Below are 130,891 nucleotides of genomic sequence, written 5' to 3' on the forward strand. Positions count from 1 at the left end.
TTTTTTATAAAATAGGATAAAAAATGAAGGTTTTTTTAATATTATTTAAAAGTTCATATATACCAGGAGGTATTCTCTATAACTGGCAGGATATAGGGCCCTATACCTGCAGTATATGTTGCTATAAATAGGATCGACCCGAGACAAATGGCAAATATTGTTAATATAGTCAGGCACTCACGGTTAGTTGATTCTGGCTTGCTCTCGTATTAAATCAAATCAAAGTTTTTCCATACCGGAGGACAGTAGAACGCAGTGTAGGTAATGTTCACTCTGTTGTCTCCACCGCCATGTGTGTTGCGCAATGGCGTTCCGAGACGCCTGCTGAGGCACGGGCCTTGCACCAGGTGAACAATCTCACCAACTAGGGTTAATGTACCCTAGATGGTCTAAGAAATAGAGAAAAAAAAAGTTTAAAAAATAAAAAAATTAATAAAATATTAAAAATTCAAATCACCCCCCTTTGCCTAGAACTGATATAAAACATAATAAAAATCACAAACATATTAGATATTGTCGCATCCCAAAATGCCGATCGATCAAAATATAAAACGGTTATGGTCCGCGGTGACCTCCGAGACGGGAAATGGCGGCCAAATGTCCAAAATGCGACTTTTACACAATTTTAATTCATATAAACAGCAGAATGCAATCCAAAAATTCTAATAAAACATAACTTTTAATCACAAGTTTTCAATAAAATAGATAGCGAAAATACAAATGTCTAAAAAATGCCTAGTATATTGATCATAAGAGATCAGAATAGATCAATAAGTCAACGGATGCACATTATATACATTTATGCATGACAAGAGTACAGCATTGCATTAGGTAAGGGAGATAAAAAGGTTTGGTCTCACCAATCTTCACTGGAACGGGTTGGATTTGTCAGCACTTCTGTAGGGAAGTACTCCGACTTACCCTGTTATTGCCCTTACTGCAGTCCTACTCCCGTTGTTAGTGACTCCCAGCCATTACAAGGGCGGTCCCCAATACTGTCCCTGTATGCAGACTATTGCACCCTGTACTTCAAGGTTATTATTGAGTCCTCTTCCCTACGCGTTTCGTACACCGTCATGTGCACTCCTCAGGGGAAACAAAATTTCTGCAGGTTGCAGTGTGTCATGAGTTGCCAAGACCGCGGCAACCCCACTTATTGATTGCAGGCGTTGGCCCTAATGCATTATCAAATGAATCGGGTGTGAGCAGTGGCTCATCACTACCCGAATCTGTCCGGCTAGGCACTAAGTTGTTCACTGATTTACAATTTTAATTCACAAAAAAAATGGAATAAAAAGTGATCAAAATGTTATACAGTTCTCAAAATGGTAGCAATGAAAACATCGGCTCATTTCCCAAAAAATGACACCTCACACAGCTCAGTACCCCAAAGTATGAAAAAGTTATTAGCGTCAGAAAATGGCAAAAAATTTTTTTTCTTTTTTGCACACTTCGTTTAATTTTTGAAAATGTATTAAAACGCAATAAAACCTGTATAAATTTGGTATCAACACGATTGCACCGAACCAAAGAATAATGCTACGTTGTTATTTGAAGCACACAGTCAAACTTGTAAAAACTGAGCCCACAAGAATTTTTAAATTTTTTCACATTTGGAAATCTTTTCAATTTTTCCACATTTGGAAATTTTTTCCAGCTTTGCAGTACATGGCATGTTAAAATAAATAACATTACAGTAAAGAAACATTTGTTACGCACAAAATAAGCCCTCACACAGGTCTATAAACGTAAAAATGAAAGTTATGGATTTTTGAAGGTGGATAGCGAGAAATGAGCGAAAAAAGGTGCTTCTTTAAGGGGTTAATTTAGAGAAGGCCTCTTCAGCAGCCTGTGGCCAGAGGTAGGGGTTGGCGCACTTCTATGTGAGTGCCACGATGGGAAAAACCAGGGAGGAGAAATGCAGAATAAACTGGCGGTAGTAGTTTGCCCAGAAACCTCTGTATTGCACGTAGTCCTACTGGACGAGGCCATTGAAGAACAGCAGACAACTTATCAAGGATCCATCTGGAGACCAAAGCTGGAGATGTTATAGCTGAGAAATAGAAAACTCTGCTGGTGAAATTGACACTTCTCAAGTTTGGTGTACAGGCGATTAGCCCTTAAACGAATGAGAACTTGCCGTATGTGGAACTAGTGGGACTAAAGGTCCAGAGAGAATACCAGGATGTCGTCCAGATAGACCATGACACAGGCATAAAGCAAGTCTCTAAAGATGTCATTAACGAATTCCTGGAAGATGGTTGGTACATTACAACGGCAACACCAGGTACTCAAAGTGTCCATCACGGGTATTAAAAGTGGTCATCCACTCCCTCACAGATAGGAATGAGGTTGTAAGCCCCTCAAAGAACCATTTTGGAGAAGACCTGGCTCCATGAAGACGGTCAAACAGTTCCGTGATCAATGGCAACAGATAACGGTTCTTAGCTGTGACCTTGTTAAGACTGCAGTAGTCAATGCATGTGTGGAGTGAGCAGTCCTTTTTGGTCACAAAGAAAAAGCCTGCACCAGCCAGAGAAGAGGACTTACGTATGAACCCCCTCTGTAGGTTCTCTTTGATGTAGTCAGACATTGCTGCGGTTTCTGGCAGTACACTCGGCCCCGAGGAGGAGATGTACCCGGCAGCAGATCCACAGAACAGTCGTAGGGACGGTGAAGGTAACAGTCGTAGGGACGGTCTTGGCCTGCTTCTTCAAGAAGACATCAAAAATGTCCTTGGATGGAGGACATGGACTGTGGTAGCTCATAAAAAGACAGTCTCTCTTTGTGCAGCACACCGTCCTGCAAGGACAGGGACTTGGTGCGGTACTGGACTGGGTCAGAGAGGATTTGGCCACTAACAGAGGAGATGACCAAAGGCTTCTCGAGGTGAACCACGGAGAGGTGATGCTGGGAGACCAGAGCGGAATTCATGAAGTTCCCTGCAGTGCCTGAGTCCAAGAAGGCTGAAATCCGTAACTGGGCGCCTGTTCTGAGCAAGACGGGAATATTCATGTGCGGAGAAGCTTTGTTCTCACCTAGGAAACCTTCTCCCAAGAACCTGGCGTTTCCTGGACGTTGGGGATGGACGGGACAAGCCCCAATGAAGTGTTCCAGACTGGCACAATACAGGCAAAGCCTTTCCTGATGTCGTCTGGAACATTCCTGGTGGGAAAGTCGGGTTCTGTTCACCTGCATGGGCTCCTCTGTAGACGGTTCACCCGGGGGCTGAAGTGACCTTTGGAAAGCAGGTGCCAAGCAAGGTAAACATCGAGTCTGTGCTTGCAGATGCTCCAGGTGCACTCCTTAAACTGCACATCAATCCGAGTGGCCAGTGTGATGGGAACATTGCATTGGCAGGTCACATGCAGCCAATGTGTCTTTGACTTGGACCGACAGGCCTTTTTTATGGTTCAATAAAGGTCTATTGGTAACAAGATAACAGAGTATTATAACAATACAAGTACCAGGTAACCTACAAAGTGGTCAAAATTTTTGGGACGCAGCCCCATAATGAAGAGTAGAATAGAAATATATAACGCTTTTGGAAGTGTCCAAAGTACCTATAACAACAAGTATCAAAAACAAAGACAAGGGGTGGACAGGTTGGAGAAGGTGGTAAAGACGTAAGGAATGGAGGTGGGGGTGGCGCCCCTGGCTCAGCGCAATCGTTGTAGATACAGGTTTAGAGGCCAAGATACGGAACTGAACTGCATAGTCTCCCACAGATGAGTCCCCTGGTGCAGGTTCAGCTGTGCAGACTCGGCTGAAGACGCTCGTGCAGGTTCCTCGAAGACGGACTGGAACTCAGAGAAGAAAGAGATGCTGTAACTGGGTCTTTCCTATCCCAGAGAGGAGTAGCCCATGCCAGGGCCTTCCTGGAGAGGAGGCTGATGATAAATGCCACCTTAGACTGTTCCGTGATGAACTGTGTAGGCATTAGCTTAATGTGCATGGAGCACTTGGTTATAAAGCCCCTGCACAATTTGGGGTCCCCATCATATTTAGAGGGCATGGAAAGTCTCAACCTGGGTTCCATGGCAGACAGGCCAACCGGAGTAGCAGAGTGTTGCATTCACGCTCACTCCCTTTGAGATGGGAACCCCCGTTTCTCTCAAATTAGGCTATAGCCCTAAGCATCAGTAGGGCATATCCATTACTTGTATATCTGATCTAAGCAGGATTATTTGGTTATTTATTTCCCCTGAGGAGCCTGCATGTGCTGATGTTTGATGTTTTATCTCCCTGTGGGACATACTGATTTATTAGCATCAACATCCAATTACCATGGGATATATTCCAGAAGGAATATATGGCCAACTGTAGACAGTACTGTTTCAATGTGGTTTCATCTCTTCAGTATAGTGTAGGAAACTGGTTTGGCTACTCCCCCCTAAGATAGATAAAAGTTCTTTAGTTCAATAATGCCTGGGTGTCTGTTTTATTATATATATACTCCCACCTAAGATAGATAACAGTTCTTTAGTTCAATAATGCCTGTATATATATTTAAGGGTCCACCGGGGTTTCCCGGCGATTTCCATTTTGCGCCGCACGTGATCGGATTTTGGTGCACGTGATCGGATTTTGGTGCATTGGTGCCGGTTTGCACGCGTCAGAAATCGGGGGGTGGGCCGACGGACAACCCGACGGATTCGGAGAACGCGCAAGATTTAACATTTACAATTGTGTTGCAAGACACTTAATTAGAAGAAGAAGTTGAACTCTGGTGGACCTCTGCGGGGAAGCGATGGATGGAGGAACTCAAGCGCACAATCTTTACTAATCATGCCGGACTTCATCCTCGTCGGACCGTCCGAATCGGGGATCGCGACAGGACCAGGTAAGTACATTTGCCCCAATGTTTGTGTGTATTGGCGTTTAGTCTGGTCCAGGTTCTTAGTAGACATTTGTTGACTCACTTTGACTTTATCTTGCATTTTATATACATTTTTCTATGAGTGGACGTATTATAAAATAAGGTTTTCTATGGTAATATTGGTGTCTGCTCAAAGTTTATGTACTTTCCTTAATTGTTTTCATATACAAGTAGTCTCCAAATTACAGACGACCCCTAGTTACAGACGGACCTCTCTGCCCACTGTGACCTCTGGTAAAGCTCTCTGGATGCTTTACTTTAGTCCCAGGCTGCAGTGATCAGCTTGTTTTATTGATAATCCTTGTTCACATGACAGCCAAAGACTTTGAAAATCCAATTGTCAAAACACAAAATCGTCTGGATCTACAATTATAAAATATACCTGGTCTGACATACATACAAATTCATAAAGCGCTATAAAGAGATTATTATTATTAAATTCAACTTAAGAACAAACCTAAAGAACCTATCCTGGTTGTAACCTGGGGTCTGCCTGTACATCATATAGCACTACATGTAACACAAAAATAACGGAGATCCAATCTAACGCACTGTATTATTGGGAATCTTTTAAATATACATGTAGCTCCTTTAGGAAATACCTAAAAAATACATCTATTGCCTTTAGATAACAATCCAACAATATGTCTGCAAAGAGTTTGTAATGTGCGGGGCATTTATTTAACCATAAATGCTTATCTTTTTCTATAGTGGAATTACTCCCAGCAGGTTGAGCTGTGAGTGAAGTTGCTGCAGCACATCTCTCTTATGCTCTGTCTCTGCACATCACTAATGATGCATTATGTACAGGATATCAGGCTCTTAGCCCCCACTACTTTAAGCAGCTTTTCAAGAACATTGTAATACAGTGGGAAACACGTTATTTTCTTCAGGTGTGATCAAGAGGATCCTCTGCTGCTGTCAGCGAGAAGACATTCTCCAACACACGGAGCGTCTGTCTGCAACATTCTCTCATTATCCTCAGAAAATTACTAATGAGGTAGAGGAAAAGATGGTGTCTGCTGCTTCGACCACCTGCTGGGGAGGTAATGAAGCAGTGTCTTGCTATGGTGGGGCAATCACTTTTATCTCTGGGAACCCCAATCACCATTCAAAAATGACACCTGTCACAGGGAAATATGGGAATTTTTATCTATCATTAGAGCTTTTTTGGCTGTGTCACTTCTAATCAGCCACTTAAAACTGGTAGAAATGTAAAGAAAAACTATCAGGGTGCAGGGTGAGGAAGGTTTCTTACTCTGTATTGTAACCGATGTATTGTGTTGCCATTTTACAAAATATTTCCTAAAGTTGAGGATACCAATGTTATTCTCGGGCATGAACGAGATTTTCACATTCCCTGTGCTTGCAGCTTGATGCCCAGCGCGAGATTTGAAAAGAGAGCGGGTGACGTGCCAGCCGAATAAATTATATCATGGACGGAGCCTGATGGTGCTCTTAAAGGAAACCTATCACTTTAAAATTAGCCTTCTAACCCACAAATACCTTGCACCAGCTCAGGATGAGCTGATGCCGGACCATATCTTGAATAGAAGCAGAAAACGCTGTATTCCTGGAAAAAGTGTTAGTAGCGTTATTCAAATCCCCCTTCAGCGCACCACGAAATTGGTGTTCTCTACATGTGAGCCACAGCTCGTACGCATAATTCTGTTGTGCCGGAGGGCCGGTGAAGTCACCGAGCTCTCGTGCACACTCGCGCATTCGCACCAACACCTTTTGTCGCGGTCAGCTTCCAGTGTGGCTGCGCGAACGAACGCCGAAGCCTCGTAGTATCACGAAGGCTTCGGAGAGAAGACAGTGTGCTCGCGAGTTGTAGATGAGAGCGACGCTGACGCGACGAGCGGTGGCTCACATGTAGCGAACACCAATATTGTGGTGCACCGAAGGTGGATTTGAATAGCGCTACAAACACTTTTTCCAAGAATACAGCGCTTTCTGCTTCTATTCAAGATATGGTCATCCTGAGCTGTTGCAAGGTATTTGTGGGTTAAAAGGCTAATTTTAAAGTGGTAGGTTTCCTTTAAGAGGCCACCACCACAGGCTTATTTGCATATGTTATGTTTCTCAGAAATTTGGCCATGCAGTTATAGGATAAGAAGCTTGTAACACGTGGGAGGTAAGTAATAATTATCTATCATCAGCTAATCTGATGGGAGATGTCCTTTAATTCATGACTCATGTCCAGTACTCCTAAATTTCTAACATACAGCTTTAATGTGAACCCGAATATCTGTAAACCTGCTTGATGCTTTTCTCACAGTTATTATTGCTTGAAAAGATTTTTTTCAGATCATGTTTGGGAAGTATGAAGGTGACGCCTTGTCCACCACCTGTTGTGTATTGTTTATTGATTTTTTATTGTTAGCTTTATTTTAGTATAAACACAATTTTTTGCCACAGTCTTAGCTGCAGTATCAAGTGCTTCTTTCCACTAGCGGCACTTGCCTAATCCAATTTCACAGGAATGGGGAATTCAGAGAATTAGACAATTGTTGCACTGAACAATCTAATATAATGACATATTGTACTATATGTTTAGATCTGTAACTAGTTTTAGGATCCCGTACAAGATGAAAGCATGATATTTAGCAAGTAACAACACGATTACGCCCAACAAGAAAATGTTATCATATCTAAGTTTATTGTCGATGATTTCAGCATTGTTTCATCTTCATATTTAAATATATAGCAATATGTTGCCCGCAGTACTAGTTCTAGTAAAAAGTGATTTTGGGCAGAATCATCAAAAGTGTCTGAGGTAAAACTGCTCCAGTTGCCTATGGAAACCAATCAGAGCTCAGCTTTCATTTTATAAACAGCTGGGGGAAAATTAATCTTGAGCTCTGATTGGTTGGCATGGACAACTAGAAGGGTTTTTCTCTCCGACACTTCTGATAAATCTCCCTCTATGTTATTTTGAAGAGACATCAGTATTACTTATCACCATTGTCTCTACGAGAGTCTACTCCCATAGAGTCTCTGCTATAGAGATGCAGCAAAGCTTCAGGAGAAGTAAATATTCCTGCTGTGGAGAACTGGGTGAAGCAGGGGATATCTTTCTGTATAAGGTGCAAGATTCTTCAGTTTTGTTTCAAGATGGCTTCTCTAATAAGAAGGCAGCAGGACGGGGAGGTGTGCAAAGTCGGATGGAAGGCTGGTACATTCAGACAGGTGCATACAGAGCGTGCGGCTGGCGTCCATCTAAATGAAGTAAGGAAGAAAAAGCTTTATTACCACGATCTTATGTATTCAGACTTATTAATGATCCCAGACGAGAACCTCTTAAAAAGCCTAAATCACCCGTTAAAATATTTCCTGACCAGTTTGTTGTGAATAGTGATGGGGCTCATAAAGAACAAGTCATCTATAGCAAATGAAAGACAAACACAACCAAAAACGTAATCAAGCCCGACCATTAACTTCCTGCATTTATTCCTTTGATCACCTCTACCCTCCAAGGAAAACACAAGATAACATGGATAACATAACATAGCCCTTCTATCGGTCTCCTTACTTCATGTGTTTTACTAAATAAACAGACAAACCAAGTCTTTTTACAGAAACCGCACGTCCTCTGTATTAAGTGATTCCTTATATGCAAATTTTAAATGTCATTTTTTTTTCAATCTGACAGAAATGTTGATTTTTAAAATTCCCAGTACCACATTTAACAACAGTTTAAGGCAGTTTTTATTTACTTTTATAACTAGCATGACAAAAGTTTGTGGCCTTCTGAACTGAGCTGTTGTGTAAAAGAATGTACCGAAAATTATGCAAATTATCTAAAATGTTGGCACATTATTCTTGTGTTATTATTAATTATTCAGTTTAGACTAAATTTGTCATTCAAAATTATAGATTGTGATTAATCTTGTGCATTTAAAGGGATTGTACCACATTTGGTAATGGATAGGAGAAAATAATTGGGATTGGTGGATGTCTGACTGCAGGGACCCACAAGATCACAAAAATGGACTGACGTCAATCAAGAGAATGTGGGTCCTATTCTCAATAATTCAGTGAAGCAGCAGGTCGAGAATATATAATATGTGCTCCATTCAATACTATGGGAATACATTTCTGATCATAGCGCCCATGTATATCTGGCACTTTAAAGGAAATCTGTAATCCTCTTATATTTGTTATACATGTTATCCTTTTCAAATGAACTTTTAAAATTATGCTATTGAAAATGAAGGGCTACTGGAGCAGTTCACAGAGCTCCTCTGTGCTGCAGATTCACAGGCTGTTACAGTGTGCAAGCATAACTCCTCCCTCTCACTGTGTGCTGAAACTTCCTGCATTGAGATTAGAGCAGGCAGAGGGAGGGGGAAGCCACTGCCCATGAATTTTAGGTTGCACTTGATTCAAATACAGACTCACCTCTGTAATATTCACCATGGCTTGTGATGTGCGGCTGGCTGAGAAATTTTCCGATGTGGGATATACAGATCTCGGATTTCGGGTTTAAGGCTCAACCCAGGTACAGTAAATATGGACCTCACTGAAAGAAAATAAATGTATAGTTAAGGTGGGAAGATACCACCTCATCTGCATGATGGGCTTCTCAAAGCTCACGTACCAAATATAAACCTTGCCCCTGTGCTGTTACCAAACCGTTCATGATATCGAGGCAGATATCTTTAGTAGGCCGCCCCATGAGTCCCCTGGCAACATTCAAATGGCACTGGCACAGGTTAGTGATTGCGAAAGAACTGATGGATTGGAAAACCGTAAATGGTTCAAAGGTTTGTACCTCAGGGAAAAACTCAATTTATAGTATCCCCAGCAATTTGCATTACTTCAAACTGTATGTAAAGAAAGAGTATAAGATGTTGGGAAAGAGCTATTTGATAAAGTTTTCCATTCCTCTCTATGGCACCGGGGTACTACACCATCTCTGCTTTATATTCCACAATGAGACAACACTTATGGAGTCGAGGGATGGGCGACTAGAATCCAGATCAGGGATATTGCCAATGTCATTTTGAGGGGTTGGTATATGGTTAGACAAGTCATCATTAATGAAAGGTGGAGGGAAACGTGCTATAAGTTGATGCACTGGATGATATAGATTGATAATAGATTGGTCACATGTGATGTGGCAAATGGCTCCCAGATTTCTGGCATGAGACCTGGGCTTCTTCACATTTCCAGCGATTTTTGTTGACGGTTAAAGATCACAAAATTAATAGTAGAGTTGACAAATTATCCCCAAGAATATCGAATTCACTGTGTTGGTAGTGAAGGGGAGGATGAAGAAGGGGAGGAGCAAGGGGTGGACAGGAGGATTCCTCAATGCTCGAGATTCCCAACATTAATTTTATTAAGAGCAAAGAGATGTATTCTGGCTGCAATCTAAAAGCATTACTTAACATGGATAGAACTGACACGGCACGAGACAAGGAGAGTGGGGTGAAGGCTTTTTTCTACAAGTGGAAAGTGTTTATTGAGAGTCATTTAAGCCAGAAAGAAGTCATAAGTTTGGTAACGCCTTCTCAGTATACTCAGTGGTGCTTTCAGGAAAACCTCAGAGATAGATTGGGGGTGGGGGGAGGCTTAAAATTTAATCCAACAGGTGAATGGGGGGGATTAAGATGACACATGGGGGGGGGGAGGGTAGGAGGGTTTATTTGGTTTGTGTTCATTATGTTTATTGCCTTTAATTGTGACATAACAAAACAAGATAGCATTTATCATGCACACTTCATATGTTCAGATACAAATAGGACTCGCTGCTCCCTCGTGGGGAGAGGCCTTTATCCCAAGTTGCATACAAAATGATTCGTGATTTTCTCCAAAACAAATTGGGACTTATAGTACTTGATATGTTAACGACATTGAATATATATGATGCAAATTGTACATATGTGTATGGTTGCCACTGCTCCTGTTCTATTGTTATTATGGTTTGAAAATTTTGTAAAACCAATAAAAATGTTTTATTAAAAAAAAAAATAGCTGGGTACATCAGGTGGGAAGGCTAGGAAAATAAGTAGTGCCTTCTGTGACATGTTTCAAACTCAAATAATTCTTTGTCAATAGAACTTTGTCAATTTCCAATATTTTCCTATAAAAAGGCAAAAGAATCTGAAAAAATATCAGGAAAAATAAAAGCAGAAATAAAACCAATAAAAGAATCCAATAAAATAGGAGCTCTCCTTTCAGAGACTTTGCCAATATAGGCCACCTTGCGGGCATGTGGAGACCTACAGCCATTGATGCTCCACTCGGGGAATCGGGGAAATAAACAAATATGTTTTCCAGGATGGGATAAGGAAAAAGTTGCCTCTAAGCTACTTACTACTTTCCTACTTTCCGGACTAGTCACTAGCCTCTCACTCAGATAAATCAGTTCCCTACACTTTACTGACAAGTTGCAAACACATGGAAACAGTGCTGTCTACAGTTGGGGATCTGTTGCTTGTGGAATAGATATACTGGTTTGGCTTCTATCCCATATCATAGAATTAGGCTTACTGAAAAAGTCATGCTTGAGGTTATGGGGGCTGCCTTACCCTGTAGCTAGGAGGCCATGATTTCCTGCAAAAATGAACACTCAGAGCTTCGATTAACTTTAATGTCTAGGAGATATACTTGTCAGCAAAGTTTCTAGGAATGACGGTTTCTGACTAGCTCTAAACTTTTTAAAGTAAAAATCAGTTCAACCCAGAAACTTGTGTATATTGAAGGCAGCTCATTAAGCTGGAGAAGATATTATAACGCTGTGCCGATGCAATCTGAGAATAAACTCTTCTCCCTGTCTGCCTGTCGAGGCACCTAATCTCCCATCTCCCCATTCTTAGCAGTCACTTGCATATTTATTTATTCAGAGCACGAGGATCCGGAGGTAATTAGACTGTCAGATTCACAGTTAATAAGAATTTGCCGGAGAACGAAGGCATCTTCTGCGTCTTTCACGCTCTCTTCATCTTCTATTTTTTATCTTATGTGCTTAGTGGCTTTATTTCACTTGCTGTTTCCTATGCTGTGTATTTTCTTCTCTGGGAGCTCACCGGCTTAATTAAGAGATCACTTATCTCCAAATGGTGCTCTATCTAGCTAGGGCTGTATCTAGTCCCTTATCAGCACAATGAATCTTTGGAAACAGAGACCTTTCAAGTGGCCCTTAGTCCAACTGTAGCCAATTTGGGTTACAAAATAAGAGCAACAGGATTAAATGCTAACAGTAGATCATTAAAATTAACAATAGCTGTGGGACTACATCATTATTGTCATGACCACATTCGACTTCAAGCTTCCTGTTGTTCCTCTGTAGGCTGCGGCTATGCCGACCTTTGTAAGCATTAATGATTGCATGTACTTGCATATATTTTCTTCCTGTATTGCTCAAGAAAGTATAAAAAAAGTAATGAGGTGTAAAAAGTTAAATGCAAATGCATTACTTTAACGACTGCTATATATTATTTTTAAGGCAGAATTGGACGTTGCTTATTCTGATATGCCTATGGAAGTGCATAGAAAGAAAGAAGACTGTGGGTCCATGATATGGGGGTAAAATCATTTGTATGAGCAGGACCAGCACCAGCATTGGGCATTCTTGGGCAAATGCCGGGGCCCAGAACTGCTGGGGGGGGGGGGCACATAAGGCTTTACATAAGGAATGCATGGGGGTGAGGGGGCTGTTTTAGTTTCTGAATTTTTGATGCTGCCACATGAGTTCACTGCAAAAGGGCCCACAGAGGCTCTGTCACCCAGGGGCCTATTGAAACCTGGAGCCGACCCTGTGGATGTGTGGAAGACTGAAGGGAAAACTGATAGACATTTCATTACTGAGGGGATGCTGCTGGATATTTCATTAGTTAAAGGGGTTATCCGGTTGTAAAAAATTACTGGGAGATGGTGTCGGATGGGAGCCCCTGTATACAAACCGGCACACAGAAGAGACTGACCGCGGTATGGGGCATCAGCAGTGCCGGACGAGGTAAGTACATGTTTATTATGTTTAAATAGCCCACCCCAGTCCAGCCCTAAGTGATTTTTAACACCCGGATAAACCCTGACCATCTGATAGCACCATCTGATACAGACTGTAATATAGAAGCAGTATACCTACAATATACTGCAGTACAGTGATAATGTGCTCAAACCAGTGATCAAACCCCCTACAGTTCAAGCACCCTCGGGAGTTGAATAGTTCAAAATCTAAAAAGGTTTAAAAAACATGAAAAACAAATTAACAAGTAAAATCATAAACACATCATGCTAAAATATCTAATCTATGATATATAAATACAATTATTCCCGCCAATAACCCTATAACTGAAAATAGCACCTATCAAAACCGATCAAAATGTTGTACAGTTTTCAAAATGGTATCATGGTGTCATTGCGTCCTACAAACATCACCCAGTATGAAAAAGTTATGAGTGTTAGAATATGGCAATGCAAGGTCTTTGAAATTTTTTAAAGATACTAAGACATAACTTAACTATATAAATTTGGTATATCTGCAATCATACTAATCCAAAGAATAAAGACGAGGTGTTATCTTGACCACACATTGAAAGCTGTAAAAATTAAAGTTCAGCAAAATATGGCTCAACTGTGTTTTTTTGCCAATTCCACCGCAGCTGGAATTTTTTCCAGCTTTCCATAACATGGCACAGTGCCACTAGAAAATACAACCCCTGACACTACTCCGCTTTACCAGAAAACAAGCTGGGGGTTGCTATGACAGCTGAATCAAGCATGATAAACCAGGGACACTTACTCATAGATCCAGGCACTGTGACTGTGGTAGTTTTCTTATATTTGTTATTCATAACACTCCTTTCTTCTTACAGCAGCAGAGGCAGTTTCCGCACACGGTGGGAGGGAAAAGTTGGGAATTTGCAGCAAGGAGGGGCTCTGAAAACAGCACCAGGAGCCCTTCAGAGTCATTAGCATAATTTTAAATGTTGATTTTAGAAGGAAGGAGGACATGGATAAAAAAGAAATCAAACTTTCAGGCTTGATTTTGATTTAGTAGATTTTCGTTAAAAACAAGGGAGAAAGTATTGCAGTAATATATAATAATGGCTATTACACTACTTTACCAATATGATACATGGCATAAGAAACTTGAAACATAAAACCATGCACACTTTTGTATATCCTGACTGCCGTAAATTGAAATGAACAATGATTAAAAAGTTGGATGTATTGGGAAATGGTTCCAATTAAAAATGTAGCTAATTTACAAAAAATGTTCTCAAATGTTCGCAACAACTGAGATTAAAGTAGGTGTGTACAGAGGCCTCATCTTACATTGGGAGTATATTGTACATACTGCCAACTGTCCACACAACAGAGATCTGGATATGCTGTCATTTTCTCATTAGGTGTATGTGTAAAAGATAGTGTCATGAAATATAATTAATGCAAAAATGAAGTCAGAATGGTAGTATTGGGTTGGGGTTACAGGCACTGCTGAGCTCCCGTCCCTTACCCTGAATAAGTTCTCAAAAACGAAATATGTAGGAGAAATTTCACTGGAGTGCAATGTCCACTAATGTAATAATAAATGTCCCTACCATGTTGTCTTACATAAATTTAGCATAATACCTGTATTTTTTCATTACTTTGGGACCAACACAAATCGCAAAACATAAACGCTACAGTCATAGCCAAAAGTTTTGAGAATGACACAAATATTATATTTTCACGTGATCTGTTGCCCTCTGGTTTTTATGTGTGTTTGTCAGATGTTTTTATCACATACAGAAATACAAGTGCAATTATATTATAAGTAACAAAAGCTTTTATTGACAGTTAGAATGAGTTACTGCAGCAAGTCAATATTTGCAGTGTTGACCCTTCTTCTTCAGGACCTCTGCAATTCTCCCTGGCAGCTCTCAATCAACTTCTGGACCAAATTCTGACTGATAGCCGTCCATTCTTGCACAATCAATGCTTGTCACAATTTGTTGGTTTTTGTTTGTCCACCCGTCTCCTGATGATTGACCGATTGGGATTAAGATCTGGGGAGTTTCCAGGCCATGGACCCAAAATATCTATGTTTTGTTACCTGAGCCATTTAGTTATCACCTTTGATTTATGGCAAGGTGCTCCATCATGCTGGAAAAGGCATTGTTGATCACCAAACTGCTCTTGGACGGTTGGGAGAAGTTGCTCTTGGAGGACATTCTGGTACCATTCTTTATTCATGGATGTGTTTTTAGGCAAGACTGTAAGAGAGCCGATTCCCTTGGCTGAGAAGCAACCCCACACATGAATGGTTGCAGGATGCTTTACAGTTGGCATGAGACAAGACTGGTGGTATCGCTTACCTTGTCTTCTCCGAACAAGCTGTGTTCCAGATGTTCCAAACAATCGGAAAGGGGATTCATCAGAGAAAATGACTTTACCCCAGTCCTCAGCAGTCCACTCCCTGTACCTTTTGCAGAATATCAGTCTGTCCCTGATGTTTTTTCTGGAGAGAAGTGGCTTCTTTGCTGCCCTCCTCAACACCAGGCCTTGCTCCAAGAGTCTCCGCCTCACAGTGCGTGCAGATGCACTCACACCGGCCTGCTGCCATTCCTGAGCAAGCTCTGCACTGCTGGTAGCCCTATCCCAAAGCTGAAACACTTTTAAGAGACGGTCCTGGCGCTTGCTGTTCCTTCTTGAGAGCCCTGGAGCCTTTTTGGCAACAATGGAACCTCTCTCCATGAATTTCCTTGATGATGCGATAGATTGTTGACTGAGGTGCAATCTTTCTAGCTGCGATACTCTTCCCTGTTAGGCCAGTTTTGTGCAGTGCAATGATGACTGCAAATGTTTCTTTAGAGATAACCATGGTTAACAGAACAGAAACAATGATGCCAAGCACCAGCCTCCTTTTAAAGTGTCCAGTGGTGTGATTCTTACTCAATCATGACAGATTGATCTCCAGCCCTGTCCTCATCAACACCCACACCTGTGTTACTGGATCAATCACTGAAATAATGTTAGCTGATCCTTTTAAGGCAGGCCTGCAATGAAGTTGAAGTGTTTGGGGGGAAAAAGTTCATTTTCAAAGCAAATATTGACTTTGGAATTAATTGCTGTTAAGTTGATCACTCTTTATAACATTCTGGAGTATATGCAAATTGCCATTATAAACCTCATGCAATTTGTAAAAATTTACATTTGTATCATTCTCAAAACTTTTGGCCATGACTGTAGATTATGAACACCTTGTAGATGTCATATTAGTGAAACTGAAATGAACACTTAGCCCTTGTGCACACAATCGCTGTTTCCTCATTTGATATGGATGCGAGCTCAGTTGATTACGGAGCTGTATCATGTGTTAGCGGACAGTGCAATGTTTTATTATTGTCATTTGTGTCCGGTATGGATGACAAACAGATTACAGGACCATTGTTTGTGTCACAGGTCAACATCTGCAAAAAGTTTCTATGTTCTCTCCATGTTTGCGTGGGTTTCCTCCGGGTCCTCCGGTTTCTTCCCACACTCCAAAAACATACTGGTAGGTTGATTAGGCTGTGAGCCCTATTGGGGACAGGGGCCGATTTGGCAAACTATGTGTAGTGCTGCGTAATCTGTGGCTACTATATAAATAAAGGAATTATTATTATTTGTGGCCCAGTGAGCTGCACACAGGAGGGCTTAGCAGGGCCGGATTATAGGCGGGGCTCCCGGGGCTCTAGCCCCGGGGCCCCCACCATCTTGCCCCCCCAGGGGGCCCCCACCAGATGCCACCCCCTGCGCCTCCCCTCCTGAGCCGACATCTCCCTGAAGCCCGGCCGCATCCCCGGCACAGGAGACAGCCTCCCCACCCGCCCATCTGCTTGCATGTTCAAGCTTACCGCCCCACGCCAGCCCTCCGCCTATTCCCCTGCAACGCTGAGCCACACGCCCCCCCCCCGGAAAAGTTTACCGCCTCCACACCCGCCCACACGCACGGCCATCCAAGCAGCCCGCTAGTACTCGCGCCACCCCCGCCCTCCGCAACTCCCCCCGCCGGAAAAAGCACCTGGCTGAACACTGCTCCCCTCCCCGGCCGAACAAGCAACTCCCGCCGCCCCCCGTCCGAAAAAGCACCCACCCTCAGCCACTCCACCCAATCGAACACGGTCCCCCCGCCCCCTCCGAACATGCGAACCAACCCCCCCCCCCCCCTCCGCGCCCGTACAAGCAACAGTCCGGACCGCGCAACCACCCCCCCCCCGCGCGCCCGTACAAGCAAAAGTCCGGAACGCACCAGAACCCCCCCCCCCCCGCGCCCGTGCAAGCAACAGTCCGGCCCGCGGCAGCCCCACCGACCCCCCCCCCCCCAGCGCCCGTACAAGCAACAGTCCGGCCCGCGCCCCCCCCCCACCCTGGAACACCCGTCTGACGCTACGAACAATCACCTGCAAATGTAAGTATATAAATATGTATTTGTGGGTTAAAATGTATTTGTGTGTAAATATGTAGGTGTATATATATTTATATACAGTGTATATGTGTATACACAGTGTATATGTGTATGTACAGTGTATATACAGTGTATATGTGTATGTACAGTGTATATACTCTGTATATGTGCATCTACTGTGTATATACTCTGTATATGTGCATCTACTGTGTATATACTCTGTATATGTGCATCTACTGTGTATATACTCTGTATATGTGCATCTACTGTGTATATACTCTGTATATGTGCATCTACTGCGTATATACGCTGTATATGTGCATCTACTGCGTATATACGCTGTATATGTGCATCTACTGCGTATATACTCTGTATATGTGCATCTACTGCGTATATACTCTGTATATGTGCATCTACTGCGTATATACTCTGTATATGTGCATCTACTGCGTATATACTCTGTATATGTGCATCTACTGCGTATATACTCTGTATATGTGCATCTACTGCGTATATACTCTGTATATGTGCATCTACTGCGTATATACTCTGTATATGTGCATCTACTGCGTATATACTCTGTATATGTGCATCTACTGCATATATACTCTGTATATGTGCATCTACTGCGTATATACTCTGTATATGTGCATCTACTGCGTATATACTCTGTATATGTGCATCTACTGCGTATATACTCTGTATATGTGCATCTACTGCGTATATACTCTGTATATGTGCATCTACTGCGTATATACTCTGTATATGTGCATCTACTGCATATATACTGTGTATATGTGCATCTACTGCGTATATACTGTGTATATGTGCATCTACTGCGTATATACTGTGTATATGTGCATCTACTGTGTATATACTGTGTATATGTGAATCTACTGTGTATATACTGTGTATATGTGAATCTACTGTGTATATACTGTGTATATGTGCATCTACTGTGTATATACTGTGTATATGTGAATCTACTGTGTATATACTGTGTATATACTGTGTATGGGTACATTCACACGCGGTATGCCCGCCATGCGGGTATACCGCCGTGTGCTGGATAGGAGGAGGAGGTGATCCCTTCTCCCTCCATAGAAAACAGCGGCGCATGGCCGCACACTTGTAAGAAGATAAAGCATGCTCTATCTTTTTGCGGTGTCAGCGCGGATCAGCACCCTACCGCTGCCGGCCCGCCATTGCCCTCTATGGGGACATATATGCGGCCGCAAATTTGCGACCGTATGTACGTCCCCCCAGACGGCCGTGTAAATGAGCCCTAAATATGTATATACTGTGTATAAATGTGTATATATGCATCTACTGTGTATATGCTTTGTATATATGTGTATATATGCATCTGTTGTGTATATATATATATATATATATATATATATAATATATATTTACTGTGTATATGTGTATATATGAATCTACTGTGTATATATGTATATGCTGTATTTATACACGCATAAATTTATATCAGCATATACACCTTAAAATATATGTATATATATGATGTGTGTTTTTGTATATGCTGTGTATATGGTATGTATGTATATGCTCTATACAGTGAATGTGTGTGTGTGTGGCTGTGCGGGCTGAGGTGTATGTTACATGGGACTGCATATCTGGTAGGGGTGAAGGTAGATATAAAGATGTGTTACTGGGGGCGAGGCGGCTGTATGTAGCTGTGTTACTGGGGGCGAGACGGCTGTATGTAGCGGTGTTACTGGGGGCGAGGCGGCTGTATGTAGCTGTGTTACTGGGGGCCAGGCGGCTGTATGTAGCTGTGTTACTGGGGATGAGGCGGCTGTATGTAGCTGTGTTACTGGGGGCGAGGCGGCTGTATGTAGCTGTGTTACTGGGGGCGAGACGGCTGTATGTAGCTGTGTTACTGGGGGCGAGACGGCTGTATGTAGCTGTGTTACTGGGGACGAGGCGGCTGTATGTAGCTGTGTTACTGGGGACGAAGCGGCTGTATGTAGCTGTGTTACTGGGGGCGAGACGGCTGTATGTAGCTGTGTTACTGGGGTGAGGCGGCTGTATGTAGCTGTGTTACTGGGGACGAGGCGGCTGTATGTAGCTGTGTTACTGGGTGCGAGACGGCTGTATGTAGCTGTGTTACTGGGGTGAGGCGGCTGTATGTAGCTGTGTTACTGGGGGCGAGGCGGCTGTATGTAGCTGTGTTATTGGTTATGAGTTGGCTGTATGTAGCTGTGTTACTGGGGATGAGTTGGCTGTATGTAGCTGTGTTACAGGGTATGAGGTCGCTGTATGTAGCTGTGTTATTGGTTATGAGTTGGCTGTATGTAACTGTGTTACTGGGGATGAGGCGGCTGTGTGTAGCTGTGTTACTGGGGGCGAGGCGGCTGTATGTAGCTATGTTACTGGGGATGAGGCGGCTGTGTGTAGCTGTGTTACTGGGGATGAGGCAGCTGTATGTAGCTGTGTTACTGGGTGCGAGGCGGCTATATGTAACGGTGTTACTGGGGGCGAGGCGGCTGTATGTAGCTGTGTTACTGGGGGCGAGGCGGCTGTATGTAGCTGTGTTACTGGGGGCGAGGCGGCTGTATGTAGCTGTGTTACTGGGGGCGAGGCGGCTGTATGTAGCTGTGTTACTGGGGGCGAGGTGGCTGTATGTAGCTGTGTTACTGGGGGCGAGGCGGCTGTATGTAGCTGTGTTACTGGGGGCGAGGCGGCTGTATGTAGCTGTGTTACTGGGTGCGAGGCGGCTGTATGTAGCGATGTTACTGGGGATGAGGTGGCTGTATGAAGCTGTGTTACTGGGGGCGAGGCGGCTGTATGTAGCTGTGTTACTGGGGGCGAGGCAGCTGTATGTAGCTGTGTTACTGGGGGCGAGGCGGCTGTATGTAGCTGTGTTACTGGGGGCGAGGCGGCTGTATGTAGCTGTAATTCTGGGGATGAGGCTGCTCTATGTAGCTGTGTTACTGGGGGCGAGACGGCTGTATGTAACTGTGTTACTGGGGGCGAGGCGGCTGTATGTAGCTGTGTTACTGGGGGCGAGGCGGCTGTATGTAGCTGTGTTACTGGGGGCGAGGCGGCTGTATGTAGCTGTGTTACTGGGGGCGAGGCGGCTGTATGTAGCTGTGTTACTGGGGGCGAGGCGGCTGTATGTAGCTGTGTTACTGGGGGCGAGGCGGTTGTATGTAGCTGTATTACTGGGGATGAGGCGGTAGTATGTAGCTGTGTTACTGGGGATGAAGCGGCTGTATGTAGCTGTGTTACTGGGGGCGAGGCAGCTGTATGTAGCTGTGTTACTGGGGATGAGGCGGATGTATGTAGCTGTGTTACTGGGGGCGAGGCGGCTGTATGTAGCTGTGTTACTGGGGATGAGGCGGCTGTATGTAGCTGTGTTACAGCTGGGATAGTGGAAAGTGAGCAGGAGGACGTGTTTGCATGCTACACTCAATGGGGGCCTCCACCAGATTTTGCGCCCAGGGGCCCCCACCAACCTTAATCCGGCCCTGGGGCTTAGGACAGTGGTGGCAAACCTATGGCACGGGTGCCAGAGGCAGCACTCAGAGTCCTTTCTGTGGGCACCCGGGCCATCGCCCCAGCACACCAGACAGGATTCAAAGAATCTTCCTGCAGTTCCAAGCAACTTAAAGGATGCTGCTTTCAGTTATATTTTGATACATACTTCGCTACTTGGGAATGTCGGTAGGGGGAAAATGAGTAGACAGTAGATTATCTTTGGAGGACCTCCTGCTGGCCCCACGATTCTCTGTGTACAGAGGGACACTGGAAAGAAGCTAAAATGATGAAAATTCTCCATCTTTCTACTGTGTTGCTGTCCTCAGGAGGCCAATATGATTGAAAGTTGTTGAACAGGGAGTAATAAGTTACTGCTTTAATTTTTGATTGGCACCTCGCGATAAATAAGGGGGGTTTTGGGTTGCAGTTTGGGCACTCGACTGCTAAAAGGTTTGCCATCACTGGCTTAGGATGTGATGCTACAGATGGCAGCTAGTTGACTGAGTATCTCAAGCACTATATAAGTGTTATGTGGTATCTTGCCTCCCTTTTCTCCCTAGTTTCTGGATATTTTCAGCATCATCTTTCCCGATGGATACCTTCACCTCGCCAGTTTCTCTTTTCTCTTTTGCTTCCACCTCTCTCCTCGTGTACCTCTGTATTTATATCTATTCTCTCTCTCTCTCACCATCTCTGTTCCTGTACGTCGCTGTTGCAGGCACTTTCATCTGTTCCCTTGGGGACTGGATATGTCACTGCGGGATTTGCTTGTCCGCCTCTCATACAGTGGCAGAGCCCCATGGCTTTGACAAACCTCATTTAATTGGGAGGAAGCCAGGAGGGTTTGAAAGAACTCGCATGTCTACGAAACTCCTTTTATCAGGCATAATTTAAACTCTGCATGGAAAAAAAACCTATATGTAGAAAAGAAAGTCAAACTCCCTCCTGCTGTGAAGCCCCCTCTTCTCTCTGCAGATAGGCAGGTTCATATAAGATTCTATCTTTTTATTTTTATAAAATTGTCAGTGTAGATTTACATTCTGCGGCTGTCTGAGGAGTTAAGAGGAAAGTAGATATAGCTGTCCTTCACTGTCACCGTCACTACTCAGTCTGCCGCTGTTCAATATTTACAGGAGGTAAATACACATTCCCTTTTATTTCATAAGTGGGATAATATCTCTTCATAGGAGCTAATGACAGAAAAATGTCCTTATTTTTGGGTCTCCTAACAACTTACAGTACATGGTATGAACCCTTACTATTATATCATTCAGTTCTATGCAAGTGAAAATATTATTGATGAGGACAAATACTTCTCGTTCTATAATATTTCATTACAAAATATTAGAATCACATTCAAATATAATTTCCAGCCAAAAACTGAAAAGACATTTTGTTGAAAACTAAAAGAGCAGTATTGTGTATTATATTTTACAGTTATTCCTGAGAGGAGGCAAATGCAAAACACCTACAGGGTTTGCTGGACCAAACTTATGTCACCAAAGATTGTCAGGAAATCGACATATGCCCTATATTACATATATATTTATAATATTTTATTTTATTATATGATTTGTAAAGCACTACGGAATTTGATGGCGCTATATAAATAAAGATTATTATTATTTGACAGCTAATTATGTCATTATTTGAGTCTACCGTATTTTAACTATTCAAGGGAACCTGTCACCAGAAACAATAAACAAACCTGGAAACAATATTATCGATAAGAATCTCATCTTTCAGATCACATCAGCATTAGGGTTCTTTGAATTACAGAACTGGACATACAGGCAGATAAAAAATAGTTGGGAAGTGGATGTCTATCAGCAGCTTGCATTTCCAACTACATGTTTAGCTGCCTGTATCTCCGATTCTGTAAATCACAGAACCATAAGCCTGATGTGATCTGAAAGATGAGATCCTTATCTCTAATATGACACAAAAAGCATGTTTCTAGAACAGAATATAGGAACCTCTGAAATTACACTCCTACTGCAACTACTAGACTTTACTGATCCTTGTCACAGGTGTCCCTGCGATCCAAGTCACGGATCGCGGGCCCACCCATGCCCCTCTTGGTGCCGCGATCCCCGCTGCCGGTGTCTCGCTCCCTGGCCTGGACACACTTCTCCACGCTCCTGGCTGTGCTTCTCCTTCCAAACTAAGCCGCGCGCTCCCGCTCCTAGGGCGCGTGTGCCGACTCTTCAAGTTTAAAGGGCTAGCGTCCACCTGATTGGAGCTCGTTAATCCGTCTCACCCTCATAATCTGGCACCTCCCTTCAATCCCCCGCTGGATCTTCAGCTAAGTGAAAGCCCTCCAGCGTTCCCTTTGTTTCCAGTGTACCTCTGTGTTCCTGCGTTACCAGAGATCCTCTGTGTTCGTGCCATCCCTGTGTCCTGCTGTGCCTTCCAGGGTTCCTGTCCTTTTGCACCTTCCAGGGTTCCTGTCCAGCAGAATCTTCAGTCTGTGCCAGCATTACCAGTGTTCCTCTGTGTTTCCTGCTGTCATCTCAGGTTTGGACTGTTTCCTGCATTTCCTGCCGTACTACCTTTGCTGCCACCGCGGGCCTTGTCACACCCGTGGAACAACCTGGTGGCACCCCACCGCAGCACGACCATCCCACTTTGTGGCGGGCTCTGGCGAAGACCAGGTGCCACTGAAACTCCAGTCCCGGGTTGCGGCTAGCTCCACCACCTCCCGCGGTGGTCCAGAGGGTCCACAGACTCTTCCCAAAGAGACTCTAAGACAGTTCATCCCCTCCGAACTGTGACAATCCTTATGTGAAAATAAGGTGAAAAAAATCATATTTTCCAGAATTTTTTTAATAGGTAAAGAGGAGAGATTTCACATAAAAGAAGGAATTCTATACAGTATATTTGAAGAAGTACAGTATAGTGGGGTAAAACCTGGTGATAGGTAATCTTTAAGTTTAGAGTATTTATGTCACGGGTGGACCCGCGAACCACATCACGGGTCGCGGGCTCACCCGTGCCTCTCGCTCCCCGCAGGCGCCGCGCCAGAGCTTCTCACCTTCCCCCGCTCCCGAGTCCCAGCCTCGCTCCGTGTGCGCGCGGTCCCGCGCCTCAGGGCGCGCGCGCAACACTTCTAGGAAATTTAAAGGGCCAGCGCACCATTAATTGGCGCTGGCCACATTGCCCAAATCTATTTAAGCCTGCCTCTTCCTGCAAGCCCTGCCGGATCTTTGTGCCCCACAGCCTTAGAGAAAGCTCTGTTGCGATTTGCCTGCGTTCCAGTGTTTCCTGCGTTCTAGTGTCTCCTGCGTGCCTGACTTCCTCTGTGTTCCTGCGTTGCCTGACTACCTCCGTGTTCCCGTGTTCCAGTGTCTCTCCGTGTTGCTGTCGTAGTTCTGTGTTCCCGTACCCTTCTGCTTGGACCTCCTGTTGCTGACCTCGGTTTGGATTCTGACGTTGCATCTCTGCCGCTTGCCCTGACCCTGTGCCTGGACTGTGACCCCGAGCTTGACTGCTGTTTCTGTACTTCAACCTTGAGGAACGACCTGGTGGTACCACGCCGCAGCTTGTCTAACCCGCTTTGCGGCGGGCTCTGGTGAAAACCGGGTACCACTTAGACTCCGGTCCCAGGTAGTGGCTTGAGTCATCGTCTGCAGTGGTCCAGCGGATCCACATCCCGCAAGCCTAACAGTAAGATCCGGCCATGGATCCCGCCGAGGTTCCGTCTCCTAGCAAGCCTGACCTCGCTACTATTGTGATCCACCAATCCCGGCAAATTGCTGGGCAGCGTGATCAGCTGGAGCAGGTCAATGCCATGTTGCAGCAACTATTGGCCAACCAACAACCGCAACAGGTTCAGGAAGCTGCTCAAGCGACTTCTACGACTCCTCTCCCTGCTGTTGAACCCAGGATGCGCTTGTCCATGCCCAGTAAATATGATGGAGATCCTAAGATGTGCAGAAGTTTTTTAACTCAGTGCTCCCTGCATATTGAACTTATGCCGACCCAGTTTTTTTTCGGAACGATCTAAGGTGGCGTTTTTAATCAGCCTTCTCTCCGGGAAAGCCCTGGCCTGGGCTACACCCCTGTGGGACAGAAGCGACCCGGTTACGGCCTCTCTCTCAGCCTTTGTGTCCGAATTTAGGGCCGTGTTTGAGGAACCAGCTCGGGCCTCCTCCGCCGAGTCTGCCTTATTGAACTTGCGCCAGGGGAATTCCTCCGTGGGAGAGTATGCGGTCCAGTTCCGTACTTGCCTGGAATGACGCCGCCTTGTCAGCCGCTTTCAAGAAGGGTCTCGCCCCTCATGTGAAAGACGCTCTGGCCGCTCGTGATCTTCCGTCTACTCTGAGTGGTCTCATCACCTTGGCCACTCGGATAGACGTGCGATTTAGAGAGCATGCGGAGGAATCACGCTTCGAGCAACCTCAAGTCCGTCCAGGACGCCTTCCCCGCCTGGCCCCGGTCTTCCAAAGACCACTCCAGCCTCAGGTCTTACCATCCGCAGAGGAGCCTATGGAGGTGGACAGAGCTAGACTCTCCTCCCAGGAACGCATCAGAAGGCGCCAGGGTAACCTTTGTCTTTATTGTGCTAGTCCGGAGCACTTCATCGGGTCCTGTCCTATCCGTCCTCAGCGTCCGGGAAACGCCAGCACCTAGGGTTCTTGGGAGAAGCGTCCCTAGGTGTCTGCCAAGCTTCTCCACGTCTGTTGATTCCGGTGCTTCTCAGCGTTGGCGCCAGTCCCCAGATCCAAGTCTCTGCATTCCTGGACTCCGGCTCTGCAGGGAATTTCGTGGATGCCGCTCTGGTCTCCCGGCATCACATCCCAGTGGTTCGCCTTGAGAAGCCGTTGGTCATCTCATCCATAAGTGGCCAGATCCTCTCTGACCCGGTCTTGTACTGCACCAAGCCTCTGTCCTTGCAAGTCGGAGTGTTACACAAAGAGAGACTGTCCTTTTACGTGCTACCTCGCTCCACGTCCTCTATCCTGTTGGGTCTTCCGTGGCTGCAGCTCCATGCTCCAGTTCTCAATTGGATGACTGGGGAGATACTTCATTGGGGTCCTGAGTGCCGGTCCCGCTGTATGGGAGCTTCCCTGCCTGTACCTGTATTGGCCTCCTCTCTGTCTAAGAAGCCTTTGGAGGGTTTACCCACGTGTTACCAGGACTTCTCTGACGTCTTCTCTAAAAAGCAGGCTGAGACTTTGCCACCGCATCGACCCTACGATTGCCCTATTGAGTTACTGCCGGGCACTTCTCCTCCCAGAGGTCGAGTGTATCCACTTTCCGTTCCTGAAACCACAGCTATGTCAGAGTATATCCAGGAGAACTTGCAAAGAGGTTTCATACGGAAGTCCTCCTCTCCTGCGGGTGCAGGATTCGTCTTTGTTACTAAGAAGGACGGCTCCTTGCGTCCTTGTATTGATTATCGTGGACTTAATAAGATCACGGTTAAAAACCGCTACCCTCTGCCACTCATCACTGAACTGTTTGATCGCCTGCGCGGTTCCAAGATTTTCTCTAAGTTGGATCTTCGCGGGGCCTACAACCTTATTCGTATCCGCAAGGGTGACGAATGGAAGACAGCATTTAACACCCGAGATGGCCACTTCGAATACCTTGTGATGCCTTTTGGATTATGCAATGCTCCAGCTGTCTTCCAAGAGTTTGTCAATGACATCTTCAGGGACCTTCTGTATACGTGTGTAGTGGTCTACCTGGATGACATCTTGGTGTTCTCTCCAGATCTCAAGACTCATCAATCTCACGTACAGCAAGTCCTAGGCCGCCTTCGAGCCAATTGTCTCTACGCTAAGCTCGAGAAATGTCTCTTCCATCAACGGAGTCTACCTTTTCTTGGTTACATCATTTCCGACAGGGGTCTCCAGATGGATCCTACCAAGCTGTCTGCCGTTCTTCAGTAGCCTCATCCAGAGGGTCTTCGCGCCATTCAGAGATTCCTGGGCTTCGCAAACTACTATCGTCAGTTCATTCCTCATTTCTCTACTCTTGTTGCCCCCATCGTGGCACTCACCAGGAAGGGCGCTAATCCACGCCTTTGGCCTCCAGCGGCTGAAGAGGCCTTTGCAAAGTTAAAGTCCGCCTTTGCTAAAGCTCCGATCCTTTCTAGACCTGATACTGAGAAGCCTTTTATCTTGGAGGTGGACGCATCTTCTGTCGGTGCAGGGGCTGTCCTTACCCAGAAAGGACCCAGGGGCCGAACTCTTACGTGCAGTTTCTTTTCTAAAACTTTTTCTCCTGCAGAGAAGAACTACTCTATTGGTGACAAGGAACTTTTGGCAATCAAACTTGCCCTGGAAGAATGGCGTTATCTTTTGGAGGGTGCTCGCTATCCAGTCTGTGTTTATACGGATCATAAGAACCTTTCGTACCTCCAGACTGCCCAACGTCTTAATCCTAGACAAGCCCGTTGGTCTCTATTCTTCTCCCGCTTCAATTTGATGATCCACTTCCGGCCAGCAGAGAAGAATATCAAAGCAGATGCCCTGTCCCGTGCCTCAGATGTTGTTGGAGAGGAGCCGGTTCCTCAGTATATCATCTCTCCGGAACAGTTGGTTGCAGCCGCTCCTGTGGATCTTCGGCAGCTTCCCCCTGGCAAGACGTATGTCCGACCTGCTCTGCGGAAGAGGATTTTGTTTTGGGGACATTCTTCCCGCCTGGCTGGGCACCCTGGGGTGCAACGCTCCGTGGCCCTCATCTCCCGCTACTACTGGTGGCCTGACTTGGTCAAAGATGTTCGGGACTTTGTGGGATCCTGCACCTCCTGTGCTCGAAATAAGCCTTCTCGTCTAAAACCGGCTGGTCTCTTGCTTCCGTTGCCGATACCCAGTCGCCCGTGGTCTCACGTGGCTATGGACTTTGTCACGGATCTTCCATCTTCTTCGGGCAATACTGTCATCTGGGTGGTAACAGACCGGTTTTCGAAGATGTCTCATTTCGTTCCTCTTCCAGGTCTGCCGTCTGCTCCACGTCTTGCCAGTCTCTTCTTCCAACATATATTCCGGCTACATGGGCTTCCTCTGCACATTATCTCTGATCGTGGAGTTCAATTTGTCTCCCGCTTCTGGCGCTCACTCTGCGGCCAATTGCAGGTGAAGTTGGACTTTTCTTCAGCCTACCACCCTCAGTCCAATGGTCAAGTGGAGAGAGTCAACCAGAGTTTGGGCTGCTATCTGCGTCATTTTGTCTCTGCTCGTCAGGACGATTGGTCCACTTTGTTGCCCTGGGCAGAGTTCTCCTACAACTCTCTGGATTCTGAGTCTGCTGGTGCTGCTCCATTCTTTGTTGTCTATGGAAGAATTCCACGCCCTCCACTCCCTCTCTCAGTTCCCTCGGATGTTCCAGCGGTGGAAGAATTGGTGCAGGACCTCAGTTGCGTATGGAGACAGACTCGTCTATCTCTACTTCGGGCGTCTGCTCGCACTAAAATCCAGGCCGACAAGAAACGCTGACCTCCTCCCGTCTTCTCTCCTGGGGACAAGGTCTGGTTATCTTCCAGGTACATCCGGCTGAAGATACCTGGTTACAAGCTCGGTCCTCGTTTCTTGGGTCCTTTCGAGGTCCTGACCCGTATCAATCCTGTATCCTACAAGTTGCGCCTTCCTCCCACCATGCGCATCCCGAACTCCTTCCATGTCTCCCTGCTCAAACCTGTCATCCTGAACCGCTTCTCCCGGCAAGTACCTCCTCCTACCCCTGTGGCTGACTCCACCGACACCTATGAGGTAAAAGACATCCTCGATGTGAAGACAGTAAGGGGGAAGCGGTTCTTCTTAGTCGACTGGAAGGGGTTCGGTCCAGAAGAGAGGTCTTGGGAGCCGGAGGACAATATTCTGGACCGTGATCTTCTGCAGAGATTTCTTCAACCCAAGGAGAGAGGGAGGCCGAAGGGGGGGGGGGGGTACTGTCACGGGTGGACCCGCGACCCACATCGCGGGTCGCGGGCTCACCCGTGCCTCTCGCTCCCCGCAGGCGCCGCGCCAGCGCTTCTCACCTTCCCCCGCTCCCGAGTCCCGGCCTCGCTCCGTGTGCGCGCGGTCCCGCGCGCGACACTTCTAGGAAATTTAAAGGGCCAGCGCGCCATTAATTGGCGCTGGCCACATTGCCCAAATCTATTTAAGCCTGCCTCTTCCTGCAAGCCCTGCCGGATCTTTGTGCCCCACAGCCTTAGAGAAAGCTCTGTTGCGATTTGCCTGCGTTCCAGTGTTTCCTGCGTTCTAGTGTCTCCTGCGTGCCTGACTCCCTCTGTGTTCCTGCGTTGCCTGACTACCTCCGTGTTCCCGTGTTCCAGTGTTGCTGTCGTAGTTCTGTGTTCCCGTACCCTTCTGCTTGGACCTCCTGTTGCTGACCTCGGTTTGGATTCTGATGTTGCATCTCTGTCGCCTGCCCTGACCCTGTGCCTGGACTGTGACCCCGAGCTTGACTGCTGTTTCTGTACTTCAACCTTGGCCGCCACTGCAGACAAGTCACGCCTGAGGAACGACCTGGTGGTACCACGCCGCAGCTTGTCTAACCCGCTTTGCGGCGGGCTCTGGTGAAAACCGGGTACCACTTAGACTCCGGTCCCAGGTAGTGGCTTGAGTCATCGTCTGCAGTGGTCCAGCGGATCCACATCCCGCAAGCCTGACAATTTATCATATACACAAACACAACCTGGCAAAGAGTATTAGGTCAATGTGATTAAATGCATTTGTTTTCTTCGTGATGCTTTTATTATAATTTTCTTATTACAGTGGTGTTTCTGCGACTACATTAAGGCTTGTATGCCGGTTTTTTGGCATAGAAGCCGTGATAAGTGTGTCACTTAAAGGGGTTTTTCCATGAAAGAAAATTCTCAACCTTCAATCCCCTAGTGATGTTAACATAATAAACATCATTTTTAACACTTTACTTTACAATTTTACAAATTTTAATAATAGTTGTATTGCTGTATTGGTCAGTGTAAAATTCCAGGTTGTGGGTGGGGACTCTCTAATCAGACACATTGGGGCACATTTACTTACCCGTCCCTGTGCGTTCCCCGATCCAGAGTGTCTTGACGAGAATGAACTCTGTCTCGATTCACAAAGATCGTGCGCCTGATTTTCTGCATGTGTCACTTTCCCGATCAGGTCTGTGATTGTCTGTGTATATGATTGCATTGTCTTGCGACACTATTTTACTGTTAAATCCCACGCTCTGTCCAAATCAGTTGGGTCATCTGATAGCCTGCCCCCCGATTTCTGTCGTATGAAAGCCGGCGCCAATGCGTCAAAATACGATCGCATGTGATACAATCCCCTTCTAAATGCCTTTCCCAGTGGCGTATTCCCGAAAATGTTGGAAAACCTGACGGAAATGCGACCGCGGGACCCTTAGTAAATAAGCCCCATTATGATCCATATACTTCTGTGAGCTGACAATATGGCTAGATTATCAGGGTACAAGTTTATATACACTATTATGAGGCTTCTGTACATTGTACTAGTATCTGACACATAGAAAGAAACGTGAGACAGATCAGAGATGATGAGATCCATGATATGCATATTACACACAATGACACTGTCAGCTCTGCTCCATCTCTGCTCCATCTTTAGAGGCAGCTGAAATTGTGTACACCAGGACTGAAAGAGACAGGTTGGACTTAAATTTGTAAAATGCTATATTTTTATTAATAACAGTGAATTGTTATTTTGTTATCCTGAGTACATGTAAGAAACATGTAAGTACTTCCATTTACCTCTGATTTTATAACAACACACAGGGGGAGATGTTTCTATATTGTGGCCTTTTCTTTTCTACACTGTTTTAGATTTTTTGCTCCTATTTGTGAGAATAAGCACATTTTTTGCACCTGCACCACAGTGTTAAGAATTTTGCCAGTGAGTATGTCTTTTGCAGTGTTCTTAATGTGTCTTTGCAAGACAGATTTTTACTTTGATTTTTGTCTTTTTCATGCCCCATTTTTTAGCAAATTAGAGACATTTTAGGTGCAATTTGAAGAATCCTTCACGTATATTTACCTCACCACAATTTGCCCTCTTTTGACAGGGTGACGGGCATCTTTGAATTCTAGTGTCACTGGTGTCAACCAGATGTTTCAGTATTTGTCTGCCTTGTAATTTTTTTAAAAGATGTATTTCAAAAATAGTAGGACAAGTAGTACTAATCCTAGGTGTTTCATTCCATTTTTGCAAATTATGCCACATATTTCTATTTTTCAGAGACACTTATTAGGTTGATTCTTTTGACTTTTCCAAAATACTTTGATTGCTTTTCTTTACTATTGTCTTCTTAAATTTTGAGCATATTTTTTGACTAAAGGTCTATTCCTCATGCTGTGTGTGGGCATGTTAGGAATTGTTACAAACTAAAACTAAACTAAAACTAAAACATAAGGTGAACACTTGGAGCTCTCTTTCGTTAAATCGAGCAGAGAGGGTTGTTTTGGTTAAGACCATACTACTGCCCCAAATTCTCCATGTATTGTGTAATTGCCCACGCTGGATTGATAAAAAATGGTTTGGACTTATTCGTGCCATCATTAACAAACTTCTATGGGGGAGGAAAAAGGTACGCATTAAGCAGGAAATTCTAATGAGAGATAAGAAGAAGGGGGGTCTTTCTCTCCCTTCCTTTTTTCATTATTTTCTGGCGGCCCAAATCCAACTACTTATAGAAAATAAGGAAAGTACCCTTTTTTGACATTATCTAGCATGGTTGGAAGAAGATTTGATTCTATGTTCGTTTTATTAGAGTCGGGACATCTGAGGTCACCGGATATTAAAAATATCCCCTTGGTCAGTCTTTTGTTAAATACTTGGAGAGAAGTGAAGAAGTTGTTAAGGATCGAGGGCGGATTTATATTTACACCCCTGTGGGATAACTGTAACATGCCAGAATTTCTTAAAATGGAGGATGTCGAATTTTGGAAAAAAAGGGGAATTGTTTCACTGGAGCAATTGGGGGTGAATGGGGAATTACCGCCATTTCAACACTGGGTTAACACGGGTATTCTTAAAAATGTAGATTTATTCAGGTATAGGCAATTATCACATGCTTATAGACACGAAAAAAATAAGGTTGGTTTTAAGACTGAAAGGAGTGGTGAATTCACAAAATTATTACAAGTAGGGGTGACCTTTATTAAATGGTTAGATGTTCTTTAAATTTAAATCACAGATGCACACAATTAAATATTTTGTATAGGATTTATTTTTCTCCACAGCTACTGTATAGGGTTGGATTAAAGGATAACTCTAATTGCACGAGGTGTAATAGATCCAAGGCTGACATCCTCCATATTCTATGGGATTGTCCAGCGATTGAGAAGTACTGGTTGGAGATATTTAAGACCGCTGAAGTACGGACAGGTTGTGCCCTGGCGCGAACAGCTACCCTTGGCCTCTTTTAATTCCTCCTACTATAGGCTCAAGATCCAAGTGTGATCTGATCTTGAAGGTTCTGTTCTTGGCAAGATTGGTATTGATTAAACACTGGAAAGACAGTATTGCTCCGGGGGTGAGAGAATGGCAAAACATAGTAGAGCGCACTAGGTCATATGAATGCGCATATATAGATATAGAAGTAGTAGAAAACTTAATGACTTGTGGAATCAATGGGAGTCTGACAAAAGCAAATAAACTTTTAGTTTTCTTTTTTTTTTCCAGCTCCAGCGGGGTCTTAGGGGGAGAGTGTTGTGATTTTTCTAGATAATAATGTATAAGGGGTAGGGGGGTTAGGGTTGAAAATTGTATGATATTTGGATTTATTGTGTTGTGATGAATAATATGAATAATGTAATACTATTAAGTATGTTACTTGTACATTTTGTGAAACTCAATAAAACAAAATAAAAAAAAAAAAAAAGGAATTGTTACAGCTACAACTGTCAATGACTTTGTCCATATTTCATAGTACTTTTAAATTAACCCCTTAACGACTTGGCCTTTTTTAGTTTTTTCGCTTCCATTTTTCACTCACCACCTTAAAAAATCTATAACTTTTTTATTTTTCCACATAAAGAGCTCTGTGATGGCTTATTTTCTGCATAACAAGTTGCACTTTGTAGTGACGATATTTAATGTGTACTGGGAAGTGGGGAAAAAATCCCAAATACAGTGAAAATGGTGAAAAAACACATTTGTGCCGTATTCTTGTGGGCTTGGATATTACAGTTTTTACTGTGCGCCCCAAATGACATGTCTACTTTATTCTTTGTGTCGCTATGATTACGTGGATATCAAATTTGTATAGGTTTTTTAATGGTTTCATACATTTAAAAAAATTAAAACCTCCTGTATTTTTTGGGGGATTTTGCCATCTTCTGGCGCTAATAACTTTTCCATACTTTGGTGTACGGAGCTGTGGGTGGTGTCATTTATTGCGACTTTTGATGGCGTTTTCATTACTGTAATGTTTAGGACTGTAATTTTTTGGTTTTTTTATTAAAATTTTTTTGTAAACTTCTTTTTATTTTTACTATTTTTCAGACTCCCTAGGGCACTTTAGCCCTAGGTTGTCTGATCGATCCTACCATATACTGCCATACTACAGTATGGCAGTATATGGGTTCTTTGTAATGAATGGGTTATGGCAACAGATCTGTCATGGCAACAGATCGCCGCTCCTCGTGATGTCATCAGGGGGCGACGATCCGCGGCAAGATGGCTTTTTGAAGCCACCGGCATTGCCGATGGCGATCGACATGAAAGCACCCGCGATGCGGGTGTTACCGGTAAGCCTTTGCTGCAATATGCAGCGAAGACTTAGCGGCTATGGAGAGGGCTCGGCCCGCAAGCCCTTTCCATGCACCGGTGCGGATTGGGAAGGGGTTAAATGCATTTGGTATTAAAAATAATACCAAAAAGAGGGAGCAAAAAAAATCTCATACGATGATGCAATTTATAAGGTAACAGTAAAAGAATATAAATATAAAAAATAGAGAACACCCAGTTATATAAGGGTATATCCTGTAGTAAACATATATATCATAAATAATGCCAAGGTATAATTAGCAATAAATACCTTTGTAACCATCCACAGTATAAGGACGTACCTATTCTATTACAAATTTAGCATACAAATCATTAGCATAGGGGACTAAACTTAGAAGTATGCAAAGTGCAAATACAGACCAGGACAAGACCCTCTCCAAGTGTAAGGCTAATTTGTGTCAGAGGTTACATATGGGGTCCTTTGGACCAAAAAAATGACCGATACTTCTATGGGCTTTGGGCCTATATAATACAGCATCCATCATTTTTGCTTTTCCTTTGTTCTGCTCTTATAAAGAGATAAACTAACTGAATTTTCCTAAAACATCTTCTGCCATGGCTAGATACACCCTTGGCTCCTGTAAGAGTCAAGTGACAATAGTGGGGGATTGTAGTCTCATAAATTATGCTAATGTGTGGTGCATTAAAAAGACAGATATTTGGCTTTAATCAAGTCTTTCAATGCAGGGAGCCAATACTTTCATTAGCATGCTGGCTGCCACATTCCTTCCCATCTGTTAGTAGGGTAACATTCCAAAAATATATATGAGAAGAGGATTTGTCAGTATCAGAAAGCATGTGTTAGAAAAACCAATATTCTTTGGATGACAATGATGTGCACTGTCTGGTTGATGAGTATCCTCTGAATTGCACTAGACCCTTTAAGCTCTTCACCAGTTCCAGAATGTTTATTTAGGAATTAGGAGCATAACTTCTCCATATGGATAAATGGAAAGCTCAACGAAGGTTCCTAGTAATGAGAGGGCTGAAATCCTACACATTTATAGGAAGACATAAGTGGTAAACTGGTCTGTTCAGGATTTAGGAGATAACCCAAATAAAGAGTAGGCATGCAAGGAATTTATGGGGCAATCCTTCAAAAGGATTATCAAGGGACTTCTGGACATGTGATTAAGTCATTGCCATGTGTTCCGTATAGCTTTTTGTTAGCTAGCTTCTAGCAATAATGAGCATTGACCTTCTACTTACAGAAACTGGGATGAGAAGATGTCTACCACCTCTGGGACATTAAGAGGCAGATTATAGGTATAGGGAAATCTCCCTGGTAAGATATACTGCACAAAAGATAAGAATCAGTGGAAAACATGCATGAAGACGGTCGTATAACGTCTGAGAGACAGATGTCACAGACATCCTATATCAAGATCTGTATTTTAGTGACTACGATACCAAACCTGTCCTTAGGACAAATTAGTACAAATACTGCCACAAAGCACAGGAAAAGTACACCAAAAACTGCCACATTAACATATACGATTATTTTAACCAGTCAGCAATAAAAACTTTCTGCTTCTTGAGGGTCTAATGTTGTCATGTGATCCATTTCACAGCTGGTTATAGAGTTTCTTTCATTTCATAAAGCGTCTCCAATGTTTGATTTTTTTGCAACCTAAATGCCACCCCAATAACGTATCCTGGCTGCAGCGTGATACAGTAATATTTAGATGTGCATGTGTTGTTATGGCATAAATGTAGCCCTAATCTGGAGACTAGAGCTATTTATAGTCTTACTACAGTGAGAATTTTGTCATACTCATCTGCAATAATAATCAAATACTGTTAGTAAATGCAATCCCTTCCATTTACTACTAAGTAGTAAATAGTCTTCAATGCCCGATAAATTCCCTTTCATTATTTGCATGTAATTCATTGTAGTTGTATGGACAGTAAAATGACTGTTCTCTTTTGTGAGATATAACTTCTAGGTATAGCTTTAACCATACAGTGAAAATATACATTACCTTTGTAGAGTAGGCTGATTGCTAGAGACGTCGAGATAAAACTAGCCATATTTTAAAGACCGGCATACATAGGAAGTCTCAAATTCACTTCTATTATCAGCATTGCTCTTTTTATGAGTAGAAGCAGTCATCGCCATCAGACAAGGGCTGTTTTATGACAGATTTTATCTGCTGCCTCATTGTCAGAATAAAGACTAATGCAGACAGGAAACAGGAGTGCATTAGGTAAGTAAAATGTTCTCCTAATGGATCCTTCCTTTCATATTGGATTTTGGAGAATTGATGTAGTTCTCTGTTGTATAAGAGAAGTTTCTTAAACATTTACACTTATACTTAAGCGGTTGTCTGGTTTAGAAATTCTGTTTTTAAATACCCCATAAACTCGTTTGGGTTTATAGAGGGAAGTCCTTAATTTTGAACCTCTGTCATTTAGTCAAAATAGGGAGACCCTATTCACATCTTATTTTTGGGACAGTTTTTGCTGTGGCAGGAATGTCTCCCAGAGACAGGGGGACTCATGCTAGACTTATGGCTACACATATGGCTTTGGTGCTGCTGCTGCAGGCATTATGGTAAGTCCAGCAGCCACAGCAGGAGGGAGAAGCACTAATGTACTTCACGTGTCACCGAAGGAGGATCACACAGCAGTCCTGCCTAGTGTTGCTGCAGGATATTATCAGTATGTGGCGAGTTGCATAGAGAGTTGAGAGAAAACTCCAAAGAGAATCCCTGGGGACCCATGAGGGAGATATGTGAATGGTATACCACATGGAAGGAAGTGGGCATTGGACTCCAATGTGTGTCTATACAGTTGCATACAGGGGATAGATCCATCATTGGTTTATGCCCAGAAAAAAATCATATACGAACTTATAAGCATATATGCAATGGCTTATTTCCCTGGAGGTAGAGCTTGAACATCTGTTTCCAGGTTGCTCTACAAATAACAAATTATCTCTGAGGTCGCTACACCTTTTGTAATCAGCCTACTATAGACAGACTTCTCTAATAAAAAAAGCTGCATCTCACTAAACATTTCCTCTAAAGGACAATTGGCCGTATAGTAGATAGAACATGTGTACTGCTCATGGATCACATGGATCCCTTTTTTATGATACTATGGACTTTATTTTCCAGTGAAGTTATGGAGTTAACAATAACCTCAGAGACACCATGTCTTCAAAGACATTGGGGAGGCACATTGTGTAATTTCTTTGTCTACCACCATGTAATGTAGATGAGTATATATATCACATGATATGCCATTTATTGTTTATGTGCAAATGAAGAAATATGACCTAATTAAGATAAGCCAATCACAGCCAAGCATTGTACCCAGGTGAGCTACTCCCTCTTATGCTAGATAAATACTCTGTAGTAGAATAATAAATTAGAGACTGTGGGTTTTTATTGTGCAGTTACAATAGTTATCTGCATGTCCAATAATAATGGCCTTCATTTTAGAGTTATAAAGATTTGTACTGCCAATAAACCGAGTGGCAAATTGTCAATTTTTGATCCTAGTTTGGTCTCATTTCATTCCTAGTGCTATCCAACCATTTGTTTTTGTAGTCTTAGTGCTTAGATTTCAGATTTTAACATCCTATTTTCACTGATTCTTTCTTGAAACAGGTGCATGAAAAACTGACAGTAGTACAATGGCATTGTAAGAGGTAGCTGCAGCCTGTGTGGCCTGTGTCAGTCTCCTCTCCTCCATGCAGCTCCCTCCCCACTTCCTGTCATGTGCAGTGAGCAGGGAGGGGAGGGGATGGTGGGGTAAGACGCAGTCTATAGCGGCCGCTCACTGGGTCACACTACATGCTGCCGGAAGGTAATGTGAATGTAACTTTCTGAAATGATTCAGAAGGCTGACAAAAGCATTTTTAAAATCAGCATTGAATAGCATTTTTAAAATCAGCATTGGAAGCTGTCGACCTATTACACAGTTTTCCAGTAAGCCAAGCCCCGTTTGTTATACCAAATTTACTAAAAATGCTCTATACACTATCATATAGGTTTTTTGCGTGTTTGCATAAGCCGCTTTATTGCTCTCAATTAATTTACACACCAAGCAATAAAAAGAAACCCAGATTTTCCCTAAAATTAGATGGTTGAAAGCAACCTTTCACCAATAAACAGTCATTTACACATGCACTAAAACATACCGTCAGATAGCTGGTAAAGTTGACAAGGCAATGTACTGAAGAATTTATGAAGTAGAGCATCTTCAGCAGAAATCCTTTCACGAGGACAACCTTTCAGCATCTTATAAGCAAGATCCTCAGCCCCCATTGTTCTACTCAATCTGGAAAACAAAAAGAGATTGATACTTTTATACTTTTATTGTAGGTGTAAATATGAATTACATATATGCAGGCTATTACATAAGGCTGATCCAATCTATGACTTGTATGAATTGAACACCTACATTATATTTGATTACCAGCGCATAATAATGAAGAGACAATAATCATTTTATCTAACCCTGAGGCATAATAAATACTATTATTTATTATGCCTAAATCTATTGTTTTAGTGTACTATTTGCTTTTATTGTAACTGTGACCTCATGGGGGGATGACAATTGATTTCCATGACAGGCAGGAGCCTCTCAGAAGATGATTTGTGATAAACCCTTCCCGAGTATATTGTGTGAGAAAACATACTAGGGGGCCTAAAAAGTATTAATAAAAACAATCACAAAAAAAGCTTTCTGGACTGCTGTGCCCCCTTCATCAGACATGGTTATATCATACCTGATAAAGAGACCATAGCAGTACTGAAAGCTTGCTTGTAACATCTTCTATTTCAGTTAGCCATTAAAAGGTATCACCACATTTGGAACTTTTTACCAATTTCCCTGTACATTGCATGACATTTAAAATGGTACAATTTACACAGAAAACAAGCCCCATACATCTCTGTACATGGAAAACTAAATTGGTTATGGCTTTTGGGAGGAGAAAGGTAAAAAGAAAACCCCAAACCCAAAAATGGAAGCAGCTGTAGAAGCAAGGGGTTAAATAAAAAACACTCAGCAGGCAGACAATATTCACATTTGTCCTTGAAGAGGTTTTACCAACTTTGCAAGTTATCCCTTATCCACAGGACGGGGGGGATAAATCAGGGGGTCCAACTGCTGCACAATAGAGCTGTTGTCATTGATGTGTGGGGCAGAAGGAAAGTATATGAGTGCCAGAAATTACAGAGCACAGCTGGCTCTTCCTCCTGAACACTCCATTACAAATGGATGCTTGGTATAATAATAATTCTTATAATAATTCTTTATTTATATAGAGAACTATGCAGCGCTGCACAGACCTGGCCAAATCTGTCCCTGTCCCCAATGGGGCTCACAATCTAATCAACCTATATGTATGTTTTTGGAGTGTGAGAGGGAACCGGAGGACCCGGTGGAAACCCACGCATACACAGAGAGAACATACAAACTCTTTGCAGATGTTGACCCTGGGTCACCAGCGCTTCAAGGCTGTAATGCCACCATGCTGCACTATATCTCTGGTGACAGCTTATATCTCCCAGAAATAAAGGTTCAGACATTTTGAAATCCTTCTTTCCCCATCATGTGTCATCAGGGGAGATAAGAAAGGCTCATACACATCAGATGAAAATGATTGGATTTTGCTTACATTTGTCTGATGTCAGCTTTTTAGTGTAAGCTAGTAATATCTAGCATTGATTGCTAGTCTCAGGAGGTTGTAGAGCCAAGATGCACAGCAGCTGGATATGAGCTTCATGTGAGCAAATCCATTTAATAGACAAAATAGAAAACAAGGATATGGGGCCACTAAAAGCATGGAGAAATGAAGTTTAGTTTGCGGTAAAACACAATAGATTCCATTTATCATCAGTTGTCAGAGGGGCCTGTAATGTAGAACAGCTTCATCTGGCAGTGGCACACTCCTAGCTTTGTGACATGGATTTTGAATCACTATCCAAAGTTGTTAGAAAAAGTCAGACCTAAGCTTATCAAGTTACTGAGGTATCCTGGGTATGTGTGACTAAGTAATTGAAAGAATCCATTCAGCGTGACTTCTAAACAATGTATAAGTAGCCAAAGGCTTATCTTATTAGTCTGTAACAAATGAGACTATGCTAACGTCCTATTAAATCCTGCTCCAATAGAATTATCACCCAATGCAAGTGTTTATAATACAGATTAATCTTCTCTGGATAAAAAAATTAAACTCAAAACAACCTAATCAAATATGAAATATTGTTTCTAATGCAAACTAAGGGTCCCACACAGTAAGAAAAAAATCTATGAATTCTGGTAGGTTCAGCAGCTCCTCAAATATGTTTGGACTTGGCAATCTGCTATTAAAATGTTCAGTTGTTTTGTTCTGGAGCCAAGACATTGTGGTAGGGTTGAATATTTTTATTGTGAATTTTAGCATAGACAGTACAGTAGTAAAGCAGTCTATAATCTAAGTAATTCTTGCATACGCTACAGACCAGGGTAACAGAGGTGGCACTCAGAGTCCCCTATGTGGGCATCCAGGCCTTTGCCCCAGCACATTGTTTGGCAGCCCAGAATCAAGGCATCTTCCTGCAGACCCAGACAGCTCTGAGCTGCCTGTCACAGAAGGAGGAGCAAGAAGATGTGGACATGGATGTCGTGATTACTGGACCTCCTGCATCGGGACCAACAACTCTTTCTGTGTAGGCTTGCCCTGGAGGGAAGCTACATTGATAATTTCAATTTGTCCTACTTGTTTCAACATTATTGGTGTCCGTAAGATGCCAACACTAGTGTAAGTTGTGGCAGAGCAGGTGCTGCTGACACTGATATGTTGGCAGCTTGCAATATATTAATGGGTTTTCGGTTGTAGTTTGGGCACTTTGTCTCTGAAAGGTATAAAGTTATCAAAATGGCATACATTCCCTAACTTAGAGGTTTATGGATATCCAAATAAACCAATAAAATTTTGTTATCAGACTTTAAAAAAAAATGTTAAAATAAATTACAACATAAAATTTTGTATCGCAATGTTCTTTAAGGCAATAAAAGTAATGGGGGTTATTTAACATAAGCGGGGTTTAAATAAAATGTGCAGCATTTATTTCCATGCCAGGCCACCTCCTGGCGTGGAGGTGACGGAAAGGGGGCTAAAAAAATATTTCAGAGCCTCTACTTCACCGGCGTGGCCCAGAAGCCCTGATAAATACCCCCAATGTGTCATAAAAACTCATAAAAGGCACAACTGCAACTTCTTTAATACCTCTACATTCTGAACTTTTTTCAAGCTTTCCGGTACATCATACAGAATATTAAATAGTGCCAACAGAAAGCACAATTATTAATGTAGGGCTCTCTAGACTAAAAGATGAACTAAGTTGTGGCTTTTGGAAGATGGAGAGTAAAAAAGAAACTAAATTAAAAATGACAATGTCCTTGAGGGGTTAAACTACAGTTGCCGAAAATGTCTGCTTATGTTGGAAGAGATTTTAACTCATTCATTATGTAACTGTATGCAACGATTATACAGTTTTAACACTCAAGTGATTCATGTCATATAGTGATATTTCAAATCATATTGTCGTATCAATTACACCCCAAATAGCTCATTTACATATGTTTTCTAAACACAACAAAGTACCTAAAAAATAACATTCTACTAAAAATGATTAATAACACACTTGCATATTCATACCCCCTAGGAAAATAAGTGAAAAAAAGTAAAAGATAAGTGAATTCTAAATTATTTTTTACTGTCAATAATGTAATGGAAATGGAATGGACACAGTTTTTGGTCACCTTGTCCCTGTCAAAAAGTGATTAAAAAGGTTGTACAGACGGTCCCCTATTTAAGAACACCCGACTTACAGACGACCACTAATTACAAACGGCTCCCTGGTAATTGGTAATTTACTGTACTTTAGCCCTGGGCTACTATAAACAGTTATAACAGTTATTAAAGGTGTCTGTAATTAAGCTTTATTGTTAATACTGGTTCTTACGACAATCCAACATTTTTAAAATCCAATTGTCACAGAGACCAAAAAAAATTTGGCTGGGGTTACAATTATAAAGTATACCGTTCCGACTCACAAACAAATTCAACTTAAGAACAAACCTACAGAACCTATCTTGTATGTAACCTGGGGACTGCCTCATGTGTCATAATGGTATCTAAATATACTACCACATGTCCTTCAAAAAATAATTCTTAAGACAGCTTTGTGGACAGAAACTGATTTTTTTTTTTTTTAATTAATAAAAGAAAATCATGACCTGCAGAATAAAGGCAGTGCAAAAAACCTAGTGCTAAAAAAAGGTGTTCACCTGATAATTGGAAAGTTATGGCTCTTGAATGTGGGCAGGGTATACTCAAATAAATGAAATAAAATTGGCTTAATCCTAAAGGTGTTGATGCTACTTGGTGTTGAATCTTCCTTTCCCCTTCTTCTTACTTTCACTGGTCATTTACCAATCAAAAATAGAACAGAAGAAGAGAACAGAATAGAAAATAAACCGCCTGTATTTTGCGAGAAATTATTGTGACCTGCTGCCTCTATACACCCGGAAATTCTTAAAGGAAATCTACTGCCAGGAATCTTCATTTTTTTGCTTCATCTCTGTACATTTTTTTTACTATTTCTTGTACAGCTGCCCATCAGTAATCAAACTTTATGCTATGTATATGCAAATTACCTGAAGGCTACTCCGCATTGAGTAGCCTCTGTGTGCTCCCAGGGCTAAGGCTACTCCATGCCGCAAGTAACCCTGCAGATCAGCCCCATTGCAAGCTTGTGAATGTGGCGGCACACCCTGCACAGGCACAGTGGCCCAGGTGCGTTGCAGCTCAGTAAAGCCTTCACACATTTACATACATATATGCGCATATACTGTACATATACATACACGTGGAATTATATACTTAACAAAAAAGTGAAACAACTCATAATATGTCTTATATTCTAGTTTTGTTATGATTACTGCTTTGCCCACTTTTGGCATTCTCTTGATGAGCTTCAAGAGGTAGTCACCAGAAAATGTTTTTCACAGGTGCCCTGTCAGGTTTAATAAGTGGGATTTATTGCCTTATAATTGGGGTTGGAACCATCAGTTGTGTTGTGCAAAAGTCAGGAGGATACACAGCTCATAGTCCTACTGAATAGACAATTTGAATTTGTATTATGGCTTGAAAAAAGCAGCTAAGTAAAGAAAAACAGGCGGCCATCATTACTTTAAGAAATTAAGGTCAGTCAGTCCCCAAGTTGAAAGAATCCCCAAGTGCAGTTGCAAAAATCATCAAAGAAACTGGCTCATATGAGGACTGCCCCAGAAAAGGAAGACCAAGAGTAATGTCTGCTGCGGAGGATAAGTTCATCCGAGTCACAAGCCTCAGAAGTTGCAGGTTAACAACAGCTCAAATAAGAGACCAGGTCACTGCCACACAGAGTTCTAGCAGCCGACACATCTCTACAACAACTGTTAGGAGGAGACTGTGTGGAGCAGCCTTCATGGTAAAATAGCTGCTAGGTAACCACTGCTAAGGACAGGCAACAAGCAGAAGAGACTTGTTTGGGCTAAAGCAGACAAGAAATGGACATTAGACCAGTGGAAATATGTGCTTTGGTCTGATGACTCCAAATTTGAGATCTTTGTTACCAACTGCCGTGTCTTTGTGCAATGCAGAAATGGTGAACAAATGGGCTCTACATGCCTGGTTCCTACTGTGTAGCATGGAGGAGAAGGTATGATGGAAAATTGAAGGTATACTGAACCAGCATTGTTACCACAACATCTTTCAGCAGCATGCTATTCCATCCAGCTTGCATTTAGTAGGACCATCATTTATTTTTCAGGACAATGACCCCAAACACAACTCCAGGCTGTGTAAGGGCTATTTGACCAAGAAGGAGAGTGGTGGGGTGTTACGCCAGATGACCTGGCCTCCACTATCCCCAGACCTGACCTGAGTTGAGATGGTTTGGGGTGAACTGGACCGCAGAGTGAAGGCAAAAGGGCCAACGAGTGATAAGCACTTCAAGAGTGTTGGAACACCATTTCAGGTGACTTCCTCTTGAAGCTCATCAGGAGAATGCTAACAGTGTGTAAAGCAGTAAGCAAAAGGTGGCTACTTTAAGGAATCTAGAATATAAGACATATTTTCAGTTGTTTCACACTTTTTTGTTAAGTATGCAACTCCAAATGTGTTAATTCATAGTTTTGACGCCTTTGGTGTGAATCTACAATTTTTATAGTCATGAAAATACGGAAAACTCTTTGAATGATGTGTGTGTTCAAACTTGTAGTCTGTACTGTATATATATTACACAGCTTTACAAGAAATAGTAAAAAATGTAGGAATCTACCTTTGGATCTACTAAAAATAGTAGATTCCTTTAAAGGCAATCTACAGTCAGATTTCCTGACTATTAATTATGAACGTCGTTGGGTAGATCACAGCAGCGTGGTCAGAACACAATGTTTATTAGGAGCTCTGCTCCTTTAGTCTACTATAAAAACGAACTTTCTTTTTATGCTAATTAATAAAGTGCCCCATAGGGACATCACAAGAGACTCTAGTTATTCCCCTCTTCCCCTGGAGCACTTCTCTACCACCTCCCTGGGCGCTGCCCCCTCCTGCTCTTTGTTAGAACAATGCTAATTTACTCAGTGCTTCAGCAAGATTTCTGGAAGAAGGAGCAGGGAGGCAGGCGAAAAGTGTTCCATGGGTGTGTAATAGCCAAAGCAGCTGGCGTAAAAATAAAGTTAATTTTCTAAACTAAATAAGCATAGCTCCTAATAAATATGGGGCCACATTTACTAAGGCCCTTGTGCCAGTTTTCTGGCGGACTCTGCCCTTTCTTTTAGGTGTAAACAGCTTGCACAGGTATTTATAAGTGTCTGCACCACAACTGTGTTGCACGCGACCCTTTTGTGGCACGGCAGTACTACACATCATGCGACACAAACTTGGGGGCGTTCCGGTGCTCAGTCGGACCGTGTGCCAGATTTATCATGCAAAGTCTGTTGCACGCCCTATATTAAAGGTGTATCATAAAAAAGTTGGTGAACTCTTTCAGGCCAGTGCAGGGAAGCGCCATATTCATGATTTCTGGTGCCCATTCTTCATGAATCTGGAGCACGCTGCATTATACAGAGGAAAACTGCAATTAGTGTAGTTTGCACCACTTTTAGTAAATGTGCCCTAGTGTTCTAACCACTAGGGATCTCCTGCCCTTGCCACAGTGTAATTAGTCATTGGCTGGTTTCTGCAATGTCCATAAATACAGTCATTCTGACCTGTAAGTCAGTGATTCTGATCTATCTGCACATGAACGTGTGCTGTTCTCGGGCTGCGGATCTGTGGTCCGATTTTCTTTTCAGTATGTCATTAGTGTGTTTCTGAGCCATATGTCGGCAAAAACGGTCCATGCGTCATTGGTATGTTATTTTTGCAGATCCACAAAAAAGTTGAAGCCTGACAAATGATGTCCCAATCCCTTGAACAGTCACATGATTGTGTTAAATAGCAACCGATCCACAAAAACAGCCACATCTGTGTGTCATTAGTATTTTTCACATTCTCATATACTTCTATGAAAAGGCTCAAGCCGCAAACACAGGCAGGAAAAGGACCAGCTCCAAGTTTTCTACAATCTCATCACTCCCGTCATGTAAGCTTTTACTAAAGTGGTTGTTTTAAGCTCAATTCAGTTTGTGATGCAGTTTTCTTAGAAAAAAATCTGAAGAGGATCAAACTGGATCTTTAAAAAATATCTTTAAAAACCCGCTCCAAGATGCATCAAGAAAATGTACAAGACTACCCAAATAAATATGACCCAAACCAGTATCACAAAGTTCAGGATTAGTGTGGACATAATTTACTTTGTGTTCGTCTTCGTGTTTGTCTTTGTACCCCACATCAGGAGTAAATTATAAATCAGATATTTCACCAAACTGCTCTATGTGAATCCTGCCCCAGGGCTGTTAAATTGATGCTATTCATAGAATTGGAATCTTCCTGGAAAAAAATGACTATTTTAAGACAATAGCGGTATTAGCTAGGAACACACTAATGAACTGACTATGATTAATGTACTCTGCCAAATGCTGGTGTTAGCTCACGTTACAAACTTGCCTTGGCATTGCAAAACATATGAACCAATTTATAAAATCAAAACTTGATACAGACCAATTTAACGCCCAGATTGGCTTCATTCACAAACTACAAAGAGTCAAATATTTTTGCACGCTCCTTCATTTCCTGTTTTTTTAAGCTTTTTGGGATTTGTGTTCCCTTTAAACTTGATCTTTTAAATGACATATATATTTTTTTTGCATCGTGGCACCTGATAAGAATATAAATCCCTAGAAAAGCCAAGACTTTCCTTTGAAGTTGTGGTCTTTAAAATGGTTTGGCCGCTGGAAACCCCTGAGGGCGTGTGTTTTTCTTCTTTTCCTTTCAGCCTTCTCCCTTGAATGGCTGAAGGGTTGGATCATTTTATGAAGGACTGAAAATTGTCTGCAAAAGAGCGAGTGACAACTGCACTGAAAACAGGGGTCATGGCACCAATTGTGTCCTGAGCCCCTGTCCTTCACTTCAAATACAATGCTGGTATTATTGGCAAGAACAATTGCAGTGAAGACGAGAAATTAGTACTCCTTCTTAAAGGCAGGTCTATTCCAAAACGCTTTCTCGAATGTGATAGCTGCAGATGTTATTTCCCCTCCATTGAACATTTTCATTCTCACTGCTCTGCATTTTTATCAGCCTTGATAAGATGCATTAACTTATTCTTTTGTTGTGGCAATAATGAGCTGCCTCGCCATCCTCTGCAAAGGAATGACTTAAAATGTGTATATATTCTCAACAGAAATAAAGAACTACCAGCAAATCCAAAGAACTATTTACCAAAGTAGACAATGTTTATGAAAAATAATAAGAAATAGTAGTATATATTTTTACACACACACACACACACATATAGATAGATAGATAGATAGATAGATAGATAGATAGATAGATAGATAGATAGATAGAGATATATAGCAGTAATAGCAGTATAACCTGCACCCTGAGCATGAAACTTGTAAGACTAACATTTAACATCACAGTATCCCTAACAGGAAACCCATATGCCATATCAAACAATCACAACCCCTGTTACTAGGACAGATGTTAAATCTCATGTAGTTTAGACCTCATGGTATTTTAATATATTTTGCAGACTTTGCTAAACTTGAGGATTTCCAAACATCTGTTCCTGTGACCTGTCTTTACCATAATCCACCCACCCAAACTTACCACAATACACATTCTTGTACTGATGACCGGCCACATGTTACTCCTGTGATATATAGAGTTCTGAAGTGACTCTCAATGTATCATCAACTGGTGTGGGCAGTGGCTACAGCTAAGGATACGTTCCATTTTTTAGATGCAGATTTTGAAGCCAAAAGCAGGTGTAGGTCATAATGGGTGAGAACATATCATTGACAGAAGCTGCTCCTCATAATGAGATATATATGAGAACATATCATTGACAGAAGCTGCTCCTCCTCTTTTTTTCACTCTGTTCCTAGTTTGGACATCAAAAATTGCATCTGAAAAACTTAACGTGTGAACGCACCCTAATAGTGGGAAGTTTCCCAAAACCTTTTGTGTATTAACCATTAAGTGTATTTCAGGATTATTATAACTGACAGTGACTATAATAATAATTGCGTATACTGTGCAGCTACATGTAGGTTACTCTGTTCATGTATTAGATAATTTTTGCCAAAACTCAATTGCTGTCTAGGGGTCTCCAGAAAAAAGGGGGTTTCCTGCAAATTCAGATCTCTGTTCAGCTGCAGCTTTCAGTCACTCACTACTAGTCTAGTCTAGCTCTGATCTTTGCTGACAGATCTCAGTTTTGGGAGAGTGAAATGGCAGTAAACACTTGTGAAGGACTTTGTTTAGGGACTTTTTGGCTTGGTAGTTGATGGGCAGTGTCTATGTACAGCACATTGTATATGATCTATCTCTGGCTTATACTCTGCACCCACTGGCACTTTTCATGGGACACTCTGACTATTATTACAGGATAAAAAAAGAATTCAGCCACAGGCTTCCTACACCTCATCTCCTAACAACATGCCTGCCCTCAGAATTAGAATATCAGAATTAGTATTATACCTACTATAATCATTTAACTTTTTGAAACTTTTCTAAGGGGTTGTTCTAGAAGACCAAGTTATCATCGAATCCTCAAAACCATAGGAGTGGTCCCATATACTAAAGGGTAGTGGTTAACTTGGGACAATTTGAGGCAGTGTTTTATCTGTGAAATGAGACCATCATATGGCCAGTGCCAGATCGAACAAGCTTGTGTGCCTAATGGTTCATACTTAATACAGATCCTACGTATACTATCAGTATATTATTAAAGAAATATATCTATATAAATATAGAACACTGATAATATGTTTGGTACATCTGGTTAGATAGATGTGTCTAGCCATATTTAAGTTACAGTATTATTAGCTGAATGTTAACATTTAGTTTCCATAGTCTATAGTACAGTCAATACCAGAATCAATATTCATTAGCAATAAACACAGCAAACAGATATAAATCCATGAATCTATGTGTAAATGTTACATTTCATAGGATTATTCCCATTTTCCTGTGCAATTCAGGCAAAGTATGTTTTCTTGCCTCACACTTAATTGAAAATGAATTCAGCAAATTCTCACACACAGCAAATGGTGAGTCGTGTGAGATCTTTCAATGTTACTGCTGTTTTCTTCTCTTGTTAGACACAAGTTTCGAGTCTAGTTGCCTTTGACAGTCCCAGTTGGGGCTTCCTTTTAAGAGCGAGACCCCTCCCATGCTGCCATCTGTTCAAGTGTTTCATGCTCAGGCTCACATATTGTAGTATATGGCGTGAGGGATGGGGCACATATTTTTACGGCTGGCTGGCTGAGGGAGGCCTGCAGGTGCCATCGTCTGTGTTGTGTCAGGTGAAGGGGTGAGAAAGAATCTAAGGGAGACAGGTGTGTGGATGAATGGAAAAGTATCATCTTCTTGAAAAATGTTAAAACAACATCACAATGGAGATTTTCAACACAGGGACTTTGTTTTAATCAATGTCTTCTACAATGTCTAAATTCTATACTTGGAATATGATACATGTGGTCAAATATGGGGAGAACAATCACATCACTTATAAGCTGGAACTACTATCTTTAGGTAAACTTTTTCAGTTAAATCCACTAGAAAACAAAGACTCAAGGGGAGATTTATCAGAAGTTTCTCAGGTACAATTGTTTTAGTTGTTCATGGCAACCAATCAGAACTCAGCTTTTATTTTATAAACTTCACAAACTTGCAGGAAATTGGTGAGATCCCCTGACCTCCAGAAAAAAATTGTCACTTATGTTAGATCTTAATTATCATCACCATTATGCACAAACACATCTATGGAAAGAGCTAGAGATGAAAGAATGTACAAATATATATCTATGTGTTAGGATTGATATATCATTAAATATGTAAAAATACTAATCTAAAATGATTTTGTGGCCCTTTGAAGCAGCACTAACTTTTCAATATTGTAAAAATGGTATGCACACAAATACCTGTCACATAAAAACTACACAGTTCGGACTCTTGTGGTCCTTTTTTATAAAACTTGTGAGCACCATAATAATAATTCCTTTATTTATATAGCACACACACAGATTACACAGTGCTGCACAGAGCTGCCATATCAGTCATATAGGATAAATCTGGATAAGCTGCATATGCATCCATACCTTCTCAAGGTAATCATTTATATGCAGGTTACCATGATCAAAAAATAAACTATTAAAGGTATAATAGGTATAAAACTCTAAATCATATATTTTATGGTTGTATCACATCAACATATTACACAGAGCCTAGGCCAGACTAGGACTAATGGTCAGACACATAAATATAGATGGCGCTTGCATGGCAACCTGTCGTTCCTAGCTCCTAACATGGCCCCTCTTTTATTCCTGGTCTCCAGAAGGCTTTCACTCTAAATTTAGGCCCTTATTATGGTCCTCTGACCCTATATCATTTCCTTTTTTTCTTTTTCTGAACCAAATGTATAGTGGTGTGTCATGTGGAGCACTTCTATTTGAAAAAATGGACTTGTATATATGGTTCTGGCAAGGTCTGTTCGTTCACAGTAGGATCTGTTTATTTCCAAGACATAAACAAGTAAAAACAGGACAACGTGTTTCGCACCTTCTTTTGGTGCTTCCTCAGTTCTAAAAATAATAATAATCATTCAAGGGAAGTTATCACAAAAAAAGGAGATCCCTGTATATAAGGGTAGTGGATAAGTTGATCCATGGATTATGAGTTAAACTATTTGTAATAGTAAGTAGTGGCTCTTATAGCTAATCTATGAGGTTTATCAAAACAGTAACAGATGTATCCAAGTGCACTTTTTATGTATAATTTAAATAAATAGGGCAATTTAGAAATCATGATTATCTCGTAAATAATAAATGGATGTATAAAAAGATAAATAGACAAGGGAGTGGCTGAAGATGGTCCCATGACACCATGGCACTTCTGGACACTTCTGAATTTTTTTGTTTGCCCCTAGCAGAAAAATATTGCAGCTTCACCAGGTGCTGGCAAGATTTGATTCTTACCAAACCATAAAATCAGGTTTAATAGATTTTCCAAACTGGAAAACCTATGGCCACCAGGAACATGATTTGTGGAATGGAAAGGTACTTGGTGATGCGTTGCCCTGGTGTTGACACATTTGGTTGAACTGAAAGTGTTGGCAATCGTGTAAAAGGGGAAGGGTAACATCACTCCTAAACATTATCATAGTACCTCCTCTGCTCGCTGTGTACACTATTAGACTGCCTGGTTGTGCTGGAAAAGTATTGTTTATGTTCATTACAAGTAATTCCATTTCCTTTACTAGTGGAATAGCAGAGTAATTCAGGCTAAGAACAACTGGGTCGTGACCCATCAACAAATTAAAGATCAGTAGACTATAAATGTCTTCATATACAGACACATGATGCTGCTCAGAGGTAGATTCTTTTGACAATAGCTAAGTCCTGTATTATTGGACTATAAGACACACTTTATAGCAGACAAAACTTCACTAGCAGGGTGCCATCACAATATAATAGAGATATACATATCAATTGTAGTGTACACATATTTACTGATTGAGCATTGTTATATATATTTTTGAGGACTTCCTTCTATATGCTTTAACATGTCTACATGACTTTTTTTCTTTTCCGCATATGGTATTTCAATACCTTGTCTTACCTGTCCCAGACACTTCCAAATGGCTGCTTCCCACTCAGTGTAAGCCATTCTAAAACACATCAAAAACAGATATAAGAAAATCAAATTTATCAACACAAAATTAGATGTATATAGATTAGGCAGATATCTGCATCCTGTACATGCTGGAAATAATGACATTGCAAATGGTCATTGATAATGTCAGAATCTCAGAATTTTATTAAAGGAGCTTTAATCGGCTCATAAACATTATTGTCAGGCAACATTCACACCAGTGACAGAAGTCTGTTGTGCTGATGCTCTGATGGATTGTCTGCAGACAGCATAGTTACTTTTTATGTGTAAAGCAACAGAAACCAGATGGAAGGGATCCTCTATTATTAGGACTGATACAAAAAGAAAGGGAACTTTAATGTCTTTTCTGATCCTTTTCTGCTAGTGGTGTGAACATAGCCTAAATTGTATGAGGAGGCCAAACTTTTCTCTCATTACAACATGTCTGATCCATCCATCTTTTCTCTCATTTCAACATGTCCGATCCAAATGGCAGCTCATTTCTTTCTGCTAATTTTGCGAACAAAAAAAAAAATAAAAAAATGATGTAAAAATGAAAAAAATCTTTGTATGTAAAGCACTACAGTATACAGTATATAGCTTAGCCAATTCACATGAATATTACTCACAAGAACAGATAATGATAATTTTTTTAGCTTCACAGATGGAATCTGTACAGAGGAGCTGTTACAAATTACAGAATATTAAATTACATATTTTATTGATTGCTTTTGTGGCTTTGGTCAATTTGGTATATTCTTGTCTAATCATCCACCAGTCCAAAACATATGGTCCGAAGAAGATCCTAAATGAAATATCTTATACCCATCAAGTGACGGTAGCCTTTCATTTTCACATAATCTTCGGAGCCACACCCAGTGAAAATACAAGGTTTCTGCCTCTTTGGCAAGGATAAGCTACAAATTTCAAAGGGGTAATTTATTTTGAACTAGTCAGGGGCAGGCTTACTTTGGCCCATCGGTGGATTGGTAAATACACAAGTAGCAACACCTTTGCTATGGCAGGGGACTCCATCCCTACAGGAGGCCCCTGCTCGAGTTCTACCACTGTAGCTCAGGCTTTCAAAAGCCCCTGCATATTTACAACACAGATGCTATTGACACTGAGTGCAACACTGCAGATAGACTTCCCCTGCACACGTCACACTCTGACCCTGGATGTACAGCCAAGTGATAACATCTTCATGCTGGGGATTGGGAAGAACATGATATATAATGGATAGACAGCATGTAGAATAGATGGAGGACACTGTATATAGAATGGATTGGGGGCACAGAACAGGTGGTCCCCAACTTAAGGACCCCCGACTTATAGATGACCCCTATTTACAGACGGACCTCTCTGCCTGCTGCGACCTTTGGTGAGGCTCTCTGGATGCTTTATTTTAGCCCCAGGGTGCAAAAATCAAATGTCTGTAATACAGTTTTATTGATAATCCTTGTTCCCATGACATCACAAAATGTTAAAGTCCAATTGTCACTGGGACAAAAAAACTTTAGTCTGGAGTTACAATTATAATATATACCTGTTCCAATTTACATACAAATTCAACTTGAGAACAAACCTAAAGAATCTTGAATCATGTACATAACCCACAGACTGGCTGTTTGTTAAATAGATGGAGGACACAGTATATAAGGAAAGATGGAGGGCACAGTTTATAGACTGGATAGGGAGGCACAATATATTGACTGGATTGGGACAGTATATAAAATGAAAAGGCACAGTATATAGAATGAATGGTGTCCACAAGTTAAAAAAATACTCTGCGGGGCTCTGTATCATTGAAAAAGTTGTATCATATAAATGAGCTCTAAATTGGAGTAAATCCTATTTACATTTATAATTTACAGAGTGTTTATGTAAATGAATAATTGCGAGGGGATTAAATACAGAATAATAATAGGCCATTAAATATGAAATCATTGATTTGTGATTATAAGTATAATTAAAAAAGGGTAATATAAAGATAACAATAAAGCAGAGCATTGTACAAAACATAATCCATACACAGTGACACTGTATAAAATAATGAGAGAGGGGAATTAGATAGGTAAAAAAATTCAGTGAGGGAGCTATATATAATTCATGTGGAAAAATGTATCATATAATTAATTGTGGGGCACATAATAAAATTTATTCAGGGGCTATTTATTGTAATTACTGTTCGTCTGCCCCCTGCCCCCTCCTGTAATTGGTGCAGGCTTACCTGCCGCCCTGTGCACCACTACTAACCTGATGACGTCATTGGAAGCAACAACAGATAACACAGATTGCGAGTATTACAGGTTGGGGTTCGGTACCTGAACTTAGTCAGCTTTTTTTAAATTTAAAGGGTCCGCTCATCACTATTTGTAAAATATTGAGAGGTTGCAGTGCAATTCTTATATATATATGCAGGGGGAACAGCGTGGTTGTGCTATGGGGTATAATTGTATGTGGTGTCAGTTGTGTTGTGGGGTTATTCCGATGCAATTATTCTGAAAGTGACTGTGGTATCTTTAGGGCTGCAATGTGGAGACTGTGGAGAAAGGGACTGTGGAGATGTCTTACAAGGACCCATTTATAGGTGGCTAATTCTGCAGTGAGGGTAGTCTTTAGGCAGTTTTGGACCCAAAGAAGAAGACATGTCACCCGTGTGGCACTATAAACAAGTTTTGCTGATCAGTCTGTAGTCAGTGAATGGCTATTTGGTGTGAGACAACTTTCAACATATGTATTGTTATTTCCAGTGTCAATGAGAAATCTGCCTTGTGTATATATTGCTATGACCCAAAGACGGGATGCAGGATGGTTATTGCCATCAGTTATTATTGTTGTCAGCATTTGGTAATTGGTAACATTGACGCTGAGTGCTGACACTTACATCCCTAACCAAAGTCCAGCATGCAGTAGTAAGGTGGCCCCCAAGATCATTTCCACTGGTGGGCCCTAGGCACCGCAGTCTGACCCTGATCAGGAGGAATGAGGTACAGTATGTTAGGAATATATTCAACATTATCATCCAACAATATCATTCTACATTTAGGAGCTGTAGTCTCTCCTGCATCATTCTGATGTGTATGGAAAAAATTTGTAAAAGTAGTAATAACTTACATTTAGCTTTCTCTGTATTTCTGGTTGTCCGATTTTTGGCTATTGTACTGTGACTATCCTTTTGTGTATGCGATTCTGTACCGTATATATGCTATCTCTGTTGACATCCGGATTGTTTACCACCCTTTTATGTTAATTGTTTGTCTTGTTTTGTGTCTGCACTTTGGCATAGGGAGGGACTGTCTTCGTATTTGTATTATTATATATTATTTGCCTATTATACGCAGAGGCAAACAGGCAAGGCTGTTGGGGGGGTTGGAGTTTTTGGGTGGTGCATCTGTCGTTCCTAAGTCCAGTGTGCTCAATTGCAATAACACAAGGTTATAATAAAAGATGCCCCATAATTATTTCATGAAAGATGTAAGCATTTACTAAAATTTATATGTCTGGTAGAGTGGAGGGTCCACTTTAAAACAGCTTACAGTGATGGGGGCAGTATAGAATTGGATATAGTCAATGAACGAATAGTACAAAAAATGTAGCAGGCTTTATTGCAGCTCAAATCATGCAAGTATTTCTCTCATTTTGATCCATGTCTAAACCTAAATGTATTTAATAGATCAGTTGTGTTTGTGACCATTATTACTATTATTTTCCAATAAATGTAGTCCCTAGAGCTACTATCGGTGAGCACAGTTTCTAGTATTCTTGAATGAAATATCACAGTCTACACCTCATTATGGCTGTCAATAGCATCAGAACCCAACACCATTTCATGTCAAAGATGAGGACCCGGATTCACTGGTTCCCGTTTACAGACGGCTGCTGCTCAGCTGTCATGGCTCCAATATTAATTGGATTTATCCATCATACCCTTTAAGTACTTTCTATACCAAGAGTTTATAAAAATAAATAGAATAAAATATCAAACACATTCATGAATAAGTCAATGGTGTTTTATTTTGCTTATACACTTCTACTTTGCATTTCACTAGAGTCTCTCATTGGAGCTCTGAGCCCTGGAATTGTTTTTGTATTCCCCCAAACTAAAATATTAATATTATTTTATATAGAACTGCAGACAAATAGTGATGTGCTGTTATTTAATATTGCCATGGGGTTCTGGTGGTAGATGGTATCTTTAAGGAGCAGGGAGCTTGTGGGAAAAAAATCTCTCTCTATTTCTAATCTTCTGCCTCCTTGATGTTTGCAGATTGTTTTATTAACAAGTGCCACATTCAATACCGAGTTTTGCCCAAAAGTGAATTGAAGCAACTGCAAAACTATCAAAGCAGTGGAAAGCATACATAATTCATAGGGACCCTCTAATCTCTTCAGGGTAGAAAGAAATCAAAACAATTTGAATACAATGTATTGAAAGTGACCTGATGGTTGTATGGGATTGGAAGTACTTCTTCACACTCTCTCCATGAGACACATCAGAACAACTGTAAGAGATGTAAGGAGCAGGCAGGTGGTAAGGTTTAATATAAGAGGGTATCTTCTCAAGGGCTTGTTCCACTACTTCTCCTTACAGATGCACAATGTGAAAAAAATATGAGACTAAGGAGCCTGTTGCAGTGTATAAAGGATTGTAATTTGTGTGTGAGCCTGCATATCTCATGACTGATAGATAAATGCAATATGGGGATGATGTGGACTTTGTTTGGATTTACCCTTTATGGAGTCTTACAATCCATCACAGAAATTCCGTAGTGTAAATTTTAATAGCAAAAACATCCGACCACCTATGAGGCCTCTGGGTTCTTAGTCTATGGCAAATCTGAATTGTATTTACAAAATAATCCACAGCAGAAACCCAAGGCGGTGGCCGCTAACCCGATGCCCATCCGCCAGGTGTGATCTTACACTAAAGGGGTTTTCCAACAACATTTGGCATAAACAAACAGAGCTGGAAACAAATGGCGCTATGTTGTGAACTGTTGGTGCAGCTATGGACGTCACAACTGCAGTTACAGTTTGTGGCCACTAGAAGAAGACAACTACTCTTGACTACCTTCTTTAAATTAACACCATGCTGGGTAGTCTAAGTATTTTACTGGAGAAGCCACTGCATAAATGTAAGGCCTACAGGATTTGTGGGACATTGATGTTATCCATAAACCAGAAGCTAAAATGAGAAAGGTGGAAAAACCATAGAAATACCGTACACTACTTTTTTTATTATTTCCATTTTTAACTAAAATGCTTTCAGACCATGTAAATGAGGTTACAAAAAGCTTTACATATGAATTGGAAGCTGAATGTTAACAGATATGATGTAAGGTGTGCTGGAGGTGTGCTGTGTGATGGAGGTGTGCAAAAATTATGCCAAGATACACTCAGGTGACGTCATCCTGAGCGCCTCTGGCTCATTTACATATCTTTTAATAGTCATTTTTGTAGCAAATATGCCATTTCTTTATGCAATAAAAACTGTTCCAATTAGTGCATAAAGAAACAAGCATGCAAAGCTGAACATCTACCATTAATCAAACTGAAGTCTTTTAAGTACTTCTGCTCGGAACCAGCTATTTGAACCTTTTATTGCAGCATAAGCAATAACTTTTATTTTGTGAAAGGCCAAGCATGTTTTACAATCCCTTTTTTTGTGGACAGTAAGGGTGTGTACAAATATTTCTTGCACAGCCAAATTGTAGGGGAACAATAACAATTCATAACTTTCCCACAGTCATTGTTATAGTTTTAAATGATATTTTACTGCCTATTTTTTCTAATTTTTGCAACTCCTTTGAAGACTTCTAGAAAATGAAAAATAATGAAAATGAAATACCAGCAATTTTGTTTCTTTAAAAAATTACATTTTTTTAATAATAAACTTTGTGAATCAAAATCAAAAGAATACATAAATTTGGGTCCGTGGGTGCGGGTGTGTCCCGTGCATATTGCTAGATTGGCAATATACTGGCCAATCATTTGCACGGCTGCCAATCTGGCAATATGTCCAGGTCACAGAGGAAGCACCCAAAGCCTGGACCTGAACTTAAAAAGCATTCCCACTCATTTTTACTTCTGACAGAAGCAGCAATGTAAAAGTAAAAATATTTGGGTTTATTGTATTCCCTCTCTTGTTCATGTTTAGTTTTGTAATTTGGCTGTATATAAATATATTACTGGGGGGTCGGCGGCCGTATATAGATGTATTACTGGGGGGTGAGGCGGCTGTATATAGATGTATTACTGGGGTTGAGGTGGCTGTATGTAGATGTATTACTGGGGGGTGGGGCGGATGTATATAGATGTATTACTGGGGTTGAGGTGGCTGAATGTAGATGTATTACTGGGGGGTGAGGCGGATGTATATAGATGTATTACTGGGGTTGAGGTGGCTGTATGTAGATGTATTACTGGGGTTGAGGTGGCTGTATGTAGATGTATTACTGGGGGGTGGGGCGGATGTATATAGATCTATTACTGGGGTTGAGGTGGCTGTATGTAGATGTATTACTGGGGGGTGAGGCGGATGTATATAGATGTATTACTGGGGTTGAAGTGGCTGTATGTAGATGTATTACTGGGGGATTGTCAGCTGTATATAGATGTATTACTGGGGGGTAAGGCGGCTGTATGTAGAAAGCAGAAATCCTACTAGGTAGATAAAATCAAATAGGACTGAGCTAAAGGGTAGTGTGAAAGTATATTTATACGGACCATAGGAGACGATCCTGGACACCGGTTTCGCTTTGTCAAGGTTATACTGTATGTAGATGTATTACTAGGGGAATAGAAGAAAGTGAGAAGACGTGTAGGCTTGCTACATTTAGTGGGGTCCTCCACCGTTTTTTGTGCCCAGGGGCCCCAACCAACCTTGATACGGCCCTGCTCACCAGTGAATAGCAACGCACCCAACAGTACCCAACTGTTTACTGACTGTCTGCAGATGGGTCTCTCCTCTTTTTAAGGAAACTCTGGTTTGGTTAGATTAAAACAGTTTCTTTCTAGGTGTGGTTAGCTTGTCAAAATGATCTACTCCAGATTTACCAAATTACAACTTTTTAGAAATTCATAAAAATAGTTGCAACCTCACAGTAAAGGGGAGGCTTCAAAAGCAATATCTCCGGATGGAAATGTGAGACTTTATGATAAAATGTATCAAACATGATACAGAGTTTCATCTTACCAATTATGAATAGTTTATGTTCTTTTTCAGCTAAAAACCCTGCATCCAGATGTTACTAGTTAACGGTGATATCTGAAAGGGGCTGCATAGTTTTTAAAATCTCGCTGTTGATAAATCAGGTTAAACAACTAACCACATCCACTTTCACATCCAACTTTCAAAACTGGAGCGAGAGGAAAAATATTTCAAATGTAAAGCTAAAATGTACCAAATGGCATATTATGTGCCATTTTTATGGGAACCAGCACCATGACATCATCCAGAAATTCAACTCTTAGGCCCCTTCCACACTAGCGAGTGTGATGCGATGAACTCGCATCACACTCGCAACGCAAGCTGCCGGGAACGCACGGCCCGAACGCTGCACCGCGGGAGTGAACTCAGCATGTCAGTTCACTTCCGCGGTGCAGGGTTCGGGCCGTGCGTTCCCGGCAGCTTGCGTTGCGAGTGTGATGCGAGTTCATCGCATCACACTCGCTAGTGTGGAAGGGGCCTTAGGCTACATGCACACAACTCTAGCTAGAACACATCACCATGTCTTTAAATGAGAAAATGAATGAGTGAATCGATGATGCAAGTATTCCCTTCTTGCCCACTGGTGCCAACACTGTAATCAATAACACTATGGCGCTTCTGTTAGTGGTGAAAAAGGGAATCCCATTCCCAGCAGTGTGGTCAGCCCACAAAAAAGGTTTCTGCATGTGGACCCAGACTTTAGATGTACAAAGTCACAAAGCCAGACAGCTTAGCACTGAAGTCACGCTCTCCCAGTCCCCATTTATCATGATTAAGGGCTCATGCACACAGGAGAGGAGGAGGGGGTGAACGCTGCTCGCCTCGCCCCTCTCCATAGAAAATAGTAGCTGCACGGCCGTCAATACTGCCAAAGATAGAAGAAGCTGTATCTTTTTGTGGCTACGGCTCGGAATGGTGAGCCCTTGTTGCGCTCACCGTACCAAGCCTGTGTGCCATAGCCGTCTATGGGGAACGTCATGTGCATGAGCCCTAATTGTGATTAATGTCCATGCCAGAATTCTAGTGTACAGGATTTATTAATCCCCCATTGTGTGTAAATAAAATTGCTTCTTTTTTTTTTTTTGCAAAACATCCTATAAAATACCATGTTTATACACATAAAGTGTAGTTTTTAGTTTGGTAGTTTTTTTTTAAAGCTGTAAGCTGTTTGTATGTTGACAATACTAGATGTCCCTATGTGAACCCCTTCCCTCAGTCATATACAGTATACTTGTATAACAAATTTTCTTTTCTGCTGCATTCACTGTATGTAAATTTACATTTTTGAAACATAATGTGATAGAATTTGTGGAAATTTGTACTTGTAAAAGAAAAATACTAAGAAAATGAGTCATGCAGATACAAATGTGTTTTAGTGCGGGACATTAAAAAGTCATTATTTTACCATAGCGGAAACCCCTGACCTGATGGTGACAGCCGGAGCACATTGTGTATGAGCCCATTTAAACTGTCCTCACCCCTCTAATGTCTGCCAGAAGCAGCCAATGTGACCTGCATAAAGTACACAACCAGAGATGAGTGAATCCTTGTGGTATTTAGACTGCGGAACAGATGTGCTATAGAACAGTTCTGGAGACCCCCACAAATCCCACATAGCATTTGTCTATTTATCTCCATTTCATTTTCCTTTGATGAAACCAAAATGGCAGCCAAATCTCTCTGGTCAGCAGGATCAGACTACGGCCACATCAATATTCCAACCAGAAAGTATCTTTGGAATTGGGCAGCCTCCGGAGCGGAGAAATGCATGTCTGGGTTACCTCCTTTTTTCAGATGGTGTGAATTTAAATAAACAAAGGAGAAAATTCTGAAGAGCGCCAGCTTACGTTCTTTCCACATATTGCAGTGATCTAAGTTTACATAATAATCCAAACCTTATTCCATATCAAATGTAGATTATCAGATGTGAGCCAACAAATGCTTGAGTGTTGTGCTTGTTAGTTTAATATTTCAATAACAGGTTAGGTTTAACTCCTTCCTTGACAGACTAAAGCTAGTCAGAAACCCTGGTAAATAACTAATGGTCTTACATGCCTGTTCCATGTAAGTTGTCACATATCTCTATGATGTATTGCCGCTAGGCTACATTAACAAAAGGAACTTGAGGTTCTTAGTTACATTTTGATTAATTTGCATAAGCCACTAACCTCTTCACGGTGATCTTGTTTTAGTGGGTCCCTCCACTACTGGGTGCTGCATCATATGGCATAACCGCCGGTGCAACACAGCAATGCCAGGGACCAAGATTGAAAGGGTTGGCCCCTTTACCTCATGTTTTTTGTATGATGCCCGTGGATACCTCATGTAGTCTAAAGTTGATCATAGATATGAAAACACAATTTAAGTTAAATTGTCCACTTTAACTCATGTTTTTCGTAATGTGTGTGTAAGTGTGAGGGGCACGATATGAGGGAATCAACCAATATACATTTATTAATAGTTCTGCTCTGCTTTATTGATATATAAAGTGAAGCGTCCTGTCTTTTGCCTCATCAGTCAGTCATTGCTGACCAAAAAATGTCTGCAGGTGGAGTGTGATGCGATCTCTACCTGTTCATGAGCAATCGCCCTGCCAGGACCTCATGATAGAATTCATTAATACAAAAAAAATTTTATGATCAGGAATGTTTGGTTGATGAGGCAAAGACTGGAGGCTTCACTCAAGAAAGCAGAGCAGAACTTTTCATAGATGTATATTGGTAAATTACCTAATATTCTGCCTCCCTCACACATTAAAAAAAACTACCTCTTTAATTGTTCTCATATTTATGGTCAACTTACAATTGATTTCACGGGCAACATACCTTGAACAGTTGTGAAAGAAATCGCTGATCTCTATGAAGTGGAGGATATGAGCTTTAGCTCACAACTTCCCCAAAGCTTGGTGACCCATGAATGGTCCGTCTTGTGTTCATGGTCCACGAAACATTTTATATATTGTTTGTGCGTGTGCTCACTATAGAAACCAACCATCTCAACTTTCTCAGTAATCCACACTACAGTGACTGCAACACAAGAGGGGACCAATATACAATCACAAAATGAGGCCCTCATATTTATGTTTGGGTGGTGAAGAGGTTAACATCCCCGATCACTCTGGAAAGGGAACAATTAGATCCCCCTCCCACCACACATCCTGCTGAATATTTTTGCAGAGTTGTTTGCTTGTCTAGTAAACTCTGACTGCAGAGGTAATCAGGGTTCTGTTTTCCATTAGCCTGGCTGCCCCAGAGAGGCTCCTCCAGGATTTCACAAGCCTCTCAAGCTGCTAGAACCTGTGTTTTGCTGTATATATATGGAACTTTTATTGTGTTTAAAGGAGGAGTTTATGAGTTCTGGGTTACACATATACCATGTTTTTCACCCGAATTAAACCAGTAAAGTACATTTCTTAAAGGGAACCTGTCACCAACGCACTATTTTACACTAATAACATGTTTCCAAAGCCCATAATATAATAAAAGCATACGTGCATTTGTCATGTTTGTGGGATGTGTACATCAGCTAATATCATGACGATATAATGACGATATTAGCTGTTGTACACATGCCACAAACATGACAAAAGAACATATGCATTTGTCATGTTATGGGCTTTTGGAACATGTTATTAGTGTAAAATAGTGCGGTGGTGACAGGTTCCCTTTAATAGAATCAAGATGTGTTAAAAGAAGAAACTAAATCAGTGTAGTTTCATATACATTAAAATCTACATCTAATATGAATGTATTATCTTTTGACAACATAACACAATGATGTGGCTCAGATTGTATGATAAATGCGTCACATCATTAGCTATATTATATTCCACCTGTTGGTTGGATTAATTCATGTTAATGTTTTTCACCACATTGTGGCTGGATAGTAACTACCCTTTTCTGCTGAACCACATCACTTTTTCATTTAGCCAAACCCCTTGTGAAGCAAGGTTAAAAGGAGTCTAAAACACATAATGGCTGACCACACTACAGGCATGAGTTTCCTTGCATCATCCTGATCTATGATGCAAGGAATACCTGATTCCCCCTTTAAGAAACAGTAATTGATTACACTACAGTGCTGCTAAGGTTTAGAGGGGAAAAAGGGACTACTTGCATCAAAGATGGGGGTAAAATCTTTGCCCTATGACACTTTGCCTGTTGAAACTTAGGATACTGAACAATCAGGGGCATGATGGCACATGTAATGCAGATCAGACTGCCATTATAAGAAACTAAATAAAGGGTCTCGTTGACTAGGAGCATGTGTTCATGCGTGGCACTTGCCTTTTGTTTACAAAAGCAAGACAATCCCATGTGGGCGGTGCTTGGCCCAATCACATATGCGTCTCCATAAAAAAACATGTGCATTCAGTAACCAGCACCCGGTGTCTTGCTTTTACACAATGCAACAAAATGGCTTCTTGTTACTGATCGCATGCATTTTATGGAAACCCATATGCGATGGGGCCGAGCACCACCCACGGGGGTTTGCCTTGCTTGTGTGATGACACAGTTTAATAAATGACAGCCAGCATGGGTTTACTAAGGATAGAAGTTGTCAGACTAAGGCTATATTCACACAACTGTAGGGGGACGTATGTACGTCTGCAAGCTTGCGGACGTACATACATCCCCCATAGGCCGGCAATGTGTGCACAGAGCGATAAGAGACGCGCGGCACCGTACCGCTCCGTACACAGGAACAAGATAGGACATCGCTATGGAAACGGGACGGGTCACCATTCTTCCTCTCCATCGCAGCGAACGTATGCCCGTCCGGCTAACCTGATCTGCTTCTATGAAGAGGTGAGCAGATGCCTCGACAGAGAAGCTGCTGTTCTTGGACTATATATAGAACTGTTTCCCCTAAATCCCTTCCTCATCCAATCCCTTCCCTGATTGAACTTGATAGACTGTCTTTTTTCAACCCTATAAACTATGTAACTGACTTTATTTAAGCCAAATAACTGGCGTACCTGCTTTTTACCATATTTATTATACATCTTAAAATGGAGGCAGACCAATGCGATGCATTACATTATCAGGCCTGTAGTGCCATGAAGAATGAGAACCAATACAGCAGAGATACATTTAAGATATAGACACAATTGCTCAGCACAGGGCTGTCAATTGTCAACCAAACCACCTATATGATAATCTACCATTGAAGGGGAGTGGCTTAGGATGCAACAATTTGCACAAAATTTCAGTGCAAATAACTAGTCAATATTGGTTAATATGCTCCTCTGAAAGCGAAAGTGCAAAATATTTCCTTTATACTTTTCCTGCTTTTTAAGATCTACTTCTACCGTGGCCAAAAATGCATTTTAACTTCCAAATAACATTTCATTTTTAATTCCATATGACAAATGAGAATAATGCAATACATTTGTCTCATCCGTATGAACGCCATTTGCTCAGGTCACTTAGTCACTTCTTTTTGACTCCACACTTGATAAAGTCGGGTGGATTATACATGTCTTGTACACATACAACGGGTGTATTATTTTTATTGTGCACAGACAGGAATCTGTCAGTACTTCTCAGTGGGATAAAGCAGCAGGAAGTGTCTCCAAGAAGATTTAATGTTATGGTAAGGGAGCAGTGTGGAGACCTTTCCTGCTGGCAGAACGCCGCAGAAGTGTGTCTGTCATGTGATGACAACATGTCAAAATGATGCTGGTATTTCACAACAAGTTCACCGAGGCAACCTCATATCACCATGAACAATAAAAATGTTACTAAAGAGAAACTAAGTCATCACCTAAAAACTGCAATATAATTCCAAGTAAAAGTTACAGCTGAATATTATTTACAGCTGACAATCCACAAGGCGGTGACGATACGCGTGGGGCAGTAGCCTCTCCCTACACTACACAGCAGGGGATATTCTATATGTTTTACATGACTTGTACATTTATTTAAAGGGAACCTATAAAGGTAGAAGGGGTGGTAGGTGGATGGATGGGACGTGAGGATAGCCCTTTTTTGGGCTAATCCCCACGTCCTGGGTGTCTTTTACAAAACTTTATTACATATATATGCAAATTTTTTATGCGGCTACTGGGCGTGGAGTAGCCGGACATGAGGCTACTAGTCGCGGCTACTCCACGCCCCAGTAGCCGCGTTACTCCGCCTACCAGTTAATCTTCGGCACGCAGCTCCTGGTAGCTGCGCGCCCTGGTCCGGGTCCCCTGCGTTCTGCGGCGGCCGCGTCTGCAGGGCCGGAACTACTGCGCATGCGCAGTAGCCGGTGGACGCGGACGAGGGCGCGCAGCTACCAGGAGCTGCGCGCCGAAGCTTAACTGGTAGGCGGAGTAACGCGGCTACTGGGGCGTGGAGTTGCCGCGACTAGTAGCCTCATGTCCGGCTACTCCACGCCCCAGTAGCCACATAAAAAAATTAGCATATAGATGTAATAAAGTTTTGTAAAAGACACCCGGGACGTGAGGATTAGCCCAAAAAAGGGCTATCCTCACGTCCCATCCATCCACCTACCACCCCTTCGACCTTTAGAGGTAGAATCGGGGTGGTAGGTGCCCTTTAAGGATCTGTATTTATTATTCATTTGTTGCCAGCATGTATTTGTTACCCCCGGACCTGGGCTGTAGCTGGATGAGTTTCAGCCACCATTATTGCATGGTAGCTTAGGTATTCATGCAAATTGCTCTTTTTGTGCTTTTTAAGTGTTTTTAATGCCTACCAATAAACTTATGACATGTTTTATACTGAATATTGATTAGCCTGTTATATAACACCAGACCTGGTTTTTCGGTTGCAACTTCACATCTCATCAGTTTTTTGCATCAGTTATTTTGAGCTTTTGCACAGAGATAAGGCATAATGGGAAGTTTTTGGCCTGGTTTTGCCTCAAAATAACTGATGAACACAACTGATTAAGCAACAGAGATCAGTGTAATGATAAATTCGGTTGAATAAAGATGTCCATCCTATAACCCCAGAGTGTTTTGAACCAGAGGAGGGCAGGAAAAAAGAGGAACACAAAAAAGACAAGAATGCTGATGCCTTCACATAGGGGTTAAAACTATCATGGGCCCTGGGCTGTATACATATTATAGCCCCTACAAGTCTGGAGTCACTTGCTACATATAGTACTAGAATTCGGCTTCTTGGGAAATGGAGGATGTGTGCCCTCTACCTGCTTTTAATCTGCAGTTTCAGAACCTTTGGAGAATATTTAAAGGTATTGAAATGACTCTTGTGTACATGTGTATTAAGAGCAGGAACAAATGTACAAGGATTTCATGGATGAAGGTCCTTCTCAGTATAAAATTTGGTGGGTACTTTGGGAGGTCATGGGCCACTTAGATGTCTCTAGGAGGACTTTTTTTTATAGCTTTTGTTTAAAAAAAGTAACAAATTTACTAACTTAACTCCTCAATGATCAGATCAGTTGTTATAGCTAAGCGGCACCCTTTGTTTAAGAATGTTTTTCTGTATAACTCTTTTATGCCTATATTGTATATAATTATTGAGATATAATTAAATAACATGAAACTACAAAAAAAAAAAACAGTTATGTACAGGCAGCAGTGTAGTTTTTCAACAATGAAGAAATGGAAGGATCGCCTCCAGTCTGGAGAAAACAGATTTTTGTCTCCCTCTTCTGGTTGAAAATAGAATAAACCAGTTTACTTTGTTAGCATTTTGAGCAAAGTTTTTCACGTAAACTACTTTTAAATACGTTTGTTTAAGGATTGCTTTGTCCTCTCATTAGAGAGCTGGATCACCAGATTGGGGGCCCTGCTTCTCCTTTTTCATGGGAATGGACATAACCGAGCACGGCGCTATAAGCATGCAAAATCACTAATTTCTTGTGAACAAAAGTGACAGATGACCATAAAAGACAATCATGAGACTGTATCTGCAGTGAGAGGACCATTCATACCGATTAATGTGTCTCTGGATTGTCTGTATAGTGAATTGAATGTGAAACAGAGCAGGCTCCTCGATAAACAGTGTCACAAGCGTCACCCCTCTTTCAGGTGATTTTTCTATGGTCTGATAAATTACCCAAAAATGTGTTTTTTTTCAACCCATCCTGCTCTACTTTCTTCTGACTCTTAGAGACTTGTGATGTTTTCTCATGGTTACTATAGGACTGTAAATTAGCTCACCCAGTTATGCTGGGATCTGGGATCAGGGGTGTAACTACAGTGATAGCAGCCATAGCAGCTCTATGGGGCCCATATTGTCAAGGGGCCCCGGCATCTGGCGTATTGGATGTGAATATGCTGCATGTGTATATTTGTGATGTGTATATGCTCTAAATGGGTATGCATATGTGATGTGTATATGCTGTATGTCTGTGTATATGATACATGGGTGTATATGGTACTGTATGTATGTGTGTATTTGCTATATATATGTATATATATTGTGCGTACACTGTATTATATATTTTAAGAAGTAAGTGGGGCCCAGTTCAGAAGTTTGTTATGGGGCCCTGCCTCTCCCAGCTACACCACTACCTGGAAATAGAAGCTCAGCTCACAGGACCAGAGCATGACCCCAACGTATACTGACGGCCAGGCTCCTGCTGGAACAGCCGTGGGCAGTGTAAACGCCAACCACCAGTGTAAACCCTTAGATGATCCTCTCAGTGTTTAGCCGCAACGTCAAAGCTGCTCTTGGTGGCAAGACACCCACACAATAGAGCACACAGGATATTTGCCGAAACATGTTGATCGTTTCTGTGGTTTTAATCCAAGTTGTGATGGCTGAATCACCAATAAAGATTGGCAGATTTATGGGAAAGAGACGGCATGCTGGATTTCCTCTTATCTTTTTCATACTTGGACCTCAAATTTTCTGTGCACCATATAATCTTTCCCAGCAGCAAAGATGTGAATGAGCTCCTTTAAATAAAACCCATGCATCTAAAAATGCTCAGAGTTTTCCCTGTGCCAGGGGTGAGGACCGCAGCAACAAACTGCAGTAAAGCTGGTGCAGCTCCAGGCAGCGTCTCACACAGAGAGACTGGTGAGAGGAGACTCAGGAGCTGAAGAGTAGTGATGGGCAATCCGGCTGCATCATTAGGTGCAGTGAGCTGCATCATTAGGCTCGGCTCATTAAAAAAGTGAGCGCTCCTCACCCCTCCCCTCTCTTTAGAAAGCCGGAAGGTCAGGTCCTGGAGCGGTGAGACACAGTGGCCCATATTTACTGAAGCCCCTCCGCCACATTTCTGTCTGACTTTGCATGTTCTGTTATGTGCAAAATGAAGTGAAAACTTGTAAAAATAAATGTTAAAAAAATATAAATAAAAAATAAAACACAGAACCACCATTATGACAGTGAAAGCTTTTCATTTTGTTAAATATTTAAAAAAAAATATATAAAACTCTCACATATTTGGCATCACTGCACAATCTATTATTTAACCCGCTGAAAGGACAATGTAAAAAAAATCCCTGATGAATTGTGGAAAAATCCAGTTTTTTTTAATATCTCGTTGCCAAAAAAAGCTTCTTAAAAAGTGATCAAAAACTTGCACTTACCCCTGAATGGGGTATGTATGTCAGATTATTGAAGACCGTGAACCAGTATTCAAAAATCTGCAACACTTGGCCAATATCATTGTGGTATCATATGGGAGTTGCAAATATCACCCTATGCTGGATATTACATTTACAATTCCGCCTGTGACAGATGAGTTTTTCACTCCGCTATGAGACATCACTAAGCCAGATTTACTAACCCGGTCCTGTTGTGATCCCAGGGTGAGTTGTCCGACAAGGATTCGGCTTTGCTGCGATTCACTAAGATCGTGCGCCCGAGTTCCTGCATCCGTCGCTTCTGCGCCGAGGTCTGCCGGAGTTCACCTGCTTCTTCCCGGTGCTTAACATCTACTTTATTGCTAATATAACTAAAATAAACATACTATAGGGGCGCTATTCCAAATTTGTAGGATGGAGTATGAAGGAATGCTCCTTACTAAATTTAATATTTAAATTTAGTAAGGAGCATTCCTTCATACTCCATCCTACAGATTCGGTATAGCGCCCCTATAGAGCCCCAATTTTTTCCTTACTTCCTCTGTTGTATTACACACCAGTCCTTAAATAGGACACTGGTTTTTGGAGCTGCACGATACTGTTGGTGGTTAAAAAATCACAGGACCTTCCTGGATTACCCCACATTGCGGGTTACATGCAATTGTTTATTGCTGAGAAGGTGAGCACCCCACTCATAAACTATATAATAGGCGACGTTATTACCCGAGGCGCTGCCCTCTGTTCTTGTCTTTTCTTACTATTTCTTTTTGTTCCATTGGCAGCCTAGTGGTGGTTCCTGCATCTCCTGATTGACTGCTGTCAGATAAGATGCTGTTCTATGTCAGGTTATAGCTGCAGTACATCACTAGCCCCACACACTTAGTACATCACTAATACAACCTGCCTTTTGGACATCTTCTGACAAGAGACAAACAGAAGCTTCTGGAGCCAGCACCAGTCCCCCAGCACTGTAACACAAGGGTTACTTAAGTTCATGTAACTTATTTTAACATTTTAAAGGCATTAAACAAGCTCTGTGTTCATGCTTTGCATCTCCTATAATTTATGGTTCTGTATAACAGATCCGCTCACCAGTTTTGTAGTTCGGAAGTTGTGATACCCCAGGCCATGTTTCTTCTGTTGGTGTCCCTATAACCTGAAAGATAAAATTTTCCATTACTTACCCTGTAAGAATAATGACCTTTATAAAGTAAAATTCCCTCAACCTGGGTTTCTGGCAGATCTATACGTTCCCTTCAGGTCTAGTATACTGTAAAACACAGATGAGTCATCTGATAGATCTAAAGAAAGCAAACGTTCAGTGCATTATGCATGCTAAAAATGACATCTAAGAATGAAATGGTTTTATGAGCTTCACTATACATTGGCTGTCTCCCATCTCTTTTCATATAGATTAAAGGTTCTCTCATTCTAAAATAAAATACATACATAAAAGAGCTTCTAAAGGTATTAACCTCCCCACACACCACCCAAAAGATCTACACTGGTCTATAACATATTTGTTCTTTTCCATATTTGTGTGTTAAATATTTTGACTCCCAGGTTTCTTAGGCTGGGTTCATACCACGTATATATTCCATACGTGTCCTTACAACAAAGGTTACACATACAGTGGGATATGTAATCCTGTTCCTCCCACGTAAACATTGGATTGCAGATGTTCAGGGTGTTTCCCCCAGTGATTTCAACGGACACTGGAGGAGGGATGCAATACTTTGACCTCCATTGAATGTATATGTCCCTCTGAAGGAGGAAGCAAGATAAAAAGATGTAGCTTTTTGCTTCTTTCCATCAAGTATTTCCGGCTGTATGCAACGTATAATGTGCAGACAGAGGGAAAAAGGTGCCTCAATCTGCCACAATGTCATGGGTGATCCCGCGACCCATATCACGGGTCGTGGGCTCACCTGTGCTTCTGTGCTCCTGCTGGCGCGGCGCCCGCGCTTCTTACATCTCCCGTCTTCCTCGGCCATGTGGGCTTCAAAATATTTAAAGGGCCAGCATACTGCTAATTGGCGCTGGCCATTTTCAGGAATTCTATTTAAGCCTGCCTCTTCCTGCAAACCCAGCCGGATCTTTGTGCCTACGTCATAGAGAAAGCCCCCCTGCAACATTCCTGAGTATGCCCCTGAGTTCCCGTGTTCCTGCATTGCTGTGTTCCTGTGTCCCTGTGTGTTCCAGTCCGTTCCCATATTCCCGTTGCCCTCTGCCTGGACCTCCCGTTGCTGACCCCTTATTGAACTTTACCTTGCATCTCTGCCGCCTGTCCTGACCCTTTGCCTGAACGTGACCACCACACTGTCTTCTGCTAAGGTACCTCGACCTAGGCTGCCACTGTGGGCTAGTCGCACCTGTGGAATGAGCTGGTGGTATCCTGCCGCAGCAAGATCATCCCGCTTTGCGGCGGGCTCTGGTGAAGACCAAGTGCCACTTAGATTCCGGTCCCAGGTGTCGGCTAGTACCACCTCCTGCGGTGGTCCAGAGCATCCACTGATCCCAAATCCTGACACAGTATACGTCTATGCACTATGAACTAAAATTATGAAAACATGTATTTATCTCCAAATCAACAAAATAATTAAGATAACAGGTGTTAAAATGTGACAAATTTATTGCCACTGGTGGTTTAATTCCTGTAAGTCTCCATACGCTTTAATTGGAGAACTCTTATTTCCTGACCCTTAAAAAAATTACACATCCTGAAAAAATCAAACCCCCATATGAATGTGGTCAAGAGAATAGATAAGCACTGAAAGAATAGAATAAAAAATAAAAACTGGAATTAAGTGGTTAGAGTATTCATCAAGTATTAATTGAGGCATCTTGACAGGGGCAAAAACTTTTTCTCAGCACTGTCATAGATATACCTGCTTTATAAATCAGAACATTTCACTGATGAATTCCTGTATCGACAAATCATTCAGAGGGAAGAACAGTTCCAGACATATAAACAGCCATTGAGCCTCTTGTTTTATTACTGCTAGACACAAACCTGACTGATCGACTGTCAATAGGTTTAGCAGTGCACCACATATAGCCTAGGAGGAAATATAAAACCTAGAAAAGGAAAGCGTTTGACTTATTGGTAAGGTCTGATGAAGATCAATGATTCTTTTCATAGTCCAAGAATATATACTCAGTGATCAAAGCTTACACCCTAGGATGAAGGACCTTCTGCTGACTGTGTGGGAAGACCAAGGAAAGGTCAAGCAATAAATAAAACATTCAAATTGATGGGACATGAACAAACAGCAGGAACCTCTTCTTCCTCTCCACAGGTTCATACTGCCAGTCTACAAATGTCAAAGTAGAGGGCACACAAAGCAGTTTCATGACAATTTACAATATTACAAAATACAGTACCAAAAATAATTTGCAAGAAGATAACTTAATTAATGACATAATAAAAAAAAATAATTTCTTATTTTTATTCATTTTCATAGTACACATTTACAGTTATGTAAAACAGCAGCTTAAAGGAAGGATCTCCTATGTACAGGATAAAAATGTGATTGGAGAGGATCTAACTGTTGGTCCCCCACACCAATACAGAGAATGGGGGACCCTAGCGATACAGAGAATGGGGGCCTCATTCTTACTAATGTGTGGAGCAGGGTCCTGCTGCTCCATCCAAAGCTATGGGAATGGTCGAAAATTGCCCAGTGTGCAACTATCTCCGGTAATTCCCGTTGCTTTCAAAGAGAGTGTCAGAGATAGCAGAACGCTCTGCTGAGCAATTTTTACACTCCTATCATATTAAATCGAGCACCAAGATGTATAATTGTTCAGCCACTCCACCCATCAGTGCAAATGGGACCCCCGTTCTCTGGATGACTGGGGGCCCAGTTCTCATTATTGTTGGGACCCCGTTTTCTGGATCGCTGGGGGCCCAGTTCTCATTATTGTTGCGGGTCCCATAAATCGGACCCTTACATATCACCTTGTTTTTCCCTAGGGCAGTGATGGTGAACCTTTTAGAGACTGAGTGCCCAAACTACAACAAAAACCCAACATGGCAATTTAAAGGGAACCTGTCATCAGAAGTTGGCCTGATTAACCATTACCAGTATGTTGTCAAGCAGTTGAACAACTTCTAGATGAGGCTTCATTCATGGCCCTGCTTGATGTCATCACCCTTCCACTTGCCCCCTCAGCACTTCCCCTTCCCTCTGCCTGCTGTAATCTTAGAGCAGCAGGGAGTTTCAGCACACAGAGAGAGGGGGAAGTGCTCCTGCACAAAGAAGGATGCCATGTGTAACAAATATAAGAAGATTGCCACAGTCACTGTGCTTGGATCTATGATTAAGTGCCCCTGGTTTATTATGATGGGTTTGATGGGAGATTTCTTTTAATTGCTCTTGCCCTCCTCTAGAATTGCCACTCAGTGGCTACAATTGACTACTGGCTGCATCACGTCTGCAGGCAAATCTTGGAAATATTGCAGAGCAGATAGACTTGTATATTGATAAAACCATTAACATCTTTTGTAGAAAACAGGAAAACACAAGGGTAGCCAGCTCTCAACAGTATTCAATTCACTTAATGCGTGTCTCACGGTGCACAGGAACTTGTCGGGAGCCTGACCGAACTTAAAGCCATAGAAAAAGAAAATTGATCCAGCACGTCATGATTCAATGGTAAAAACTTTGTTCTTCTTTATTTAATCCATTTAAAAGACGAATAATACACCATGGATATAACAGTCAAGCGTTTGGGCACAGGTGAGAGAACCTTGATAAAGACACGTGGTGTCGAAATGCATCGGTCTGTGACCCTTGGCTATTTAATTCATGGTGTATTGTCTACAAATGGATTCAATCAAGAAGAACCCTAATCCACTAAAATATTTTTAAAAAATAGTGTGAGCAGAAGGGTAGAATACATAGGCATTGTGGCGGCAAAACTCATGAAAATGTAAAAAAAAAAAGCTATGTTTTTAAGTATATTTTTGCACTTTGTAACCATGGTGAATGCAATGGGACTGATAGTTTTCCTGGCAGCCCAGACCACTCTCATTCTACCCCTGGCTTGATCATCAAAAAATCCTCATCTTCTCACATCAGTTCACTATGACACTATAAAATTGAAATGTCCAAAAATTGTATTGTTTTTAGTATTATAGCATAAGAAAAAGACGTAAACTAAACTTGTCTACCTACCGACCATATCTTCTCAAGTTGCTCAAAGGCATCCGACACACCAGAGAATGCTGGGTAACCCTGAAGCATTTCTATAAATATACACCCTGCACCCCTGGAATGAAAAAATAGGGAACCAGTTGAGTTTTGTCATGGGGGGGGGGCACACAAGATTGCAAATTTTTTAACCTGTTTGTGATTGACATACAGCTGTAAATGCATCACACTTAAAACCTTTTAGATGTTGTGGTGACCTTTGCATATAGAAATTTCTATTACCAAACTCGAAGCATCACCCCCCCCCCCCATGATTTTAAGACGATGGCAATGTACAAAAGATCAGTGTTTCTATTAAAATACATTAGCATAAGATAACAAAAACCACAATGTGGTATAATCAAAATAAGAGAGACTTGCAAAATCATTTTAACATTCTATTTATACTCTATAGTGAACAGCACACATTTTTTAAATTAAAAATGTTAGAATGTTTGTTTTTGGCTTCCCCCTGAAAGAATTAATCAACTTCTGTAAATAAGTAGTAACTTCTGTAATAAGTAATAACTTCTGTAATAAGTAGAAACCGCAAAATCATACCATCAATAAATACGCGTTAAGTGACAGTTTTTTGGAGCACACGGCATAAAAAACTCACAATTTCTGACACACCCTGGACTTTTTGCCCCTGCGCAGCACTATTTGCAAGTGAAGAGTAACAGGGAGGGCAAGTGCGGAGATCAAATCTAATCAAAAAATGATTAGATTTAAATTCCAGCGCACAAGTGCTGTTCTGGAAACACTTACTATATAAGCCCCAAAGTGTCTTGCAAAATACAACTCCGCTCCAACGATGTAAATGTACAAAAAATGTACAATTTTAGGGAACATATTTCCTTAAAAAAAAGGCACAAATTCCATTACCTGTAAACAAAATTATGCTAAAAAGGCGAAAATCAACAAGTAATAACATGTAAAGAAATTATTTTCTCTGTTATCACAGGGCATTATCTTCTGCTGTATAGAACTTATGAAATGAGATATGGATCAATTACTGGATGAAATTAATTAAGTGGCTATTTCCATCTGCTAGAGTGAGTGTTTTATTCCGGAGTTATATAATGAAATAAAATGGTCCTAATTGGATGAAAAGCAAATTTATTAATAACCTAAACATTTTTAGGATGAGCTAATGGGATTTACTGCTTTCTAGAAGTCATTTTTAGTGATTCAATTTACTGAACTGTGGATTCACATAAGGACTAATATTGTTTGTAGACAGATAATGCTACATGGGCTCACAAATGTTTTCATTCCCCTGAATCTGGATTTTTAGTTTGTTGCTATTAAATTTTCATCTTGAAAATATCAGTATCAATAGATTAGTTTTTTCATAGCCAGCTATCAAAGGAAATATACCATCAAAATCAAGCATGGATAAACCAGGGGCACTTACTCACAGATCCAGACACTCTGACTGTGGTAATCTTCTTATATTTGTTATCCACGGCCCCTTCCCAAGGAGCCCTTTCGCCATCCCACTGTGTGAATACAGCAGGAGGGGGGAAGCTTTCCTGCACAGTGTAACACCCTGTGAAGCTGACGCACAGAGTGGCTCTGGTAACTTTCCCCTAGAGCCCCTATAGGGCATTAGCATAATTTTAAAAGTTGATGTATAGAAGCAAGGAGTCCATGGATAACAAATATAAGAAGATTACCACAGTGACTGTGCCTGGATCTATGAGTAACTGTCCCTGGTTTATCATTCTTACAATATTTTGATATGTAACCGAATATATGTTTTATTTTCCTGTATCTGGCCATATATTTTATATATAGCATATATCTGAGGATATTCATAATTTGATCTAAGCAACAGATCTCTATACAAATAATCATCCAGTACCCCAAAAGTTTGTCAAATTTGGTTGACTTTAACCTAATCTTTAAACGTGCTGATGTCCATGATGTGTCTTTACGTACACTAAGCGATATAATCATAACTGGACATGCATATGAAATGACATCACTTTGGATCACTCTTTTATCTATTTTATTGTGATCTATAGTAAAACAAATGGGAGCCAATGGCATTACAATTGTTTTTTAAATGTATTTAATAATACAGAGATATTGAGGTGCAATGTCATTTTAAAGAACCTTTACAGACTATTGAATTCTTGTAAAATAAATACGCTCAATAAAAAGTACAGCGAGGGTTAACTGCAGAAGGCACCTTGTACCTGAGTTACTAAAACAGCTCCTTTCTTTAGCACCTACATCTGCTCTGTATTCTGTGCCATCGTCCACTGCCAGGATAAAACAGTTTGTGTTATCTTTCATCCTTCATACATACAGGGGGTGAATGTACTGGAAAGCTTAGAACATCATTTAGATTCTGACTATATGCTTCGCCTTCCGTTTCATTTTGCTCTTCATCGCCTTGTGTCTTGGCGTGATCCCTATGTCCTCCTGCCCTTGATTCTGTATCCAGCATCTCTATGAAGTGCATACAAAGCAAGCTGTGCCTAAAAGTAGACAGCTTCCTTCTGTGTAAGAAATAATCTTGTACATAAGGGGATCTGTCTATATCATTTAGAAATAGAATTTATGGATTGTAGTGTATGTTAGATACCTACATGAGTGGTGACTTGCCACTTTATTGCATGCTGATATTGTTTTCTCTGTGAATTCTAACACACAATTTAAAAAGAACTTGCTATTCAAATTAACCCACCCAAAATAAATATTTAATTAAAAAGCATTGCCCTTATCCCTTAAGGTGCTTGCACATGTGGCCCTTTTAACCCGTTTTTCGGCCGTTTTTAACCAGTCTATTAAAAATGCATACATATGACTGCTTTCGTCCGTTTTTATCTTAGTTAAGATAATTGGGAAAAACAGTCAAAAACTGATGCGTTTTCAAAAAACACATGCGTTTTTTTAACGGACTGCTTTAAAACGGTCAAAAAACGGGTTCAAAACGCCACGTGTGCCACAGCCGCATTTTGCATTTTTGGTGCATTTATAAACACATTGCAAAACACATGCATTTTCTGCGTTTAGCAGGTTTGAATGTGTGTTTTTTTTTTTTTTTTTAATTTCTATAAGAATAAGCAGCTGTTTTAGATTACATTTTCCCAGGTGCTCACACTTCCAGAAATGAAGAAAATGGATTTAAACCAGCACCAATCACACCCTATGGGAACTGGAGCATGGCCAGACACGGCGGCTGACAGATGACAGAATAATAGCCAAAATCTATTTTTACCATTGCTGATACCACAATAAGCTGCCACCAAGTAGCCATTCATTTTTATATAGCAAAAGTCAAGTAGGTAAAATAGGCAAAAAAAAGTAACAAAGTTAATTCCCTCACTAATAAAGCACAAGCACACCTTCTATGGCATACAAAAACAAAATACCCTACTTACCAGATATCAAGGTCAGATGAATAATCTGTAGCACCTAAAAGCACATCGGGTGGACGGTACCAGAGAGTGACCACTTCTGAGGAATAGGTCTGGCTGGGAATAGACTTTGCACGGGCAAGACCTATATAAACCAAATTTTAAAAAAATGTCTTTGTAAGGAAGGTTAAAAGCTCCTAGTTCACATCACCAGCGAAAACAGCATTCAACACCTCCCATCCTTTGAAAGTTGACTCTCTTATTCCAGTGTAGTTGTAATCTTCTCTATAACCCGTGCTATTCCATACCAATCAATGTCATTTTTTTTCAGATCTCTACTGTCAAATAATCAATGCCAGGCCATATGCTCCAGCTCAGGCCCACCAATTTGTCACTAAAACCTTATTAGCTTTTTGGGTCCTGAAACCACCCTGTAACTTTGCTAATTCTACTGGGTCTGAGCAGACAGTTTGGTGTCGCTCACCTGACTCAAAAAACTCAATTATTAACCCTTCCTCATTCCCACACATCCACCCAATTTTCCTCTATCCTTTTATGTGGCTGTGGGAGAGCTACAGTAAGAGGGGCATTATAAGTGGGCGGTTTCACAGGAATGAGGCACACAACTGTGTAGAGAACATATTAAATCGTCCGGCACACTGCTCCATGCATTCCAATGGGCAATACGGACATCTATGTACATGGCTGTATTGACCACCGTACCGTACTGTACCGTGAGCGGGACGTATAAAAATATATAGCATATCCTATCCTCCACTGTATTTCCCATCTGTATGGCCCATAAAAGTCAATGGGAACGTATAAAATATGCGATAAATATCTGCTGATTGCGGCTGTGCAGCATATTCTACCATATATATGCGCAGTACCCAGCACTGGAAGTGCATTCTGTCATCCAGCCATCATTTGTCAGCCCACTGTATTTTATACGGATACGGTACGGATACAGTGCCATACATTGCCTTACGGCTGCAATACGTCCCGTATTTAGGGCTAGAATACAGCCGTATATACAGAACAGAAAAAACCATATGGTCGTGTGCATGAGGCCTTTTAGTGTTACACTATGTGGGGGCCACTAAATAGCAACAGGGCCAATAAGGGAGGTCTTTTACTTGGTGATGACACAAAGGGTGAGTTCGGGACTGATGGGGGAATCAGGGCAGGGATTACAAACTTATATTTAGGGGTATGAAGTAAGAGTTCTGCTTACAGAGACTGCCAATTAAGGGCGCCTTGTAGGTGTGTAGAGACCTATAGCCATAGACACTCCACTAGGAGAACATGCAAATAAGTTTTCCAGGATGGGGTAAGGAAAACCAAAACTCTTTTAGCTACCTTGTAAGGCAGCCCCCTTGAATCAAGCAAGGTGATATGACATGATACAGAATTAAAACCAAACCAGTATATCTATTCCCGGTGACAACTGTAGGAGCTGATATATGGCTGGCACCTGGGCATAACAAAAGGAATTGCTCAGGGTGTAGCCAAGCTCAATCCCTGTAGCCTAAGGGGGCCAATAGTTCCCTATGGCACATATAAGAATAACCACATTGCATCCTGTAGCATTACAGCTTCCATTCATGAAGAATAGATACTAATGGCACCCAACAGACAATTCTCAGTTATAAGTGCAGTGTTTTTTTTTTCTTGACTACAAATATGAGAAACGCTCTAAACATAGCTCCAATCCGCTTTACCCAGCACCAACTCCTTAGTGCCTTTATTAGCCTATAATGTCACGGCTATTAATATTCCGTGTTTCCAGTACGTTTGTGGCTAATTACTCCGCTGGCTAGAAACATGGAAGGGCAGATTGCAGCTTTGATAAAAGAATCCTGTAGTTTCCCCTTGGATATTGCAGACTGTACATCAAAGAAATGTACCTGAGAAATAAGACGAGAAGCCACAGCCCCTGTTGTTTCAGCTGCTGTGAGCAAAATAGTCTTACGAGGCCGGCACTTACCAAAGTCAGCCAGCTTGAGCTCCCCTAGGTAGCTGATGAGAAGATTCTGCGGCTTTAGGTCCCGATGTAGGATGTGCTGGTGATGGATATAGGCCAGACCTCTGAGCAACTGGAACATGAAGAGCTACATGAGGAGATAACAAGTTTCAGATGAAAGGAATACTTTTTTCACTTTGTACAGGACTTCTCCTATAGTTCTGTTTAGAGTCAGTAACACATCTCATGCTGGTACCAGGCTTTTTCCAATTACTAAACGAGACTGCAGGCAGCCTAAATCATATAGGTTAAAAGGACCATATCGCTGTAATGTGCCTTTACAATGGTCCTGGGAGCTTACACAAGGTTCCTAGTTACAAGTGTAATCAAATGGTTTCTGTGGTCTAGTTTTAGGACATATGCCACCATGATCAAGCATTGTAAACCAAGCGCACTGACATGCTGATGTGTGCCCCCTCTGGCTCCACTCTTTTTTAAGCATCCTATGCCCTTGTTTTTAAGGGGGAAAAAACATTAAAAATTATGCAAATGAGCCCGGGGGCTCCAGGCTCCATTAACACCTATGGAGCCCGGAGCCCCTCAGGCTCATTTGTATAATTTAAAATACTTTTTTTTTTTTAAAACAGGGCCTAAGAAGCTAAGAGAAGAGCAGATCTTGCCACACCAGTATGTCAGTGTGCTTGGTGTATAATCCTTGATCCTGGTGGTGGATGTCCTTTAAGTGAGTTTTTTGTCACCTTGCATCGATCTCTTCCTTAAATCCACTACTGTCAGGGATATCACCAGTGGGCCAATCTGGATATATCCGACACCCTATGCTCATTCCCTCTTTACCTCTCTGCTACTACTACCAAGTGATGAAGGTCTTACCCGCACATTGTAGGGCAGGAGTCCACCTGGGTGCTGTGTCATGTACTGTGACAGGTCTGTATGCTGCAAGGGGACAAGACACATGGTCAGAACTGCCTTATTCACACATAACCAAAACATTAACACAAACCATGTGTAAGATGCTTATAGTGGCTGATACAGATTCTCATATGGACCAGACACGTTGATAAATCTGGTGCAGCATACGACTGTCTAGTCCAACTTTGCACTTGTAGACACTTTTGATGTTCTCCAAGGTGTACTGCCAGCAGTCTGTGCCCACTGTGCACACTCCTCTTCTCTCCAGTCTAGCTGTAATGCCACTCATTCACATCCAAGCCTATCCACGGACCTAAGGTTTATCCTTTCACCTCAAGCCAGTTTGACCTGGCCAGGTCTAACACATACCTGGTGATAAGCAGTCCCCGATTACGACAGTTTTTGTGCCCTGCAAAGGTGGCCTGATCTGTTCCTGTGACTTATTAGTGTCTCCGCTCTGCTCCAGTAATCTAGTTTGGTTTTGCTGTGGTTCTTTGAAACCCCCAAAAAATTCTCAGCTGCCTGTCCTGGAAACCTGTTACCCAATAAAATAGAATTCCTTCTTTTATCTGAAATCTTTTCCAATTACTTATAAAATAAATCTCATCCAAAGGCATGTGAAAATGAGGAGAGAAGAGTCATATTTTCCATGAGATGAGTCAAGTTTAGAGACTTGAAGGGGAGAGTCACTTCAGATGCCCCTAACCTCAGTCCTATACTACCTAGAAACATGCTAACATGTTTTTGATATCAAATCTATAAGAATATATGAGAATTTCTTTAAGTTAGCATCAGGCTTGTGGTTCTGTGAGTTACAGGAACTGTAACTTCATGTACCTCCTGTTCTGTATCTCATATAGCCACAATCCTGATGCAATATTAAAGATAAGATTCTTAGCTTCAACATGAAACCAGAACCATGAATCCAAAGTGACACTTCCCTTGTCGCCTATAAACTTGACTCAACACTCAGTTCATTTGCATATGGCCTTTGATTATGTTTTTATAGGTAAATCAGAAAAATTTCACATAATTCTGGAAATGTCCTTTCATACCCTACCTGAGGGTGCTGGAAGTTTAATGGGTTAAAATCTGGTGAGTCCCTTTAACTATTCTCTGCCTGGCTTTCAGCTTGATCTGCCAGCTTAGTCACCACCTACAGTATATAGGGGTAGAAAGGGAGTTAATTACCTTGTAACCACTCTGCCTAAAAGACCAGAGCTCTGTATTGGTGTTTGAGGGTCCCCTTAGGCAACATCCTCAGGAATGGCCCAAATGAAGTCAACATTCACATTACACAATGTAAAAATAAAATTAAAGACACCAATATAATCACTCACCACATATTCAAAGACGAAAGTCAGCGTCTCCCTAGTTTGAATGATGTCGTGGAGAAGGACAATGTTTGCATGTTTCAGGCCCTTCAAAAGAGATGCTGAAAAGGGATGCAAGTATAATTTTTAGGGCGCTGTCATGTGGTACGTTTTTGTTGCGTTTTCATTGCGTTTTGAAAGGCATTACAACAGCTGAGGAGAGGTGATTTGCCTAATTACATTACTGTTGACATTTGCATTTACAAAACGCAGAATAAACGCGATGTTAAAAAATGCGTTAATAATGCATTTATGTTAACACTTTACACTGCGTTTGGTAAACGCAAATGTTAAAAGAACTGTAATAAGGCAAATCACCTTCCCCCAGCTGTTGTAACGCGTTTCAAAACTAAAATGCACCATGTGACAGCGCCCTTATGATGTTTTAGACAAAATTGGATGTCATACAGGTTACAAGGCTATGGCTTCACATTAGGAAACCTTATATAAATGAGGGTAATTTCATATCTATAATTAGGATAATGGACTCATTTCAGTTATTAAGTGCAGGTGTCAGAGATTATGGGCATTACCTTCTCGGATAGCAGTAAAGGGTACGCCTTCCTCAGCTTTCATACTGATGACTTTTAAAGCCACAAGCTGTCCATTAATCCTGGAGAAAAATCAGACAGATGGGCTGCATTTCACTATCTAATCAATTGCTCTAAAGAAACAAGAAAAAAGACCTATAACGTTAGTCGCCTGCAGAGCTGTCGCAGACAGCACATAATTACAATACTTGTAGTAGCCAGCAGGTGGCAGCATTGTAATGCTCTTCCAGTGCACCATGCTGACCTGCACAGCTACTAATGGGCTACAGGTACCAGTCCAGTAGAATTCCCACAGCCAGGATGCTACATATTGCTCACCTTCATGTTGATGTAATTTTTATTAATCGAGTAGAGATATGGAAATCTACGAAAAAGATTTGTGATATTTGAACAGAATTGCTGCTGTGGAGTTGCTAGCAGTAGTGGATTATAACATAGGGGTGCAGCCTGTGGCCCATGACCAACAAGATCACTCATCAAGTTTGACACTGCTTTGCAGAGATAAAATTAGGGACCCCAACCCTGAAATCCACATGTGCACCTGCTCTCTGCACACATGTAAGCAAGAGCCTTTCCAGGACCTTGAGAGTGCATTCACACAATGCGTTACGTCACGTTTTTAAATGCGTTTTTGACACATTCCAAAAACTTCATTCAACCTTAAGAACATGTTGAAATAACATTGCTTTTCCATTGCCTTTGCTAAAACGCAATGTTACTTCAACATGTGATTAACGCTGAAGCCTTTTGAATGCATCAAAAACAAATTAAAAAAACGCAACGCATCGTGTGAATGCGCCCTGAGGGTGTGTCCACATGTTCAGGTTTTCAGATGCAGTTTTTGAAGCCAAAAGCAGGTGTGTAATGAGTGAGGATTATCATTGAGAGACATCTTAGTCATAGGTCCAGACACTGCGACTAATAATCTTCTTATATTTGTTATGCATGGCCTCCTTTCTTCTAAAGTCAACTTTTAAAACATATGCTTATTAAGGTGTTACCAGAGCACCTCCTTGCTGTAGCTTCACATGCTGTTACAATGTGCAGGAGCATTTCCCCCTCCCTCTTTTTGTGTAAACCTCTTCTGCAGTGAGGAGAAAGAAGCAGTTAAACTGCAGAACTGAAAACTGACAGAACAAGCTTGGTTGTGGCACAGTTTGCTGTATTTATTGTATGCATAAAAACATATCATATCTGTGCATAGTTAATTAAAAATTAAAACAAAACCTGTAAAAAAGAAGCAAATTAACTTCATAAATCCCTCCTCGTGACCTGCATTCCGCATGGAAGACTCCAGGGGATTACAGAGCAATGAGTTTCCGTACATTTATTAAATCAGTCACAGTGGAGAATCAATAGCGCTGGTTCATTTACAGCTGCGGACCAGTGCTGTTATAAATAGCTAATTCATTTGCATGGCTTCAACCATGAATAGTGCTGTCAGGAGTGAACACTTGCTGCATTTATCTCAATGTTCTAAAGAAGTGACATTCTAATCAAACACAGTTGTAACGGTTCACGTGTTTACAGCCATAGTCATATAACGGTCATCCCAAGAGTATGTGTATGTCTTGGGTCGCTTAAAGCTGTTGATAAATGTAGTAAAATTGTTTTAAAAAATTCTAAGATGGAGACTCTACAACAATTCCGACCAGCACAAAATCAGCCAGAATGGTTTGGAGGGTAGGACTGGGAGAGAAGAGTTAATTGCAAAAGTGTAAAGGAAATCTAACATTTGCTTTTATGCATTATGAAGCAAACATACCTTGAGAATGCTGTAGCTACACTGATGCAGAAACATATCTTGTTTAATCCTTGAAATGAGTGGTTTTGCTGAATTATAAAATTATGATAACGAGTGTCTGTCACTCCTTTGGCTGCCCTGGAGCTTCTCCTCATACCCTAATTATGCACTTCCCCAGCCTTGTCCTGCCCAACATAAGCCGAGAACACTGTACTGTATTCACTGTGTTGTCCCTGAAGTAATCCATCACTGCAACATCCCCCACCTGCTGTGTATGAGTCCACCTGCACAGGTTGATTAGTCCTGTCTGGACAGTTCAGTAATGTGTTTATGTAGGCAGCCAGCCTGCACCATCTTTTCCAAGGTCCAGAATTTTCTGATTGTTTTCTGAGCAAAACCAATATATGTTTCTGCATCAGTGTATTTTCAGCATTCTCAAGGTATGTTTGGTTCACAATGCATAAACCTACGGCTTGACTCATTTTGCGCTGCAAGACGGTAATTCAATACCATCCTTTATGCATTTGCGGTACATTTTGAAATGGAAAGCAACCGGAACAGAGAGGGGCTTGTGCCAATTGTATCTGTGTTTCTTCTGCAACAGCTGATTGGTTAGTAGCACCACTTGTTTTGCATGTAAGCAATGTAAATCCCCTGTATTTTTTGGGAAACACAGATGCATATAGCATAAGTACCTTGCTGTACCGGTTGACTGCGTCTCAAAAAAACGCATTGCAAGTGCAACTTGTGACCGTGCCCTAATAGAAGGGATCCGCATATTTTGTTGTGAAGGTCCTTTTCACTCACCGTAATATATGTTTTTTTTCACTCCATATACAGATTTTTTTTTCTTTATGATCATAAATAATAACTGAAGAAAACACAGCCTTGCAATAACCATTAATATGAAAAAAATGTACCTGCTTATTCCTTTATACACAGTTGCATAGGAGCCCTCACCCAGTTTTTCAAGATTTAAGTAGGAAGAAGCATTGCCAAACGGGAGGCCTTTCCGCTGCTGTAATTGTAGCATGAAAATATTAGGATTAGGATTAGAAATATAAGTAATCTTACAGAACAATGCATAGATTGTGAACATAGGGAGATGTAACAATCTATCAGCCAGAATACCGGTGTTATTTGCACCTAAAATGCTGCGCACCTCATTTATTGAGGGTTTTAGACCATTTTTATGCAGATTTCAGTGTTGTCTGTAAAAGGGGTGTAACCTCATTGGGACACAGCAAACTAAACCAACTGATAGGAGGCGCAAAGTACAATCTTATACTGAACCAGATTAATCATCCAGCATCAGACACGGGGATTAATCTGGTGCAGCAGAGAACGGTCTAGTTCTACTATGGTCTAATGACCAACACATTAACACATTTCCCCCATAGAGTATTCACATCCTTTCAGAGTGATGTTATAAAAGATTATTACACACAACATGCCTTACACACAACAAGTATTAAAGGGAACCTATCAGCAGGTTTTACCACACTAAACTATTAGTCTCCTCAGGAAAGGAATGGCATTTCATTTCTAGAATTCCCTCTAGAAATCTCACCTGTTAATCTATAAAAATCCCCCTCAAAGTCAGGCAAATATGACTCTTCTCATCCCATTTTCTCATGAGATGAGTCGTGGTTAGTGTTTGCATGGGTAGTTTCACTTAAGAAACCCCGGTCTTCTAATCTATAGAAAGTAGGGTCATGTTATTGGTGTCATGTTAAAGCTAAGAATCTTATCTTGCAGATTACATCAAGCTTTAGGTTCTGAGATTCAGAACTGGACACACAGGTAATTAAAAATAAGTGGGAACTGGATTTTTATCTGCAGCTTGCATTTCCAACTATTGAGTTTGCCGGTCTGTATTTCTGGTTTTGTAGCAAAGAACCAAAAGCATAATGGGATCCGAAAGATTGGACTCTTATCTTTAATATTACACCAATGGTATATCTCTTGGTACTAAAGAAAAAGATATGGGCTTCTGAATTGACACTTACCATGCAATCACTAAACTTAACTCATCTGCCTGACTCTGTAGGGGGGGCTTTATTTTTTGTAGGTAAATTAATGAGATTTCCCTTAAATGAGAGAATTCTAGAAATAACATTTCATGTTTAGTGGGATAAATCTATTAAGGCACCTTGCAGAAGTGAATCTCTGAAAGAAAGTATGCAATTAGCTTCAATATGTCTGATTTAGTATTACACAAGCTATTTGATAAAAGGAGATATAAAGATATGCTGCCATGGCTTATAACAACTATAGCCCCACTCACCCACTGAAGCCCTTGTCCCAAGTTCTTCCCTTGAAGCGGATCACTGTTGCTCCGAGCCCTGAGCGATCGTATTCTCCGCACTTGGACTGTGTGATACCACTGGGGTGGAAGAGACCGTACGGGACATGGGACATCATTGAAATCTGTAAGCTGAATAGAATGGTGGCATTATGATCTATAATTAGGGTATTTCGGGAATATGAACCTCTGATACATAATTCTTTTATAAATAAAAGAATACAACAAAAATCAATGTCACAAAACAGCGCTTAAATAGTTTGCTTTTATGATTCACAAAATTTTAAAGATTTTCTAAAGCAAGCAGGTTATCTCCAAGATGGCCACCATCTACAACTACAACACTCATGATCCCTCAGTTCTCAGTAACAGTTCCTCCCTCTTATCCTCTGCTCCCTGTGATAACAGATAACAGACTGTCCTGCTCTGTTACCATAGTAATGATGTGTGTAACTACCATTACTGCACATTGCCTCCCTGAGATGGGTTTCACGACAACACTGGTCATATTGGATGCACTGCAACCAATCAACTTCAGCCAAACATAGTGATAATCACATGACTTGTCTAGACAGATGCAGGACATGTGATGCCGACATGTGACCAATGACCATCTTCTGTCCTGTGTCTCCCCCACACAGGGACAAAATCACAGAACTGGTTAAAGGGCCAGTAGCATTTTAATTCTCAATTACTGTGTATGTCCACAACATTTTTTTTTAAGGGAAGCAAAATTTTAAGTAACAATTCATTACATATTGTGTTAAATTCTTATATTATTTCTGGAATAGCCCTTTAATGGAGAGCATAAGAGATTGCAAATATTACCAGATATATTATAAGTTTATAACGTATAAGCTGTGTTTGTGTCTGGCATCGGAAATCATTTAGATACCATGAACGGTCCTGGAAACACAATCCGTATGACATGAACCATCCTCTTCTCACTCTACACAGATAGTCTGTCTACCTGTGCCGTTCTTTTCTCTCCTAACTATTCAGATGGTATTTTGTCAAAGCTCAATCAGATCTGAATTATTTGGCGATCCATTTTTTGACACTTGGAGCTGCTTACTAAAGTAACACTGTCCTTTAATCCACATCGTGTCACCCACGACATGTTGTGGATAATATTCCTTATGGGGAACTAATTTGCATTCGCAGGAATAGCTCAACAGACGCTATATTTGAACATCAACTCAGGGATTGGAAAAAAAAGTTCAAAAAGAGGCAATACAATTCCAAGGTCCTGTCTTCAGCTAAAAAAAGAATTAAACAAGTACAGAGAGACACACTCTTGATTGACAAACGAAATAATAACAATGAGAGCAATTTAGATGAAACGCATACACCAATGTCCACATACAGTAAGCAATTTTACCATATCAAGAAAATTGTCAATACATTTTTACCTATATTGGAACAGAATGAGGATGCTAAAAAATATAAGGGATCAGATACATTTCCAAGAAAGCTCCAACTATAGGCTCTATGCTTTCCCCGAGTTTGTTCTTAAGCACCAGAGATATTCAAACAACATATACATAGCTACACCATAAATGTGGACATGCACGCTGTTTGGTTTGTGGATATTTATCCACAACCAATAATTTTTCCTCGTGCGTAACAAACATAAATTACAACATCAATACCTATATAAACTGCAATACAGCCTACGTAGTTTATTTGATCACTTGTACTACTTGCAACAAACAGTACGTAGGTTGCACAACAAATTCTTTGAAAATACGCATCAGGAAACATTTATCAGATATACGAAACACTAATTTAACTAATATATCTGCGGTGTCTAGACATTTTAGGGAAAGTCATCAAGGAGACGTACATTCTTTTGAGTGGAAAGGAATAGAGAAAGTAAAAAGACCCATTAGAGGAGGGGATCATAAAGAGAAACTACTAAACAGAGAAACATTTTGGATGTTCATTTTAAAATCCACCCAACCAGATGGTCTTAACCTGAGACAGGATCTCATCTTATGTTATAAATGATATTGGGTTTCTCATACACTGCCATTGGGTTTGATGCAATGTAAACAATGTCCGTTCTACCTCATTTGATATGTATCTCCCCTTAGATGATTTCTTGACATGAACTATTATTATAATTTGCATTTCTTTATTGCTAATTCACTTTTGATACAAAATTATTATCCATGCCCTCTTACTCATGTGCATTACCTTCCTGGATTTGAGATATATAGAAGCAATTCTTTTTGTAGGTGAATTGTACTTTTTCTTTTTGTAGGTGAATTGTACCTCTTCTACAATGTTACATCCATGTATAACTTACCTTTATGGTTTTCATTATCTCCTATGTCCATCCCCGTTCCTGGATTTTGTTTTAGTTATTTCATGTTTTTAAAATTCGCACCACTCTCTCCCTAGGGGCGTGTTTACTGATGATCACGTGACTTGGTCATGTGTTCATGACGTCACACGCCGGTGGCGAGCGCAGTGTTTAAAAGAGTCTGAGGATTCTATGTACAGGCATACCATGAGTAAGCTTTTGGGAGCGAAACGCGTAGGTTTTTTGCCCTGGTGATCCCATGTACATCTGTGCACCTTGCTGTGGAATGTGTTTTAAATGGACTGGAATAAAGAAATATTATTGGATACCTCCTGAAGCGCTGGTCCCATTGTTTGTATTCATAAGGGGCGCTGCCTCTTACCTGGACCGCCCCGCTCGCTGCATAGGCTGACAGTCACCGCCCCTAGCCACGCCCCAACCCCGCCCAGCTTTGCTAGCTGTCCGACAATTACACTGTACCCTGCCGCAGTGTTAGATAGCGTTACCGGAGGTTTCCCATAACGCTATCACTCTAACACTGCGGCTTTTGTTCAAGCACTAGGAGCTGCTTACTTTAGTAAGCAGCTCGTAGTGCCGAAAATTTGGGTGACAGGTCCTCTTTGAGGGGTATGATAGTTGCTGAGGTGTTACATTTAAGGCACCAATAATTGTGCTGCTGTAAAAATCATTGTTCTCAGTGGTATTATGGGTAAATAGTTACCCCCATTTACACCGACGCAATCACGGTCCATCTTATTTTCATACCCTTACCCTCCAGCAATCCATTTTCTGAGGAAGGTCATAATTTGACCGATACATCAAAGAAATTATACAGATTGTTTGTGATGAAATAAAACAAGAATGAAGCATGAGGAGTGCCGAGTTATCTCTTTACTAAAATATATTTCGGATATAGTGTCTGAGGAGGAGGATCACAGTATCTACGTTTCTTCTGGGTCATAGACCTTTAGATAGATCTTTGTAAGCAGGCCATTAAAGCCTCATGTTATCCACATACAATAAAAAGTAACTTCCTTCCTGGCTGGCTGATTGAATATTAAGTTGTTACCTAAAAATAATCAATAAACTCAATCTATTGTTCCTTATTATGTGCCTCTGTATAAAATGGGTATAGCTGTACCTCACAAATCTTCTAACAGAGAAAAAGGAAGAAATCTGTGTCCCACAACGCGCTGCTGAAAAGTTTTATGCCTCCATGACCTTTGTTCTGCTCCTTAGTGCACACAGTCTAATACCCTCTATAATGCTCTTACACTATATAATGGGACTCATTTACTAAGGGTCCACGGAGCACATTTTCGTCGGGCTTCCCAACTATTTGCCGCATGCGTTCCGATTTTGGTGCATCGGCGCCGGTTTGCACGCGACAGAAATCGGGGGGGGGGGCGGGCCGTCGGACAACCCGACGGATTCGGACAACATGCAGGATTTAACATTTAGAATTGTGTCGCAACACACGCACTTACAAGCACCGGTAAGAAGGAGATGAACTCCGCCGGACCTCGGCGGGGAAGCGACAGATGCAGGAACTCGGGCGCACGAGTTTCATGAATCGCGCCGGACTTCATCCTCGTCAGATGGACAACTGGACCAGGTAAGTAAATGTGCCCCAATGTCTCCTTTAGTGTCCCGTTACTGCTGTTAATTATTCTTTACATAGGATCCCCGTTTGCTGTAAATACATTTGCTATTATGCAGCACAGTCTATGTTAGAATAGCAGAACAATACATCACATGCAGACATCATACATACCTGCAAGTTTGGAGGAGGCTCATATCCAGAATAATCTTCTTGTTGACATTCAGGGACATCTCTCTGAGAACCACAGCACACAGCATTGACACACAGTACTTCACCCATTACCTTCTATGAGTCTCATACATTTCATTCTGCCTTGTCTTGTATTTTGTCAGTATTCTATTCACATGACTCACATGACACCCCAGCTTCCAGCAAACAGACCCATGACTCAAGCTGCCTTCCTACATTCTCTAGCTTTCCAAAAACATGCTTAAAATGTGATGTGAAAGTGTCTATATTAGTGCAGGTTTCATCGATTTTTATGTATTTAATTAATAAAATCTTTATATATAATCTGTATATATTTATACAAAGAATGTCAAATAATTACATCATAGTATGCTACTGAGCATATTTTTATACAGCTATAACAATCTCTTAAAACATGGTTTTGCAACACGTACACATCTACTATTAGACCATTTGTGAGGTACTGTAGGGCATTGATGTTGGGTGAGAAGGTCTTACTTTATCCTCTCTAAAATTAAAGGGGTTGGACCCTTCTGTCTTTTGTAATGTGTGTGTAAGTATAGGGGGCAGGGTATTAAAACTAGATTTAAATGACTAAGGGGTCTTAAAGAGGACCTGTCTCAGGTAGTGTATGACATATCCATTTCACTCATTTACCTATAATAAATAACCCATAAAGTCAGCAAATATGATACTTAACACCTCATTTTCACATAAAATTAAAAAGGAAGATAAAGATCCAGTCCTAGCATTCTATTTTATAATGTCCAGTTCTCTAGCTCCAAAAATCCTACGCTTGATTGGAATTGAAAGATGAGATTCTTACCTTTAATATGACATACAGCTCGTTTCTAGGTACTAAAGGGGCCTCTGAATTGACAATCCCCCTAAAACCACTAAATGTGACTCATCTCATGTAAAAATGGGAAGATGGGAAGAGAAGAGTCATATTTGCCTTACTTTGGGGGGGGGGGTTATTGGAAAACAGGTGAAATTTCACATAAAAAGGAAATTCTAGAAAGGACATTTCATACCCTACCCCACGTGAGATGGTAGTTTAGCAAGGTAAAACCTGGTGACTGGTTCCATTTAAATAATGATTCCATCTTCTACCTTCTTATAAGTGCATAAAATAAATGAAAATAATATATGGAATTCACAACAGATTACACTCGAGAGTATCCTATTCAAGACACTTTCGGAGCTTTGCAGGCCTGTCTTAGATCACACAGTAATCCTGCGCAAATACTTTCACACATACACTGTAACCTTCTTTACTCCCTTTTCTGTAACCATTCTATCCAATATTTTATATCTTACTGTACTTGTATAATCCCATTAACAGCTCTGCGCCAACTAGCAGGAATACCCAAGGAAATATTTGATACTGAATTTGATACTGATGGTCTTCCCTTGGACAGGGGAGAAATATCAGATCAATTATGGCCACTTCATATTGCATATTGTTTATCAGACATAGCTCTATACCTTTGTGGCAGCCACGCTATGAACTTTATTATTACTGAGTGGCAGCTCTTTAGCCACACAAATCTGCTACAATAAGATGATCAAAATATCAACTGACTCTCACAAAATGACAGGCTGAAAGTAGGATATAAGATATAATGGAAAAATATGGACTAGGGGGTTGGCGTGAGGGAGGGATAACCAATAAATACCTTCAATATATAGGAATCTTCATGATCACAAGTACTGCGAGGTATTTTAGATTATTGACATATTGTACATGCATACAAATACATATTTTTTATGTTGGCAGAAAAATAGACATATACAGAAAAATAGACATAGACAAAAAACAACTCCACTCCTACCCTCAGCATCTCTACACATTAAATAGCGCCCTCGCCGTTTTCCAAACAGGTGGCATTTCTATTTGTTATCCTATTGTAATTATTTATTGCAAGAGGATTATATAACATATGTTGGAAAAATAAGAGCATGTCGGAAAATATTCCCCACTTTATACTTGTACAAATACACTTGATGCAGGGAGATGAGTGACTGAGGCATGTTTACTGAAGGATAAAATCAGTCATTGCCTTCATTCATCGCCAGTGATGGGGATTTTTATGCAGGGCCCCAACAGCCCTCTTGACTTTTGTAAGGTGAGTCCTAATTAACCCTTTGAGGGAGGATGAGATAGCTGCCGGCAGCGAGCTGACAGAGTCAATGAAAAACACAGTCGGTCTTCCCATGCACTCAAATCACACTGTTTATTTCAAACCAATACCGCTATATTTTAACACATGAAGATCAGCATTTGGGATGTTGATAAGACACTTAGATTCTATTGGCCATTATGTTTTTGTACCAGCATATTCTGGGAAAAATGACCAGGCCTTGTTTACAGCCATGCTTATCTACACAATGGCTCCTAGAAGCTTCTTCATAACCAAAATAAATAACAAGAATACAGAGGCCCGAAGGACGGTAAGAAATGCCAAGGATATTGTGAAAAGTCAAACAACAGTTTAAATGAGAAAAATAGCTGAATTAAAACATTTAACCCTATAGCTTCTAAGAGGGAAGCATACCCCCCCCCCCCCCAAGGTGGCCGCTGTATCTAAGATGGCGGACAGTAGTCAAGATGGCGTCTGAAACCAGTGCGACCTCCTTAACACCAGCATGGTATGAGAACCTGCTGAATATTTCACCAAACCAATGTTTCTGTCCAACAAATGTCCTGGTGTGTTCCAGAAGAAGGCGTTTATGTAGGACTAAGTTATTTCAGGAACCATAAAATCTTAATTATTTGCCTCATCGCTTATAAAAAGCATTGATAAACTTGCCCTTATGTCAGATTAGGTTATAGGCATTAGGCTGTCGCTATGGGAAAAGGGTCAGTAGTGGAAACCCCCTTTAATCCCTCATTAGTTTCACAGACCTTTCAAGAAAATTAGATTTGCTTTCCAGAATTTCTTTACATGAATGAACTAAATTATTCTAAGTATATAGTTCTTAACCTAAATCTCATTTAAAGGGAATGTGTTAAACATATTTTTTGGGTGTTTTCATGATTTGTTTTATTTCCATGCTACTTTGAATATTTAATAAAGAAAAGTATTATGACCTACAATTATTAGAGTATTTAAATCTCCTATCATCACGGAGAAAGCCTAGAAAACTCTCCATAAACCATAAAGAGTCATCCGCAGACTATTGCTGTCTATGCTAATAAGGCAGGATGGCAGCCCCCATTAACATGCCCAGAAGATAGAAGAATTAATATACAATCCGGAAATAAAAACACATAGGAAAAAGGCAATACATTCACTTTAACCCCTTTACAGAGATTTATATATGTTGTTAATGGGGTTTTATCTACAGGATATGGCCTAACTTGCTTCAGTGGGGGTCTCAGTAATGAGACCCTCACAGATCATGAGAACAGGGGGTCTGAGCATGGACGTGCTGCGCCCTTCATCTGCATGGAGCTGAAGGAGATAGCCGAGCGCTGTACTCAGCAATCTTCGTCAGCTCCATAGAGATGAGTGGGAGAGCATGGCCATGCACAACCAGCTGCTCCACCCTATCCTTTGTTTCAAGGAAAACCCCTACAAGTCAGAGACCTCTCCAGATGTGGAAGGTAGAGGCCACACTAACATTTTTCTAAAAGAGTAAAATATTCCAATTGTCATAGTTAATTCTCCTCTTAATTCATAGTTTATACACAGTCATGGATCAGTAGAAGTACATGTTATATACATACTGCATTGATCTCATCCAACTGAGTGTTGAAAAACCTTTCACCAACCCCCAATATCTCGTATCTGATTTGCGACCACAACATGACACAACAGGATCTTGACAAAAACTGATAAGAATGGTTCTGCTGGTTTTTAAATTAAATAAATAATATATTTATTTTTACTAAGGGACAGATCACATTTCAGTTATTTTATGTTTTTTGCCTATTACTTTGAGCCAAAACCAGAAGTTGTTGAGCCCCAAGAACAAGTGCAGATCTTTTCTTTATCTGTGTAGTCTCAACATCCACTTTTGGCTCACAGAAACTGATGCAGAAACCTGATGAAACAACTGAACTAACTGGCCCTTTCTTCCCTTAACAATTGAACACTCTCTATATTTACTGGTACTATGTTTTTTTTATTCATGTTTATTAAACTAAACAGCAGATACAGACAGCTAGGATCCACACACTGCACCCAGTAAAAAAAATTATCAAACTCAGTACTCACAGGAAAGTGTGTACTGAGTTTATTCTTTTAATATGCTGGAGGCCGTGTGCTGGCTTCCTATATACTGCGGGTGTGTGGAGGAGGGACAGTGTACTGGCTACCTATATGGGAGGGAATGGAAGTGCAGTGTGCTGGCCACCTATATACTGGGAGGGGGTGCAGGGTGCTGGCTACCTATATACTGGAAGGGGGTGTAGGGTGCTGGCTACCTATATATCGGGGGAGGGGGGTTGCAGTGTGCTGGCTACCAATATACTGGGAGGGGAAGTGTACTGGATACCTATATACTGGGGATTTTTTGAGGAGAGGCAGTGTACTGGATACCTACATACTGGGGATTTTTGGAGGAGGGGCAGTGTACTGGCTACCAATATACTGGGAGGGACAGTGTAGTGGATACCTATATACTGGGGACTTTTTGAGGAGAGGCAGTGTACTGACTACCTATATCCTGGGCTCGCAGTGTGCTTGCTACCTATATACTGGGAAGTGGTGCAAGAGCTGTCTACCTATATAAAGGGAAGGGGTGCAGTGTGCTGGCTAGCTATATACCAGGGGGGCTGCAGTGTTCTGGCTACCAATATACTTGGAGGGGCAGTGTACTGGATACCTATATACTGGGGGGCAGTGTGCTGGCCACCCATATACTGGCTACAGTGTACTGGATACCAATATACTGGAAAGGAGTGTAGTTAGCTGGCTACCTACATACTGGGGGGGGGGAGCAATACGGATATACTGGTGGTAGGAATGTGCTGGCTACTTATATACTGGGGAGGAGTGCAGTGTTCTGGATACCTGTATACTGGGGGCAGTGTGCTGGATACATATGTACTGGGGTGCAGTGTACTGGATACATATATGCTGGGGGCAGTGTGCTGGATACATATATACTGGAGGCAGTGTGCTGGATACATATATACTGAGGGTCAGTGAGCTGGATACATATATACTGAGGGGCAGTGAGCTGGATACATATATACTGGGGGGATTTTTATCATATTTTAAGCTGCCAATCTGAATATTCATTGTTTGGATTCTTTGAAGCTAATATTTCTCCCTGTGCTCCCATCCTGCACGAGTGATTGCTTAGTGGTATACAGAATGTGATCAATGATATGTATACAGATGCAACATCACAAATAAATATAAACATAAATATATTAGAGAGGTGAACTATATATATGTATATATATATATATATATATATATATATATATATATATATATATATAACAAAGGGAGGATGGTATTTAATACAGGGGGCACAGTATAGAGCTAAAACAGGGGGCACAGTATCTATCTATATTTATGACAAGGGGGACAGCATGAATTAAAAGGAGGGACTGCATGTATTCATACATTATGGGGTACTGCACACATGTAAATTAGAAGGATCTGTACATATACAAAATCATGTGGGATAGTATAAATATGTATATAATAACCGGGAATTGGTGCTGTGTTTCTGTACAAAGCTCGATTTGTATAGAATGACCTTGAAGGAAGGGGGGGGGGGGTAATGACCTTGGGGGTGCGGATTTTTTGAGATTTGCCCTGTACAACAAATTGACTAGAATCTGCCCTGGCTCCAACAGTCTTTGTAAGACAACTTTGTGAGTTGTATACTGCCCGGCTTTAGTAAACTGGATTAAGCAGTGTTTTCCACGTTAGTGGTGGTGGGCACTGTACAAGCTGCTTTCACTCCATTGTATCTATAATAACAAGTACAGTATAGTACAGTACAGAATACACCTTTGTTTTGCAGCTCTTAATATTGCTCTTCCAAGCTCAGGTGAATTAAACAATCCATATTATACTGACCTCTTCATAGCCTGTGTGTTTTTGTTTCAAACCTATGAAAACAAATGACATTACACAATTAGAACATTCAATTTTGAAACCTGCAATTAAAACATCTATTAAAAGATTTATTCACACATTTGTGCGGCTTAAACATGGCGCATGCATTGTGGCCATTCTTAAGTTAATCACCCTAGAGATCACATGACCCTCCATCTGCGGCCATTTTATGGTCAGGAATGTCTGACTGATCAGGTAAAAGAACAGGAGGCTTCATTTTACATATCAAGACAGAAGAGCAGAACTATTAATAGATTTATATTGGAAAATTATCTAATATCCTGCCCCCCACACTTACACACACACACAACAAAAAACATGAGGTAAACAACCCCTTTAATTCTCATGCAGACATTGCCCGTCCCGGTGAAGCGAGATTCAAGCCACAGGCTTAGTGGAAATCTACCATCAAAATCAAGCATGATAAAATGGGCACTTACTCATAGATCCAGGCACCGTGACTGTGGCAATCTTATATTTGTTATCCATGGCCTCCTTCCTTCTAAAATCAACTTTTACAATTATGCTAATGAGACTAAAGGACTCTGGGGGGCATTACCAGAACTCCCCGGTGCTATAGCTACACTAGCTGTTAGACTGTCTCACGCTCTCCCCTGCCTCTGCCTGATCTTACTGCAGCATAGGAAGTTTCAGCACCCAGCAAGAGGGGGAAGTGCTACTTGAACACTAACTGCCTATAAATCTGCAGCACAGAGGGGCTTTGGTAATACCCCCAGGAGCCGTTGTAGCTCATTAGCAAAATATTAGGAAGGAAGGTAATTGATAACAAATATAAGCAGATTACTACAGTCATCATGCCTGGATCTGCTTTATTATTTTGATGGTAGATTTCCTTTAAAGGGAACCTGTCATTAGGAAGATTAATTTTACAAGAAAACATGTTCCATGCTTTTGTTGGGAACCTCAATAATTCCACTTATTTTAATTACCGGTAGTTTCCTTAATATTACTTGGCGTACTCCCCATGTGGTGAACACTAAAGTGGGGAGCAGTTCAAACCAGAATTGCTTGTGCTTAATGTAAGGGGGGGAAGGAGCAGGGAAGAGGGATGGGTGGTGAGTGAGGAGGCATTGAGTGTGAAATGACCCCCTCCTCCCTGCCCCTGGGGACTCACCAACATGCTGCTAGCAGGTAGCCCGGTATTGTTATTTAAAGAAAAAAAATAAAATTTGCGGAATTATTCAGATGCATCACTAAGGTGCCAGAGGATTTTGGAACCTGTCATCATGTAAAAATAATATTTCCAGTTTACTAATGGTAGGTTTGTTGTAACACTTTTCGTGTTCAGTTTGTAACAGCAGAACTGTGAAATGTGCAGTTATTTCTCAGTATTGTGGGATCTCTCTTCTCCCTGCATGGAGCTGCTCCACAGCACATCCCCACCGAGTAGAATCTCTACTACAGCAGACAACAGCACGAAGGGGCTGTAAAATAAATAAAAGCACAGCAGTGTGAGGAGAAGCTACAATCCTGGTATATAATTACATTGTGCTAGTCCTGCTGCTACTAACCATACACACAAAGGTATGATCACACGGCTCTCCAGGGCCAATACACTGGCTGCAACTTTGCATGGTCAGAACTGCTGATAAGATACCGAAAAAAAGGGGGGCATGGGGAAGAAGAGAAGGATTGGGAAAAAGTGAGTGTAATATTAAAAATTAATTTAATTAATTTATTAAAATTGAGTATACTTGAGTATATTTTCATACTGATACATAAGAATTTTTCTTGTATGGCAATAATTTTGGCTGCCGTAGTTTTTCCTTATCACATGGGTTATATAATAATACCCCGGGATTACAACAGAACTGCTGATAAGAACATAACATTCAGAGCACTGACATGAGTTCTAGTTGCTGCTGTGAAAAATTTTCACTACACATTTTACATTCCATCTTCTTTTTACATAACGTTATTATTATTTTGGTTGTCACAGCAACAGCACTGAAAATAGAAGAGCCCATGGAAAAGACAGAAGGCTTATTTATCTCCTCGGTGGTGCAGTATTATATTGGATTTCTACAGATCGTTCAGTTCAATTTATTCCCAGTTTGTATTAAAGCTGTAATCCCACATGAGCAGCCAAAAAACAACAATTTAACAAAGAGATACATTGGGGGTCATTTACTAAGGGCCCGATTCGCGTTTTCCCGACGTGTTACCCGAATATTTCCGATTTGCGCCGCTTGTACATGAATTGCCCCGGGTTTTTGGCGCACGCGATCGGATTGTGGCGCATCGGGGCCGGCATGCGCGCGACAGAAATCGGGGGGCGTGGCCGAACGAAAACCCGACGTATTCGGAAAAACCGCCGCATTTAAAAACCGAAAATGTGTCGCTTGGGGAGCGCTCACCTTCACCTTCTATGGGATGGTGCATTCCGGGGCGTTAAGATTATTTTCGGCGCTGCAGCGCCACCTGGTGGACGGCGGAGGAACTACAATCTTAAATCCCAGCCGGACCCGAATCCTGTGCAGAGAACGCGCCGCTGGATCGCGAATGGGCCGGGTAAGTAAATGTGCCCCATTGGCTTTTTTGGATTGACTGCAGCATTGCTAACAACACTTTCTGGATACATTTACTCAAGGAAGAACTTGGAATTGTTAGCAGCGACCGTGAGTCCAGATTTTTTCTGCTCATTTTCTGTACACGGCACTGATCTAGTTGATCATTTTCTTGCCAAACTAGGCTGCTGGTTCTGGTACCATGTATAATGCAAAGTACAGTGTAAGTGGTTCTGCTGAACGCAACACCATGGGAACTAAGATTATTAGATAATATTAAATTCATTATACTATTTTCAATGGGAAGGATAGTAATTCTGTCCCATAGGATATGTCCTATCTTTCCCCGTGTGTATGGCCCATATGCCGTGCATCTCTATGGAGAGGGGAGGAGTCACTCCTCCTCCGATCCATGGCACAGGAGGTATGCCCGCCCAGCTACGGCCCGGCTGGTATACGTTTGTGTAAATGTAGCCTAAGTACAATGCATTGCAAATGCATTTATCAGAACACACTCCAGAGTGCATATGTGTTTTATCTCAAAGAAATGCATATGGAACATATTAACTTTTTTTTTTTTTTTGCTTGTTAATCATTAATAATAATAATTTACAATGCAAAACACAAGGGGGCAAATTAATCATAGGATGGGACTAAGTGCGTCAGCATATGATGGTGCCCCTGTCCCCAATCTATCAGGAGGCTCAGGCTAGTGGCACATCGTAATGAATCATGTGTAAAAAAGCCATATACAGCAATACAGTAGTATTGCACTATAAGGTAGGAACGATCAGGCTGTCTCGGGTTAAAGTACTAGAGGGTCTAAAAAAAAAAATTTAAACCTAAAAATACAAATCACTGCCCTTTGCCTAGAACTGATATAAAACTAAATAAACAAAAATCAAAAACATGTTAGGTATACCCCCAAAAAACACATTTGCACAGTATTCTTGTGGACATGGATTTTACAGCTTTCACTGTGCGCTCCAAATGACATGTCTACATCATTCTTTGGGTCATTACGATCACAGGGATACAAAATTTGTATAGGTTTTATAAAGTTTTCATACATTTACAAAAATTAAAACTCTCTTTACAAAAAAAATTCTTTATTTTGCAAGGTTCATATCAACCTTGCTACAAATAATAATTTATGTATTAATTCCCATCTGTCTCTAGGGACTTTTACATTGGGAATCATACCCAAAACTGCCATTTCAGGACTAAAGAAGAGCCCAGTCCAAAAGATTTCACATTATATGACCTATATCTGCCCCCTCCTGTGCACATCTGTTACATTTCGAATTCTCCTTTATGCCTGCTTTGAATAATAGGTTGAGAGAATAATATGTTCTATACAGTATGTATAATCTTGATCAATCTTGGATCAATCAAGCTGAATACAGCGTTGCTTCCACTGTTTGATGTTTGAGCGACAGCAGCATGGGACATATGAAGGGCGCTGGGAGGTCAGTACATCTTTCTTTTTGTAAACAGCCCCCTCCCATTCCCTGGATAAAGAACTTATCTGCCTGTAGCTTGTAGTTCTCCTCATGCTGCTACCAGCAGAAAGTGAGTGAGCTCCGTCCTGGACTGCAGGGGGGAGTGGCTAGAGGCAGAGAGTAGCTCAGCCCATGCACCGTCAGACAGAAAAGCAAGATGTTTTCCCCAGACCCTAAGTCAGAAGTTACAGGGTCGGGTCTAAAGGCAACTGAAATTGTGTACACCAGGACTGAGACAGGTTGGACTTACATCTGTGAAATGCTGAATTTTTACTTCTGAGAAGTAAAATTTAAGTTACATCACTACAATTGCATTGCCAGCCCATATATCCACATTATATAGTTTAACATGTGAGCATACATTACACCCACAGCACAAATAAATAAGGAGTTAAGGAGACAAGTGTCTTACGCATTATCGTACCCCAGACAGCCAGAATAGGACGCCCCAAAACTTAGGAAGCAATTAACGCTTCCTCAGGGGGTATCACTGTTGTTTGTGGCCCAAGAACAGTATGCAGGTAGCCTAACCCAAAATGTGACACTAGAAATTTTAGATAATTTTGGCATAGATTGTAGCATCCTAACCTACACCCACATTTTGTAATATATTTTCTAACTAATCAGGACACATTGAGCAGGGGAAAAAAGTGTATAAAACACATAATAATGTGGTACAGACACAACAGGCAGCCCAGTTCTGTATAACAAATCATAGTAAAAAAGCTTAGAAAAAGACATCAGTTCATCAAGTCCAACCTATACATCATACTGCATTGATCTTGAAGAAGGCAAAAACTCTGCAAGGCTGATGCCAATTGGCCCAAATCTGGGGAAAAAATCCTTCCTGACCCCTAATATGGCAGTCAGAATAACTCCCTGGATCAACAGAAACTACCAATAAACAGTTGTATTCCCATATGATGTGATATTATTGCTCTCCAGAAAGGCATCCAGGCCCCCTGTTCAATAGTGGATCCTCTGTACCACCGCGGACGAAGTCGACAGCTGGGAGTGGAGTCTAAGTGGCACCTGGTTTTCACCAGAGCCCACCGCAAAGTGGGATGGACTTGCTGTGGCAAGGTAACACCAGGTCACTCCACGGACGCGACTTTGCCTGCAGTGGTTGCCAAGGCATGGTACAAAGTCGTGAGGCAGAATCGTAGTCAGGGACAGGCAAGAGGTCGAGAAAGGCAGCACGGAGTCAAAGTCAGGAACGGAACCGGGGTCACAACAGGAAATCAGCAGACAGACACTAGGCCACGCCACAAGCTTTTTTTTCCAAAGCATATAACACAAAGATCCGTTGGGGAATGCTAGGAGAGGCCGGCTTTCATAGAATTCCTGGAAAGCACCAATTAGCGGTAGCAAAGCAGGAGCGTGGAGAGGTAAAACAACAGAGCGGGGAGCTGGGGGCTGGGTCGCAGGAGCACCCGTGACAATGAGGTCTCCCCTTAGTCAGTAATTATCAACACTTCCTTATGTTAGTCCCAGAATATCTGATATATTGGATATATTAAAGGGCTAATTCATGACATCCATATGCTATCAATTTCTTTTTTCGGATGGATCCATTGCTTTCTCTGGGTCTCTTCACATGTCACATTGGGACACATTTACTTACCCAGTCACCGGAGTCCAAAGTGCATTGTCTGACGATAATGCGCTGTACCGCGATTCACTAAGATTGTGCGCCCGATATCCCCGCTCAGGTCCGACACCTGAGTTCACCATCCTTTTAGTGGTGCCTGTTAGGGCTAGGGCTTGCAACACAATTTGAAAGTTAAATCCTGCATTCAGTCCGAATCAGTCGAATTCAGCTGCACCAAAAGAAAGGGTCATGTGCGACATAATCGCAACGCACCCACTACTTTAATACCTGTCTAAGCCGTTTTCCCATTGAAGAACGTGAAATGTCAGATTAAAGTGTGTCACAAAGCAGCGCGAAGCCCTCCATAGAAGTCAAGGAATCCACAAAATAAATGGAACCAGTTGGATAAAATCCACATACAGTCAATTATTCTCAAATGTAACTGACTGGGCTAGGAAGTAGATTCGAAGCCCATCTGTGTTTTTTTTGCTGGTGTAAAAAAAATTGATGACACGCACCTCTGCAGATTTTACGAACAGGCAACAGAAAGCCCATCTGAATGAACCCTAAGTTGTCAAGTTGTATTTTTACAGGTTTTTGTTATTATTCATATTCATCAGTTAAAAAGACTCGAAGCAAAACTGATACAACTTTCACAGAAACAAACCATCTGCCTGCAAAGATAATCTTATCTACACTTCAGTTTTATGGAACAATATATGTTACATACACTGTGGTTAGGAAATGAAAGAAAATAGCTGTAAAGCTCTGGTTAGTAAAAGGCGTATCTACAGATCCTTTTATATTTTATACCCGGAGTCTGCTGATTTGTTTAGTGCTCTAATACTCGCCAGCAAGGAATTTTTATTTTGATGTATTGTAGAGGAACATCAGTTACTGGGGTACATTTACTTACCGCGTGCGACACAATCCCCTGTTAAATACCTGTGACAGCCGTGCAAACACGAAAAAGTCGGAAAGTCCAACGAAAGTGCATCCGCAGACCCTTAGTAAATTAGTCCCACTGTGGGCACATCATACAGTCTACCACAAACAGCAGAATCATGGATACTGGAGGCAAGGTTTTTCTAATTAACACACTTGGTACATCCATACAGGGTGACTCTGCTACTTCATTTCCATCCTAGAAATTCAGCAATGGGTTTGTGTGAAAACCAGCTCTGCAAAAACCATCTGTAACCCAGGTCAATTAGCAATCTTGGCTTTGGGCTAAAAACACATGACCGGGCTTTGTTCTTGAACCACTGACTGTGCAGTGGCAGGAATTCATGGACCATAGTGCTGAGGACTCCGAGTATCACAGTTATTTGTGATGTGAGGAATCCCTTCTTCCCTGCCTGTAATCGCGAATTTGGTGCTCTTACGTCCATGGCGCAGTGTTTAGTTTGTGAACGCTGGTCACCACACAGTCAAAGCAAGGTCATATATGTTTTTAGCCCTAGAAAGCTTGTGGGTAAAATTTGGTAAAATTTCAATTTTGTATGTTGGTTCTGTATAACGCAGTCGGTTAACCGCCTTGACATATCTATGTCCCATGCAGATTATTTCAGACATCCTTTTTTGTAATAATAAATCATTAAGTGGCATACTTTTAATATTACATGTTTTTGTGGAGGTTTTCAGCTCTAGTGAGTTTTTGCCAAATAGTTTTTTTGTATATGTATTTTCACATAAAAAATCATGTAACGTAAACTCCACTATAAATCACTTAAAGAGGACCTGTAACCTATAAAGTACTAAAGTAAGCAGCTCCTAGTGCTACAGCATATGCCGCAGTGTTACACTGCTAGCATTATCGGAAAACTCAGATAACACCAACAAACACTGCAGCGCTGTACAATTGAAAACGCTGGACCGTGCTGTAAGTGGTCGGGTGTATTCATGAGGGGACGGGATTAGGGGCGATGACTGCTGCGTGAAGTTCGGCAGTCACCATAGGCCTATGGAGTAGGAGGGCAGTCTGGGCGAGAGGCAGTGCCTGATGAATACGCCCGACTGCTTACAGCGTTTTCAATTGTACAGTGCGGCAGTGTTTGTTAGTGTTACGGAGGTTTCCGATAACGATAGCAATGTAAGACTGTGGCATATGCTGTAGCACTAGGAGCTTCTAACTTTAGTAAGGAGCTCCTAGTGCAGCTTTTAGTGGTTACAGGTCCTCTTTAAGTGAAGTTAAATTGGAGTTTACCTTGGAGCACATGATTTTTCATGTGAAAATATAGGGGCTTATTTACTAAGGGACCGCGGATCGCATTTCCTTCGGACTCTTCATGGTATTTGGGATTTGTGCCGCTGGGACAGGTATTTAGAAGGGGATTGTGCCACACGCGATCGGATTTTGGCGGAGTAGTGCCGGCTTTCATGTGACAGAAATCGAGGGGGGGGGTGTCGGACGATCCGACTGATTCAGACTGAACGCGGAATTTAAGAATAAAATTGTGTTGCAACCAATGCACTTACATGCACACATGCAGGATATTGGGCGCAGTGGTCTTAGTGAATTGCAGCACAGTGCATTATACACGGACAATGCTCTTTCGGGAACTCCTCCGGACAGGTAGGTAAATGTGCCCCACAGTTTTTAGAGGTGACAGGTTCTCTTTACGAAAAACATCAAATACATATTTACACATGCTTAATGTTCAACTAGAAACAAAATAGTACATCAAAATGAACTGGTAACATGAATATGAAACTGGCAGAAAATAATATTTTCGTTAATAAATATTGTCATAATTCCTTAATTGATGCAGTCGGCTGTATCATAACTGGGTCATGGGTGCTTTCTGGCCACTCCATCTATTCACAACCGCAAACTACGCAAAGGATACCTTCAAAAAGTATTGGAAACACATACATTTTGCCTGATGCGTTTGAAATACAGGGCAGTAGAGTCACTAAGACAAACTTCAGACTTCTCAATTTCCCTAACTTCGACTCCAGCTCCACCAAAATGGTCACCGACTCCACAGTCCTGCTTTCCTGGACACTCTATCATTGCCGAGATGCAGGTATTCATTCCCATTGCCTTATTCCTCATTGTTTCATAAAGTGCAGCCACATTCATCTCAACTAAAAGCCTAGAAAAGGGGTCACATACCATGCCGACAGGACACATGGGGCCTGCCAAGCCATGATTTGAGTACAACACATTGCTGACAGTCAATGCTGGGTAACGGTGAGTGCAGCTGAGAAGTCCTCAGTGCTGCTGGGTTTTCTCCCCTGGCTCCATACTTAAAAGAACAGCAACAGGAGAGTACCTGGAAGTGGTAAGTACTTACTGTACTGCTCGCAGGTCCTTTCCTGCTCTGCTCGATGTCCTGATGCCAGCCCATACAATCAGCGAGGGAGAGAAGAAGCTGCAGTGTGGAGCAGGGAGCAAAAGAAAATGGGGCAGATTTATCAAGCTGTCTGGAAGTCATAATATTTCTAGTTCCCCATGGCAACCAATCACAGCTCAGCTTTCATTTTACCAGTGGTCATGAATATTTTAAAGGGGAGCTGTGATTGGTTGCCATGGGCAACTAGAAATATTATGACTTCCAGACAGCTTAATAAATATGCCCCAATTTGTCTTCTCTGGGGATCACCAGTGGTAGCAGATTTATGCGGCACTAAATGCAATAATTTTTAACTGATCAATTTTGAACTGTACATCAATGTCCAATGCAGTGGTCCATGCTTCTGTCCCAATAAAAGCCTTTGCATCTTCTAGTCTGAACTGTTAATCATTGAACACTCATAGAAAATAGTTCATGTGGATATATTAAAAATGGATGCCAAACCGATGCAAATAGGCAGTCAAAAACCAATGTTAGCTGATGGACTGTTGAATTCCCCCTCCCCAGCAGTACTTCTGAAGCCATTTTACAACCATCATAAACCGTTGCGTTTTATGCTGCAGAAGAGGGATTACTGCTCTATCATAAATCTGCAGTGGTTGTGGTGGCATTGGGTAGCACCTTCACTGACCGACTGCTTTACCCAAGTGTGAGGGGAGGGACGGTTATCGAAAGTCATTCCACCCACTGCAATCAGGCTGTTCAACCAACACGGCCCAAACCAAAGTAACCTGTGCTCAGCACATAACCAGTCCCTGCAGGTCCAATCCACAGACTGAATACCAAACTGCCGGTCATTGTTTGTCCACTTTTTTTAAATCACTTTTTCTTTCTTTTTGTTCATTTATTCCTAATAAAATTTTTCTGTCATTGCTTGTACTGTACTCTCTCTCTCTGCTGCTGTAACGCTGTGAATTTCCCCACTGTGGGACTAATAAAGGATTATTTTATCTTATCATTTCTGCTGCAGATCATTTTTGCAATGTGTGTATGGGATTTTCATAAATTACTGATATTATACTGTATTACTCTGCAGACATGAAGAAGGCAGGTCCCTCACAGCCTTCAACTGCTGCATTGCAAACATGGAAAGACATAATAATAATTCCTTTATTTATACAGCGCTAACATATTCTGCAGCGCTACAAAGAACTTGCCGAATCAGTCCTTGTCCCCATGGGGCTCACAATCTAATCAACCTACCAGTATGTTTTGGAGTGTGGGAGGTAACCAGGGGGCTCATGGCCACAACAATTTGATACTAAGAAGGACCTTCACCCATGAAGTCCTCATACCTGTACATCTGTTCCTCCTCTCAATACACATGTACACAAGAGCCGTTTCAGAACCTTTGAAGGTCCTGAAACTGCAGATTGAAATCAGGTAGAAGAGATACTTCCTCCATTCACCTAGAAGCTGATTCTAGTACCTTATGTAGGAAGTGACTCCAGACTTGTAGGGGCAATAATATTCATACATCCCAGGGCCCATGGCAGTCTTAATCCGCCCCTGCATGGGTGAAACCTGCAGTAATAACAGAGATTATATGGATTTGAAAACCCTCAGCCCAGCTAACATTACACTGTGGGTTTTAGTCATAGCAATTCTACTTGCCGCAGTTAACCCTCTGTGATCCCTTCCCATATATTCATCGACTTACAAGAAACCTGTCATGAAGATTTAGGCCCACTAACCGTCACCACCATCTTTTCCCAGACAGTGACAGGATCCCAATGATGTCCTTCTAAATCTGCCACTATTATATATCATTTGACAGCTTAATCCAGGAATTGGTCCAAAAACCTGTAAATATACAAAACTTTCCACTATTCTGTTTTACTGTAGTATCCATTGCTCATTTGGGCTTACAAAAACTGATACAAGATTCAAGTAGTCCCCAGGTCACACACTTGCAAGTTTCCATAGGTTGTAAACAAACAGGGGCACGGATTGAAGGGACCGCGGGACATCGGCAGCGCCGGACAAGGTAAGTAGATGTTTATTATGTTTAACCCCTTAACGCTCTGCGCCGTAGCTCTACGGCGCAGAGGTATAAGGGATGTATGAAGAGGGCTCACGGGCTGAGTCCTCTTCATACAGAGGTGGGGGTTTTTGCATTTTGCACAAAACCCCCACCGCTAATAACCGCGGTCGGTGCTTGCACCGATCGCGGCTATTAACCCTCTAAACGCCGCCGGCAAAGTCGCCGGCGGTGTTTAAAAGACGGCGGCGCGCGGGCGCCGCCATCTTTTTTTCAATCGCCACGCCCCCGAACGTCATCGGGGGGCGGCGATCGGTTACCATGGTAGCCTCGGGTCTTCTTTTGACACGAGGCTACATGGTTTATGCAGGTTCGTTACAATGAGCCAGTGGCTCATTGTAATGTATGACCTGCAAAAATGCCATATATTGCAATACTGTAGTATTGCAGTATATGGTAGGAGCGATCTGACCATCTAGGGTTAATGTACCCTAGATGGTCTAAAAAATAGTGAAAAAAAAAAATAAAAAAAAAAGTTTAAAAAATAAAAAAAATTAATAAAATATTAAAAGTTCAAATCAACCCCTTTCCCTAGAACGGATATAAAACATAACAAACAGTAAAAATCACAGACATATTAGGTATCGCCACGTCCCAAAATGCCCGATCTATCAAAATATAAAAACGGTTACGGCCGGCGGTGACCTCCGTGGCGGGAAATGGCGCCCAAATGTCCGAAATGCGACTTTTACACCTTTTTACATAACATAAAAAATGAAATAAAAAATGATCAAAATGTTGCACAGACCTCAAAATGGTAGCAATGAAAACGTCGCCTCATTTCGCAAAAAATGACCCCTCACACATCTCCGTGCGCCAAAGTATGAAAAAGTTATTAGCGTCAGAAGATGGCAAAAAAATTTTTTTCTTTTTTGTACACATTCGTTTAATTTTTGAAAATGTATTAAAACACAATAAAACCTATATAAATTTGGTATCACCGCGATCGCACCGAACCAGAGAATAAAGTAGGTATGTTATTTGGAGCGAAGAGTGAAAGTCGTAAAAACTGAGCCCACAAGAAAGTGACGCACGTGCAGGTTTTTTTCAATTTTTCCACATTTGGAATTTTTTTTCAGCTTCGCAGTACACGACATGTTAAAATAAATAACATCATGGGGAAGTAAAATTTGTTACGCACAAAATAAGCCCTCACACAGGTCTGTACACGTAAAAATGAAAAAGTTATGGATTTTTGAAGTTGGAGAGCGAGAAATCAGCCGAAAAACCCTGCGTCCTTAAGGGGTTAACTAGCCCACCCCAGCCCTAAGTAATTTTTAACAGCCGGATAACCCCTTTAAAGAGGTTGTCAGATTGTTCTACCTTAAAATAATCTAAGTATTCTAATCAGAAATTCCTACTATCATTTAGTGAGATATTTTCATTTTTTATTCAGGGAAGAACTGAGTTTTGAGGGATTTTTACCTTTTATTCATGGTAGTATGGAACAAAGAGAAAAAAAATGGCCACCACACAAAGACCTCAAGTCCCAAGACACTCCCCTCCCAAGGAGCAGCATGTGCGCATGTACAGTATGCACCGCTCCTCCATTGGCTCTGTTGGAGGTAGCCAGAGCGTGCACAGGCCGGAAAGCGTGGGCTTCTGCGCTGCAGAGAGAAATGCAACCACGCATGCGCGACTAAAGCAGCAGCAAGTCCCCTGGTCATTACCGGGGAAATCAGTAAGGATAAACATGTTGTGTAATACAAACTACTTATTGAATTATCTAAAAACAAGCAGGAATTGCTAACAACAGTAAATTACTTAGGGGGGTGCTCAGTCCTCAGAAAAAACATCCAATTCATACGCAGCGGAAAAGAAGTAGGAGGAACATTCACCCAAGTTCAGTTGTGTTTCTCTTCAGAGACTTTCTTTTATTAAAAAATCCATTTTACATACCAGGGGAGAGGGAGTGATGCTGGCAGTGCACAATTCAATATTTCAATATGGAGGATGTGGACTATTATATGCATGCTACGCTGTACATTGTACATCATAATATGCATAGAACAGTACACGTCATCCATAGTACACAGAATAAGTCAGCAGCTCAGATAAGAAATGTCGAGGGGGGGGGGAGCTGAAAGCAGAAGGACAGGACTAGGGATCTCTCATCTGCAATTCCTGCCATGTACCACCCCTATGTGGGCATCAGTCCATATACGTATATATCAGTGCATAAATGTGTATAAGAGTATAAATGTAAGAGTATACAAATATGTATATTTCTGAGGGGGTAGGGGGGCCCATGCAGAAGTCTGCTATGGGGCCCTGCCTCTTTACTAGTTACACCCCTGACTAAAGATTTTATATCTCTGTCAAACACCCCAAAAGTTAGGTCAATGGAGCAGCATACTGACCACATCTTTATTTATATAAGACACTTAATTCTTATGATCATGTATGTGGATATAGGATGCAGTAAATTGGTTGGGAATATAATACACATAGTAAGACAATATAATACTTCCCATTTTGTGAACATACTATACATGTGAGAGACACTTTTATACTCAACCACACAAAGACCTACACACTGTGTGGTCCTGATGCTGATGAGATTTAATGGATGAACACACACTACTGTCACCTCAAGGAACCCTGGAGACATGAATTAGGTTTGTCAGGTTTTCTCCAGCCCCCTGAGGACTTTAATGCAAGTGCAGAAATCATCACACATTTCAGCAGAGCTGGGACCTGCTTACCCCATGGGCGATTTATCAGAGCTACATGATATAATGCTGCACACACACATCATCACATTGCTATAATTACTAATGAACTCTAACTGAACTGGATATTACGGTGTCCTCTAAGATATGCGCAAAACAGCAAAGATTGCAAATGTCTGCAATATTTTCTACCAATTATGCTAAAGTAGGTTTTCAGTCCCAGTTGTTTAACCCTTATCTGTGTCCCCAGGCCTGCAGCATACCTGTTAAGTGATGCATTAAATCGGCTTACACAGTGTGATAACCCTAGTGCCTCACCCTAGTAGTGATACTACTCTGCACACCTTTTTGACAAGGCAATGCATAAGCTGCACGCTACACAGAGTAGATGGATTAATTAGTCATTTTCTGCATCAACGATTAAAATCCTCTTTATACTATGCTATGGTATGGCTGGGGATGGAGGCACTTACCCAGGCGACAAAAGGCCTCTGTGGCTGCTTGCCTTATGTTCTGCATGATGGATACAGAGCGAGAGAGAAGAGAGGAAACAGGGAGAGAAAAAGAGAGATCGAAAGAGAGGCAGGCTGCTGTGTTCATCACTGCGCTACTTCTGGTATAGAGAGAATGGGAAAGGATGGTATATGGGCACGGAAGGGAGGAAAGCAGAGAAAAACAGAGCATTGATTGCTTTTAAGTGCAGATACCACTGTGTGTGGTTATGATTTATTTATCATCTGTTTTCCTACAAGTAATATGGAATCTTTCGCGTGCTACAAGAATTATTATATATGGATTATAATTACATACCTCCTCACCAATTGTAAGTGTGAAAGGTTATTTAAAATATATCTACATTTGTTTATAAATATATTAAGCACATTAGAGGAAATCTACCATCATAATCAAGCATAGATAAACTCATAGATCCAGGCACAGAAACTGTCGTTGCCTTCTTTGTTACCTTTCGTGTCTTTCCTTCTAAAAATCTACTTCAAAATTTATGTTAACGAAGCCCCTCTCGGCTTCAGATTCCCAGGCTGATACAATGAGCAGAGCAGGTCTCTGCCAATGCGGGATGGCCACATATACTAAACTTTAACGTAGTAAGTAGAAGACCCTAAGAAGGTCACCCATATCATACTTAGCCAGTTAACGTTTACCAGGAGTTGCAAGTCACTAGACACCTGGGCAGCAGGACTCAGGACTTCCTGTGACATCCCATGTCCTACTGGTTTCCGGTGGATGGAAGGAGTTCAGCCATTGCTGTATTCACATCATTGATAACTATAACCGTAATTTATATTGAGCTCTATGGCAGCCAGATTGTATTGTCTCAGCTCCTCGGTGTTCCCATAGAGCTGAATGGAGAGTGCATGAGCATGCGGGTGTCTTCTATCTTGGAAAGAAGACACCCGAGGTAAGTAGGACCCGCAGATATCATCATTTCACTGTTTAAGCTGGGAATACGTGTTTAACAACTCTTTTGAAACCTAATTATAGAAGGTCCTGAAACCTTCTTCTCTGCTCTGCACTAATTAGGTCAATGAGGCCTATCAGTAAACCCTAAGAATAGCTCATAAAAACTGATTTTTCTATTTTCTCATGGTGACATCTTGAGTCCCAGGTACCTTTGCTGCAGACCCATAACAAGATTAGATCTGGGATCATGCAAATTCTAGATACACCCCTGGCCAAGGCGAAGTACGGAGTCGTAGAGCAGAAAAGTAGTTGGGGACAGGCAGCATGGGATCGTAGTCACTAGCAGAGCAGAAAGTCAGGGCTGGCAGCAGAGGGACGGAGTCAGGAATGGAACCTGGGTCACAACGGGAATTCTCAAGACGAGCACAGGGCATAAGGAACAGCTTTCTCTAGGGCACAAGGTACGCAGATCTGGCAGGGGACACATGAAGGGGCTGGGAATTTAACAGGAAGGGCAGCTGGCCCGTGCCAATCATTTGCGTGTTGTCCCTTTTAATGTCAGAACACCAGCGCCCGCGTCCCCACCTCCTAAGGGGCGTGCCTTAGGATCCAGCCAGTGGAACACGGACAGGTGAGGTGAGAAAAGGGGGTACAGAGACACCCACGACCCGGGTGAGTTGCCGCAGGAGCACCCGTGAGTTTCACAAGGTAGTCACCTGAAATGCTGTTCCAAAGAGTTCCCAGAGATGCTTAGCACTTGTTGGTCCTTTTGCCTGAGGAAGGTGTGTTACACCATCTTGAAATAAATTTTTCACCTGAATTTTCACAGAAATCTGGGAATACTGCCCGTTTTTCCTATTTTTAAATCTAACCCAGGGACAGCCTGTATATGGGCTTTGCTCAGTACTATTACTTTTATACTGCTAATATGGGCATTGGAAAGGGCTATTACAATAAACCTGCATATGTGGTAGTTCACAGTACTACAACTCTTATGCTGCAGTACTACACAGGGCTACTATTACTGTGAAGCTGATTGTGTGACGCAGCACAGAGCTGTTTTGTTTTAATGATATATTTAAGTAATACCGTATATACTTGAGTATAAGCCGACCCGAGTATAAGTCGAGAACCCTAATTTTACCACCAAAAATTGGGAAAACCTATTGACTCGAGTATAAGCCGAGGGTGGGAAATGGATTGGTCACAGACCCCCCCCCCAGTATATAGCCAGCCTGCCCCCAGTAGTATACAGCCTGCCCCCAGTAGTATACAGCCATCCCAGCCTGCCCCCAGTAGTATACAGCACTGCCCAGCTTGCCCCCAGTAGTATACAGCACTGCCCAGCTTGCCCCCAGTAGTATACAGCACTGCCCAGCTTGCCCCCAGTAGTATACAGCACTGCCCAGCTTGCCCCCAGTAGTATACAGCACTGCCCAGCTTGCCCCCAGTAATATACAGCACTGCCCAGCTTGCCCCCAGTTGTATACAGCACTGCCCAGCTTGCCCCCAGTTGTATACAGCACAGCCCAGCTTGCCCCTAGTAGTATACAGCACAGCCCAGCCTGCCCCCAGTAGTATACAGCCCAGCCCAGCATTAAAAAAATAATAAACTTATATACTCACCCTCCGGTCTGCAGCACTGCTCCCCTGATGTCCGCGCGGGTCCTCTTCTGGCTTCCGCGCCCGTCTTCTGTACATCGCGCTGGGCGCCGCCATTGCTGTGGCGGCGCCCAGCGCGATGTACAGAAGTCAGAAGAGGCGCCGGGAAGCCAGAAGAGGACATCGGGGGAGCAGCGCTGCAGAAGAGGACATCGGGGGAGCAGCGCTGTAGAAGAGGACATCGGGGGAGCAGCGCTGCAGATCGGGGCCACCGGAGGGTGAGTATAAAAGTTTATTATTTTTTAAGTATTTTTTAACTCGTTGTGACTCGTGTATAAGACGATGGGACGTTTTTCGGCACATTTTTTGTGCTGAAAAACTCGGCTTATACACGAGTATATACGGTAAGTTGAAAAAAAGTTATACATTTGTGGGTTCACCATTTTTTTTATAACTCAAGCCCCATGGCAGTCTTAATCTGCCCCTGTCTACATTGGAGGCTTCTAATAAAGCCTCCCATTCAGCTCTGAGCTTAACCTAAAATTAGATGCACACAACAGTAAATTTGAATTTCATTAACAATTTACAATTCATGAAAATAATTTTGTAAAATTTAAAACAAGGTTATAAAACATAACAGTTTTACCATTTCAAATAGAAATGCAATGACTTCTGTAAATCTCAACTTTTTTCAGCAATTAAAATACAAAGATACAAAGCAATACATTAAAAACAAAGCACACATTTCTTAGCTAAAGATACATCTTCCTGCAAACAAAGCTTCATGTCTGTTATCAAGTCCACATCCTGGAAGATGTTGGATAGTTTGCGTAGAATGGATAGAGCAGTGATGGCGAACCTTTTAGAGACCGAGTGCCCAAACTACAACCAAGACCCACTTGTTTATCGCAAAGTGCCAACACAGAAATTTTATTTGTGATTTATACTCCCTGCTCAGTCACAATACCTTCCCACTCCTCCAGTAGTCCCAGGTAGAGCTGTCACTTTAAAATAGCTCTGTGCACAGCAAGTCCTGGACTGTCTGGGACTGTAGGAAGATACCTGGAGTAATCTCTGATGATGGCCTGGGTGCCCACAGAAAGGGCTCCGAGTGCCACCTCCGGCACCCGTGCCATAGGTTCGCCACCACTGGGATAGGGTGTGGCATAGCTAGGAAATTAGCTGCAAGTTTCTGACCCAGGAACGGATTTCAACTTATGCCAAAATGTATCAGATAGCTTAAGGGTGCGTTCACACATGCAGTTTTTCAGGTGCAGTTTTTGATGCCAAAAGCAGGCATGGATGATAATGGGTTTAGACAAATAGTTGAAAGGTGCTGCTCCTCCTCCTACTTTTACTCCATTCCAGGTTTGGGCATCAAAAACTGCATCTGAAAAACTGAACGTGTAGATGCACCCTCAGAGTACAGTTTTAGCTCATAGCATGATTTTTGGATACGTTCAGCATATATACACCAGGAAATTTCCTGTAGAAAGTTATCCATTGACAAATACTGGCAGACAGAGGCGTCCTTTTGTCACTATCTGTATAGCATACATTACATCCAGCAGGAAACACAGATCATCCTGCTTCTTGCTGCAGAGCAACGTATACGCTGAGTTGTTGCTTTCATAGTATACGGAGGACGGATGCAATGTATTGCATCCATATCCAGCCTCCGCTGTCCACATGACAGTTATATCACTGGGGAAACACCCTGAACATAATGGCAGCCAATAACTAGCTGCTGCCAATGTTCACTCCTCCTCTAACTTTTAGGGGGTTAGGGGTAGAACAGGACAAAACGTAACTGTATGTGCATATGGTAGGATATATCCAGCCAATGCTGAGCGATGGTACATGCTCTCCACCTGCAGAAGAACTGATTAACAAGAGCGGGAGGGGTTGGGATTTGTTCAGTTAAGACGGTAACTGGAACCAGAATAGCAGCATGCTGACAACCTGGATATAACATTGACCTTTTCTCCTGGCGTCTTCACCAATTTGTGATTAACTTTGAGTAAAACTACTGAAGGTAATGAGAACCTTTCAGTGTACACCAATTGCCTTGCATGTCTGGTTGAAAGGTATTTTATTATTTAACATCTTAGCCCAAAATATTGTACTAAATGACGGAACAGTTGTTTTGTCCAACTGTTTGTCCAGATTTATCCTGAATCACACAATTTATGAAAAATATCATGGCTATATATATGTATTGCTATTTACATAGCAGCCAAATATGACTCTGTCTGACTCAATCTGTCAGTTCATTTAAACACAGCAATGACTGAATGTGTTACTTGGGTTGGTTAAAAGGAACTGGACAGATTCATCCCACCTACGTGGGAAGTGACATTGGCTGTCGATGAATGCCATGTTGTGGTTACTGCAGAGTGTAACACGGGAGGAGGAATTATAATTGGAAGCTTAAAATTTTCATTACAAATGTGCAATAGTGCAATTTTATCAGGTAGATAAAGGGCTGCTGCTCCCAAGGGGACACACCATTACCTGTTTTGTCACATCTCCTTTATATCCCCATTTTACTGAGACAAGTGCAGTATCCACGACTCAGTTAAGGATATTTGACTTGTGAGTGAAACACGTAATATTTGATCAACAATACCTCTTCATTGCAAGCCTTTAAAGGGAACCTGTCACCAGGGACCTCATTTTTTAGGTTGCAGAAGTCGATTACAGCTGCCTTGAAAATATTTTAGATTGCATTACAATTTAATTGTGTGTTATAACTTACCTTTCACCCTGACAGACTCCACATGACATGGGGGCTGAGAGCTGAGGAGTGAGCAACACAGAAACGTCATTTGTTGTATTTTGAAATGTATCCAAACCAAAGACAGCCCCTTGGTCTACATAGAGGATTCTGTCAGGGTTCAAAATAAGTAACACACAATTTTATATTACTTTATATATGTTATATTATAATGAAAATGCTTGGAGAAAACAGAAAGGTATTGACAATGCAACTGTAATTGGCTTCTGTAACCTGTCTTTAGTGAAAATGAGGTCCTTGGTGACAGGTTCCCTTTAAGCAGGATGTCTTTTGATGGAAGTAATCATTGAACTTAGAGTTGCACCCCCCCCCCCCAAATTCTCTAACTTTTTTATTTCCCCCGTGTACAGAGCTTTTAGGGTGGCGGTCAATTGAATCCACCCCAATGCTGGTCTTATTTGTGTACTTTTGCAAAGTTTTAATTGTTTCTATAGCCTTGGTTGGTATTTAAGATTTATATGTGTTTTGAATGCAAATTCGTAGTTTTTACACTATAACCCTTTTCATAACATACTTCCCACCTTTGGTTTATAGAACTGTCTGAGACATCGTTGTCAAGCTGTAACTGTAACATTACAAGTTATTGAGACATTGACATTTTTGGGGGAGGAAAACTTACAGATGACTGTTGTTGCCTTTTGTTTCCATAAATAGTTTGAGGTAAGAAAATCACCATTGCATGTATCTTAATGTCCTACTTTGTATAATATCTGTATAATATCACTGCAGCAAGTTTTCCATAATTTTCCCCTTAAGTCAAATATCCCAAATTAGTGTAATAAAGGTCAGTGCAGGAGGGCGCCTTTTACCATATGTTAAGTACTAAAAGATAGTAAATGGGGACATGTGCTGAGCGGATAACAGCTTGTAGTGCCTCAAAGTGATGTTCCCTAAGAATGCTGGCGGCTCCAAGTCAACAGTGGGACACAAGTATGGTATATTTAGCAAAAGAGATGCAGAAAAATGCTGCACCCTTCCTTAGGTTGCATGTGTGTAACTTTTACCATATGATCCACATGGCCATGAAGTAAGTCACAGAAATGTATAAGGTCTAAGCTGTCAGGGTCAGTGAGTTAGGTCACCGGTGTGATGAGCTAAGATAAGGGTAATTGTATTGTTAGGGGTCAGAAGATTAATGACCAAAAATACAATGCTCTAGATATCTTAGCTAACTGGGCAGGTTATATGTACACTAGTCAGAGACAAACAACACTCTAGCACTGCTAACCTAGTATATTCCTGCTGGATGACTATTTTAAGAAATCAGAGGACCAGGATTGGTAAACTCTGATTCCGATGTTCCGATTCTGTTGTATATGACACTAATTTGTAAATTATGATGTGATTGACCCTGCTGTTATAAAGACAATAAAACTAAGTTCACTGCTCCAGTAGTGCCTAATCCGCAGCCTAGACAAGGAGCAATTTATGAACAAGTTTTGGAAATAATTCTTTTGTTTGTATTGTTTTATTCTTAAATGATTTAAACTTATGTTTTAGTACTCCACATTAAACTCTTTGATAGGAGATAATCTCTTGGGAACCATACTAGGAACCAATCTATTTAGTGATTTGGAATATATTGGTATATAATTGTGGCAGAACATTAGCTCAGGCCTAAGCACAACAAAGAAAGTACTGGAATAAGAAACAACATGCATGAATGATATAGTATTCTTAACCTACAAGATATGGGCACCATGACATCCCGAAAAATAAAGGAGCAATTTACACCTATACAGCCAGTACTTTCACAGTCTTACTGCAAGCTGTAACTATTACAAATATGTGTGAAGTATTTAGTGAAATTTGTACAGCATCAACTTCCACTAAGAACATATACAGCAACACTACAAAAAATATATGTATCACACTAGCCTGAACTAGCCTAGAAGTGTTCCTTTTAGGTATTTATACAAATTAAAAGATGTAGAAGGGCTCTTCATGGGCAACTCCAGGGAGCTAGGAAACCCTTGTAGAGGCTGCCACAGAGTTAATAGTAAAAATAAAATGAAAGTGTACATTTATAAGTGTATAATATAAATCTGACGGGTCACCAGAGGCTTTCAATACTTACAAAAAAATTACCAAAATCTGTAAAAAGGAAATCAAATCAGCCAAAATACAAAATGAAAGACAGGTGGCTAAAGATAGCAAAACAAATCCCAAGAAATTTTTTAGGTATATCAATGCAAAAAAAATGGGTCAGAACAGGTTGGACCCCTTTATTCTGAAAATGGGGCATCGGTGACTGGAGACCAAGAGAAGGCGGAGTTACTTAATAGGTTTTTTAGCTCCGTTTATACAATAGAAGAGAGAACTTCTGACTTGGGTGGTGCCAGTACGGGTCATGCACCCTGTAATATAGTAGACTGGCTGAATGTAGGCATTATCCAATCTAAGCTCAATAAAATCAATGTGTACAAAGCTCCTGGACCAGATGGGTTACACCCCAGAGTTCTTAAAGAACTCAGTTCTGTTATTGCTGTACCACTGTCTAAAATCGTCAGGGATTCCGTAATGTTTGGTGTTGTGCCAAGTGACTGGCGCAAGGCAAATGTGGTGCCAATATATAAAAAGGGCTCTAGAACTTCGCCTGGCAATTACAGTCCTGTAAGCTTAACTTCCATTGTGGGGAAAATATTGGAAGGGTTAGTAAAAGACTACATACTGGAGTATGTGACATCAAATAGAATAATAAGTGATAACCAGCATGGGTTTACTAAGAATAGAAGTTGTCAAACTAACCTTATCTGCTTCTATGAAGAGGTGAGCAGATGCCTGGATGGAGGAGCAGCTGTGGATATTGTGTTCTTGGACTTTGCAAAAGCATTTGACACTGTTCCTCATAGACGCCTGATGGGTAAAATTAGGGCTATTGGTTTGGCAGAAATAATTTGCAATTGGATTGAAAACTGGCTGAAGGATCGTATCCAGAGAGTTGTGGTCAATGATTCCTACTCGGAATGGTCACCAGTTATGAGTGGTGAACCCCAGGGTTCTGTGCTTGGCCCACTACTATTTAATATATTTATTAATGATATGGAGGTAGAAATGAATAGCACTGTGTCTATTTTTGCAGATGACACCAAGCTGTGTAGTGTAATACAGTCCAACGAGGATGTTCATAGGCTGCAGGGTGACTTAGACAAACTGAATGTTTGGTCATCCACTTGGCAAATGAGGTTTAATGTGGATAAATGTAAGGTTATGCACCTGGGGTCCAATAATCCAAAGGCAAAATATGTCCTTAGGGGAGTAAATCTGGGAGAGTCCCTTGTTGAGAAGGACCTGGGGGTACTAGTAGATCATAAATTGAATAACAGCATGCAATGTCAATCAGCTGCCTCTAAAGCTAGTAGGATCTTGTCATGTATCAAAAGTGGTATGGACTCTCGTGATAGGGATGTAATATTACCACTATACAAGGCACTGGTTCGGCCACACCTGGAATATGCTGTCCAGTTCTGGGCACCGGTCCATAAAAAGGATGCCCTGGAGCTGGAGAGGGTTCAACGTAGAGCCACAAAAATGATATGGGGTATGGAGGTTCTTAGTTATGAGGAAAGATTTAAAAAAACTAGATTTAGATTTATCTGGAAAAGAGACGACTACGAGGGGACATGATTAATTTATATAAATATATGAATGGTCCATACAAAAAATATGGTGGTAAGTTGTTTCAGATTAAATCAAATCAAAAGACGAGGGGGCACTGTCTCCGTCTGGAGAAAACAAGGTTTAATCACCGGAGGCGACAGGGCTTTTTTACTATGAGAACTGTCAATCTGGGGAATAGCCTGCCTCAGGCACTGGTCACAGCAGTGACAGCGGAGAGCTTCAAGAAGGGTCTAGATTCCTTTTTACACCTATATAACATTGATTGTTATGTTATATAGAATTGTTTCCCCTAAATCCCTTCCTCATCCAATCCCTACCCTTCCTTGGTTGAACTTGATGGACAAGTGTCTTTTTTCAACCGTATAAACTATAAACTATGAAACTATTTCTTGCTTCAGCTCTGATTCCAGTGTCGCTTCGGCCGCCTGTTCTCTGCTGGGCCAGAAGTGTGGGCGGTCACAGCACCCGCTGCGGTCAATCAGTCGTCTCAACTGACCCAGTGACACAGGACATGTGCTGGTGAATTGGCAGCAGAATCAACACCTAGACACAGAGCAGAATAACCACAATCATAGATTGGGCTCTGTAAGTGTGGACCCATATATGGATCCATGCCACATCAAATTGTTCTTTCATGACAGATACATGAGTTTCAGCCTCAGATATCGGCTGCTGATACAGCAATAGGTAGGCAGATAGAAATACAGGCGTCCCCGGGTTACATACAAGATAGGGTCTGTAGGTTTGTTCTCAAGTTGAATTTGTATGTAAGTCAGAACTGTATATTTTATCATTGTAATCCCAGCCAGAACTTTTTTGGACTCTGTGACAATTGGATTTTAAAAATGTTGGGTTGTCATAAGAATCAGGATTAACACTAAAGCTTCATTACAGACACCTGTGATAACTGTTATAGCTGTTTATTGTAGCCTAGGACTAAAGTACAATAAATTACCCATATCCAGTGGTCTGTTGTAACTAGGGGTCGCATGTAAGTCGAGTGTTCTTAAGTAGGGGACCGCCTGTATATCCTATGTGCAGGAAAAGGGCCAGAAGTATGTAGGCAGTGCCACAATACTGCAGCTCCTATTCAAGTTAAAGGGGTTGTCTGGGAAGAGCATATACTCACCTCTCTCTGCTTGACAGTGGGTGACACAGTGTCAAGAGCAACAGTTGCAGACAGTGTTATTTTACTTTGCGGTGGCACCACGGGCAATGAGGGTTTAGCGTCACTAAGGAGGGCATTAGGGTAGGTATTATACTATATGGGAATTCTAGATGGTGTAGTAAGGGTGTGGCAAAGGGCATGGCTTAAAAGGAAAAATTCCATCTCTGGCCCTTTCACATTAACAAAAATTGGGAGGTAGGCTTTGACCTCTTAGCACATGTACAGCTTTGGCGTACTGTGACTTTGTGATTTCAGCATGCCTTCTGACATGGTGACTGTTTTTGACAGTAGACACCTCCATGTAACCATCCATAAACCAATTAGATTGGTCACTCAATCTAGACTGACCAGTCACAGCATTTCTTGTACAAAAAAGTAAGAAAAAAATCTGCTCATCCGCTCTCCAAAAAGCCAATTTTCATGTCAAATAATTGGAGAGATCTTGGTCTCCTAACAGTGTTATCCTGCTGCTACACCTAACAATTTTTCTCCTTAACTATTAGGCCCATTTCACACACACACATGTATGCTTTCCCTGGGCCTGGACTGCTGGTGGGGGACGAGTGCTCCTCACTCCTTCCCTGTCCATAAGAAGCCCTGCAGCCAGGCCGTTCTTACTGGAAAGATTTGTTTTCCAGCGGCGGCACAAAAGTGTGCTCAACATACCGGGCACTCCTATGGCATCCGTATGCCACCAGTAATGCCCTCAACCCCATGTAATGTCCCCCACAGCCCCCCAATATTCTCATAGCCCCCTGTAATGTCGCCCTCAGCCCCGTGTAACATCCCCTATTTTCTTATAGCCCCCTGTAATGTCCCCGCAGCCTCCTGTAATGTCCTCCACAGCCCCAACTAAAAAGTTTCCCCCAGTCACAATTGAGGTCCACCACAGCCCACATGTCCTATAGCCCCCTGTAATGTCCTCTTCACCACCCTGTAATGCCCCCTGTAGTGTCCTCATTGCGCCCTTCCAATGTCCCCTGCAGCCCCATGTAAGGTCCCCCACAGCCCCCTGAAATGTTGCCCACAGGTCCCTGAAATGTCCCCCACAGCCTGCTGTAAGGTCCCCTGCAGACCCTTGTAAGGTCCTCCGCAGCCCCAGCTAAACAGTTCCCCTCAGCCACAAGTAATACCCCCGGCCACAAATGAGGTCCCCCCACGGCTCCCATGTCCTAATAGCCCCCTGTAACATCCCCCACAGCCCCCTGTAATGTCCCCCACAGACTACAGTAAGGTCCCCCGCAACACCCTGTAATGTTACTCGCAGCCCCCTGCAATGTTCCCCGCAGGCCCCTGCAGCCCCCTGCAATGTTCTTTGCAGCCTCTTGTAATGCTTCCTGCATTCCCCTGTCATGTTCCCCGCAGTCCCCTGTAAGGTCCTGCACAGCCCACTCTAAAAAGTCCCCCCAGCCACAAGTAATGTCCTCCGAAGCCCCCCATGTCCTCATAGCACCCCTTTAATGTCCACAGCCTCCAGCTGCAAGTAATGTACCCCACAGCCCCCCATGTGCTCATAAACCCCTGTAATTACCTCTGCAGCCCCCCATGTCCTCATAGGCCCCATTAATGCCTCCAGCTGCAAGTAATGTCCCCCACAGCCACCCACGCCATGTCCTTTAAGGCCCCTGTAATGGTCGCCACAGTCTCCTTAATGTGCCCCCCCTCACCCCCCACTGCTTGAAGCAGGAAAGGCAGTGTGATCGCTTCTCCTGCTCTCTGTAGTGGAGAACAGAGGAAATTTGCCTGGACCCCGAAACATTCGGGGCACTGCATACAATATCACTAGAAAAAAATGTTGACTGCTTAGGAGGCTTATGCCATATATAGAATGCAGACTGCATCTGATACATTGGGGCACATTTACTTACCCGGCCCATTCGCGATCCAGCGGCGCGTTCTCTGCACAGGATTCGGGTCCGGCTGGGATTTAAGATGGTAGTTCCTCCGCCGTCCACCAGGTGGCGCTGCAGCGCCGAAAATAATCTTAATGCCCCGGAATGCACCATCCCATAGAAGGTGAAGGTGAGCGCTCCCCAAGCGACACATTTTCGGTTTTTAAATGCGGCGGTTTTTCCGAATACGTCGGGTTTTCGTTCGGCCACGCCCCCCCCATTTCTGTCGCGCGCATGCCGGCCCCGATGCGCCACAATCCGATCGCGTGCGCCAAAAAACCGGGGCAATTCATGTACAAGCGGCGCAAATCGGAAATATTCGGGTAACACGTCGGGAAAACGCGAATCGGGCCCTTAGTAAATGACCCCCATTGTCTGCAAGTGGCGAAGAAAGGAGGATTTTTTAAGGTTTTTTTTAAATGATAAGTTAATCAATTTGATGGTTGCACAGGCTAATCTCTAAAATAATAATCTCTATACAGTTTATTGATCAGCACCCCAATTGTTATAATGCAATAACCCCTGTCACTGCAGCAGAGAGAGAAATATTAGGGCACAGTACTAAATATGGGGCTAGTAAAGAAGTCAATCAGGGACTATTGAAACACAGACATTTTTTTTACCAAACTTGATGTTCCGCATGGTAGGATGCGCTTTGAAGCCATCCATAAAATTGGTGACCCCAGTTATCAGTTTTTTAAGAGAAGGCCCAATCTAGACCATTTTAGTGCCAGGTTTGTGCAGATATAAACCACGAGAAGCATGTGCATACACTCACCGGCCACTTTATTAGGTACACCATGCTAGTAACGGGTTGGACCCCCTTTTACCTTCAGAACTGCCTCAATTCTTTGTGGCATAGATTCAACAAGGTGCTGGAAGCATTCCTCAGAGATTTTGGTCCATATTGACATGATGGCATCACACAGTTGCCGCAGATTTGTCGGCTGCACATCCATGATGCGAATCTCCCGTTCCACCACATCCCAAAGATGCTCTATTGCAGTGATGGCAAACCTTTTAGAGGCCGAGTGCCCAAACTACAACAAAGACCCGTTTATTTATCGCAAAGTGCCACCACAGGAATGTAATTTGTGATTTATACTCGCTTCTCTGTCACCGTTTTCATTGATACCAACACCTGAGGACACCAATAAAGCAGAAAATAGTCCCTGGTACAGCTGTCACTTTAAAATAGCTCAGTGCACAGCAAGTCCTGGGCTGTCTGGGACTGCAGGAAGATACCTGGAGTCATCTCTGGTGATGCCTGAGTGCCCACAGAAAGGGCTCTGAGTGCCACCTCTGGCACCAGTGCCATAGGTTAGCCATCACTGCTCTATTGGATTGAGATCTGGTGACTGTGGAGGCCATTTGAGTACAGTGAACTCATTGTCATGTTCAAGAAACCAGTCTGAGATGTTGGGTACATTGTGGTCATAAAGGGATGGACATGGATGGTCAGCAACAATACTCAGGTAGGCTGTGGCGTTGCAACAATGCTCAATTGGTACCAAGGGACCCAAAGAGTGCCAAGAAAATATTCCCCACACCATGACACCACCACCACCAGCCTGAACCGTTGATACAAGGCAGGATGGATCCATGCTTTCATGTTGTTAACGCCAAATTCTGACCCTACCATCCGAATGTCACAGCAGAAATCGAGACTCATCAGACCAGGCAACGTTTTTCCAATCTTCTACTGTCCAATTTGGATGAGCTTGTGCAAATTGTAGCCTGTTTCCTGTTCTTAGCTGAAAGGAGTGGCACCCGGTGTGGTCTTCTGCTGCTGCAGCCCATCTGCCTCAAAGTTGGACGTACTGTGCGTTCAGAGATGCTCTTCTGCCTACCTTGGTTGTAACGGGTGGCGATTTGAGTCACTGTTGCCTTTCTATCAGCTCGAACCAGTCTGCCCATTCTCCTCTGACCTCTGGCATCAACAAGGCATTTCCGCCCACAGAACTGCCGCTCACTGGATGTTTTTTTTCTTTTTCGGACCATTCTCTGTAAACCCTAGAGATGGTTGTGCGTGAAAATCCCAGTAGATCAGCAGTTTCTGAAATACTCAGACCAGCCCTTCTGGCACCAACAACTATGCCACGTTCAAAGGCACTCAAATCACCTTTCTTCCCCATACTGATGCTCGGTTTGAACTGCAGGAGATTGTCTTTACCATGTCTACATGCCTAAATGCACTGAGTTGCCGCCATGTGATTGGCTGATTAGAAATTAAGTGTTAACGAGCAGTTGGACAGGTGTACCTAATAAAGTAGCCGGTGAGTGTATATAGATGAGTCCCTGCTAAATTTTAAAGGGAGACTTAATTTCTGTCAGTACCTGCCAAAGAAAAGGGAAGGTATGGTGTGAAGATGTATAATCCAAGAAAGAGAGTAGTCAATCCATCTTGAATTATTTTCCTTGTGAACATCTATAATCTGTGCAAGAGTGCATCAAGGTACAACTACAAATTTAGAATATATAAAGGGAAGGACTTCAAGATAGAGCCAAAATAATGCCCCCTTTCCTGGGAATTACTGGTAAAATAGTTTGGGGGTTGGGGCACCCACTACTGGATAAGGGCTGGAGGGGTTCCAAAAAAAGGGATCTCCTGGGTACAGGTTCCCTTTAACAACACTGCAGGAGCACACCAGCACCCGTCCCAGTACAAGGCACCAGAACAGAAACCAAATACTTTGAGACGAACAGTTTTCAAAGTGGGGTAAGATTTGAGGTGTTCTAGTACATGGGTCCCTCAAAGCCAAATTCAAAGTAAACTGGTAAATAAAATTATTAATTTGTTAACTTTTCTGAAAATGTGAAAAATTCCTGCCAAAAGTATGTGTTTGAACATCCTGAAAAAGTAACATAAAAAAAACAACATTGCTGAAATTAAGGTAAAATATAACACGTATTCTATAAAAACCTTTATAAAAAAAGAGCTTCAAACTTTAAACCTTTTAAACACATTCAATCGGTTAAGTAGCACTTGTATTGTTTAAATGCAAGACACCAGGTGCTGGTTACCGATTTTTGGTTACTAAAAACTCATATGCAATCGGGTCGAGTCCCGCCCCACTTTGCGCTAGCCTTAGATATGCAACAGTATCGGAACACGTGACCACGCGCTCAAGGTTACAGTCACTCCCGGGTGAGCACATGGCAAGGTGCAGAAGAGGGAAGAGGGTGAGTGCTCCTCACCCCTGCATAGAAGTCGTGGCGGCCATGATCCAGCAAAAGAAAAGACAAGTCCTATTGTATGCGGAGCGGCTGCCCGGACAGGTCATGATGTGACAAAGTGTGCTCACTGAATTGTGACCCAGTAAGGGTGATGCCACACACGCAGGGCCGGATCAAGGTTGGTGGGAGCCCCTGGGCGCAAAACATGGTGGGGGCCCCCATCGAATGTAGTCCAGACAAGGAACAGCAATCGCTACATACCACTCCCCAGCAACCGTTGTATCCAGCTCCCCCAGCAATCACTATATACAGCTCCCCAGCAATCACTATATACAGCCCCCAGCAATCACTATATACATCCCCCCAGCAATCACTATATACAGCCCCCAGCAATCACTATATACAGCCCCCAGCAATCACTATATACAGCCCCCAGCAATCACTATATACAGCCCCCAGCAATCACTATATACAGCCCCCAGCAATCACTATATACAGCCCCCAGCAATCACTATATACAGCCCCCAGCAATCACTATATACAGCTCCCCAGCAATCACTGTATACAGCTCCCCCAGCAACCACTATATACAGCTCCCCCAGCAATCACTGTATACAGCTCCCCCAGCAACCACTATATACAGCTCCTCCAGCAATCACTATATACAGCTCCCCCAGTAATCACTATATACAGCTCCCCCAGCAATCACTATATACAGCTCCCCCAGCAATCACTATATACAGCTCCTCCAGCAATCACTATATACAGCTCCCCGAGCAACCGCTGTATACAGCTCCCCCAGCAACCGCTGTATACAGCTCCCCCAACAATCACTATATACAGCTCCCCCAGTAATCACTATATACAGCTCCCCCAGCAATCACTATACACAGCTCCCCCAGCAATCACTATATACAGCTCCTCCAGCAATCACTATATACAGCTCCCCCAGCAACCACTATATACAGCTCCCCCAGCAACCACTATATACAGCTCCCCCAACAATCACTATATACAGCTCCCCCAGCAATCACTATATACAGCTCCCCCAGCAACCACTATATACAGCTCCCCCAGCAATCACTATATACAGCTCCCCCAGCAACCACTATATACAGCTCCTCCAGCAATCACTATATACAGCTCCCCCAGTAATCACTATATACAGCTCCCCCAGTAATCACTATATACAGCTCCCCCAGCAATCACTGTATACAGCTCCCCCAGCAATCACTATATACAGCTCCCCCAGCAATCACTATATACAGCTCCTCCAGCAATCACTATATACAGCTCCCCCAGTAATCACTATATACAGCTCCCCCAGCAATCACTGTATACAGCTCCCCCAGCAATCACTATATACAGCTCCCCCAGCAATCACTATATACAGCTCCCCCAGCAACCACTATATACAGCTCCTCCAGCAATCACTATATACAGCTCCCACAGTAATCACTATATACAGCTCCCACAGCAATCATTGTATACAGCTCCCCCAGCAATCACTGTATACAGCTCCCCCAGCAATCACTGTATACAGCTCCCCCAGCAATCACTGTATACAGCTCCCCCAGCAATCACTGTATACAGCTCCCCCAGCAATCACTATATACAGCTCCCCCAGCAATCACTGTATACAGCCCACAGCAATCACTATATACAGCTCCCCCAGCAATCACTATATACAGCTCCCCCAGCAATCACTATATACAGCTCCCCCAACAATCACTATATACAGCTCCCCCAGCAATCACTATATACAGCTCCCCCAGCAACCACTATATACAGCTCCTCCAGCAATCACTATATACAGCTCCCCAATAATCACTATATACAGCTCCCCCAGCAGTCACTGTATACAGCTCCCCCAGCAATCACTGTATACAGCTCCCCCAGCAATCACTGTATACAGCTCCCCCAGCAATCACTGTATACAGCTCCCCCAGCAATCACTGTATATAGCTTCCCCAGTAATCACTATATACAGCTCCCCAATAATCACTATATACAGCTCCCCCAGTAATCACTATATACAGCTCCCCAATAATCACTATATACAGCTCCCCCAGCAATCACTGTATACAGCTCACCCAGCAATCACTTTATACAGCTCCCCAGCAATCACTATATACAGCTCCCCCAGCAATCACTATATACAGCTCCCCCAGTAATCACTATATACAGCTCTCCCAGCAATCACTATATACAGCTCCCCCAGCAATCACTATATACAGCTCCCCCAGCAATCACTATATACAGCTTCCCCAGCAATCACTATATACAGCTCCCCCAGCAATCACTATATACAGCTCCCCCAGCAATCACTATATACAGCTCCCCCAGTAATCACTGTATACAGCTCCCCCAGTAATCACTATATACAGCTCTCCCAGCAAGCACTATATACAGCTCCCCCAGCAACCACTGTATACAGCTCCCCCAGCAATCACTGTATACAGCTCCCCAAGCAACCGCTATATACAGCTCCCCCTATATACTGTCCCCCTATAATAACTATATACAGTCCCCTCCCCACATAATAAATATATACAGACAATCCCCCTATAATTAACTATATGCAGTCACAGATAAACTAAAATTGTTCTCACCTTCCAGCGTTCCCCGGATGCCTGCTACAGGAAGCGCGGCGGCGGCGCGGCGCCGTGACGTCACACCCTGAGACGTCACGCACTGCGCCGCTAGCGGCAGGGGGCCGCCATCTTTGTTTATGTGCGATCGTCTATGGCAGAGCAGGGAAATTGTTCCCTCGCTCTGCCATAGACGAAAGTGAGGAACATCGCGCGAATCGGCCGGGGAGCCCGAAGCCAACTACACTGTTGGCGATTCGGGCGGTCGTGTGACCGCCCGAATCGCCCACATTTGGTGGGGGCCCCTTTAAAGGGCTAGGTGGTGGGGGCCCCGGGGCTCATGCCCCGGGAGCCCCGCCTATGATCCGGCCATGCACACACGGCATTTCGAAGCGTTTTTGGTCTGTCCAAAAACTGATCCGTTTTTGACGAGTTTTAATTAAGATAATTGGTAAAACCTGTCAAAAACACATGCATTTTTTTAACAGACTGCTTAAAAACAGACCAAAAACAGGTTCAAAACGCCATGTATGGCATCACCCTAACCTCTATTGTGCATGTGATCTGGTGCGGTCACAATAACGGTCTTGTGACCATAGCCCAGTGGTAGCGAACCTGTGGGACTCGGAGCCCATTGTTTGGGCACTCAGGCCATAGCCCCAATTTCACCAAACAGGACCACATCCACCAAATCTTCCTGCAGTCCCAAGCAACTTAAGGGATGCTGCTCTCAGTGCTATTTTAAAGCGACACTTCACTGGCTGCAGGAGTAGTGAGAAGGTGTGGACAGAACTGCATTGTCTTTAGAGGTCCTCCTGCTGGACCCACCATTCTTCCTGGAGAGAAGCTACAATGATAGTCTGAATTTGCCCACCGTCTTTTAACTGCATTGGTGGCCTTAGGGTGAAGACACACATGGCGTTTTTGGGCCGTTTTTACTAAGTGCGTTTTCAGATCGTTAAAAACGCATGCGTTAAAATATTTCGGAAAAACGGACAAAAACGCATGCGGTTTCAAAAAACGCACACGTTTTAACGATCTGAAAACGCACTTAGTAAAAACGGCCCAAAAACGCCATATGTGTCTTCACCCTTAGGAGAGCCAATACAATTGAATGATGTTGAAGAACAGGTAGCAATAAGTTACTGCTTGAAATGCCATGTTGGCACTTTATGGTAAATAAGTGGATTTTGGTTATAGTTTGGGCACACGGTCTCTGAAAGGTTCGCCATCACTGCCATAGCCTAAAGTTATTTGTGTTGCAGTATCCGGAAAAAGGGAGGCAAATACTGGAGGAGCTACTAATTTGGCAAAACTCCCAAATTAGCCAGGAAAACACACATAAAAAAAAACAATGTTAGTGCTCTAACTCCACAATAAAATGTTAAAATTGAGAGTTCCACAGAACGGTCTCACCCAGTTCCTTATAGATCGGAGATTGAAGAAATTTCCTCAGTAATTCCTCCTGTCACAATGTTCACTTCTCTACACTGGATCCTGTGGGAGACACCGCATGCCCCGGTCCTGTATCAGGAAGAATGTGGACAGATGGTGCAGATCACCAAGGATAAGAGTAAAAACTATTTTATTCGAGCATACTCACAAACAATATTAAAAGCGCGCATATCACAATGGTTAAAAAATGCCAGAGGACCTCATGCCCGACCTAGGTTTCGGCCCTTTCAGCTTCATCTGGGGCCTCAAGTTATAACCGTATAAAGTGACGCATGACACACTAGAGCAGCGCATAAAGGACTAAACAGGCTTAAGGAGTCCTTAAGGAGTTAATAAGCTGTAGTAGCGTCGACCGGTCACTACACATTGCACAGTGCTGTCTGCTTCGGACCTTTTAGAGGCCGAGTGCCTAAACTGCAACCCAAAACCCCCCTTATTTATCGCGAGGTGCCAATCAAAAATTAAAGCAGTAACTTATTGCTCCCTGTTCAACAAATTTCAATCATATTGGCCTCCTGAGGACAGCTAGAAAGATGGAAATTTTTCATCATTTTAGCTTCTTTCCTGAAAGCAGCATCTTTTAAGTTGCTTGGAACTGCAGGAAGATTCTTTGAGTCCTGTCTGGTGTGCTGGGAAGATGGCCCGGGTGTCCACAGAAAGGGCTCTGTGTGCCGCCTCTGGCACCAGTGCCATAGGTTCGCCACCACTGTCCTAGGTGGATGCTGAGTAATAATACTTGCAGTGTAACAATGCTCTCAATACATTTGCAGACAGGCCCGGCGTCAGCACTCGGCTGACCCAGGCAAGTGCCGGGGCCCCAGAGCTCCAAAGGGGCCCACAACGACGATATGGCGCCGTATTACGGGGCCCAGGTTCGCAGCTGATTGCAGAGGTGGGCGGAGAGGTAGTGGGACGGGCCCGGGGGCAAAGTATAATTCACCATCCACTCCCGGCCCGTCCCTTTACCTCCCCTGACTCCTGCTGAAGATACTTAGCAGCCCCGCCCACCTCGCATGTTACCGGTCTGCCCTGCGCTCCCCGGCCCACCCGCTTCACCTGCGGCCCGGGCCGCGCGCCTTCCGTCTGACCCGGTCGAGCACCTCGCATACAGCCCGGCCTGCCGCCTCATGCCCGACCCGGCAGAGCGCCTCGCGTCCGGCCTGGCATGCCACCTAATGCCCGACCTGGCAGAGCGCCTTGCGTCCGGCCCGGCCTGCCTGATTTCCGATCCGACCGCCCTCTCCTACGCGGTCCACATCACCTGCCACCAAGTCCCGACTGAGTGACATCCAGCTGGGGTGAGTAAATTTCTACATATGTAAATGCATGTATATGTCTTTGTATGTATGCTGTATGTACTGTATGTGTGTGTATATATGCTGTGTATGGTGTATATATGCTGTATACCAGTGTGTATGCTGTATATTCTGGATGTGTGTGTATTTGTGCTGTATATACTGCATGTGTGTGTATGTATGCTTTATATCTGTGCCTATATGCTGTATATACTGGATGTGTGTGTATATATGCTGTATATCTGTGCGGATGTGCTGTATATACTGGATGTGTGTGTATATATGCTGTATATCTGTGCGGATGTGCTGTATATACTGGATGTGTGTGTATATATGCTGTATATCTGTGCATATGTGCTGTATATACTGGATGTGTGTATATATGCTGTATGTCTGTGTGTATGTGCTGTATATACTGGATGTGTGTGTATATATGCTGTATATCTGTGCGGATGTGTTGTATATACTGGATGTGTGTGTATATATGCTGTGTATGTTGTATATATGCTGTATATCTGTGTGAATGTATTATATTTACTGGATGTGTGTGTATATATGCTGTATATCTGTGTGTATGTGTTGTATATACTGGATGTGTGTGTATATATGCTGTACAGCTGTGCGGATGTGTTGTATATACTGGATGTGTGTGTATATATGGTGTATATCTGTGTGTATGTGTTGCATATACTGGATGTGTGTGTATATATGCTGTATAGCTGTGCGGATGTGTTGTATATACTGGATGTGTGTGTATATATGGTGTATATCTGTGTGTATGTGTTGTATATACTGGATGTGTGTGTATATATGCTGTATAGCTGTGCGTATGTGTTGTATATACTGGATGTGTGTGTATATATGGTGTATATCTGTGTGTATGTGTTGCATATACTGGATGTGTGTGTATATATGCTGTATAGCTGTGCGGATGTGTTGTATATACTGGATGTGTGTGTATATGTGCTGTACAGCTGTGCGGATGTGTTGTATATACTG

At 42.0% G+C, this 130,891-nt stretch overlaps 1 protein-coding gene across 4 annotated transcripts; it reads right to left on the reverse strand.

Moving 5' to 3' along the window:
- Window positions 1–7,522: 7,522 nt before the first annotated feature.
- CDK15 (cyclin dependent kinase 15) lies at window positions 7,523–109,502 on the reverse strand. Of its 4 annotated transcripts, none has more exons than XM_072121213.1 (15): window positions 109,346–109,502; window positions 95,141–95,172; window positions 84,976–85,125; window positions 83,609–83,706; window positions 80,927–81,006; window positions 80,361–80,455; window positions 78,982–79,044; window positions 78,115–78,238; window positions 76,152–76,272; window positions 72,742–72,835; window positions 68,654–68,717; window positions 50,799–50,847; window positions 37,668–37,807; window positions 9,284–9,404; window positions 7,523–8,101 (listed from the first exon to the last, which is right to left on the reverse strand). In XM_072121213.1, the coding sequence occupies exons 1-14, from the start codon at window positions 109,470–109,472 to the stop codon at window positions 9,295–9,297; spliced, it is 1,347 nt and encodes a 448-aa protein (XP_071977314.1). In that variant the 5' UTR covers window positions 109,473–109,502; the 3' UTR covers window positions 7,523–8,101; window positions 9,284–9,294. The 4 variants fall into 4 exon arrangements, with proteins under 4 accessions (XP_071977314.1, XP_071977316.1, XP_071977315.1 ...); XM_072121215.1 differs by lacking the exon at window positions 109,346–109,502 and adding an exon at window positions 95,620–95,787; XM_072121214.1 differs by lacking the exons at window positions 95,141–95,172; window positions 109,346–109,502 and adding an exon at window positions 89,076–89,228.
- Window positions 109,503–130,891: the final 21,389 nt, after the last annotated feature.

This window comes from Engystomops pustulosus, chromosome 8, assembly GCF_040894005.1.
Source record: "Engystomops pustulosus chromosome 8, aEngPut4.maternal, whole genome shotgun sequence".
NCBI lineage: Eukaryota > Metazoa > Chordata > Amphibia > Anura > Leptodactylidae > Engystomops > Engystomops pustulosus.

Coding starts and splice junctions, on each gene's coding strand:
- CDK15 (XM_072121213.1), bottom strand. CDS start 109,472: ATGAACACAGCAGCCTGCCTCTCTTTCGATCTCTCTTTTTCTCTCCCT. Junction 83,707..84,975: donor TGGGACAAGGGCTTCAGTGG/GTGAGTGGGGCT, acceptor CTACAATTACAG/CAGCGGAAAGGCCTCCCGTT. Junction 81,007..83,608: donor GTGTATAAAGGAATAAGCAG/GTACATTTTTTT, acceptor ATTTTTCTCCAG/GATTAATGGACAGCTTGTGG.